The following is a 144,179-nucleotide window of genomic DNA, read 5'->3' on the forward strand; positions in this document are numbered from 1 at the left end:
TGGGAAGAGGGGATCTTGGAACATGAACTGGCGTCCTTATGGGATTCCGCCGTGTACAAGGTAAGGGCTTTAGCTGCTAGGCTACTATGCCGGGCCCGAATTTTTAAACTAATCATAAACAAAAAACCTAAGATTTATTTTATATAAAGAGAGGAGGCGAGGCAGAAAGATCTTCAGTCAGCTGATTCACTCCCCAACCAGCTGCAACTGCCAGAAATAAGCCAATCCAAAGCCAAGAGCCTCTTTGGGATCTCCCACCCGGGTGCAGGGCCCCAAGGCTTTTGGGCTGTTCTCCACTGCTTCCCCAGGCCACAGGCAGGGGACTGGATCGGAAGCAGGACCATTGGGATTAGAACCAGCGCCCCGATGGGATCCTGGAGCTTGCAAGTGGAGGACTCTAGCTGCTAGGATACCAAGCAGGGTTCAAAGAGATTTTTTAAAGAGAATGGGAGCTACTATGGAGTTCACCTCTCCCTGAGTCAGCTTTGCAAATCCCAGCTGCCCCAAGTATTTGAGGAATGAATCCAACAGATGAGATTCTCTCTCGCACCTGTGCCTGCTTGCTCTCGCTCTATTTCTCCTTTACTCCGTTTCTCTTGTATGTGAGCATTGTCTCTCTTCCGTTAAACCATCTAATATTAAAGAGTGGCTGGAATAGTTGGTGAAACAACCCTTCTCTTTCCGTCTCTTTTTCGGCATGCGTGTGTATCTAACTCTGTAGCTCGTCCTTCAAATAAATAAATAACATGCATTTTTAAAGAGGTAAGGGATATTTACAAAAACGCAAAGCTAAATTGTGTTCAATGCATTTCTCAGACAGAGTGTGAACACCAGCCGCTTTGAAATAGCCGACGACACAAACTCTGTTAAGGAAATACACACATCAGAGTTTTTCAGAGCAACTTACCATTGTAAAACCTAATGCATGTCATACTTTGACCAAGGTTTGTGCTAACCCTTTCATGTATGCAAGTAAGCTTGGCGGTATTTCATATGTAAACATGTGGGGGATTATCTATTAAAAAAACTATTTTTATACAGCCTCAAGGGAAATCTCTTGAAACCACAAAATACAACTATTCTGTGGCTACACATGTTTGTGTATGTTTGTCTGTATGTGTTATGTGTGTGTGCAGGGACTAGAAATTAATATTTGCTATCAGAGGGAAGTTACTTTATCTTGTGAACATTTAGACCAATAATTTCCTGAGTTATGTTCCAGCCTTTAGTGAGAAAATATTTATTTATGGAAATAAAAAGCATCTGAAGCTGCAGTGAAGTGACGATAGATTTGGAGGGTGAGGAAATAGTTTGCTGTGGTATTCCAGGCAGGAGATAATGAAGGTATATAATGCGTAATACATTTATAAAATCATTTTCTGGGGGTATGCAATGCAAACTTATTTTTACTGAATTTAATCCGTTCATTAAATCATACTGTAAGATTTCCCTGACTCTGGCATATTGTCAAGTTCCGTTTTTATGTAACAAACTAGCACAGATTTAGTTTCAAACCCTAGTTAGGTTTTGGAGAAATAATGAGGAAGCATCTTTGGGCAAGAAAAGCAGAACTTGAGAAAATCCACTTATGTTATTATTGCGTTCAAAATTACAGAATTTTCTCCAGTAAATAAGTGACTAGTGTACTGATAATGGTACAATTCAATTATTGTGTGCCACTTGAAGCAATATAGGCTTAAACTAGATCTTATCTTGAAAATTCTAACTATAACTCTAGAACATTTCACTTGAAAAAGGAAAAATATTCAAACATGATCATTTTTTCTCGCTCACATTCCTGCCGAATTCTCTTTAAAGAATACTTTACCATTACCCTAAATGATGAGGATAAGAATTTTGTTTTGAAAACTCAAGCCAAGCAGGAGTTTACTAAACATCTGAATTTTCCAATACAGTTTTAAAACACAAGGTGTGATATGAATGCTAATCCACTAAACATAGAAATAACTTACTAAATGCATGTGCAACGCCCTATTTAAGGTATGTTGTTTATTATACAGCAAATTTGAAAAATTTAAGCTGGCAGAATAAAATTGTTTTGGAGAAAGATGTTGTAATTATAGTAAAGTAACTCTCAGACAAAAAGGGTTGATAATTATTTTCGGTGAATGAACATAACTATTTTTTCACAATTCTTTGGAACAATCTCTTTTCAAAACGTAGAAGATGAAATCACCATCTGTTATATGAGTGACAGGTAAACTTAGGGATCTCATTCGGTTTACATTTCATTTTACTAAAGTCATTTGTCACAGTTATTTGGAAAGGAACGAAGATTGTCAGCGCGTGCCTCGTTTCCAGTTTTATTGCTCTGCTTCCTTACTTGCTTTATTTTGTCCAGAAGAGGCTGCTGCCGCTGCATAGATGCTGATGAAACTTGAGCCAGGGGTGTTCTGGATTCTTAGCCACATCCACCGTGCTAAAAAGGGAGATGGTTGCTTTATGGATTTTTTTTTCTTACTGCTTTTGTTTTTCTTCCCCTCCTCCAAATTTTGATTACTGCAATTTTAGGAAAACAAGGTATCATCAAATGTAAAGCCTGTTCTACAAAATCCATTTATGTTATCTGATCCAGAGAAGCAGCAAAGGAAGATTGGATTAAGATGGGGTCAGACAGCGAAGATTTAGGATAGGAAGGGAAATAGTGGAAACTGATGTGCATTTGCAAGCAGTTACAAAATCACATTGAATGAAGCTCCAGTGTTCGGCAATGGAACGCACCGTCATCACTCAGACCAGCAAGTTCTGGAAAGAAATGAGAAGGAGAGAAACAGAAAAGAGAAGTTAGGCTAGCAGTCAGTGAAACTAAACTATTTCAGTAGTTTTGCTTAACTGTTTTTATATATACCACACTTAAAACTTTTTCTATTTCAAATTTCACATTGAAAGTGCAGAAACCATCTTATGCAATTTGTACGTATTCAAGTATGTATCTTGGCCTTCTAATTATACGGTTAATAACTTGTAAAATACTGGAAGGGAATTGTCAAGTAACATATTTCTGCTCTTACTCTACAGACAATGAGGACATCTTGACCGTAATATGTGTTTTCTGTGTTCGTCATGTATTAATATCATTGGCAGGCTCATGATATCTCTAATTCCCCTCGACAAATGCACATACACACACACAGATATGCAACACTTTAGAGATTATTAAGTTGGTATAAGTTTTCTGAGAGAAATTGTATATCTCCTCATATCTATGTTGCATTCATGATGTTGATAAGGTCAGGTGGCTACATTCAAAATGTTCAAGCAAAGAGGTATTCATTTTGACAATTAAAATATCAATCTGCAATGTGTTACAACTACTGAAGAGATTCTGCCATAGCAGAGAGTAGACGGATGGTTTACTTGCTTTTTGAAAACAAAGAAGAAATGTTTGAATACATAATGTGAACACATTTTCAAAAGTAGTGACTGGATACAACTGTTAATCCGAACAAGGTTAAATCGCCAAATAAATCCCTGGCATAAACATAGGTTTGAATGTACACAGCTGCCCAGACACAAGCATACACAGCTAAACATACTGGGGTCTAACTGCTAAGAGAAAATAAAACTGGGACAAAAGCCTTCCAGATGCTATACGGGACAAAATGCATTCCATGTTTAGAGAAACAAGAGTAAGGAATATAATGGATTTATTATGGAAACTCAAGCCACAAGAAGACATTAATGCGAAACATTTAATGCATTAATAGAAGCATTTAATGCATTTATGAAAATCTATAAACCACAAGGTAATTAAAATGACCTTCAAATTACAAATGATTTATTCTTCAAATTACAAAAACAGATTTATTCTTCAAATTGCAAAAATAGATTTATTGAGACCAACAAATAATTCATTACGGCCCCTCTATTTAAACATAACATTTAAAATAAGTTTTTCAAGCAGAAAAATGTAAAGCATTCTTGGACATTCAGATCGAAGCTGAAAAATATTGAGTTAGCCTTGAAATAAATAATAGGATTTAAAGAAAGAGAAAAGATAATAATAATCAGACATATCTTTGCATCTGTAAAATATACATGTGTAAAAGTAAATGTGTAATAGTATTTGTTGGGTTGTCAAAAGGGAAGAAGATGTCAGTAATATTTTAGTACACTGTGAGTTTCATAGCATGTTAAGATAGTCTCTCATTAGCTATCTCCCTTAGGGCTGTTGCAAAAAGGCTAAAGAAAACAACAGTAAATGATAAAAGAATAGTAGGTGTTGTTATGTAAAATGATAAGCTACCATTAATATATTCTATTTGCTGCAATATTCCATATCTCATTGCCAGTTTGAGATCAGGCTGCTTTACTTTTAATTTACCTCCTTGCTATTTCACCGTGTGAGGTTGCATCCCGCAGCCCGATTACCTGAGAATCTGCTACACCTGTCGGAAGCCTGTTCCACAGTTTTCAGAGGGTGTGTTCTGGGTTCCCACTGAGCCTAACATACTCGTGATCTCAGTATTATACGTAGTTTCATTACCTAACCTAAAGACAAAAACAAATTTTGTTAACTTTATATTCAAATGAATATTTAATAACTAAGCATAATCTTACTTAAAATATAGTTATTGTATACTTCAGTAACTATCCCTCTACCAAATAAGCTGTATTTTTTTAATTTGCACACTTTTTTAAGTCAGGAAAAGCAAATTGCACAGTGGGGGATTTTCCCAGAATGCTCTGAGGTAGAAAAATCAATAGACTCTTGAAATTTATATTGCATTAATAACAATGACAGGACTTTTTCTCCCTAGAGTTTGTCCATCAATCGTTCAAGTATGTTATTTTTAATCCTGCCCTTATACAAGGAAGTTGAAAGATTCTGTTGATAGGAGTCACAGTCCAGTGGGACTGGCTTCTGTTTGCCCTTCCTGCAGATCATCTTTGATATTTCTGTACACTAGACCATGGAGGGCAAGAGAAACATAAAGTTAACAAGCAAAATGAATGAACTAGTCAGGCAAAACGTGGACCGTTTATTAGCATTGTGCTTGTACTAATCAGTGTTTCTAAGCCATAGTTACGAATGAATTTGACTACTGCGACTACGAAATATTTTTATAGGTGATTATAAAATTAATAGGCTTTTAGGTTACCTATAAAATATTTGTCATTACAACCATGAACAATAATGATATTTTGTGTATAATATTCTCCTATTAAATCCTTCATAACCTAAGTGGTAATTACCTAAGAAAGTAGTTAAAATGAACACAAACATCTGAATTTTAGTAGGAAAATATCTTACATAAACTGTTATCTATATAACCTCTTTGAATCATCATCATTTTGAGAAATGTGTGATTTTATCAATGTTTTATAAGGCTTAATCTGACAAATGAGATTATTTCATGGAAAGAATTGAGGTTATTTTCTTGGAAAACAGAAATGTGTACCTTTTGTAAGTATGTGTCTTAAATGTGTATAGCTAAGGTGATGTATAATGCCATGGAATTTAAGGACACTTTATAGTGGTTTTCTTTTATTTAGAAAAAAACTATAGAACTAATTAGCAGATGAATCCCTAATATATAATACATAAACATCCTTGTTGAAATATATTTTGATGGTTATGTGAGTGATAAATAATAGGGCATTAATGGTAAAAACAAAAGTATGAGTATATACATCCATAACAATTAAAAATAAACCTTGGATTGAAATTGTGCTAGTAGAAAAATGAGTTAAAGGATTGAAAGCACTTCATTATCTTTGTTGCTACTGTTTTTGATTAGCTGCTGAAAGTTATTGCCATATCATTATTTGGATAGTAAAAGTGGTGCTAAGAGTTTTAGGCCTAGAAAGGAACAGGTCTCATACCAATACCCATATATGATATCGGGATATATGGCTTTGATTTCCAACTTTGCTCCTGAGTCGTCTTCTGCCATGACACACCTTGGGAGCAGCAGGGTAGTCCTACTTCCAACACATGAAACCTGGATCCAGTTCCTAAATCCTGAATCCTCTGTGGTTGTGTGTATGTGGACATGTCTTGCTGCTTCTCAAACTTAAAAATATATGTATTTTTAAAAAGGAAATGATTATTGCATAGTCAGTTGTAAACATGTTATTGAAGCATTTGTGGAAATACAATCGCTTAAAAATCGCTTGGCATTTTGAATTATCTCAAGTATAGTGAAAATGGTGATATATGTGTTTGAGATTATGTATAAGAAAATGTAAGTTGGCTAGCTTCAGTATTATTTGCCAGTAAAGCAACTTTTGCAAACCATCATGAAAGAACTTAGATATTTAAGCCATTTTGAAAGGGAAATGAACAGAGAAGTATCTTAAGAATTCGATTATTAGCACCTGCTTCAATGTAATGGGACTGGTCATCCAGTGAAGTAAGCTAATGCTTTAATAAGAGACATCCTTAAGGCGGCAGACAGCTAGAGATTCTATGCAATAGGGAAAGCACAAACAATAAAATTCCTTCTAGCTTAAAGGTATTTAACAGGGGGAAAGGAATAGCTAGAATTGCAGACCAGTATCCAAAAGATGAATTAGATAAAATCAGATGGATTGCACTTTTATAGCAAAGTTACAAGGCAAGGTCACTACTAAACGAGGGAAAGAGGAAAAAAAAGTACCTGTGTGGGAATCGACAAAAGGAACGTAGACTAAGTAATCATTTCAGAATGTGACACATCAAGAAACAAAACCGCAAGGCAGTGCTTAGTGTCCATTTGAGGTTTCAATTCATGAATTTTGGATGAACTAATGCAAAAGCACAATCGTTTTAAACATTTATGAATGGAACTAGGTATCAGGAGCTTCCTTAGGTATTATTCTGTATCATTTCTTATCATTTGTTAAAAGCACACCAGAATCTTAGCCTCTGCAAAAGAACACAGTATCCTATGGAGATATTCCCTTCTTTATGAACTGATTTGCATTTATTTTCTTGTCTTATTGATTTTATGTATGTAGCACCAATTAGTAATAATAATGTTAAGAATTGTATAACCACAAAACAAAACCAACTGACAATTATTGTCTACTAGACAGTATCATAGAGTGCCTATATAACTTGTTCAGCCTACACTAGTAATATAGGAAGTATTTGCAATTATCTCCACTGACAAATGAATAAACAATAGCATGAGAGTTTCGCAACATTTTCTTTGTTTTAATAATTTATTTATTTTGATGAGAAAGGTAGACTTACAGAGAGAAGGAGAAACAGAGATTTTTCTTCTCTTCTTCACTCCCTACACGACACACAACAGCCAGAGCTGAGCAAATGCAAAGCAGATCCAGGAGCTCCATCGAGATACTCCACGTGGGTGCTAGGGCCCAAAGACTTGGCCATCTCTTCTCCTCTTGCAGGCCATAAGCAGGGAGCTGGAGCAGCAAGACTGGAAGCATTACCCTTATGCGATGTTGGTGCCTGCAGGTGGAGGATTAGCCTGTTGAGTCACAGGTTTGGCCTACAGCAATATTTTCAGATGCACATTATGAAATTTTGCAAGTATTGAGGCAGGTTGACAAAAAGGCAAAAGCAGAGATGTTCCTTTTGTTGGACAAGTTGTGATGATTTGCAATAGTGTTTGTTTTACAAAACATCACATTTTGTGTTAAAGTCATTTCAAATTGAATCAGTGAGATGCTGCACAGATTTGAGGTAGTTTAGGATTTAATGGCTTTTGGGTAATTCATCTGCTCTAGCTTAATTGAAGATATACACGTGTTATACAAATGAACAATGTCCTTGAGGTCAGAGAAAGGCAAAATGCTCAACACGGAGAAGATAAATGATTTATAAATTAACTATGAAGACTGTTATTGAAGGTAGAAGATGCAGTGACTAGTCCGGGTAAATGGGTAATGCTAGGAAGTGTTTAGTGATAGAATGTTAGGCTGAAAGAAGAAAAAAGATTGGAATAGTTTTCCTAGGTATAGCTGAATTTTGGAAAGTTTGTGTGAAACATGGAGTTAAAAGTTTATTTTGTTGCAAAAATTTGGAAATGCATGCAAATAAAGAGTCTCAAGAAATTCATAGAAATGGGAACCATGAAAAATACTAGGCATTATTTTTAAATATTGCACTCAATTCAGTGTTTCATTCTTTTCTACCAACATTGAAAACAAATTTATGTTGTTAGTTTCTTTACGTATCTTTGAAATAAAAGGTTATCAGTATTTATGAATTGTTACACAAGTCGTTTTGTTAGAATAGTTAAATATGCTCACATTAACATAGTTAAAATTATACCCTGGGAAGCAGTTGTGATATCCAAGAAGGAGGGTGCCTACCTGTGTGAGGAGACACAGCTCCCAACTTGGACTCTCGTGTTGTCCTAACAGATACAAGCGTTTGAGGAGTGTACCAGAGGTGGGGGGTTCACCGCTTGACTTTGGTAGGGAACGCTGATATCCCAAGTGGGTTACTGTGCTATACAACAGCACTGACCTCAAAAGTTAAAGTAAGGGTGCAGCGTGGTAGCCTGGCAGCTGAAGTCCTTGCCTTGCACAAGCCAGGATCCCATATGGGTGTCAGTTCTAATCCCGCAGGCCCTCATACCATTCTGCTCCTACTTGTGACCTGGGAAAGCAGTGGAGAACGGCCCAAAGCCTTGGGACCCTGCACCTGCACGGAGACTTGGAAGAGGCTCTGCATTTCTGGGTTCAGTTTAGCTCAGTTCCAGCCATTGCAGCCACTTGGGGAACATATCAACAGAGAAGATCTTCCTTCCTTTCTTTCTTCTTTTCTGTATATCTGACTTTCCAATAAAACTAGAATAAAAAGATTCAGAGGTGCATCAACATAGGTAGACTACACTGAGAAATCATGTGCTACAGTACAAACTGTTCAGTCCATTTCACAGGATTCTTCCCAGCAGTGTTTGCATACAGAGAATATCCCAAACTCATGTGACTTTGTAATGTTAGATTAACTTTTCTCTAAAAACATTGAATGCTAGACTTCAGATTACCTGGATCTATCCCCTGGAATCTATCAATTGTTTCTCTTTTGCTTTCATACTTTCACAACAGGTCTTTTTCCTACCTCACTGTGCATTGGTGTGGATTTTCCTTGAACCAAGGCCATTCACATAGTATCCGTAAACAGTTCAATTTTTTTTAGACAAGACATACTGAAAGTTTCAACACTAAAAAACTTTTGAAAAGTGCAATCTTTGTCAACTAATATTTCACCGTGCCTTCCAAACAGTGACTTTTTTAATGTAGTTAAGCGAATAAGGCTTCATTGAAACTGAATCTAAATTTCAATTAGAATTACTCGCAGTGTCTTCCATTTCATTATTTCTTAAATTGAAGGTATCATTATTTGTAGTACATAAGTTTGAAAATATTTAGCTAGGGAAAATAGTACCTCAAATACAATATTGCTTGTGCTATTACTCGTGTTATCTTTTGTTATAAGAGAAAGACAAATTGCAGTCAAATCTAAGATAATATATCTCCTATACAAGTCCGTGGAACCCCTGGGATCCCGGTTCTTCTTTGCGCATCTCTTGAATGGTTACAGCAATGACTCAAGTGGTTGGATTACTGAGATCCATGTGAGAAACCTGGACTGAGTTCCAAGTATGCTTTTTTTTCCCCCTATGTTTTCTTCTACCTGTCAAACACATACACCCCACCGCACCCCACACACACACAGGGAGACAAGGGAAATGAATGGGCATCCGGACTTTTGTTCCAAGCTCGTTGGAAGGATTAATGCGTTCATGAGGTAAAGAGCTGAGAAGGATGGCTGGCATATTCTCAGTAATAAATAACAGACACTTTATTGTTATGAGTGGATGGACTCTTCCTTCATATCAGATTCTAACCCTCAGTCTTGACCTTGTACGTCATTTTCGCTGAAGTTCAACTCTCCATCTGGATGAAGTAGGACTAAAAGGCTCTTACAGTGAAATTAGAAGGTTCTAGAAAATAAAAATGCAGCAGCCTGGCTCAATGCAAGTTGAAAATGGAAAATGTTAATTTCCTAGATATGCAGGCTGTTTTGCTGATTTCCATTAAACAATTATCCAGTTTCTTTCCTCAGGAGGTTTCTCTGGGTTAATTGTTCCATCATTTCCACTCAATTATTTACAAAGTAAGGACTTACAAGTCAGTCGTTTAAAAAAAAAAACTTTGGAAGTATAATTTGATGATTTTCTTGAACTTGCAACTTTGTTAAAAAAAAAAAAATACCAGGTCATGCCTTTACTAAACCCCATGATTTAAATGCAGGACCCAGGCTTCTGGTTTTCTCTCATAGCACAATGTGCTTTTCCCTAGCTTTCGTCAACAGGGATTCACTGACTTAAGAGCATGATCCAAATGGTCTTGCAAACTTCTAATCTCAGGACTCCAAGAATCATTTCCTTCTCTGATAGATAAGGACCTTAAATGGCCAATACCATCTGGAGGTCTTCACTGGGAGATGTACTGAAGAAATGTAATTAAGTTCATGGCTGGGGTCCACATGACTGCCATTAACTCCGTAAAACTCATGGCATCATTGGCCAATCAATGGAAAGGTCATGAGCTCCTATGACTCCCCAGGAATCTTGCACAAGTGAACCCTCTCAGTCACAATTTTTATCTTTAAGAATCTTCACCCCAACTCCTCAGACACCTGTGAAGGAGGCAACAATCTTCCAGCTGCCTGTGCTTTGCAATCAGCACCTGCTTTCTTCCACCGACCTGATTTCAGCAATAGGCTTTCTCTACCACAATGCCTCCAACCAGTTTGGGTGTTATTCAGCAACATGAGAACAAAAAATCAGTTTTGTAAGCAAATTCTGCTGTAAAATTCTATTAGGGAAATGATTACAACTAAATGCATTCCTAGGGTGATTTAGAGAAGAAACTACCAAAATATTTTAAATTGTAGAACCTGTCTGAAATTAAATACAAAGCTTAGAATATGCTTATTTTGATTTTAATTGCAGTAATTTGAAATCAAATGCAGTTAATATTTGTCAAAATCATTTAAATGTTGTTTTCACCACATTTTACATTTATGACATGTCAGTCTAAACAGTGTACTCTCCATTTAAGTTATACAGGTCTATTTAATCGCCAATATAGTTGATTCAACGATGCTTATAAATAGAAAAATATGAGCAATGGATCTGATATTTCATATTCAACAATCTACAATATAAATCAGTCCAATTTAAACTTTCTAGAGAACATTCTTAAAAATGCTCTAGGGTTGAATAGCTAATGGATTTCTCCTTGCTTAGCAAGTCTATGTTAATTGAGCTAAATTTGTCTAAGTGCATTTTTTACTTACACAGTGATTTAGTGTCACTAAGTATAGGATTTAGTATCTGTAAGTGAGTAGTGAACATGAAGATGAGATGGTAATTCAGTTTCAGATTTCGTGAATGGTTTAGAAAATTAACTAATCTGTTTTAAAAAGAAAAATAGTCACGCATTTGGTACTTTGAGTGCTAAACTGACAAACAGCTGATTTAGCAAGCTGAAAGGAAAATAACTTCCAGAATTTGACTAAATTGAATAACACGATAAATCTGGATTTACGGGGAAACCTCTCTCCAACCGCCCTTTCTTTTGATGTTTCAATACGTTGGCCTACAGATTTTATGTAAGTGCTCATTTGAATTTGCAAGCAATTTTTTTTTCCTAGATAATTGCACCAAGTACAGTTGCCTTGACTTTAACTGACTTGACTTTTTAAACTTGGGAATGTTTTGAAAGTATAGAAATTTTGAAACTTCATTCACTGATTTATAACATCTGACAAAATGCCCTAGAATGTGTTAATAAATCTTTTCAATGAAGTATAGTTTGAAAAATATACTACACAGCAAAACTTAGATATCAGGATAGTAACAAAAATATGAAAATGATAACTACTTTTAATGCAATGATTGTATACATTTTAAATAATATTTATTATTTGTAATAATTTTCAGTAATTGATACTTGACAGTGAACTGTCAATTCATTGATAATCTGTACTTAAAGGTGAGGTGCTGTACTGAAGCTAGCAGCCACAAAGCCAGCAGCTAGCAGCAAACGCCCAAGTGTTTGGTAACTCCTCTGTTGCTTTCCCAGGAACAGTAGCAGAGAGCTGAATCAGAAGTGGAATACTGATTTCCCAGAAAACTGGTGGATTTCCCTGTCACATCACAGTGCAGTCCTCTCTCATTCTTGTTTCCAACAAGCTTCTATTTACTTGAAAGGCACATTGACAGACACAGAGAAGCAGAGAAACACAGCATGGCCCGTTGGTTCACTTCCCAATTGGCCATAAAAGCAAGGTCATTGCCATGCTGTAAAGCAGGATGAGAGAAACCTCTTTGGGTTTCCCAAGCAGGTGACAGGGATCAAGAGACCAGGAAATCTTCCATTGCTTTCCCATATATATATAGAAATGTAGTAACCATCTTATCTAATGAAAATCTAATAAAAAACCTGACTGAAAGGAGTACTTGAGAGATCAATACAACTTAGTACTCACGTTTTATGATATTTCTTAACCTTTGTTTCATTCAGTGCTATCATTTTATAATGCAAGCAATAAATACAAATAAAAATACTGAACTATATTTTGTATTTATACTAACATTAACTTTTACAACTGCTGAAGACAATTATTCTTACTAAAGAGTTAATGTCTGTTCAAGCATAAGCCCTAAGCATAAGCTTTTTAAAAATGTAATGGTTATTTTATTATATTTTCAACGTTATTCACAGGATTGAGAGGGATGTGTGCCTGTGTGGGTCCTGATTAGGGTGGGGTGAGTCTAGTTGTAGAGGAAGCAGAGTGGGAAGCATATTTCCAAATTTTAAGTCTTTTTATCCTGGGTCTTTAGGGGAGGCATAAGAGGAAAATGAAGGAGCAGCTGCTTCATGGCTAAACTGTATTAGCACAAAGGGATGGGGGACAGTCATTTGATGCCATCTTAGATGCCTTGTCTGGCTTGGCCTGCCAATAGCCTTGGCTCTCATGCTCACAGCAGGAGCTAAGCCCAACAGAGGAGTCCCGCAGTTTGCCAACAGGCCCATTCCCAGCCCGGGATCTTGCTCTTGCCATTAGTTACTGTGGTCCAACCTGACATGACGTATACTCAGACTCAGCACATGTCAGTAGATGTTGTGGCAAAATCAAGCAGCCTACACTCACCCTGGCTCTTGCCTATGGGAGTGGTTGTAGTGGCCTAGCCTAGACCAGTCTTCCACCAAACCCAGTTCATGTGTATGCTGACAGGTGTTGCATCCCTGTTCAGCCTCACCTGGGTCCAGTTGCAGCTCTCACGCTCACCAATGGAAGCAGAAGGGTCCCTGAAGTTCCCCTGCTAGCTCACCATCAGCCAGGGGGTTGCATGTGCCAGTGAATACATCTGGTATATCCCTCCTCAGCTAGGCTTTCATTGGTGAGTATTATTTTCTGGTTCTTCCCAGCCTGCTCTGAGTCCTAGTTTATCTTGGTGAATGCTGCAGCCTAATCCAGCCCTTAGAAACCCCGGTTCTGGAACTCCAGTCCCTCATGTGAATTGGTAAGTGTTGCGACATAATATGGCCAAGTTTCTACCCTTTCCTGGCTTTTGTACTTCTAAGGGGATGCATGGGCATACTGACAGCCTCAGCTCCTAAGCTCACCATCAGGGAAGTGTACCAGGGGGTTCCCCAAATTTACCTCTCAGACTAGCTCCCAGCTTTGGATCATGCACATGGTTTTGAGTGTTTGGCCCAGGTTCATAGAGCCCACCTCCAGTCCCAGAATTCAACAGTGGATGTTGCACTTCTGTCTGACTGTGTACACCCATATGGCTTTCACCAGTGCTCAGCTCTGCCTGACTCATCACCAGACCCAGCTCTCCTATGGGACAGCAGGCGGCATAATCTAACCCACCTTGTCCTGCACCCACTCTGGCCCTTGCAAGGGCTCCATGGTGCTGAAACCTAATTCAATCTGGGCCACTCCAAGATCTAGATCACTTGCATGCCAAGTGGTGCTCCAGCCATGTTCAGCGCAGTCTGCCCCCCAGCCTTGGCTCTCATGCTCACTAGTGGAAATGACAGCCTAGCAGGGGAATCCTTAGTTCTCCTAGCAGGCCAGTTTCCAGTCCTAAACCTTGCAACTACTGGTGGTGCTTCGACACAGCTTGAAACGGCCTGGGACCTGTCTCAGCACTTGCCAGTGGATGTTGCAGCCTGGCCTTTGCTGACCTGCGCCCATCTTTGGATCCCATATGAACATGCTGGGGAAGTAGCCTAACTTGATGTGACCCACACTCTATTCTGGTTCTTGAGAGAGCCAATGAGCATTAAGGTTTGGCCCAGCCAAGCCGGACCCATCCCCTAGCCAGTTCACATACATGCTGATGAGTGTTGCAGCCCTACCTGGCCAGACTCAACTCCAGACCCAGCTCTCAGGCCAACCAGCAGGTTCTCCAGCATAGTAGTAGATTTCTTCAAGTCTCTCTACCAGCCCTGCTCCCAGACCCAGATGTCACAAAACCCAGGAGGTGCTTAGACCTCTGTGTGGCATAAGCCACACCTATTCCCAGTCCTTGCATGTGTTGGTGGATACTGTGGTCTGCCAACATCTAGACCCAATTCTTGGAAGCACCTATGGTTGCTGCAGTCTGGCAGTCCACAGTCCCCCACCACCTGCCACCGTGGGCCCATGGGTCATCTTCTAGTAGGGCCCTCCAGGCCCTGGTAGCAAGAGGCAGTGCAACACTTGCCTAGGTACAGGGCCACTTAGGCAGTTGCCTACACCTAGGGGAGGTAACTGGCACTTGGCCTAAGCATTTGACCTAAGGTAACTGGGGAACAAGTAGAGCAGCCAGGACACAAGCCACATGGGATGCCTGCAACACAGGCTAGAGAATGAACTTGCTGCACCATTGAAGAATTTGTTCAGGATAGTATTGAGCGTTTTTGCCACTATAATTACTCTTATTCAAATACAGATGGTATCAAACACTGATATCAACTTTCCATGGAAAAAGTTCTGAATTCACTTTTATTTCAAAGTATGACACAGAAAATATTTTTTAAAATCTTATATTTCCAAAAAGACAGATTTAGTTTTTATTTTCATTGTTCAGCACACACACACAAATAATTTCCAAACATTTGAAAACTGTATTTTGCTGTGTTATTTATTGGTTTTCTATGGCTCTGTTTTTCATTGGTAATGTTATGACAATAGGAAGTGATTGTCACTAGCCTTCTGTGTCCACTGAGGGATGATACTAATTTGACATTAAGAGTAGAAGAGTGATAGCTTACAGGAGCAGCTACATCCTGCACAGCGTTTTGGGCCTTCTAAAGACTTTTACATCAGGTCTTGATCAAAAGTTGACATTTTCAAAGGTCATCTGGCTCCTCAGTACCAGTTACTGAACAACAGGTGCTGCTGACAGTGAGGCACTGTTGCAAAAATTAGCTGAAGCACTTCTGAGACACCAGGCATTTCGAAAAGATACCTTGCGTGCATTTCAGAAAAATTTCCACAATGTATCAGATCATCTTATCCTCATCTGCACAGAAAGCATTCCATTTCTATCTCATAACAAATTTTCAAATTATGGGCTGCAGAAAATGGTGACAATTTCAATTATTACTTCCATTTGGAAGAGCTGCCTTTCGTAGCTTCTCAAAGGAATGTTTTTACAGCCTCTCTTTTCAAAGAAGCTGAATTCTACAATAGTGGTATTAGGTAAAATGTTACATTTTAAATGCTTATACACATGTAATTATATACTTCAAAAATGTATTTGAGAGTTCTTAAACTCTAGGGAAAATGGAATTATAACAATAATTCATTTGATCAAGTAATTTTGAAACTCATGCACAGTTACTAGAACATAATTTCCACTGTTTATCTTTGTAAATTCCTCATAGATTTATATGTATTTGCAGAAACATGTAACATCTTGTGTACAGTAATTGCTCCTGCTAAAGAATATAAACCAATGACTTTACTTTTAGCTATGTAAAACATTTTTAGTTTTGACAATATTGTTCACTGCTCTGCACAACCAGGGTCTGGACAAGTGCTTGGCTTAAAATGATGATTTATCTGCTAGAGAGTGACTGAAAAAGTGGGAGAAATCTGTTTACTTGTTCGCTCTCTTAGATGACCACAGTGGCAATGAGGGCTAGACAGAAGCCAGGAGTAAGAAGCTTCATCTAGTCTCTGACTTGGTTAGCAAGCTCCCCAACACAGGCCATTATTCTCTGCTTTTGTGCAGGCTCTTTTTACCAGCGTGGAGATGGATTGGGAGAGCAACAGCAGGTAAATGAACCTACTTCCATATGGGATGCTACTACCATAGGCAGTAGTTTTACCTGCTATGGCATGATGTTGGTCCCAAGTGTCTGCAATTTTTAAGTAATGCTCAATAAACATTAGTTGAAATAAATGATGTAACAGTAAAAATAATGAAAGTATTAGAATGGAAGAGTTGTATAGATAATGTTGGATGTCCTCATTCATAAGTTCCAGTTCAGATACTATTTCCAACTTTATGCTGATACACATTCCAGGAGGCAGAGGGAAGTTGCCAAGTTCCTACAGTCCATGTCATAGAGAATTTGAGTGTGCAATTTCTGTCTGTGGCTTTTTCTAGCTCAGCGTGACCCAACCGATGGGAGATGTCTGATACTCCAACTATATGTTTATATTTGTTTTTATTTGTGATGTTATTGAAGAGGTGCTGAGTAGGAGAAGAATTACATTGTACCTGCCCTCCCCCCATCAAATTCTCATTCCATTATTTCTAATCTTACTGGAAAGCCCACATAAACCTTTCATTCTTTTGAATCTCTGATTATATAGAGCAACTTGGTGTATTTTTCTGTTATCTTCTGAATGAGACTTTCAATGCCCAAAGACTTTCAAAGAAATATCTCCATTTATTATTGGTATAATATCACTCCGGCCCATTTTTCTTCTTTCCAAGATTAATAGATTTCCAATTAATATAACCACAACCATGCTTACCCTTTTCTGTTATCTACCCTATTAACTATAACATAAACTGATATAATCTACTTCCTGCTTTAAAATAAATTATCTTAGAAATGAATGCAAGCGTAGAATTGCTTCTCACTAATTACTTCTCAGACATTGTAGGATATAAATGGTTATAAATATCATCATTGATCTGTCTCTTTTTTCTTTCCCTGGATAGTTCTATTTGCTTGAGAGATAGATAATTGTTTGCCAAACACAATAAAATAATAAGGCATGATGCTTAAACTGCCTCTTACTGTTTGATTTAATATTCATCATATATGTATGGACAATCTTCTCCAAAGGCCACCCAACTGAAAACCTTTAAATGGAGGCTTATTTGTTAGATCTTTCAAGTGCTAATGGTTTCGGAATAAGCTCTTTTCCGAAAAGAGCTGCCACAAGCTGAAACATCAGATGCACCAAGCCATGCAACAGGTTTTATTCCAGCAGGGTTGATGGCCCCGGGAATTTGAGCAAAGGCAGAGGGGGAAAGAGAGGTCTCCTGCTTCAGTGGCAGGAAAGAGGGCCAAGGGAAAAGAGATAGAGAAAGATGGCAAGAATGGGATGGCACACTCCTGGGAGTATGCCTTTGTGGCTGGGGACGGGTATTACAGGGTGTGAGGGATTGACATATAGGGCCAATGGGGGAGGGATTGGCAGGTAGGGCCAGTGGGGGAGGGGTCTGTGAGGGATCACTAGATAGAACTGTTGGGGCTGCAAGGAATTGGAAGGTGGGCAAGGATGAGGGGGAGGGGGTCTCAAGGGCTTGGCTATAAAATACGGTGTCATGAGATTATAGCAGATTGTGGGAACAAGATTATAAGGTTAGAGCAGATGGTGAAAAGTAGGATGGCAAGGAACATGGAATCAAATCCAAAATGACAGGAGTCTTATCAATTTTCAGGATGTATGCGCCGGTCACTCTTCACACTGGTGAGTTCAGACACTAGGCAAAATGGACACGTATGCAACTAAACATCATAGGAATAAGTAACATGTTCTGTAAATGCAATAGTATCTTTCATCGATGAAAAGTTTCATAATTATAAATGGGAAACGGCAACTGTTATCAAGTGGACATTGAAATCAAGGATTTTTTGTAAATGTATCCCCTACATACTATGTGATCTTGAAAATTTTTCCTACTACACATAAGCTGGTGTCTGTGTGTTTCTGAGACTGAAGTTCCACAAACACTCAACTATAAATAGGTTGCGATGAGCAATAGATGCCGTTGTGTACAGGACTCGGGATCCTTGGTGGCACACTTGAAGTGCAAATCATGTGCTTCACCTTAACGACCTATTCTTTCCACATTACCCACCATGAGGATCAAGAATGCCTGAACAACCTCTCAATTCATTTCCTCTTTTCTGAATCCTTTATTTTCTCTTCATTCTCACTTGATATGTTTCTTTTATATTACAGGAATACCAAGAAAGACGTAGATGCTCTTAATGTATTGAATGATTGTACCTATCTGAATTTAACTTGTACTGTAATCTCACAATTTTCACTTTCTTTCTATTACTTTCAAAGAATTCACTTTTTCCTATACAAAACTAGATTACCGTCCTTATAGTGTTAACTGCTGTCCATGGATCCCATTTCCCTAGCCCAATCCCCTAGACAAAGGCTTTCCAAATTCTCATATGCATATGAGTTATCTAGGAAACTTTTTTTTTTAAATGTAAACCTAAGATGAAGCACAGCTGTGCCTTGAAGAATCCCCCATCACCGCAGGTGCTGCCTATTATTGCGATGAATGTTGTGGCCTAATGGGTTAAGCTGCCCTTGCCTGATGACCACATCTTTTGTTAGGATGGTGGTCCAGAACTCTGCTGCTTTTTCCAGCTGAGGTCCTTGTTGGCACAGCTGGGAAGGTGATAGCAGATGCCAAAATGGTTTGGCCTGGGCCAGCATGTACTTACAAAGACCACATGGCAGGAAAAAAAAAATTCAGTTATGTTTATAAAGCTTAAGGCAGCTGAGGGACCCCAAGGTGAAGGCACTGGGCTGACTGAGCTGGGTTATAACTGCTCTTCTTGAGCTTTTCACATGTGGCTTCCCCTCTCTAAGTGTTGCATTCACTCAACCCCTTGGACAGAATGTTACATATACAAATGACAGTCAAATCAAGTTTCTTTACAGTGAAGGTAAGGGAGCCAACCAACCAGTCAGGACTGACGCTCCTGACCAGAGTGCAGCCCTCAACAGGACATTGCGGGTTTCTGCAATCGGGACAGTTTGCAATGGTTGCCGTGGCTGCTCAGCCTGTGCTGATCTCTTCGGTCCGGTAGTTAAGATAACCTGACGCAGGCTTGGAGTCACCTGGGATCTTGATTCCTGGGGACTGAGAATTGTCTGTGCTGAAGAGCACGTGGGCAGCTCAGTCTCGGAGCTCACATAATCTCACACAGTTTCACAGCCAAGCAAGCAAAGCAGAAATTACAAAAGCGAAAAGTATAGCAGTTAGCAAATGAGCTATGTTCGCTCCATTTTGATTCCGACTCTGCAAAAGGGATAGGTAGAGTGTGTTGCGACTGAACTGATGGAGGGAGAGGAGATGGGGTTTCTCAGTAGTGCAGAGGATGGGGTTGCACTGGCTGAGAACGAATCAAGGAGTTCATTTTTGTTTTTGTTCCACAGTTGCTCCTGGCCCCTAAAGACAAGAAGTGAATTTACCCACTGGAAGCTTCGGGCACAGTGTTCACTAAAACTGGATGCACACGTTCTAACTCTCTTCCCATCTGAAAATGTCCTGCTCCTTATCTTTATATCTCGACTCGCATCTCTGCTTTCAAGTGTCCTTGAGGAGCATCTTCGGAAAAATCATTCAGCGGCATGTTCGGCTCTATTTGTTGTAAGTCTTTGATGGGATATTGGTGTCACTTACCCAGCCATGAATGTCTCTCTTATCTGTCTTTTGGAGATAGCATCCACCTGGAAGAGACACTTTGAACAATTTGTATTAATTTACTGCTGATGCTTTACAAAAATATCAGAGTTAGTGGCTTAAAAGAACGCACATTTATTTTCTCTGAGTCTTGCAGAGGCTCTTTGGCGCACTTTGGCCACTCTTAAGTTGTAACAACACAGATTTAGACAGAAGAACTAAGAGCTGCCTTAGTCTGTGTGCTTCTTCGCCATTAGCTGAGACAGCACTGTGTTTAAATTTGTTTTAATTTTGCATCTATTTGTGTATTTATTAAAAGGGCATGAGATTATATTTGGATAATGATCAGAATTGTGTGACTCAAAAAAGAAACAGATATTTGTAGGCTCCAGAAAAATTTAGAATTATCTATCTTTACAATTTTCATTCAGCTAGCTTATTATTATTTTAATCCACCAGTTTGGGGAAAAATAAGCCAGTCATCAGTTAAGGTAAAGTATGACCTTTGGCATATACCACACACATTATACCCAGAGAGCTGTGGGTAATTACTAAGGATCCACTAAAATCATGAATTTTCTGACCTCAAAACAAAACAAACAAAAAAGTGGCCTGAGTTGGTGTGAGATATTTGTGATGCTTAATTACCCAACTTAGCTGAATATTCATGTTTGCTTTTAGACATATGACAGGTTGCGGTGGGCAGTGTAGCAGTTGGTGTTCAATGTACACATCACTTTAACTTTCTAAACTACTTGTATTTCTTAATTCAAAAGACATTTGGCCTCCTGATTTTTAACCTATGAAATGTGGCCCAGAATCAATAATTTTTTGCCTTTATTTGCAAGTATAATTATGGCTTTTATGTTTCTCCTGGTTAAGTAGCTCATCTGTGGAGGTCAGGCTAAGTTCTAGGTCAATAATGCACTATTTTGAAAATAAATGATCTACATATTACAAATATATTACAAGTGTCATTATTAACTCTTCTTTGCAAATGTGGAAATTGAGAAATTAGAAGATGAGACAGCTTGCTCAATGTCATGTCACCAAATTATCACGATCACAGGCCAGATTTTTCCAGATGGTCAGGCTGTTGCTTGTTTTCATCTCGAGTCCCAGTGGTTATTCTGCACTGCCATAGGACTAATAATCTCAAAAATAAATTCAAGCTGAAATATTAGGAGGATATGCTGTTTTCTTTAAAAGCTACTGTTTTATGAGAGCTTTCAGTGTCTGTAATAGGGCAACATGGCAAAGAAAGATAGCAACACTAAGTTTTAAGCCTTTTGTGATGTCTCAGTGACTGGATTCTTGTTTTGCATGCTCCAAGAACTCATGGGTCACCAGTTCAGGTTCTAGCAGCTCTGCTTCCCATTCAGCTCACTGTGGAAGGCCTGAGAAAGTAGTGGAGGATGGCCGGAAGCATTGGAATCCTGCACCCATGTGGGAGACCCAGAGGAGGCTCCTGGATCCTGGCTTCAAATAGCTGTGGCTATGGTTTCAGCCACTTGGACACAAGCCAATAGATGAATGAACTTTCAGTATCTGCTTCTGTTTGTAAATTTGCCTTTCCAAAAAAAATTTTTATTGTGTTATTTTTAAAGTATATGACTGTCATGTTTTTTTAAAAAAAATATGGACATAGAATTTCAGCATGCAATTATTTTTAGGAGAAAATAATCTACACTATTAATTGACCAGTAACTAGCCTTTTCTTTTTTTTAGATTTATTTATTTATTTATTTTTTGCAAAGTCAGATATACAGACAGGAGGAGAGACAGAAGAAAATCTTTTGTCCGATGATTCACTCCCTAAGTGATCGCAAAGGCCGGTGCTGCACCGATCGGAAGCCAGGACCCAGGAACTTCCTCCAGCTCTCCCATGCAATTGCAGGGTCCCAAGGCTTTGGACTGTTTTTGACTACTTTCCAGGCTACAAGCAGGGAGTTGGATGGGAAGCGGAGTTGCTGGGATTAGAACCAGTGCCCACATGGTATCCAGGTGTGTGCAAAGCGAGGAGTTTAGCCTCAAGGCTATGAAGCCGGACTCAGTCTAGTAATGTTTATACATAAAATAATATAGCATTTAAAAATTTGTGTTTGCAAACTTATATTCATAAGTAATAAAAATACTTTTCATTTATAATTCATTTATAATTATTTTCTTAAGCTTCTTCTATTTTTCAAGTAGTATAATCAGTTTGATTTGGTGAAAAATTAATATTGAGGAAACCAAGTTTGTCCACAAAAATATGATATACACTCAGTGGATCATGTTTCAGTTACAAGTAGAGAAACACTATTTTCATCCATGCACAGTGACTGGATGTTGACAGGCAGCATGCTGGCATAGCCCACTAGCACTCCACCTATAGGCTTGGCTTCCTATGTGAGCACCAGTTTAAGTTCCAGCTGCTCTACTTTTGATCCAGCTCCATGCTCATGACCTGGGAAAGCATCTAAGACAGGAGGATGGTCCAAGTGCTTGAGTACCTGCATGCATGCGAGGCATCAGGAAGAAGCTCCTGGCTTCAGATTGGCCTAGCTTCAGCCGTTGTTACTGTCCAGGGAGTGAGCTAGCAGATGCAATACGTCATTTCTCTCATTTGTTCTCTCTCGGCAACTGTGATTTTCACGTAAAATAAATACATTGCAAGAAGCAGAAGAAACAATTTTATTGTGGCCTTAAGCACCAGCACACATTGTGGCATCTTTATTTTTGTTCTGGGCCTACAACAGGCAAGGCGTTCCTGCTGTGCTGTCAATGAGGAGTTCTTACCTGCTCCAGGTCTCTCTCCCTTGTGCTTGTTCACCATCCTCTCCCTCTGGGTTCTGACAGAGTCACGCTTTCCTGAGAGACGATCCCCACAGCTCCTCCATCCCACCTTGTATCTTCTTGGGGAAGGCACGATCTATTTGCAAGCACTTGCTGGAACACTACAGTAGGTTAACATCTTTAACAGTTCAAAATACAAAATCACTCATTTTAATCCACCTGAATGAATATCTGATTCATCATTAACTGTGAAAAATATAACAGGATCACTTTATTCAATGATATGTGCTTTGACTTCATAGCATATTTGTCTTTAGATACACATCCGTATGCAGACAAACATGCACATATTTGTATACATATAAATATGTAAATTAATGTATCTGATTTTAGATGTAGGAGTCAATTTCAAATTGATGAGATATATCGAAAGACAGGCAAGGTGGTGATTTCTATTAGCCTTCATTTCCCTAAGATTTTCTTTTTAATTGTCTCTATGGATAGATAATGTTGCAGTATCCCTGAGCGACTATCTCATCTTGAGAGAGCATGAGATTATAGTTTTTAAATGATAATGAGTTTGAATTAAATTTTGGCTCAGTAATGAGTTTACAGCATTTCAAGCTCTGTCCTTGCTTTAATCTTTGTTCTGAAAGGAAGTGTCAGACTGTTAACAGCTGATATTGTCAGAGCAAATAATGGTAATAGAGACATCTTTTCTGAAGGATTTTGACAGAATGTGTACCATGGAAACCATCTCTCAGCAACAAAATCGTCCAAATCGAGAAATAATTGCCAGGTCTTCTTATCCTTTTTATGTGTTCCATTGTGAATATGCTCTAAGCTATTTTAATTCCTTCATAGAGAACTCTACAAGGGTAAAAATATAGAATGCATGAATACTGTATTCTAGTGCAATTAGGAAATCAGATCACACAAATGTGCTTTCAAATGTTCTCTCAGAAATAATGACGAGCAGTACATTCATATTCCACAGCAGAAGAAGCCCTAGGATGACTGCATGCTTCGCCCAGGGCTGTGTAGCTGCTCATGCCAGAGCCGCCAGGGAAATACAAATCACCTTACAAATGTCAGGGACTCTTATTTAAGCTGTAACAAACAAGGAATGCAAGTTGAAGGGATTAGCTATATTATTAGATATGACATTTGTTTTTACAATGCTTTCCCTTTTTTGAAAGACAATCCTAGAAAACACCCCTCTTATGAATCCTTTCCATGATTATTAGTTGTAACAATCACATTGGAATTAGAAGTCCGCATCATTTGAAACTGATGAATAATCTTTAACAGATACAATTTAATAAAAATAATTCATTAAATGTAACTTTGTATATATGTGTATCTTTTAAAATAAGTCTTCATGCTATTACATATACATATCTGGAAGTCTTGTTGGCAATTGTAGAAAGAAATCACTTCAAATTATACCCTGAACATGAAAAGTTTGATTAACTATTATGAACAAGCATTAGAAGTATAACTGTTTCCTCCCTGAGTAGATAAATCGCTTGTCTGACAGAACCATGTTTTAATTCATTGAATTTTCTTCACATGGCTTAGTTACATTTTTATAAAAGCAGTTTCCATCTGCTCAAAAAAAAAAAAAGACCCAGCATTCTTTTAGCTTGTACCATTGAACCAATGTTATGAGAACTGACTCTGGAAACTGGCACCTGAGAGAAGAAAATAGAAGAACAAATATCATTCGGATATCAGAGCCACTAGGCTTCTTAAGCTTAAAATGTCTTTGGGATGTCTTTTGAGTGTACTCTGTGGGGAGCTGTTGTAGCTAATAGGTGTCTGTGAGCCCTATGTGGTCATTTTTTCTAAAACTATGTATCAAAAACTTTTAACGTGCTATGCTTTGAGTAGGAAGGAGTGAAATGATTGTCAATGATGACTGTGAACGAAAGCACATACAATCTTCTAGAGGGCAAGTGGAGTTTTAGTCTGACATTCAAGATGGAAATAAAGCAATCACAAAAACAGAGAAAAACAGGTAAAGCATCATGAATCTGAGCAATAGTCTTTCACTTCATACAGATCCCTGAAATCTTTCCTGAAAATGCAGCCTTCCAGGTAAAATTGGAAAGACAGAGGCAATGTTAATGAAGTTGGAAGATGTGTGAGAAAATTAGCATGAATAGCATGCCAGGCATTGGAGACAAAACCTGAAGGTGATTCTGAGCAGAGGCTTGTCACACGTGTAGAAAAACGACAGGAAGTCTGGTATTCAAGGAGCGCGGATGTTTGTTGAAGCGGTGCCAGAGTGGCCTCCGAGCCTCAGAGCTCCACGTCCTGTGACAGTGAAGAGCCGTGGAAACGCAGTGATTTGTGCTTTTAATTTCATTTCTAAGTCAATGTGGCAATATAAATAGGCTTTGAACTTCGGGAAATGCATTCCTGCATGCGGTATCAATAAAAGGGATTGAAAGAAAGCAAAGTGATTTGAGGCAAATTAACGGCTCTTGCTGAATTCCAGGAATGGTATGTCCACAGTAAGTAATAAGAAAGTAGCTTTGTATGTGGCAATAAGAGGACAACTTTAAACAGTATTTTGTGAAAATAATAATAATTAGCAGGAAATGGAGAGAAATGAAAGAAGGAAGACTGGAAGCGAATGGGATCCATTGCTTTCTGGATTGTGCTGTGACGTGACTTGAAAGTCCCCTTAGCAGAGGCATTATCCATGCTGTTTGTCCTGGACATTGAAGAGTTAGCCTTTCAACAGACACGTGCTAAGAATACAAACATGGCAACAGTATAGGGCCCAATAACTTACGATGTAAAAAAATGAAATCCAGATGATATTACCAGGAGAAATACAGCAAATTCCCACAAACTTCCTTTGAAGTAATTTCTTTAAATATTGTTATGCAAAGTAGTTGCTGAATTTATGAAAAAAAAAGTTAGAATTTGAACGAGATGGTAAATGAGCAATTAAGATCACCTACACTGAATGTATGCATACTTTGGGGACATCTCTTTCCTTCAACTGCATTTGAAGAAATCCTCTGCATTCTTACATGAGGCTCTTCAACGTCTACTTCGATAAATAGCTGTAACATTTTGCTGACCTCAATGGATCCTACTTTAGATCTTCCACTCTAAAATGTTGCAACTCTTTTGTCATATCCCTCTGATCAATTTACCACGTGGGGAAAGGATGAGTGTATTCTTGGAAATGTTGAACCTTGGCTTTCAATAATTAGAGGCAAGTATGATGCATCCCCAAGGCACTGAGAAGTGGGCTTGCACTGGCCAGGTCCTCTATATCCCCTTCAGGCCAGTATAAAATTGAGGCAGAACTGGAAAGAAATTACTCCACTGTCATTCTCCTGAGCCTTCAGCTTGAAAGTTTGAGATAATCTGATCATATTGTTGCATGCCTAGAGAGAGAGAATATGTTGGATGGAAAAATCTTATAGGAAAATTTCAGTTAATTTCTAGCACCTTAGAAATGCATTGGGATGGGCATGATCTCATGTGTGGATCTAAAACCAATGGCAATTCAAATCCCGCCTCTCCATTCAGTGTGGGAGCTCATCCCTGGATGTCCGCCTGTCACCTGGTGTATGTGACCTGCCGGCCAGGAGTGTTGCACGTGATCTACATGATTGGAGAGTCTACAGAGACAGAAGTGCCTTCTGGCCAATTACTGTTGGGTGAGAGAACTCTCTGGAATTGCCCTTTTGCCCTCAAATTTTTAGTCTATAGAAGCTTGTGATTGCATTACAATAAACAGAAATGCTTGATCAGAGTATCTCTGATGTGTCTTGCTTGCTGAACACCATTGTGTTACCCCTTTGGTGGTGTTGGGGACCTGCTGGCAGGAAAAGCCCTGGGACTACTTATCCAGGGGGAACAAAAGAAATTAGGGGAGAAACTGTCCCCGGTCTCCCTGCTACCCCCGTACTTGGGAATGGGAAATAGCTGACCACTCTCATCCTAGATTTGCCTGTGTGGGGCCTGCTCTGAGGGTTCTCCTTGAATGATTTCGATAGCGCTGAGATGCTGTTGATAACAGAGATCCAAGCATGAGGAAATGCTTCCCAGGTCCATTGTCTGACATAGTCTGCCCCAGAGCCTCCACCCACCCAGATATTTGCTGTCAATGCTTGACTGGAGTAGTTGAACAAATTGTTGTGCTCTCTTTCATCTGGTATGGTACCAGATGTCCTCTGCAGACCCCGTTGGACTGCCTATCCTCCTTGTGCCTCTTTTTTTATCTTCTTGTATCTGGGGGAAGGGGACAGACAGGGGGGAAAGCCACGCACAGCCTCCCAAGTGCCTCTGTCCCTGGGATGGAGGACAGTCACCCTACACCAGCCCAGGGTTTCTGATGTGGCAGCCCCAGCTCTTAAGCAAGCCAGCAGGAATAACAGTTCTACCGGGATCGTGGGCCTATCTATACCCTATATCTGGTTTGTTCGTGTCTGGTTAGTGTCATAACTCAGCATTACCCATCCACTGTTCCTGCAAATGTTTGTTTATTTGAAGGATGGAGTGACATAAACAGGAGAAGAGGAGAGAAAAATCTTTCACCTGGCAGTTTACTTCCCAATGGCCACAATTTCCTGAGTTGACTAGGCTGAAGCCAGAAACCTTGGGGTTCATACAGGTCTGCCACTTAGATGAAATGGTCAAAACCCTTTGGGCATGTTCCATTGTTTTTACAGGCTCATTAGCAAGAAAGTGAATTGAAAGCAGAGGAGTGGAGACACGAACCTGGACTCAGATGGTCTTCCAATGTCACAGGTCCCAAAAGGGCAGTCCTTGTAATACTCACTGTGCCTCGGTGGCATCATTTTACCCAAGAAGCTTCTGTGTTTTCTTTTTCACTTCTTCATCCATGTGTCAGGTATTCAGTGGTTTGTTTTTCAACTCCATGCTTCTGCAAAGTTTTTGTTTGAACTTCATATCTATTATTGATCTTGTTTTGTAGCTTCTCATTTAAGGGAATGCATAGTGATGGCATAATAGAGACTATGATATCCAGATATGAAGATATAATGCAATATGCAACCCCTACTTTCTCATCCAATCTGGACTCCCAGTGAAGCTGTTGGACATATCTTGACAACAGGATGCTGGACTCTGACTGTCTGTACCAGCAACATTGGGACTGACTTAAATAACAGACTGATGGACTTATGACCGTTTATGGAGGACCATACTATTGTAATAATATGAGGAAAATCAGTCAAGGGGGTGAGATTGGGGGGAAATCCCAGGCCCTATGAAATTGTATGGCAAAATTCAAAATTTAAAAATAAATAAGGAAAGAAAACTGACAAAGTGCAAAAAGAAAAAAATAACTTGTGCCTGGTTTGTATCTGTGTTGTTTCGTCTTGCATTAACTTTTAAAATGCCTGCTTCCCCTGTGGGTATGTTTCATACTATTTTACATTCCATCTGTTCTGACTGGTATATGACGGAAATGAATGCCAACTGGTGCTTCATCCATGTGAATTAGACAGACCCTGGTTTTTGAGATGCGAAGTCAAGTAAATTGTTTTCCTTGTGATCAGTTACTCATAGCATCTTTTCTTAGAAGAAAGAAACAGGGCTACTACGTCGTAACCTCTCTGACACATGTGCTTCTCCAAATACTTTATTTAACTAAGTCACTTTTGCCATTTGGTTCCAGAGCAAAAATACTCACGGAGGCATTACCTCACTGATCCTCTTAGCACAGTTGCTAAGAAAAAGCGTCACAGATTGTTTCACAGTTATTGTCCTTTTTTTTCCTAATTCACTCACCGACAAAAGACAAGCACCCAGACTTGACATTCTTTTATTTAATGGTTCTTTTAAGCAGAGACTTTTGCTTTGGAAAGATCGCTGTCATTCATTTTTTCTCTCTGATTAATCTCTTTGAACATTCCGGTCTCTTATGGTAAGGCACAGCTAGTCTCCACTATTCTTTCAAACAAGGAATCATCATCACCAAATATCTGTCATTCAAATAACCAGCAAACACGAATTGGCAGGTTCCATACAAGACTGTGTTCCAAGGTGAGAATTGCAAGTAAATTAGAATCTGATTTCTGTTCTCATACAACTAACACAGTGGTGAGAGACACAGATGGATTGGAATTAAAAGCAGTTATGTAGCTGTACATATACAGCATATCTTAGAGATATCTGACAAATAAATTATGAAACATGAAAAGAAATATAAAAGTTTCATGCCATATTTCACATGAGTTGGCTTTGAACCTCATGACTTTTTCTTACATCATGGTCGATCACTGCGTTTTAAGAAATTATTTATTAATAAGAATTGGCAATCATCAATCTTACACATATATTGGCATTTTCTTCATCATATCATATACTTAAACACTGCTACAATGAATAAAGCACAATATTGCATTAAATCATCAGAGAAAATATTGCATGCACATTTATTAGAATTGCAGAATTGGGAATAAGTTACTTTTCCAAATGTCTTGGGAAAATAAAAATATTAAGAATTCATATTTTAAAAATGTTATTTTCCAAGAATACTATAACAGTTTCTTTTGAGATAATCCTTGGTTCATAAGTAATAACAGCCTGTTTCATAGTGTTCAGAGTTCATAGAGACCCTGTTTTTTCTGTTTACTGTGAGTTACAACTGACCCATCAATGTTGGGTCCATCGGTAAGAGCTGATCCAATTCTTCAGCTTATTCAGAATCCCTTTGGAAGATACAACTGGCATCTTGACATCAATAAAGTGATGGGTGACTGAGCAGCCACCAGCCATGTAGGAAAGATGTTGTATGATAAAGCACTGTGTTGGCATTTCTTTTCAGGACTTAGGGGAGAATTTTTATGGACTCCCCAAGACTAGACTGAGGAAGGAGGCATTTTGCTCCATTCCTGGAACGTTTTCAGTACTTGTGGAGACTGATGGGGATATTATGTGCATGTCTCCTTCAGGTTCTTTTGGAATGTTGCTTTTAATTGCTATCCATTAATTTCAATGGTGCTTATTATGTTATGCTTTTCTGGTCAATCAGGTTACACTAATAGTAATTGTTCTGCAAAAACTTCTGAAAACATGCATGGAGGTAAATCAGGTTCTGTATGCTAGATCCATGACCTTACAGTGTTTTAAAAAAAAAAAAGTAGAGAAAAGTGGTAGTTTGTATTAAGAGTACTCAATTAACATGAACTTTTTAAGGGCAGAGTGTTGTGAAGTTGCACAGGATTTATATTGGTCCCATAAAAGGCAACCCTGCTGGTTACTCTGTCTTGGCCTTTCCAGATCACTTCTCGGTTGTGCTCATCTGCCCGGTGATATGTAGGATGCTACAGTCAGTAGACCACATCCCAGGACTTCCTCATCTTCGTTTCTAAGCCGAGAAGTGGCGGGAGCAGTGGACCTACTGTCCACGCTCAGTGTCCCTGCTATGATATGTGCCTAGTCACCTCCACAGGAAGTGGAAGGACAGAAAGTGAGGACAGGAACTTGCTGTTCTGAGAAGGGAAACGTCCAAGGTTTGGGGTTGATAAAGCCAAGTTCAAGGCCATTTCCAGTGGTAAAGTCTGCAGTGGTCTAAGACCGCAGGAGAGGTAAGGCTGTGTTCACACACCCTGTTTCTCTGCTTCCTCCTGCTTCTTAATGACCTCTGAATGACTCTAAAGACATTTATCAACATTTAGTCTGATAGCATAATCATGTCTTTTTCCCCCAGAGAACAGAAGCTGCAGGGTGAGGCTCAGTTGGAGTTCCTCTCTTCTATGGGCAGATCTCCCTCCTTTGCTGTCTCTGTTGAAGACTCCTCTGCTCTCAGCCCTGGATCACGATGACTGACCCTGTCAGTCCCATCTAACCCAAACACCTTTTTGTATATTAGGTGACCGTAGCAATAGATTAAGTTTATGTGTGAGTGTTTGATTCTTTACCGCTAGAAATACTACACTGGCTTCATGAAAATGTCAGAGAAGCTTCACTTGTGTTCGAATTCAACAGTCCTTTCTGCCTCTAGCCAGCTCACAGTGAGACCTCTGTGGAACGTTGTATCTTACAGTTTCAGAAACAAAGATCCCATCAATGGCTGTGTAAATTTCTGGGACAAGTAAATGAGATGGGCATGTGATAGCTACAAAAGTGAGAAGGATAAAATAAGGAGGGAAGGAAGGAAGGAAGGGAGGAAGGAAGGGAAGAAGAGAATCAAGAGAAATGCAGGAACGACAGGTACTCTTTTCCAGAACTTTCTATTTCCCTGGCTGGGTGTGTGGTCTCCTACACGCTGGCATTGTTAGGGTTTGTCCTCACGATGTTCCTCTGTCTAGAAAGATCTTGCGATCAGAACACATGAGAATGTTCCTGTGCACGTGACTACATCATTGGCATTTCAGTTCCCACCGCACTAGAATTTAACTCATTTTCCAGTCAATTTTCCTGTATTGGAATTTAACTTTAAATTAAATTTTAATCAATGTATTTTTTCTCATTAATTAAAGAAGCATAAGGATGAGCTTTTTTTCTTGTTTTGCTTTTTTTTAACGCTTATAATAAAATTCTATTTCTACTTAAAAATGAAACTTCCCTATGAGACTTATAATGCATTTTTTTTTAGTTTGGGATTTTCTTTTGATCATTTAATATTTATTACTTTTCCTCTTGCACCCTTCTTTGAAATCTGCAAAAAGAGCTTTCCCAACAAAGATGAATAGATTTTACACTTATATTCTCCTCCTTGATCCCAATGCACAACTGAGTTTCTTCCTGCATACACAAAAATGTAGTACAATAGATGCCAACATTTAAGTACACATTTGTTTTTGCTCTGAGACTTTGTATGATTTGTGGGTTTCTGCTCCGTAGTGGCATACATATTTATTCTTAAATGGATGGTGAATAAAGCATTTAGAGAATAGATGGAACATATTGTGAGTGACTGAAAATAGCAACAAACTAGTCTAATCAGATAAATTCTCACATAAGAGTTAACAGCAAGTATTTTAGCTTTATTAGTTTCAAGTGAATTAGAGGAGATTTTAAATTAAAAAAATTACAAATTCAGATCACTTTTATGTTTAACACAGATTTGCATTTAAATATCTCTAACATTGTTCCTAAATTATTTGTTATTCAGCAAGCGAAACTAATGGTTATGGCTTGGAAGTTTTAATGAATAAAGGTTGAGAATATTTAATATAATTTCATGATAATAAGTGTGAGAGTAGATTAATAATGAAAAAATGCAGAATTCAATCTTTCATTATAGCTTGAAGGTTAAGGAATTAATTTTACAGACCATGAAATGGAAATAACTTCTCTACTATTTTATTAACCAATGCTTAGATCAGTTTAATCAACTCACTTATTCAAAGCACGCTTATTCTCTTATTTAGTGGCACTAGATCAGCATTGCCATCAGTTCATTAGGTTAATATAATTCAATAAATAATACCTAAGTAAGGACTAGATAGTTCTACGTGATTATTTCCTGATAAGATGCCTCATTTCATTAAGTGAGTACATCAACACATCAAAAGCTGAAACAAGGTTTGAAATTGTTAGATCTATTTCTTACAGACAAGACACTTTATTAGCATGCTGCTATTATTACAGGCAGCAACCCTACACCAGGAAAGTAAAAGAATATTTAAATAAATAAATAAGTCTAAAGAAAAAGAATATTTAGTATACAACAGGCTTCCTTAATAGAACTCTTCTGTTGAGTTTTGACTCCAAGGTGTATTTTTATATGAAAACTAAAATTTGCATTTGCAAACCTATACAGATAGTATATGCATTTCTGCTTTCAAAATATGGTCTTGTGCAAATACAAGCAACACCAGGGAAACATGTACGAATTGCCATTTATCATAATGTTATTCTATTACGCTTGGCAATATTTGGAGGTTTCAGCAACTAAAAATATGTCCTAACACTCTAGAAAATACTTGCATATTGCTAAGTTTGAAATGTTTCTTTATGTGTATGAGTTACATGGGGCAGAAGGGTCGCTCTAGTGTTTGGCTCACCACTGTGGTTTGATTAATTGAATACACTTGACATTAAGCAAAAAAGCTGCAAACTAAGATTTTATTCACTGGTTAAAGGGTCAGTTCTTCTGTTCAGTAATCAGATCTGTGGACTTTAATCACCCTTTACAGAAGATGTTCTCTAATTGAAAGCTGTCTTCTTTGTGTTGTTCCAAATTCTTTCCTGGGATTGCCTGAATTGGTTCTAGCCTTCATCTTCATTTGATCCACAAATCAGTTCCAAAGTTGACTCTCAAATTCTATAAAATCCAAAATGCATGTTGCACTGTTCACTTGTTATCATCACAAATGTTTATCATGTTCTTCATTCCAGGAACCTTGTAAGACATCCGGACATCCCTCTCACTGTTATCTGAATTTAAAATGTGAATGCACATGTAGGTATTATTGCTTATTGCTTGTAGAAGGACAGGCTGATGGAAAGAAAGAAATGAAGGAAGGAAGGAAGGAAGGAAGGAAGGAAGGAAGGAAGGAAGGAAGGAAGGGAAAAGAAAGAGAAAGAAGAAAGAAAGAAAAAGGAAAGAAAGAAAGAAAGGAAGGAAGGAAGAAAGGAAGAAAGAAAAGAAAAGCGAAAAAAAGAGTAGTATTACATGAAATTACCATCTTTTGCATTGGTCTTATTCCCCAATTCAAATTGAGGCAATTTTTCTACATTTCACCTTCTCACAGATTAAAAAAAAATTTTATAAAATTTTCCTTATTGTTTTACATGCCTTTCATTGCCTATTTTTTTTGTTTGTTTTCAGAACAAGCTCATAAAATAATAAATTATCACATTCGTCAGGTTTCTCTACCAAATTTAGTTCTGATTTTCACAAATGCAATGACTTCGGTACTTCTCAATGAGGACATTTGTTGAAAACCTCTAATATGGGGCCCATCCACAGTAGCCTAGCAGCTAAAGTCCTCTCCTTGCAAGTGCTAGAATCCCATATGGGGGCCAGTTCATGTCCTGGAGACTCCATTTTCGGTCTAGATTCCTGCTGTGGCCTGGGAAAGCATTCAAGGATGGCCCATGGGCTTGGGACCCTGCATCCGTGTGGTAGACCCAGAAGATGCTGGTTCCTGGCTTCAGATAGGCCCGGCTCTGCAGCCACTTGGGGAGTGAATCAATGGACAGATATTCCTCTCTTTTTCTCCTTTCTGTTTATCTGACTTTCCAATAAAAATAAATCTTAAAAAAAACCCCACAACTTTCTAATATATAAATACCCATGTTAAATATGCTACACGGAGATGAACATACATTCCACAAACTGCCTGATTATGAGGAAAAAAATCAGAATTATAATTCCTCATTATAATTTTTTGAAAGCTATAGCATTGGTGAATAGAGTGATTTGGTTTTTAATTGTTTTGTCACCTCCATAGCATGACTGACATGTTCTTTATTTTCAGAAAAAAAATCCATTGCATGATCTCACAGTAAGAGTTGCATCAAACTTGAAGTTTATTATTCACAGACACGTACATTTAGACATATAGAATGTTGTATATTCCAAATGTGTCTCATCTTTTATTAAGGTATATCCAACAGTAATAGCTCAACAGACATTCCTTCAGATTGAAGTCACTGAAACGAGATAGGGAGAATTTGTAACAAAGCTTTTTAAAAATTCTATTACATTCTAGCTCAAAATCCCATGCAGTAATGTCTTAGTTTTTTTTTTTTCCCTGAGTAAATCATGTTTTACATTAAAAAAAATGCAAAACACTTCGGGTATAAGTGAGATCATAATTGCCCATTGGAATTACAGCAAATGAAGTTTATTTTATAAATACTAGTTTCTTTCATAAAAATACAAAAATATAAATATACATTTATAAAAATATGAATAAATTAACACAAAGACATTCTTCAACTAAATAAATATGGCAGTAATAGTCATTCCTATTTCTGTAGCGATATATATCTTTTTCATAGTAATTTACAAAGAAGTTGCACAATGTTTAATTTAATATTAAAGGAGACTGAAAGTTACGAAAACATTTATAAAGTTCTTATACCTAAGTAAAGGCACAAAAAGCCTCTTTGAGTATTATTGTGATTATTCATGTAATAATACTTTTCTTCCAAGATTGTTAGGCAGAGAGCGAAGTCATCATTATACTTATAAATCTTTGTCGATTGTTTTTATTCACAGAAACTTACTAAGCAAACCCTTACTAACACAACACCTCGGGATTGGTTTTAATTTTGATTTCGAAAGATTTCCACAAGGAGGGAGATCATAGGCCGTTCAGCCTAGTAATGAAGATAGTATTTGCACGATTATCGGTCATCAGCCATCAGCCCCGATCGCTGTCCTCACCACCATACATATCGGCCAGCTTTTTGAAGCGGGGCCCCCATTCGCTCAGGTAGTCATAGTCCTGGTTACAGTCGGCGAGGGACTCCAGGGAGCTGAGCGAGCCTGCCAGGGAGTCATTCCCCTCGTACGCATAGGTTGCCAGTGAATCATAAGGGGGCGCACTTGGGTCTGCGTCGTTTTCTTTTAATCTTCGATGGAGAAAATCTTGCACATCAATATTTTCCCAAAGAGGCACCGTCCTCCGTATCTGAAAAATAGTTTCCGGCATCACATCGCGTCTCAGTTTGTTGTCTTCGCGCGCTTCGGGGTTCCTCAACGTGCCAATGTCAAAAGCCTGCGTATCTTCTTCCCCACCACCTTCATCGTTGTAGGTTACAATGTTGTCCCGGACATCATCCTTGGACATAATCAGAGGTTCTTTTTTCCGTTGCTTCTTCAACGCAGCAAATAGCACAACTAAAACTACGAACAAAAATGAGAAAATAATGTTCACTGAATGAGCTTGTAAAGTTTCTTCTTTTTAAAAATGAAATAACTCATTGCCATGGATTATTCATTCATTCATGGTCATTCATTTTCATGAGCTTTCTACAGTCAAATTAATAATGTGGGATCTATCAGAATGGAATTCAGAGAGCCTAGGACAGAGACCGACAAATAAACCCATCATTATTTTCTCTAATCTTGAATTTAATTTCATTGCTTATTTCTCCTATGAATGATAGAATAAACTACACTGCAGTAGAATTCTTTCTGTGTGTGTGTGTGTGTGTGTGTGTGTGTGTGTGTGTGTGTGTGAAATTTAGCCAAGAGAAACCATCACATTTTATATTGTGGTAGGTTATGACTTACTGAACGCATGGCGTGCATAATTTCAAAGGGAGCCCTTTTGCTTTTACTTCAATTCATAGAAATGTAGTCCTCTTTTATGTCACATTTTAGCCTGATCCGTTTAAAGTACTATTTTGAGCAGCTCCTTAGGTTTCCTCAGGTTACCAGATACCAACTACCAATTTGATGTCCTCAGAATATCAAAGGTATTTCAAGAAGAAAAACAAAATTGAAAATGTCTTTTTGAAAACTTTCAACCCCTCACTTTACCTCATAAAATATATAAAATCAGAGAGTCTCTGGAGGTATCAAGTACATCTCTATTGTTATCCATGCAACATCATCGCCTTGCAATGAGCACCTGCTGCTAACCATGCAAATGCACAATGCTCAAAAATTAGTATAAAGGTTGAAAACTTCAAAAACGCTTCGTTATTTTTCATAACAAAATATTCTGGGTTACAAACAATTTTATTCAAAATAATATAAAAGCAGTCTACAGGTAGGCAAAAAGTGGAAGTTTAAATATAAAAAAAAAATAGAAAAAAAATAGAAAAGAACCTAAGTGGGAGTCTATTCAGAATAAAAAAGAAATACTTAAGAATTTCTAGATGGAAAAACTCATCAAATTGACTATGATGTTGGACACTTGAAAGGTATCAGTGATTTTTTGTTTCCCATACGTACATGAATTTCTTGTATATTAGTAAAATACAGACATTTTCAAAGTTGCAGTATGCATACTTTCACGTTTTCTAAAGTAGGACAGAACAAAAGCACAGCGTGAATTAGCATCTCCTCACAGAAACAGTAATCCGAATCTGCGTCTCTAGAACTCTACAGAATACTTCATGGAAGAGCTGACTTCTGCAGCAGCTGGGGCTAGGGTTAGCTATTGCTGTTGGTGATGGAGCATGTCCGAATCACTCTGAGAAATCATTTGGCCAAAGGGATTTTGCCCAGAGTTGCAAAGTCTTCACAGTGAGTCAGAGCCAACACACAGGAGCATTAGAATATAAATTGGACGAGCTCTTTCGCCCTAAGCGTAATGTTTTGGATAAATATTTGATGGAAAGAATTTTTGGAATGTTTTTCATTGCAGCAACTGTTTAATTGAATTAAAGTGTTGTCCTCCTAGTGTATGCATAAATAAAACATTTGCTGTTGGAAGCAAGACTTTATTTAGAAAATAATGCAGTACTACTTATGTCTATGATGCCATATTATCCTGAAATGTCAACTTTCATATCTGCATATAACAAGTTCTATGGGGAATATTTGACTTATGTGGAATAATGTTGCTAAAACCTTTTTTGTTTGTTTGATTTCAGAATAACAGAAAGGAGAATCCTAAGGAAAAAATAATTGTCACATGGAAGCTAGTAAAAGAAATTTCAAACTCTGAGAAATTCATTCAGTCTCTCACTAGTAGAATGAAAGTGTTCACTTGCATTGCATTGGTATGAAGATTAAATGAGCCATTTAATCAATCAGCTATCTTTTGAACAGTGATCCCGGTTGCTCCAAAATGCAGTAGCTAATGTTACACCACACACGCACGCGCACGCGCGTGGATACATACCTACAGTACTTGGTATCTGTTTATGATCTGTCAAAAACTACAACTGTTTCCACGTAAAAGATTTCTAATGCGTTGATTAAATTGAATTTTTTTTAAATAAGTTAAGCACTTCAATCTTCATGTTTGAAGGAAAAACGTTATTTCATATACAGTCACTGTGTGAGTGATAGAATGTTCTATTACAGGAGCAGGTGGCTGTGCTTACCCAGCAGGATGAGGATGCAGAGCAAAATGGCTACTAGAGCCCCCGTGCTCAGGCCTGTGGCGAGCACGAGGGCTTGAGCTGCGCAGGACTGCATGTTGCCATGACTGTCGCAGGCACACACACGGATGGTCAGGGTGCTGGTGCTGCTCTGAATAGGGTAGTCGTTATCGAAGATCAAAATTGGCAGCAAGTAAGTGCTCATCTTGTTGCGGTTGTATCCATCTTTTCGAGTCATGATTCCTGCTGTATTATCTTGGGAAAGAGCAGGGGAAGTAGCAAACAAAAGAAGAACTTGTCACTCTTAGTTTTCCATTTGATGATTTTATATTTTGTAGTTTGATAAAGGTTCAGTACCTTTGTTGTCCACGATGGTGAAATTTGGGTTGAGAGGGAATTCCGGCACTGGTTCAAAAAAGAACTTATGTCCTCGTGGAGGGTCATCTTTGTCCATAACACTGACCGTCTGAATCAACTGCAGCCAAGGGAAAGAAATGAATTCAGTAAACTAAACCAAAACGGGAAACGTTTTCAAAAAATTTTCCAAGGTGTTTTTTTCTGTGTATGTGATTTTGTTTAAGTTCGCAAAATCTACTGAAGAATTCAAGCTGTGGACAGGACGAAAGCAGTGATCAAGAGCATGACTGGGAAGGTTTCTTCCCAAGCCTTCTGCCGCTGCTTCCTCTCAAGGAAGATCCCAGAAAGCAGTGCTGGCTCAGGTGACTGGGCTCCTGCCACAGGAGAGGGAGTCTTGCATGAAGTTCCCGGGGACATGTTATGGACATTTGGGAACTCTGTACATCTGCTCTCTGTGTCTGACACCTAAGTATTTTTCAAAAGTTGATCAAGAGTTAATTTGCAGAGCCTCTCAATGTAATGTCAAATAGAAATTTGATCATCCCAAATATCCTCTTTTCACTATTGTGATTTACCAGCCTGTTTTATCATTAATTTTGACTATGGCTCCATTGTTTACAAGAGGAAACACTTTCTGGAAGTCAGAATATGAAAGTTAAATAGTTGGATGCTTTCTATGCATTAAGGGATCTATTACTGCGTTTTTGGATAGATGAATAATTTACTTAAGTATTTGAGACAAAATTGGCTTTAAAGTGTAAACATTATTAGAACAATTGTATTGCATATTTATTGAAATCACTTACTCCTTTTAAAATCATTTTATTTTTCTATCTTGTGTACTTTAGTGCCAGAAAGAGAGAAAGAAAGAGACCTCCCACCCAAATGCATGCCAGAGTAAAAACAAGATGATGGAACTCAAATTAGGTTTCCCAACTGGTTGACCGAGCCGTAAGTATCATCTGTGTCCTTCCAGGATGCTAACTACCTGAAAACCAGAAGGAGGAACTGATGCAGGACGCAAAATCAGTCACTGAGATAAAGGACAGCATTTCGAGCAATAAGCTGAATGTGGTCCCTGCATTTCTTTCATTAGTAAAAGTTTAAAGTTTATTTTCCTTTGTAAAATCAGAGCTAAAGAAAGAAAATATATAAAATTCAATAATTGTTAAATTACCCTACTTTGATAACCTGATATTATTATGATAAAAATAAATCTTTGATAACATTTTATATCACTAAAGGCCCCAAAATGGCAAAATATTTTGAAATGATGACAGGAGAATTTAACATTTTAAGAGAATATAAAAATTAGCAGCTTAATCATTTTTTACTGTTAATCTGTTCATTTTAAGGAGATCTCCATGGCATGCCAAATGAGCAGACCTTATAATTATATAATATTGATTATAATTTTTATTTATTAAGTATATCTTTATATTTTTCATTTTATATTTAATTAAGTATATTTATTAAGTATGTTTCCATTTATTAATTATAATAAATCATAAAACACATGAACCAATATAGACATACAATATGATATGTTAGTGAAGGACACATGTAGGATACTCTAGGTTGGATTATTATTATTGTATATGATTAGACCCTAATTTACAGTATTTGCAAATGTAACCTTTTGTTTGGAAGTACAATATTAGAAGATACAATCAAGTGAAAATGTGATCATACTGTAATAAAGAAGTCTTTATCCCAATGATTAGAGTTTTGTACTAAAGATCTTAAAAACAAAGCTAGGAAACTGGCGTTGGGATGCAATGGTTAAGCTATCATGATGACACCAGCAGCATATGGGCGTTTTTCTAAGTCCTGACTACTCCACTTCTGCTCCAACTTCATACTAATGTGTCTGGGAAAGTACCTACTAATGTGCCACCTACGTAAGAGACCCAGAACAAACTCCTAGCTCATGGCAAAATATTAGCCCAGTCCTGCCTGGTGTTATCATTTGGGGAATGAACCCATGCACGAAAGAGTCTCTCTTTCTCCTTTTGTCTTCTCACATATATGTATAAATATGCAGTTATATGCAGAAAGACATATAGTAATAATGAAATAAGCAAAGCAATGTGTAGTTCCAATCCATAATCCACGTAATCCCACAGATGAGTGCAAGCACAAGAAGCTAAGAAATGGGAAGGAGAAGATTCTCCATCAGCATTCTCATTAAAAGAGCTGGTGTCCAGCCTAGTCACTGAGACACTTGGATCCTACAGCAAAGAACCTGGGACCAACATCCATCTTTGGCTTCCAACTGTGGCATCCTAGGAAGCAAGAGTGATAGCTCAAATAATAGCGTGATTGGGAAGCCTGGAGAGGGCTCCAGACTCTTGGCCTGCCTTCTGAAAATCCACAGTCATCACAGATCATTAAAAACACACCAGTGTAAACTATTTGACAAGCTTCATCTCTCTCTCTCCTCTGCTCTGCCTGTCTTCCTCTCTCTCTGCCAATGAAATGATTAGAAAATCTACTAATCTATTGTTAGAAAATAAACTTAATGCAATGTGCAATGTCACTTCCATTTATAAGGGATATTATTTTTAAGTTTATCATAATTTATTTACCTGCCCAGGTTTGGCATTTTCACAAACAAATGTTTCATAGTACATAGCAAATTCCGGAGCATGGTCATTTATATCTAGAATTCTGATGAAGACAGGGATGTGGCTACTTTGTTTTGGGTTATCTGCAATGAAAACATGAGTAAGATTTCAGTCTCATTTACAAAGAAGTAATGAAACCACTCACCCCATTTGTAACTTAGCAACAGAACATTTCTATGGTATCTGCTCTCTCAATTGGATTGCTGATGAGTATCTCAACTTTCTTACATGGGAGAAATGGACAGTAAGAGCAAGAAGGAAAATATAATGCAGGATGAAGTCATATTTTGTAACACATAATTTTCTTAGATTGTTTTTATGGGACTGGATTATATTTCTGTACTAATGTAAACTGCACAAGAAAATCAAATTTAAAGAGAATTAATGATTTGATAATCTTTAACATAATATTTAAGATTTTAACCCTCTGTGAATAATTCCTTTAGGATCTCTAATGATACAATTATTCTACTTAAGAAAACAAGTCTGCTTAGCACCATCATTTTACCACTTTGGTGAAAGAAAATGTGATGATAGATGTTTCTGTGACATACTTATCTCTGCAGCTGTAATGGTGATATTATGCCAGGGGGATGTTTCCCGGTCAAGGGTCTTCAAAGTGAAAAGAGAGCCATTTTCTGAGTGGATACTGAAAATTCGGTCCATATCAGTATGCCGATCAATAGAGTATCTGCCAGAAAACAGACTTGTAAAATCCTGAGGTTGATTGAAAATCACTAGATTTCTTTTTCTGCTGTTTCTTAAAACTTTGGAGCATTTCCACAATGAAACGACAAAAACATTTAATGTAAACTGTTTATGCCCTTCTTGAATTTTTAGTTCCTCAAATTTTTATGTGTAAAAATTGATGTTTTAACAATCCTGCTACTCTACAATGGTGAGAATTCTAAAATCTCAGTTTACACATATGGATCCTTTGACATTTCTTATAGTACATTTTTATGGGTTTTGTATGTATTTTTATTCATGTAAAAACTGAATGACAGACGTGTGTGTGTGTATATATATATGTGTGTATGTATGTGTGTGTGAAAAATGAGAGGGAGATCAGCTTTCCAGCGACTGGTCTACCTCTCTGCAAAGTAAGAGCTGCAGACAGATTTCATATGTGGGCGGTAAAGTGTTAAAACACTTGAATCATTCCCTTTTGTCTCCCAGGATGCACCAGTAGGAGGCTGGGTCAGAAATGCAACAAGACCCAAGCTGGTTTTGTGATAAAGGATACAGACATTGCCAAGTGTTGTAGCCACAATGACCACGCTCACTAAATGCATGTATTAACAGTGGCTAATTTTAATGTTTGAGACATTCATGTTAGACTTGATGGGGTCAATAAAAACCTGAATAAATTAAAATATGTTTAAAAATATAAGATATGTGTCTATACAGAACCCTATATGAATGTATATAGAAGAGTTAAATCAAAAAGAGATATTGCCAAAAAACACAAAGAAATTGAGAGGGGAAGAGTAATGAGAATGACCTTAGTTAATGAGCTAATTCATATTGAATGTTTACAATTATTTGTGGCTCAATAATATCTTTATAAAATCAGATTAAAAGATAACATACAGATATTATATAGCACACATGCAGCATTAGTTGATGGAATTCTTGTTTGTAGAGCTGAAAACAAAATGGGTCAAGGGCAAGCATTGGCAGTCATGAACATCTCCACATCGCATGCCATAGTCTTGCTCTCGATTCCAACTTCCTGCTAAAGAGGCTTTGGGGAGGTTGTGGCTGGGATTCCCACAAGCAAGTCTCTGCCAACAGAGTCTCTGCCAACAAGTGTGGGTTCCTACTCATGGCTTCTGTCCAGGGCAGCCTTAACATCTGTTTAAGTGTTTGAGGAATGAAACAGAGAATGGTCTAATTTCTCGCTCTCTCTCTTTTTCTGTTTATTTAGATTAATTTTCTTTGAACTTTCACCAAGAGGAACAATGAAGCAACAATCATATCAATAATAACAGGATTAGAATCTCTGACTGAAGTTAGAGAAATTATCTTGTTCATTTGGAAATCAGCTATGTCTGTGTTGGGCAGAACATTTAAATCTTCACTTTTTAATTCTTATCTCTGAAAAATATGTCATCATGATATCTGCCTTACAGCAGGATAGGACACAAATACAGTAATATCCCCAGAGCACCCAGGAAGCAATGCAACAAAGAAAATGGGCTCTGGAAATAGAATTGATTGATGTAACCACTCTTAATCACACACTGAGAAGATTTTTTGTTTGTTTGTTTTCTTTACATGGCTTTTAACTAGAGAAGGCAACTGCTTTTTTTTTTTTTAAGCAATGTGCTTTCTATTTATTTTATCAAAGCACTTACTTTATTAAGTTGTTCATGGCATCTGGGTCATAAGCTGTGACCTGGCCAATGATGCTACCCTCCTTCACATCCTCATCGACTTCTAGCAAGTATGCCCGTTTACTGAACACAGGGGGCTCATCCACGTCTTCCACTGCTATCTTGACGATGGCTGTATCTTTGAAAGGTCCCAGGCGTACAAACCGTGGGTCAGGATGAATGTTACTTGCATCCACTCTTAAAGTGTACAACTTTTTTTTTTCAAAATCTAAATTCTGAAATTAAATAAAATATGAAAATTAGCATATCATGTAAAATATAAGACAATTTAAAATTATAACCATGTTGCCTTAATATTTAAAGTTATGATATAATAATTTGCTCATTGGTACATAGGTATACAAGATAAATGAATAAACTTGTATTTTTCCTTCTATCTATTTAAGGGAGTTAAACATAATATTGCAGTTTTTAAAATTGGTTCCAATTTTGTGCTGTATTTCAATGCTTTCGGTCAGAAGTAAATCATGGATTCTAGAATAGATCTATTGATTATGTAATATCATTATTATCAAAAATATAGTTAAAGAGGAGCAGCCTTGATAATTAGTATATGATATTCATTCATTTAGTATTTATTGAAATTAATATATGAATTAAATAAATGAAAGTAATACTATGTAAAAAATTCAGTATAGAGCTAAATTATACCATGTCAAGTTTCTGAATGTTTTCTATGCTACATTAAAATTAAGAAAAACTGACATAAAGTATATGGCATTTGCATCTCTCATTTATTTGAATTGACCACCACACTTATCATCAAGCACCTTCTAAAGATCTTGAATATCATGTTGGCAAAGTGCCTATGTGTTCTTCCTTGAAACAACACTAAGTACTATTGAGTTTTTCCAAGTCTAATTTGAGTACTGTCTCTTTTAAGCACAGAAATCATATCACATAATAAGTGTTGATTAAAAAGTTGCTTTAATTAATTTGAAGTGAAACTACAACTCTTTCTACTTATAGTAGGGTAAACATCAGATAATGGAAGTAATAAAAACCCAGGCCTTGCTTTCCTTCAATAAAAAGCAGAAACAGCTATAGAGCAGTCAATTTGAAATTGAAGACAGCCAAAAGAAACCTGTTTGACAGTTATAATCCCTTCCTGTGTATCCTTGTCAGTGATGACATCAAAGACATCTGCTCCTTCTCCTTCCGCGATGCTGTACTCCATCTCAGCGTTTTCTCCGACATCAGGGTCATTGGCTTTTATCCTTCCAAGATGGGTTCCAAGAGGGACAGACTCAGGAAAATGAAATTGATATGTTTCTGAAAATTAAATCAGAGCAGTGTTGACATTTCATCTTTAGATGACAAGAACTTTTTCATTCTCTGTGCCTATCTTGTTTTAATTAATTTTAAATTGCTATTTTTCTTTTTCATTACAGAGAACTGCAAGCTGACAAAAATTACAGATTTACTAGGTTAAAAGATATCTGTAAAGGCTAAACACTCTCATCTCGTGAGAAATGCAAGTTGCAAAAGGGTGACGTGAATGATTTTCTCAAGGTTATTTAGGTAATAAGTGCGAGGCTAATATCAGAATCCAGAACTTTTGACTTCCATGTTGAGCTAGAGCTTTCCAAATTTGCATTGCTCATTTCACATGATATCAAGTAGGTAAGAACAGGAAATGAACATGAATTATGCATTTGCGTTGTACCAGAGATAGGAAAACAGCTCCACACACAGCGGTGTCTGTTTTCCTGCTTGTTTTAATCTTCATAGGATTAAGCACAATTTGGATATTTCTGTTATGTGGAGTAACATCCAATCACATTGTATTTTACTGTTCCTGCAAGCATTTGTGCCTTTCTAATCATAGGACAACAAGAAGAAGAAAATATATTTTAAAAAAGTTAAATCTGTGAATATTTTAAATATACTTTATTGCATATGATAATCTAATATAATAAAAAAATCAGCAGTGCTAATCTACTTAATCTTTGCAGTGCTTCTCTATGCTGCTAATTTAGTGAATTATCTTCAAGATTGGAGCTCTTGAAATCTATCCTCAAGATTTGGGGACAGAGGTGCATAAAATTTAATCCTCTGACCTCAAAATCTATCACCATTTTCAGTCTGTAGGAAACTGAGATTTGTTCTTCTGGAGGGAAAGGCTGTTGGACTTGTTTTTATGTGCAAGCTAACTGTAACCCTGGGCAAATGAGTATTAGAGCAGCGCTGTGTTTTCAGATTTCTCTCCAGACCAAAGCAAGCATGCTTACTCTTCGGAAAACGAGGGGGATTGTTGTTGACGTCCGTCAGGCTGATATTCACTGTGGTGGTTCCAGAAAGGCCTCCCATCTGGCCCCCCATATCTTTGGCCTGTATAACCACTTGGTACAGCTCACGATTCTCTCTGCTCATATCCGGTAATGCCGTTTTTATTATGCCTTTTGAAAAGTGAACAAAAGTTAAGCAGTTATTCTTTGAATTTTAAAATGAAAGCAAGATAAGGTTCATTTTATAGAAGCAGATGAACAAGTGTATACAATTTTGATGTATCTAAATGTTTTATTTTTTTTTAAGATTTATTTATTTTTATTGGAAAGGGAGATGTAAAGAGAGGAGAGACAGAGAGCAAAATCTTCCCTCTGATGATTCACTCCCCAAGTGAGTGCAACAGCCAGTGATGCGCTGATCTGAAGCCGGGAACCAGGAACTTCTTCTGGGTCTCCCACATGGGTGCAGGGTCCCAAAGCTTTGGGCTGTCCTTGACTGCTTTCCCAGGCCACAGGCAGGGAGCTGGATGGGAAGTGGAGCTGCCGGGATTAGAACCGGCGTCCATATGGCATCCCGGCACGTTCAAGGCGAGGACTTTAGCTGCTAGGCCACGCCGCCAGGCCCTAACTGTGTTTTCAATCTACCAAAAAAATTAACATGATTTGTAGAATAGAAAGGATTGTACGCCAGGCTGCTGTTTTATAGAATGGATTTTGCTAAATCATTTTAATTATTCTTTTGATTAACAAAAATTAACACTAAGCAGACAACAGCCAAATAATCCTGAATATTTAGTATTATTGTATTTCTGTGGGTTTTGAATAATTTTCAATATGGCAGAATATATTGCATTTCTGTAAAATTCTGTATTGACTGGTTTACACTTAAGTCCTTTACATAACTAGTTGAATAAATAAGGTTTCAAATAACTTACTCAAAGAATAGAAAGTTTGTTTTTGTCTCCAGGAAGAATTACAATAAACAATTAGAAGCCTGGCATTTCATGGATGGGTTTTAAAATATGGAAATGTTTCTAAAGCAGCTATGCATGCAAATGTTGAATCAGGAAGGACAAAGCAGATACTCAATGCTGTTACCTGATTCAGGGTCCACTGAAAAATAGGGCTGTCCCTGCAATATGCTGTAGACGACTTTGGCGCTGTTTCCGTAGTTTTCGTCATCAGCATCTGTCGCTGTCACTTGTATCACAGATGTGCCTACATAACCCCCCCCACACCCAAAACACAGACACGTAAATACTTCTTAAGTCGAAAATAACTTTCCCATCTTTATTTTAATTTTGCTAGTGTGTATGTTAGGGCACTCTACATGTTTTAACCAATGTGTAAATAAGATCACTTTCCTCAACCATTCTTAGTTTTTCAGTATTCATAAATTTTCATTTGTGATATCTAAGAAAACTATTTAAAATAAAGATATCGTTACAAAAATTGGGTATAATAAGTTTAATATTGAGTTTTAATGTATTAAAATTACTGTAGCAGAACATTTGAGAAAGCATTTTCATTAAATATAGCATACATGAAAGTTGTTACTGAATCTATTGGTAATTTGATTTGTGTACTTAAGGATGGGATCAATATTTAATATTTTTCTGTGATGCTTTATTCTGGTAGATTGAAGTTAATAATTTGAATGACAACTGAGGTGATGCTGATGGTATGATGAATCAAAATTGACCTAAACCTGATGAACATTTTGAGCATATATGCTATCTCTTCGCAAAGTGACTGCTATTAGAATATAGATAACATAGATGATGTCTATTGATCTGCTATAATATATTGATTATTTGCTGCACATTTGAGATTCAGCATTCTGCAGAAGAAAGTAATATTCAATTTTAGAGTGACACTGCAATTTAGTATTACATTAAATTGTATTGCATAAATTAATATATTTTATTATAAGTCATATTGTTTTAAGATATGAAAGTGATTTAAAAGACCTTGTTTCAGGAGATAAGTGTGAGACTGACAAACTTTTTGTATATTTTTGCAGTATCTCTATATAAAGTCACTGCTAATTGAAGCTTACCATAGCCTTCTTTGGACAAAGTGACACTGTGGAGTACTTTCTCATATAACATACATCATTTTTTAAATTTTTGATTCTGATCTTACATAGAATTTCTTGACAGGAAAAATCATAGAACCCTTTCTCTAACACATTACATATCATTCAAAAGCTTTTCCAATTAAGTTGTCTTGAAGCTTCCTCGAGATTTGTACATATGCTTACACATATTCAAAGGTGTGAATAGCATACATTCAAATGAATGCTAACATTTAACTTCATGTGGATATGTTTGAATATTGACATATGGATTCAGCAGCTTTCCTCCCCTCTGCCCCTTCTCCTAATGAACCCAACATGAACACTTGAATCCCTTGTTTTGAGTCTGATCCCTCACTTGAATTTGAAAGTATCTGCACTATCCCATGTGCAAAGAGAAATACTAGCTACTAATATAATCTATCCTGAATCTGATTTTTCATTTTAAAGTAATTCGCTCATATCCCCAATGAATCAAAGCAGAAGTAACATGGTGATTTTTTTCCCACTATAGTAAGGCTTGCAGTTCAATCAGACTTGTTTCTCCAAACTATGTTTTGTTCTTATATTTTATAAATCTTACCTGATTAGATATTAGTCAAAATATTTCTTTTCATATTTGATTATTGTTACTATCTAAATTATTAAAAATTGCCAATACAATAAAAGTACTTAGATCATCGATTCTATAACATTTAGTGGGCCATTGGTTAGTTTACTTTTAAAATCAGTACCAGTTTTAGCTGTAGGAATAAGCAAGACCAGGGTTCCCTGAAATAATTTTCAGTTTGCATGTCAGGCAGAGTTACATAATGTAAACTATTCAAAAATATTATCGGAGGATTTTTGTCACCAGTCTACTAATAGTTTATTTGATCCTTATTTTCAATACTCAATCTACATGAGCCCCGGGTTTGTATTGAAAGAAGTGTGAGTTTGAAGTTCTGTTTGCATGCCTAATCACAGAGGATTTTAATGATCAAATGAGAGAGTGTTTCTCCCGAAATGTGTCAAATACAAGCGTTAGTTTTTATTATTCAAAATAATGCAAACAAAATTCCCCCAAAATGCTCACACTTCCTGTCATTAATTTCAGTTCAGGCAAGATATTTTCCATTTGACTTCCATTTGATCACTTGAATAGAGGCAAGCATGTTGAATGAAGTGTAATGGAGTAACTAATCTCGATAATAACTTTAGATATTTTACAAGCCTAATAGGAGACACTGAAGTATACACAATTAAACATAGTGAAGAATGGGATTGTGTGCACCTAACAGAAGTTCTGAAGAGGCCAAATGTAACAGTCAAATGTGAAAATATTTACTACAGCAAGCAAGCCAGTAAAATAGTTCACAGAAATTAATATATACCTACCAACTGCAGACATTTCAGGAACGCTGGCAGTGTATACGTCTTTGGTGAATTTTGGTTCATTGTCATTAATATCATGGATTTTAATGATGAATTCAGATTCTGGCTCCACCTGGCGCCCGGTCTTTCTGTCTATTGCCTTGGCACGAAGAATATACAGGGACTTCTCTTCTCTGTCTAATTTCTTTGCAGCATGTATGTCTCCTGTATTCTCATCTATAACGAAGAGACTGCCAGCCCCATCTCCTGTTAATATGTATTTTAAATTTCCATCTCCTTTATCTTGGTCAGTGTGAAGCTTCAAAGAAGTACAAAAGAACAAATCTGTAAATACATGCAATCTTATTGTGAAAAAATAATTTTGGCATATATCAGTTTGTCTCCGCGTAGCATAATTACAACGAGGATTTTAATAGTCAAATTAATTTTTGCTGAGGGAGGGAGAATATATGTTTCAATTTTACGGCGCTCAAAATCTTGAAACAACCATAATTATGGATCAGAGTGAGTTAAATCTGAGGCAAAATTTAGATTTTTCCTTTAAAAGAAAGTGTTTCAAATATATTTATGAATAGAACGCTGAGATTTAAAATTTTAGGGCATTTAAAAGGAAAATAAGTTTACTAAATTAGACACCGAGAGTAAAACATAAACAAATAGTGATTGCATTAAATCTCGAACGCGTGATGTGAAGAATCTGAGAATATAATAAGGACAAAGTTAGGTTGATAATTATTCATTAGGATTAATAATATGATAGATTACTTTCTGCAAAGATCAAAGATTGTCATTAAAACATATTCCTGTTTGGGAAAAATTATATTTATATAGACATCCTTAATTTCAAATGGTTTATGACTTATGGATTTACATTAGGCTTTATAAATCACACCTGAAGGGAAGTATACATTTTTCACTAATTGCCATTTTGCCTTTGAACAAAACTTTGCGTAAAAGATCTTAATGTTGACGACTCATCACTCAATATATATTATGAAGAGATCATGTCATTATAGAAAGTTTCCACAGAAAATGGTCAAAGTTTTTCAATTCTAGCACTGTTTGAAAACTAAGCTTATTTAAACATTGAACTGATATGTTATCCTGGCATGTATTTATACAGCTATGTAGCACAATGTGATGCTTTGATATACTTGCATGCATGATGGTGACAATACTACATAACTTCACATTGTATGTTTCAAAATAACTAAAATCATACATAGGTGTTAAAAGTGAAATTAGAGTCAACAATAATCTATGCTTGCCACAGCATCTTCTGGAGAAACAGAGATCTTCCCTGCCGGGTTCACTTTCCAGATGGCTACAGTGATTAGAGCTGTGCTTACACCTGGGAGGAGAAAGAGAAGCCAGGAACTTCTTTTGGGTCTCCCATGTGAGACCAGAGCCCCAAGCATTAGGGCCATCATCTACTGCCTTTCTAAGCCATTTCAAGGGAGCTGGGTCAGCAGTAGAACAGTCCAGAATAGAACCAGCATCCATATGGCACACCAGTATTGCAGGTGGCAGCTTACTGCATTATGCCACAGCACCAGCACTGAATCTGCATTTTTCTCAGTAAATTAGGTAGTGTTCTATGTCTACTAGATTAGCATCCTCATTCAAACTCTTTACTTATCAGAAAAAATAATGTAGCCAAGAATAGTAGATATAGTCATCATTTTATTGTCTAAGTGTGATCAATATAAAAAATTTCAAACAAAAGTTAATATTATAATAAAGATGTTGCATGGGCAGATGATAATATTCAAAAAGCAGTAAAATTGCTTGTAGTTTTCTGTCTGCCTAATTCCTGCCACAATATTATATATACACTGTGTCATTGATAAAGCTTTCCTTCTATTCATCAACTAGTTCATTCCCAAAACGACTGAGAGGGCTGGGTCAAGTCAAAGCCAGGAGCTTGGACCTGAACCTGGAACTGCTACCCCACAAGAGTAGCAGACAGGCAAGCCATTGAGCCATCACCTGTGCCTCCCAGGTTGAAAAGCAGAAACCTGGTTAAGGGGGAGTAACTGGAATTCATACCTGAAACTGACAGGAGACATGATATCCTGAGCCTTGAACAAACTGTTGCATCAAAAGCCAGATATTATTTACTGAAGTAAAAGGCCATATTGAAAAAAGAAATAGGTTTAGAAGTAGACTGCAGTGAATTAGGTTGCCTCTTGGGGTGCCCAAATCCCATACTGGGGTTTCAGTGCAGCTGTAGCTCCCACTGATTTGTGTGAGGGCCGAGTATGAAATGGGCAGGAGCGGGCTGGACTGCAATAACCATTGATTTGTGTGGAAGACAGGAATACAGATACAGGGGAAAAAAACAATGATTAGTGTGGAAACATTGGTCTTACCCACTTTCCTGTAGCCCTTGACCTTTTGTAACCTAAGCAACTATGTAAGATTATAAAAATAATCAAAATTAATTAATTCAAAAAATGACAAAATACTTTACTGCACAGCAACAAAGATTCTTTCAGTGGGAGCATGCTCATAGAATGCAGAGACGGTAACATGTTTCTTGTCACCCTGCAGAAGTTGATGATAGAATGATGGGATGGCCTATTGTTGACTCACTTGCATTGCCGGTGGTTGGCAATGCTTTGTGGAACTGGAGCACGGCTTGCAGGTTTTACACACTCCGAATTTTTGTTCCACACACACACAGTGAACATTTTCTCATATCTGGGATTTATAGTTAGGACGCAAATCCTAGGAACAGGAGCAGAAATATTCAGTGGTAATTGTAATGGCCCACCAAGAAACAATGATTTGTTTCTTGCTTAAGTGCTCTTACTCTCTCCCAATTCTGAGGGATCTTCCAGGTGTATTCTATGCCTTTAGGATCGACATCTTGTGAATAACACTCAGGGAATATCGCTCCCTGAAACATCATGGCAGATTTATCCATTTGTTTCCCCCAGTCATTGTGGCACATTATCTGTTAGAGTTGAACACCAAAAGTGCCACTCTTTCTCCTCTGCTTCTTTCTCAAATCTCACATGTTTTCTGGAGACTCAGGATCCTGTGAGTCCATCTGAAAACCAAGTTCATGGAACAAACCCTGCAAAGAAATTGTTAACCTCTCTCCAATTTTTTTCACAGGAAAAATATCCCTGTGTATTTGGATCTGATAAGTGAATTCTCCAGAAAGGAGAAGTAGTTCCGACTAATTACACCTTCTAGCAATGGTTTTGCATGTGACACTTATTGTAGATTGATTGTGACCATTCTGTGCTTTCTTCCCAAATGCATTAATGTCTGCCTCTGACTTTGGGTTAAAACAGTGTGAAGTAGTCTATGTGGTGTTTTATAATGACAGATTAATGTTTTATATTTCTGGAGTAATATCCTGGGTCAATCTATTTTTCATATTTGTTTGAAAGATTTATGAGTTATACATGGTGAATAAGTCACACTGATTGATTTGGCCAAAAGAAAGAAAGAACAAAATAGAGAGAGAAATCTCTCAGCAGGTTCATTGTGAAAAGTCTGCAACACCCTGAGCTGGACCATTCTGAAATGATAAGCCTGAAACTCATTCTCATTGTTGCCTGTGGACTCTGCTACCCAACGGCTGGGCCATCTCTTGCTGTCTCTCAGACTTTGTATTAATTTGAAGGGAAATCAAAGTTATGACATGAATTCAGGTCCTTTGGTTTGGAATACAGCAATTTCAAAGTGCATCTTAGCTTCATTTCAAATGCCTGTCTAATGTCTTTTTCATAATTAGAAAACTGCTAGAAGACACATTCTAATAGGACTACACTTCTAAAATAATTAGCAGTGGAGGACATGTTAAGAATGAACTTTTTAACTGTAAATTGACAAAAGAGATTTTTTTCGATAGTTGTGTAACTTTAGTGTGGTGTATAATTGTGATGGATGTTTTTATTTATAACCTGCTGCTACTTCATCACAGGAAAATTGAACTAGAACTGTCATTTCATGAAATTGTTTTAAATTTGTTTATTTATGTGAAAGATGGAGAGACTCTTAGGTTTTCTGACTTGCTTCTCAAATGCCTTAAAGGGCAGGCTTGTGGAAACTATTTAAGGAACCAGGAAAATCAGTCTGGATTTCCCCTGTGGTCGGCAGAGGCCCAAGTACTTAGGGCATCTTTTAAACTTTTAGCAGAGATTGGGTCAGAAGTAGAGCAGTCAGGACCCAAACACACATTCTGATTGTGATCTGGCATAAAAAGCAATGGCTTAATTTGCTAAACCGCAATGCCAGTAGCATTACATGAAATTTAATGGGAACTACTGAACTTCCTCAATTGTCATTGATGGAAAATGTGACTAACACAGAATTCTGAGAGTTAAGCATTATATAACTAACTGCTAAACTTGAAGTGAGAGATTTGTTTCTTCTAATTTGCTCATAGACAAGTTTTCAAGTCAGTAAGAATGCTTCTCATTTATAAAGTGAAAAATGAATTTGAGTGAAATCCTGAGCAAGAATAATCACAAAAATATTTGCAGAAGGTGATGGCACAAGAAGACCATAATACTCTTACATCCAATTGTATCACATTATTAGAAATATCTGTAACCTAAATATGCGGAGACTGCAACTTGAGCAGAAATCAAGCTTGGCCATTTAGCAGAACCTGCTTATGTTTCTGGTGTCAAAATTTGCCCAAGGAAATGTCTTTTGTTAGCAATTTATTTCAAGTGAAATTGCTAGCAGCCATCAAAAACACCCTTGCCATGAAAGGATATTAAATATTTCTGAAGCCAGAGAGTAGCTCCTGTCTTGTCTAATGACAGAGAGAGCTCAGACTAACGAAAGAATAGCATAATGGAGCCCACTTATAATGAAGAAGTATTAGCCTAACAGGCATGTCATGAGAGAGACGTGCAAGATGATTTTGCCACATACATAGAATAATGGGCAAACTGTTTCATTTGCTCAACTCTGAAAGCAGATTTTTCTGTAGAACATCCTACTTACTTTCTTCACAGCACAAGCTTGCTGATTTTTGTTTTTTTGGTTAAGACACAATAGGCTGCTGAATCACTCAAGACAGTTTGCAGATTAAACATTATCTTACGCTTTTAAAAATGGGCACATGCACTAGTTGCAAAGAATAATACCACGTAGAATAAAATGTATTTTTTGAATATTGTGAAACTTTGAATATTTGGATTAAGAGCCATATGCTCAACAATGATACAAAAGATAAGTGTGCACTGCCAGGGAACAGTTAGATTTTTATAGACTCTTGGTTTATAGCTTTGCTCTACACAAATATAGCTTTTGCTCTAAACAAATGTTTTTAAAGAATTATCTTATTTTTATTTGAAAGGAAGAGCTAGAGAACGAAAAAGAATGAGAGAGAGAGAACATTTACATCATTGTTTGCTCCCCAAATAAAACTGCAACAGTTGAAGCTGAACTAATCAAAAACCAGGAGCCATGAATTAGCATACTACACCACAGTGCCAGTCCCCGTTATTGCAAAATTAAATGAATCATAAAGTGGATATAGCCTATTTTTTTTGGTAAATTCATAAACAATAAGAAATATAAAGAAGCAAGCAAAAAACAACAACATGGCATCTCCTAAAGGCAATTGAATGCTCAGGCACTGAGTGAATAGCTGGGCTGACTTACTGGTTTCAAGAAATGATCCAGGTCTCTGCTTACTGCCCAAGAATGCTGTGCAGGGCAGCTCAAGGAACATTTACTTCTTCTTTTTTCTTATTGCAAAGTCAGATGTATAGAGGGAGGACGAGAGACAGAGAGGAAGATCTTCCCATCTGATGATTCACTCCCCAAGTGACTAGCTGGTAGCTAGGAGCCAGGAATTCTTCTGGGTCTCTGACCCGGGTGCAGGGTCCCAAGGACTTGGTCCATCTTCAACTGCTTTCCCAGGCCACAAGCAGGGAGCTGGATGGGAAGTGGGGCTGCTGGGATCAGAACCAGCACCCATATGGGATCCTGGTGCATGCAAAGTGAGGACGCTAGCTGCTAGGCCACCTCGTTGGGCCCTAAAGTTGATCCTTTGCTTCTGCGGGGGAGTTGGAGGAGGATCTTGGTTCCTGGCTTTGGATTGGCTGACTGTGATCATTTGCTTGAGTAAACTAGCAAATGGAAGAATCTCTCTTGCTCTTTCTCTGTCTCTGTGAATTCTTCCTTACAAATAAAAATAGTCTTTTAAAAAGAAAGGACTAAAACAACACTTTTATGAATATTTCAAAGTACTTATTACAGCCAGAGAAGCCCTGTATTGAACAGAAAATCAAACAGATTGCTATTGAATATGCAGGACTTAAAATAGTGCTGGCCTAGGGCCTGGGGCGGTAGCCTGGTGGCTAAAGTCCTTGTCTTGCATGAGCCGGGATCCTATGTGAGTACTGGTTTTAATCCCGGCAGTCCAGTTTCTCATCCAGCTCCCTGCCTGTGGCCTGGGAAAGCAGTCCAGAACAGCCCAAAGCTTTGGGCTCCTGCACCTGTGTGGGAGACCCAGAGGAAGCTCCTGGCTCCTGGCTTAGGATTGGCTCAGCTCCAGCTGTTGCAGCCTCTTGGGGAGCAAACCATCAGATGGAAGATCTTTCTCTCTGTCTCTCCTCCTCTCAGTGTATCTGACTTTCCAATAAAAATAAAGTAAATCTTTAAAATTGAATTTGCAATCCCCATGTTGAAGTTTACCCAGTTTGAACAAACCCAAAGAAGTACACAACTGTTTGCTTACTAGGTATAATTGACCTAGGGTTACATACCCACCCTGCAAACCGGTGTTCTAAAATATATACAAAATAATTGTGATGGAGATATAACCACAGTCACAAATGCTGGTAAGAAGGCACAGAATCGGAGTTGGCATTTGCTACAGTGGTTTTGTTAAGACAAGGAGCATACGCATCACATATCTGAGTTATTGGCTTGAGTCCTTGCTCCTTTTTGTCCAATCTGGCTTTCAGTTAAGGCACAGTATGAGTGGTATCAAGTGATAATTGAAATCACTGGTATCCTATCACCATGAAAAAGAACCAGAGTCCAAAGATCCTTACTTTCACCTGGCACACTGGCACAGTCCTGGATGGTCTGGGCATCTTCCACCACATGGAAGATATATTCTTTCTCTCCCTCCCTTTCTCTCTCTCTGTCTCTCTCACTTTTTCTCCTCTTCTTTCTCTCTATTTTATGTCATTCTGCCTTTGAAATAAATATTTTCAATAGCAGCACAAAATAAAAAGGAAAGAAATCTTTTAAGAATGGCAAGTTTTGCAAGGGAAATTCCATTTCAATGTTACTAATATTAAAATCTACAAATATAAAACAGATAGCAAGGAAGAGAAATCACAAATACATAGTTTGGAAATATTGCCTATGGACAAATTATAGACTGAGAAGTTAAACAGTTATTCCTGTACTAGATTCTTTTTTGTATTTATCAACGAAACTGTTAAAAATGAGAAAGGATTATACACATAATCTAATCTCCTTGTAATCATTTTAAAACAGATGTTTTAAAAAGAATTAATAGTATTTTATATAAGTAAATGCTAATTTTTAGTTACCAAAGGGGGATGTCCCTGGTAAAGGCTATTTGTAGTCACCAAGTTACAAGTCTGTGAACAACATGAAATGCAACCTAAAAACCATCAGGTGTGACTATGATTATAAAATGCAGATGTTTCAGAAACTAATGCTTAATTCCGTAAAGAACACATGATTTAAGAAGGAAACAAAGTCGAAATAGGAAGAATGATGGAAGTTACAATATTATAAAACATGTTCAGTAAATGCATAATTAGAAAATGTTAGTTACTGAAATTCTGTGTAATATCAGCATAAAAGATGCTGCCTCTTGAGCTTTCTTCATATTAATCTCAGTTTATCCTGAGTCTTTAGAGAGGTTTTTGTAATTTCACAGTTTCCTTCCTTCTGTATTGTAAGACACGGAACTTCATACTTTACAGTATACTAAGCACTCATCATGTGAACACGTCATAAAGAAGTCATTTGAAATGAAACAATCAAGATGTAATTTTGATTCAATTATTGCCCAGTGAATTTGGTCATGTTGAACATTTTCATTAAATATTTCTTTATTTCATATAAAATATTTTAAAAAGCAAACTAAGTCATATGTTGCCCTACACTTGAGTGTTCCGCTTACAGTGCATTTTTTCTGGTAGGCATTGCCATGGATACAGTGTTAATAAATTTGTTATTGAACAAAAAGAAAGGCTCTTATTGCTGTCTTCTATTTATACTTTCTGCCTCAGCAGTTTATCCAGTCAAATGACTTTAAATGCCAATTACATGTAATACCTTTGAAAATCACATCTCTATCCAAATCTTTCCACTGACTTCTCCAAATTGATATTTAAAAGCCTGCCTTATATTCCCAGCCATGTGTCACATAAGTCCTTTAAAACCTTTAGACCACAATAGAACTTTCTTTTTTCTCTGAGGACCTTTCAGTGGATAACAGCCCATTCACCCCACTCCCTCTTTTTATCCCTAGCCTGCTTCAGCATCTAAAATTACCCCATCCATTGAAAGACTGAGCAGATCAATTTCTGGCCTGCTGTCATCCTCTCCATTAAGTTCATCAATAAATCTTGTGTCTGAACACTTCCTCTTCAACACCTCAGTGTAAGCTACACCTGTGGATCCCCTGGATCATATCAATGATGTGCTACAGTCTCAGTGTCATTTCCCATCAAGAATCCAGGTGCCAGAGTAACCAGACAGAGTACTCAAAAAATACGAGCAAGAAAGATGTCATGATAACTTTTCAAAGATACCTCTAAATTTCCACTGCACTAAAGGAAATACACACACCTTCAACATTTACTTATTAGATTCTTATTTTTATTGTAACAAATGACTACAACCTTTACGTCCTAAAGCAATAAATATATATTTTTTTTCACAAAATTTACAGTTCTCTAGGTCTGACAACTCTGACTAGACTAAAATCCATGTATCGACAGAGCCATGTTCATTTCCAGAATTTAACAAGCTAAATCCACTTTCTTGTGTTCATTTTCCATAGTGTGCCTAGTTTCCTGGGGCAATGGCCCATTCCTTTATGTTCAATACCAGAAATAATGGCTTTTTCAAGTGCTATTTCTCTGAATTTGCTATAGGGACACCTCTCTCTTACTCACTCATAACCCCAAGAGCAGCTAATCAATAACATCAATTGTTCCTGCCATAACTTTGGATACAGACTCAAAGATTCTGATGTTCAGGATACGGATTTGGTAACAAGCATTTTACCTATGAGTTATTACCCACGAGAGCTTCCTATAAATCTTCCTGCATTTATCAAATGCATAACAACATATACCATCCTCTACATTGCACTCAATGCAATTGTAAGCATGGTGACTAAACACATAATTAGAGAGACAGATAGATTAATATCCTACGTGTCTGAACTGTACCTTTTGATTTAGACAAAAATGGTTTGCTTTACATCTCTCCATTTCCTCCACAAAATCATCATAAAACAGCAATTACTCAGCTTGGGGATTAACTTTGTTAAAAGAGATGAAATACTTAGGAGGGTGCCTTGGCCATGACTAACACTCAATAAATATTAGCTACAATCATAATCCCATTTTAATGCAGTTACCCCCCAGTAGGCTTTGTATTTTTTTTCCCATTTTCACTATGTGACCACTTAATTACCTTCCTATTCTTATTAGTTTGCTTTCAATTGTTCCTTAAAATTATGCTAGAATTACCTGCATCACTAATATACTTTTGACTTTTAGACTATATTAACTTGCTCTTTCAAAAATCTCTTTATTAATGAAATTTTAATCTTGCATCTTTTATTCCAATCCATAGGAAGTAAACTTCTCCAAGAAGCCTAATCAAAATTTTAAAACTATGTAAGGATTGTTAGTATGCTACTAACCCACATGAGGTTTAAATAATAATAATAATAATGAGGTAGAAACAATATGATGCAGTTCTGGAACATCAGTTTAATTTTGTTCAAGAATTCACATTCTGGCCACCCCATACATTGGTTAAATATATGATGGCTACAGACAAGGTTGTGCAAAGCCAAGGTTAGGGGCCAGAAGCTCCCTCTGGTCTCCTACTTGTGTGAGGTAGGAACTACTAACACATATTCCAAAGAAGCACTCAGAACCTCAAATAACAGCAAAAATGGAGTATATTTGAATGTTGGATGGAGGTGAACTTTTTATTGTAATTTTTCTAAAGCTCATGTGAATTCCTGAGGTTAAGAAAAGCGAAGCAAATATGAAAAGAGATGAAATCAAATAATGGTTTGTATGGGGACACCTACATACGCTTGCTTTGTGTCAGCCTTATTCTCTTCACGTCCTGAAGAAAGACACAGTGCATATCAGTTGAACCAAAGCATCTGTCTGCCATGACTTCCCACACATACTCAGCACGGTTTTGTAGGCATCTTCAGAGGACTAAAGTTGAAGTTCACCTACCAATCATGGCCAGTGGCAATGCTTGTATCTATACACATAAATTGCCAAAAGCACCCTGTTTTTTTTTTTTAAGATTTATTTATTTTTATCAAACAAAGGAGGAGAGACAGATGGAAAGATGTTTGTCTGGTGATTCACTCCCCACACAACCACAACGGCTGGTGCTGTGCCGATCCGAAGCCAGGAGCCTGGAACTTCTTCTAGGTCTCCCATGCAGGTGCAGAGCCCCAAGGCTTTGGCTGTCCTCAACTGCTTTCCCAGGCCACAGCCAGGAGCTGGATGGGAAGTGGGGCTACTGGGAGTAAAACCGGCACCCATATGGGATCCTAGCAGGTACAAGGCAAGAACTTTAGCGGTTAGGCCACCGTGTTGGGTCCAAAAGCATCTAGTTTTAACAATAAAACTTAGTGTGGCGATGGGAATTTGGGGAGAGGTTAGGGAAATCCCAGACCTTATGGAATTGGACCACAGAAATCAAAACAAAAACAAAAAAGTAAAGAAAATAAATAAAAACTCAATCTGATATTGTGATATAACAGACAAAGCTGCCTCACTTTTTCTTTTGCTCTTGTTGCTCAGCAAAATTGAAGCATCTTTCACCAAGGCTCCAGTCTGCAGGGACCTCCTTGCATCGGGACACTGACTCAGTGTGCTAAAGCCGCATCTCACACACTCCACGTGGGGCATGTTTAAAGAGCAATTTTAACCCCAAATCTTCCCAATGGGGTAGATTCTACAACTCCTTTGCAGTTAAATGTTGTATGTTTACAGCTTCAAGATGACTCTATTAAAGATTACTCATTGAAATCTCGACATTTCGATCTGCTTTTCTGTAAACACTTTGAGATGTAACTCATAATCGAGTATTTGTGAACATACAGCTTCCTCTACTTCCCACTTGGAGGAATAAACTACTGCATCCCTGCTACTTCTAACTGAGTATTTGCCATTTTCCTACAATAAATAGTCTCTATCAGCTTTCTTAACTGTTTTTTTTTCTCATGCTCATTAAATATTACTTTTTTGTAATTTGGTTTTATACACAAAAATTAAATGCTCTTTCAGAGTTAGTGAGTTCATTGTTCAACTTGGCTCAAATCAATCCCACCCATTGCATGTACACGATCCTTGCTGAAGCATGGTGATGGTGAATTTTTCTGGTTCATCTAGAGCATTTCCTCATTGCATATCTCGGAGGCTTCCAGCAATTATCAGTCTTTTAAAAAACCCCTCAAATGTCTGTAGAGCAGCTTACTTGCCCATGCTAACTCCCGTTTGTGTTGTCTTTTCTTCTCTCTGGTTTCATTTTGCCTTATCTAATTTGGTAATTTAATTCCAAATATTGTCCTCAAACACAGCAGGTTCCTTTAAAGCAATCCTCTTATCGTGAGTTTTAGAGTCAAGGGTTTGGTTGACTTTTGCCTGGACTGCTGTGGACATTCAAGTTACGCCTTAGTCTGAAGGTGAAGTGATTGCACATTGTGTGTTAGGGAAACCATTTAATGCTGTAGTAGTTTCCTTAGAAAGAGTCAATCCATATATACTTACTTAAGTTTCAAAAATGTTGCTCATCCAGAATGAGAAAATATTATGTTAAATAGACGTTACAACAAATGGAGGGCTATTTCAGGACTTTTAAGAACAAACACACTAGGAATAAGATGCTGTCACAAAGATTTGAGCTGACAAGAGTGAAGCCTCTAGAAGAGACAGGTGATGCTAAGTATTGTAGGATGGCTGACATGTGGAAGGGCACATGTCTGAAGAATGAGATGAAGCTGTGCCTAGGAGTGTGCATGCCGTGGCAGCTGGAACACATGTGTTGGTGCTTCTTCCTTTTAATCATAGAACAGGAAGATGCCAATGTTATGACACTGCACAATATGCAAAACAAAACCAATATAAAACTATTATTGCTTTGGTTACCTGGAATCTTAACACAGCAGATCTTAAATACACAGTTAATCTGCTGATGTTTTTTGTCTTCCTAAAATGTAGTCTTCTCTGCTTTATTTTGTATTTTTACTAAATAAGTTATTTCATGAATCACTTAAACAGCTCTTTAGAGCTACTTTGCACTGCAAAGAAATGGTTCATGTAAAACAATCCTCAATTAATGGACGTTTACATTTTTTTCTCTGTTGTGATTAATTACTTATGAGTGCAACAATACACATTCTTACACAGATATTTCTGGTAATACATGTATCAGATAAATTCTTAATGGCAGAATTACCAGGCCATATATTCACTTCTTTTGCATTTTAAATTATTTTTGGATATTAATACTGATAATGGATTGCAAAATTTCCTGTCATATATCAAACTTGAGCATTTTACATTTTGAAGAGATATATTTCACATATTCTATGACTAATATTTAGTGAACCAAAATTCTGTTTGTATTTTAATTTATCATAAAAGCACACTTTTTTCATGGTTTTTTTTTTTTTTTTTAAGAAATACGCACTTTCCAATACCACTGGACCCTGTTAGGCTTGAAAATCATGTCCCAGTTGAGTTGACTTACATTAATGTTCATCTTTAAAATGTAGAAACCAGGACCGCCGGGCCCACCGTGGTAGCGTAATGGTTAGGTCCTCAGCTTGAATGAGCCAGGATCCCATATGGGCGCCAGTTCTAATCTCGGTGGCTCCACTTCCCATCCAGCTTCCTGCTTGTGGCCTGGGAAAGCAGTTGAGGATGGCCCAAAGCCTTGGGACCCTGTACCCGCCTGGGAGACCTAGAAGAAGTTCCAGGCTCCTGGCTTCGGATAGGCGCAACACCGGCCATTGCGGCCACTTGGGGAGTAAATCATCAAACGGAAGATTTTCCTCTCTGTGTCTCCTTCTCTCTGTACATGTCCCTTTCCAATAAAAATAAATAAATCTTTAAAAAAACGTTGAAACCTCTAATATATATAAATGTTACTTCTTTCTAAGCTCTTGTTCTTGTGATTGTACTAACCGGTAGCAAGAAACCTTGATATTCACTTTTCTGCAGTTAATTGATTGGTTAAAATGAAGTTTTGAGTTTATCAACATGAGATGTATTATTCTTAAGATTCTTCATAATCACTTCTAAGTTCTTTAATACTTCAGTGGCATTTTATTAATTTGCAAATTAAAATGGTGTCAAAATATAGCACTAAATTCTGAATGTTAATCTGAGAAGCGCATAGTATTTTTCTTATTGGAATTATAACAAACTAAATAGTCAATCCTTTGCCTCTTAAAAACACATATTAAGCAATTACCTTTGTATTTCTTTTTGGTAGCTTTTGAAATTAACATCTTTGAAAAACGTAGTTAAGTATAAATTATAACACACAGTATAATGCTTAAAATGTATATTTAGTTATGTGTTAATGATTTTGTGAAAATCTTGGAATGTAAATAAAATCAACTTCATTACATGCACATGTATACATCTATATGTTTTATATGCTTCTATGCGTTTTATAAATTTTTCCATTAAGTCATTGCTTGTATATTTATGATGAAGATGCTTTAGTTCAAGCTACATCACATTTATCAGGTTGTTAGTATGACATAAGCAAAGCCTCTAAAACATTAAAATACTCAAAAGAAGTAATATAGAATGAACACCTTCTGAGGTTTATGCCTGAGCAATCAACACATCTATTTCCATCTTGAGTGAATATTATCCATGTTTAGATATTGCTCATGTATCTAAAAAAAAGCTCATTTTATAAAACTGACCTTGTTCTTTGACCCTGTATGATTATAAATTACTTTTCTCAGAAGCTTTACAAGTCCTATAGTGATTCAAATAGCACACGTGAGTGTAGGAAGAATGGACCTAGGATGTTAACATGTGATTCAAAGTGAATACCAACATAAACTTTCATTTCCTCTAAGTTTTCTGATTCATAGAGGGGGGAAAAAATGTTAAAAGTAAAATTGTTAGAAACACGTTTGTCACAGAAGAGGCTATTCTTATCACAATCCACACATTTGAGCTACCTTTTATCCTAAGAAGTTCCTTTTGACATAATGCAAACTCTGCTTCTTTTCAGCTTTATGCAATGCTAAAACGGGAGCCTCTATTTCCAGCTTTGACCACAAAGTCAGAAAAGGGAATGTGTACTGTATGATTCCAGCATTATTCACCATGAAAATGGTCAAGATGAGGCACACATTACCAGGACTGAAATGACATGAGAGAAAATTAGAATTCACTCACTGATCATATTCTATCTCCTAAAATACAAGCAAAGGCTATAGCCTTGAACGCAATATTTTCAAGAGGCAATTTTTACACTGCGGGGAGGATTAAACATAGCAATGTATTCTCCCTCCAGTATTTTTTTTAAATGTTAGAGAATTATCTGTTAAATAGGAGTGATTTTAAATGGTATCCATTGTGTTCTCAATCAAAAATTAAATATGCAATCAGCAATCGAAAAGAAAAAAGTTTAGAGTGAATCATTATGCTACTATTACTTGTATATATTGTTAAAATAAGCTGCAAGGATGAAACATGGTTTCTTTGGCAACCTTGTTTGTGAAGTTTAATCACTTTACAATGGCATGTGAGTGCTTTAAGAAGTATGTTTGTGTGTGGGTATGTGTGCAAGTTGAGATTTGGGAATGTAAGTGGAAGTGATTTAAATATTTTTTTTCTTTTCACAGTTTGCACACAAGTTACTTAAACCCTTATACACACATGTAACTGTGTGATAAAAATATGAAATATTTTTAAATGCACTTGTTTTATAACAGCACAGAGAAAGGTGTTACAACTGCCTGTCAGGTGAGAAAACAGATGGTGAAAAGTGACATCAAATGAATTTAAATCAGAGCAAAATTTACTTTACATAGAATAAAGTAAAAGGTAAAAATATCTACTGATGTGTGGTATTAAATGCTAAAATAATATTCTGTGATCGTGAAATGAATAATAGTAAGTGTTCTATTAAGGGTTCTAAAGTAATGGTAACCTCAACACATTTGTGCACTTTCAATAAGCAAAAGGTATTAAAAATCTTGAGGAAAATAAGCGATACCTAACTCAGAAAATAATGTACTCAGAGTTATAGAAATATAACTTTGAGGGGATGCAGCAGGCAGAAAATGAAGAGTGATGGGCCAATTGGGAGTCTGCTACACTCAAGCTTACACAAAACCCTGAGGCACTGATTGCTCACTGTAGCAACAGACATGAAACCACATAGAGAGGTTTGAAAGTTAATACAATCAAGGAAGACTAATCCCGGAAAAGCAGTAGAGGATGGCCCAAGGTCTTGGGTCCCTGCACCAATGTGGAAGACCCTAACGGTGTTTCTAGCTCTTGGCTTCGGATCAGCTTGGCTCTTGCTGTTACAGCCACTTGTGGAGTGAAACTGCAGCCAAGGATCTTTGTCTCTTCTTTATGTTACTCTGACTTTTCAATTAATATAAAAATAAATCTAAAAAAACCCCACAAATTAGGGATAAAATAATTGGAAGATAGACAAGCCGATCCCAGAAGGAGCAAAACATCTATAAGACCATCCAAAGAACGTAGAAGCAAGACTAGCTGTGTCATGTGCTTTGGGACAGTAAAAATTAGAAGCATAACTTGAGGTCTTGTCACAAGCCTTCAGAGCTACCACTGTCATCACTGGCTCAGAAGTGTACAAGTTGAATTTATCACCAAGATGTTCCAACGAAACATTCTTTCCAGAATGAGCATACAGACATGCTGCTAACTCAAAGCCAGCTACAGATTCTGCCTTGAGGCATTTGGGCTCCCAGGCTGCCATGTGCCTGTTTTAAGTGAGGCCACACCTATTGATCCTGGAGGTTGATTTTAATGCCATCCCTGTGGTACTGATTTATAGGAATGCAGAGTTTAAAGACATAGGGAGTTATAGTGACCTTCCAAATAACCTCACAAATCAGCTTCTGCTTCTAGGCACAGTTGTGTTGTATATATTTGGAGCCCCTACATGGAATCCCAGTAGGGCAAAGTGGGGCATAGCTCCTTCAGGAGTGGGTTGTAAGAGTACACTTGTAGAGGAGATTCAAGAAGGTAGAGGTGTCCTTATTGTGCAATGTCGATTCCACCTGTCAGGCAAAACCAGAGGTGGTTACCAAACCAGCCAAAGAAAGCAGACATATGACCTACGGACAGGAAAACCATAGCGTGACACTACCAAAGGCCCGGCAAAAGGAAAACGAGAGGGATTTCAATGAAATTACGTCTCCCATTTAAGGAATTAGAGAAAATAAATTGGAAGAAGTAGAAAAGGGAATATGTTTCTTTTAATTTACTTTTACCATTTCTATAGTTCAGAGTTTTAACCTCTCAAGATCCAGCCCAAGAAATATTTAGGTATTTATAAAGTGTCTAATGAAAATTAATTTTGAGTAATCATACCACGTCACACATTTGTAGAACAGAAAAAGAAAGAATTAACTCAACACATATTCAAATCTGAATGGCCAAAGATTCTAAGAAACATAACAGTAGCCAGATCAGAGTAATTGAAATTGCACCATGTTAATTAGAATGAGGCAAGTTATGTAAATATGGAATACAGACTGATATAACAATACCAGCCAATTTTAATTTTACTAAATATAAGATTTTTTTTCCTAGAGCATTTAGCACAAGATAACAATATTATTTCAGTACTGTGTGATGTCTTGAAACAGAAAAATCTTAGTTATGTGTTTTTATGCAGTGGTCCGGTGAAGTGGCAATGCGGTACTTGTACTGTTTTAAAAATTATTTTTAAAAATCCCATAAAATTAGAATATAGGATTATATTATAAAAGTGAGTTTTTATAGAACTCAGTGTGAAAGAAGTCCTTGTAGACTGTCCTGACAGTCTCATTATAATGCTTAATAATATTCTCACACAGCTGAATTTTAAATAACCAACCTATAAAGAGAATTTTCGAATGAGATGCATTCATAAATCAGTAGTGGCTGTTACCTGTGCTTCTCCATAAGTAATGACATTCTTAAACCTTCATAAAGATATTTTATTGAAATTCTGGAAAACATTATAATATGCTATAATATTCATCAAACATCCTTCAGTGAATTTGGGACTTCATTTTATCTGTAATTTCTGTTCTTGCTGATACATATATACATCAAAGTGTTATGTCCTAAAAAGCCTTCGAAAAAATAGCCCTCCTAAATCCTATATTTTCTATTTAATCTCAGAGTATATGAGTATGAATTGTATACATCAGCACATGTAAGCTACTTATATTATGGCATGCAATCAAATATAAAACTTACTCATACTCATTTTGTCACTGGAACCTGAATTTTCCAACTTCAGGTAGCACATAATTCATATATAACCATGAGAGTTGAGCTCAATAAATGTTAAAGTCTAGTCTTGATTCTGTAAGAGTTTCAACTACTATTTCAACTTTAAAATCATGAAATTTTTTTTAAACTGGGAAAATTTGTTTATTAACAAAGATGTTTTACAGTTTCATGGTGACGCGTTAGAGGCAGTTTATTGCCAACGAGTTCCTCATTCTGTAAAAATAATTGCTAAAAATGTGTCTTTAAGTTGAAACCTATTGGTCAATGAAGTTGATATCCAAAGCTTTCAAATGAATACTAATATTTTCCTTCAAAAAAATGAAAATTGTTGGTTATGGCATGATGGTTCAGCGGTGAAATCCCCACCTTGCAGCGGCCGGGATCTCTTACAGGTGCTCGTTTGGGTCCCGGTTGCTGTACTTTCTACTCGGCTTCCTGCTTGTGGCCTGGGAAAGCAATTGAAGACACCCTAAACCTTTGGGACCCTGAATTCCTTTGGAGACCCAGAAGAAGCTCTTGGCTCCTGGTTTTGGACTGACTCAGCTCCCACCATGTTGGGCAGGTATATTACAGAGAAGCTAGACATCAAATGATGACTATAACTTTGTAATTCTCCTGAGTATGAAAATTAGTTATACAAAACAAACCCACCCAATCAGTAGGAACTTCAGTTAGAAATGACCAAATGCAGGGATGTAGTTTGAAAATGCAGTCCTTTTCAACACAACTGTCGTTTCTCCTTCTAGATAATCCTATGGTCTTCTCACATTTATGATAGGTTTTGTAAGGTCATTTTCCCTTATTTAATCCCTAGAGTTTTGATGTTCTAGAGAAAGTCCTACCATACTTTGATTAGCCGTGGGCCACCTATATCTCTAAAACCCCTTCCCTACCACATTCCTAGGGGATCCATTATCATAAAGCTATTGCCTGTCCATAAACACACCCCACTTTCAATACATAGCATTTACATCACCTTGGATTTGGACTGCTGATTTGGTCTCTTGATCCTTTTTGCATATGGCAGGGGATTTCTATGCACCAGGTTTTTTTTAATAACTTATTTTGTTAGTATGAAAGACAAAAATCTGCTCTCCTGAATCATTAAGTATCTCGTTTATTGTGTAATTGGACTTGTCAAAAAAAATCTACAGTATTTCTTTATAAAATATCACCTCAATTTATTTCCTTGTTCTTATAAGTGTGAAAAAAGGAACACATCAAATCCAGATTTGTAGTCAACCCATAACAAGTTCGTACAAAGGGATCTAAGCATTTTTTCACACCCCAAGCTGCGTGTATAAACCATATGCTCACAACCATGGCCTGCTCACAGCCATGGGCTGCTCACAACTACTTTTTTTCTGATTTTTTTCTACTTGACATGTAATTCCACCTTCTTGAGTTCATTCATGTGTACAATTTTATGTTAGGTACTATATAACATAATTAGTGTTGGATATTGTAAGTTGCTTGTTTGTCCAAATAATAGGTATTTTTATTATGTTTTACACTCCTAAGCTACGTGTTCCAATCCTTATTTCTTTAACTCCAAAGGCAAACTGTAGTTTTTAAAATTCAAGGATTCTATATCTATCTTTATTTATACAGTTTTATATTACTCAAAACTATCAAAGTTTTCACATTTTTCTATGATATCTACCTTCTATAAAATGAAGAAATAGACATTGCAAACCTCTCTCCCTCAGAGTGTCTAATGTCTCCTGCTACAGTACAAGGTCAGTGTGGCCAGCTTTTCTTTCACAGCGAAGGTCACTGCGTTGGGAGTCCTGGGTGACAGGCATTCGGTTTACTCAGAACAACCAAAGGCAACAAGGTCAAAAGCAATCTGTGTAGTGTTCAAAACATTACATTTTGTCAAAATATAGGTCTTTGGGCAAGTTTGGAGCTCTAACAAGCCTTGATATATTCAATTAAATGATGATGCCTCGTTAGAAGGCAGCCTTCAGATTGTTAATAATGCAGTGAATTCTAAGGAGTGGTTGGAAACCACCTTATACAGTGAACTGCACAGCAACAAGTGGCATAGCAAAGTCAACACCTTAGAAGAAAACATTCACAATATTTTATTTTGTTTTGTTTTGTTAAATTTTCCATGATATACATGCTATTTTCCACAGAAAATATACAAACAGTTGGCAAATAGCTTTGGTTTCATTATCCTTCGTTGACAAATCATATGTGATCATATGAGTGAACTTTCCAGTTTTTATTTATCATCCGCTGTTCAGGAAAGAATAAACTTTGTTCAGTGTTTTAAAAAATATATATATTCTCCAAGACAAATGTCAGTTTATTTTATCAAAAATAATTAAATGAAACTGAGTACATACACAAACTAATTGTAAAACAAGATGAATGATAACAAGATATAAAGAGTAAGGTATATGTTGAAATGTCAGTGTGGAAACAGTGACTAAATTATGAATATATTCCCGTGGTTTGAAACATTTCTTGTCTTCTTCAGCTACAATTAAATGCTGGTAATAGAGTTTAACTACATACTTGGCAATTTCCCAGAAGAAACAAACTTCCTGTTTGAAACTTCAACCATGACCATCGTGCTATCAGGAGCTTCTGGTATTTTCATTTCTGATCTATCTCAACTTTCTTTCTTTGTGTTTTTAGTGAGTCAAACACTTCTCAAACTATTGTAATGTATCTTTTATTCATGTTCTAGTCAAGGAAGCTAAATATATGACTGTGCACAGCAGGTGAAAAATTATAGTTTTTGCTATTTTTTTGTTTTATTCTTTTTTTTTAAGATTTGTTTCTTTTTATTAGAAAGGCAGATATACAAAGAGGAGAAGACACGAAGAGGAAGGTCTTCCATCCAATGATTCACTCGCCAAGCAGCCGCAAGGGCTAGAGCTGAGCCGATCTGAAGCTAGGAGCCAGGTCTTCTCCATGTCTTCTCCAGCCAACTTCCTCCAGGTCTCCTACGCAGGTGCAGGGTCCCAAAGTTTTGGGCTGTCCTCGACTGCTTTCCCAGGCCACAATCCGGGAGCTGGGATGGGAGGTGGAGCCATCGGGATTAGAACTGGCACCCAGATGGGATCCCAGCACGAACAAGGCAAGGACTTTAGCCACTACTCTATCATGCCGGGCCCTGCTTTATTCCTAACATCAAAGATACTTTGGCATTGGCTGTAAGTTAGGAATAATCACAGTAAATAAATGTTCTGATTATAGAAAAACTGAGATATCAATAAATAAGTAAATATTGTGAGTGTCAGAAACATTAGGTCGCTGAAGTAAGCTAAGGAGATAGTGAATTAATTAAAAAGAGAGATTCTGTGGACACTCTAGAAATAGGACTGAGGGATGAACTGAACACAGCATTGAACACAAATAGGGAGTCACTTCATCTGTTACTGTTGGCTGATGACTGTTATTGACAAATTGCCAATGATGCTGTAAGAACAGAATTACGCCCGTAGAGATTGTGTCGTCCTTCTTTCGTCTTTTCCTCATCGTGTCTTGATCAGTTTAGACTGCACGTAAGGCAGCAAGGAGCTCTGCTTGTATGATCTTAAGAAATAGAAGCACTGAGAAGCACTCTATTTCTCAGTGTAATCATTAATGCTAACCATCAATATTTATCAAAATATTTTAAAAATTGATTATTTATTACAATTGCATTTTGTTTTGCTCTGCATATCACACTGGAGTTTTCAAATATACCCAGGAAATTAAACCATAGCTGCCTTATTAGCAGTGTGTCACTGATGACATTTCATCATTAACATACAACATCACATTTTGATGATTATCACGCCAATTTTTACATGTAATATTTTTGATATATGGTCTTTCTTACTGCATTCCACTGAAAAATGGTATACGGTGATTTCTGAGCATCATATTTAGTCAAGGATTTTCATGATTTGTAGTGATATGGAAAGTTGTTGGAGAAAAATAGCTGTGACTTTCAGGTTCTATATTTAGCACGTAAAGCTCTTACCTTGCCCACATATTGTGTATCTGTACCTGTGTACTCTTCCAGCAAGAAGAACTGATTCCACATCCACCCACGCTTGGTGCGATGCAACATTTTATCAGCATCTTTTACCGGGCCTGCTATCTTCTGGCTTGGAAAGTCACTGCTAGTCTTTTCTTGCAATGGGATGGTGTCAAATGTTTGGAACAGATACATCCAGATGACTAATGGCAGGCAATGGTAAGTCCTCATTATCTGTGGCTTTTGCAGGATGCCAAATTCAATGTTTGTCTCTTTTTCCTAAAGAGTAAGAAAGAAAAGATTTTATAAGGTTGTACTTCACTTTCAACTGCCTGTAAGCTGGAAGAATATTAATTTTTTTAAAAGTTCATAAATATTAGGTATGCGTTACTTTCTTATACGACAGCTGTGATCAAAGAGGTCAGCAGCATATGTTATGTTCACGGGTGGGTTGTTAAAGCAAACACTATGAACTTAGCGTTTGACTTGCAGGGAACTTAGTAAATTGTATAGGGGATGTGATTAGAACTCTTTATTTCGGTGTAAAGATGTTTAAATTCATGCTTATTGGAAAGATACGCAAAAAGTTTATGCAAAATGTGTGTTATAAACATGTTATGCACAGTCTTCAAAAATTTTAACTGGACACACATAGGAACCAAGGGAGGGAAGGAGTTACAGCTGATAGCGGAAATGTGGAGGGCCCCGCTGCTGGAACACCACTGCCACTACAGAGTGCGATGTAGGATGCGGCAGACCAGACCAGACAGCGCTACAACACCTGTGGCCCTCATGTGAGCTAGATCAGGGAAAAGCCAGGCTTGCTCAACTGTCCCTACTGGTGCAAGCATAAATCAGAATGGCTGAGGGTTGGTTGGGTTTTGCCACAGCATCAGCCAGCAGATGCTGCCACTGGATGTTAATTCTGTCAAGGTAAATTGCAGAACCATCTGGAAAGTGCATGATCTGGGAGTGGACCCAGGAGGGAGACAGCAGGCACCTCCCTTTTGGGTTATCACTCCCACTGTAGAGCATGAAAACCAGGACTGGGGCAGATCTAACTGGATAGAATAGCACCTGCCAGCCTGTGTGTGGGCAGGATAGTAGGCCTGGTTGGGTTGAATCAGGTTCCATCCATGAAGAGAAGTGCAGGTTCCATGGTCAGATCATGGAGTACAAGTATCAAAGCTTAGCCTCAGAGGCTCAGATGGAAGGAGCAGTGTACAGCAAACCCAGGTGCACATGGAGGATGTGGCAGTCCATCACAACCTACAGAGGACCCCTGGTACCACAACAGAGGATAGAGGACAGAACAAATCCATCAACTACCCTAGCCATGTGCTGGTAGCAAAAATCTGGGCAAACAGAGACTCTAAGTTGAACTATGTCAACCAGGGGATTCTGCAGCGATTTCATTGTGCTTGGAATGGTGAGATTGGCAGCAATTTAGAGTTGTTGAATTCTCAAAGCCACTTGAGAAGGTCCCTTGGAGCATGGCCCACATCAGGGACATGGGATGGGTGGGAGGTAGGGTGGGGCTTCTCCCTTTATCTCCTCCTTTACCCCAGATACAGAAAAAAAAAAAGTGTGGAAACAATAGTCTTACCCAGTTTCCTGTAGCCCTTGATTCATTGTGCCCTAATCAAAGGTAAAGATTGTCAAAATTATTTCAAAATTTTGAAAAAATAGCTGGAAAGTAAACCTTTATTACTTTACATTTTTTAGTTTTTATTTGGAAAGCAGAGTTTCAGAGAGCAGGAGAGACAGAGAGATCTTCCATGGTCATGTTTACTTTGCTCAACTGACAACAATAGCCATGGTTGTGCTGACCCCAAACTGGGAGCCTCTTCTAGTCTCCCTCATGGCTTCACAGGACACTTGAGTCTCCTCTGCTGCATTTCCAGGCTGCAAAGAGCCAGCTAGAAAGAACCTGGAACTTCCAGAATACAGATGTGCCCATAAAGGATGCAGGTGCTGCATGCCGAGGCTGTCTGTCACACCATGTAGGCAGCCCGCACAGCTACACTGTACAAACAATTTGGTGAAGAGTCTGCTGAAATTTCTTTAAGAATAAAGTCTGTGCTGTGAAAGAAAATATTGCTCACAATTATCAAACATTGCATGCTTATATCAAAACAATAAGAAAGGGCAGTCACCACGGATGTTTTCAAATTGGGTACAACGTAAGTATGGTGTAATTTGATTCAGAATTTTTAGACAATATCTCCCTGCTGAGATATAAATGTAGTTATTCCAAAATTAAAATTATAAGTTATTTGATCTTTCAGAAGCTGGTAGCCACTGAACCAGATCATGTTCCACATTGCAAATTAGTGATGGTACAGTTGTCAACGAGTGGCCTGAGAACGGAAGTTATAATTCTTCTCTCAATTTGGTAAAATACAGTAAAGCTCATAGGCAAGTAAGCCAGTTTTTCTCAAAGGAAAGTTTCTTCCAGGCATTGAGCTTACTGACAGATCTTGCAAGAGAAATTAGAGATTGCTTTCATATCTTCAGATGTCTTCTAAATAAGTAATATACTTTCTAGGAAATATAGTCTTTGAGAGGAAGCATCTAGCTGTACGACAGTGCCAGAGAGAGGCAGAACAATGTAAACCAGAGGAAGAAATGTGTGTCAGTTTCCAATGCAATGAAAAATCATTGTACAATTTTAGAGCTACATTGTCAGAAGTTGTGAAACTGGATATAGATTGGCAAATAGGTTATAGGACAGGAAAGAATCATGATTAAGAAGGAAGTGAATTAAGCCCATTTCTTTTTTTTTAAAGATTTATTTATTTTTATTGGAAAGTCAGATATACATAAAGGAGGTGAGACAGAGAAGATCTTCCGTCTGATGATTCACTCCCCAAGTGACAGCAACAGCCAATGCTGTGCCTATCCGAAGCCAGGAGCCAGGAATCTCCTCCAGGTCTCCCATGTGGGTGCAGGGTCCCAAGGGTTTGGACTGTCTTTGACTGCTTTCCCAGGCCACAAGCAGGGAGCTGGGTCGGAAGTAGAGCTGCTGCAATTACAATCAGCACCCATATGGGATCCCAGTGCGTTCAGGGTGAAGACTTTAGCCACTAGGCCACACCACAGGACCCAAGCCCATTTCTTTAATCCAGAAAGAAAGGATGATGACATACCAAGCAGTGGTTTGAACATCAACATTCTCAGAACCCTTTTGTCCTTTTATTATTGTCATACACATAACAAATTTTCACATTGTTTTACTTCTAATGACTTTCCTATCAAAATTTCTTGGAATAACCTTCCTTAGGGGAGTCACTTTTTCCAAACATACAGAAGGTCTACAGGCCCTAAAAAACTTAAAAAAAAAAAATTCCCCCACAGGATCCTTTATCTGGTACCTAGTGTGCAGAAGAGTGAAAACCCACAACTGCAACACCAGCATTCTATATCAGGGCACTGGTTTGAGCCTTGGCTGCACTGCCTCCAATTCAGATCCCTGTTAATGTGCCTGAGAAGAGTGGATTATTTGAGCTGGAATATTTGAGCTCCTGCCGCGACGAGGGGGCCCGGATTGAGTTTCCAGATCCTGGCTTCAGTATTGACCAGCCCTGAACAGTTTGGTCACTTGTGGATCAATTACAGGATGGAAGATCTCCCTGTCACTGTGCCTTGAGATAAACAATCAATAAAGCAACAAATTGATTAATTCAGTCTGAATTGAAAGTAAGAAAACATAGATTTTAAATTTTAAAAAGTAATATTAAAGCTTCAGGTTACAAAATTTGATGATGAACAAAATATCTCATACTAACAACACAGGAATAAGCCAGTCAATATTCAGTGTCATTGAAGGATATTTGGATGTATGTACTTCTTGGAATACAGAGGACAACCAAAATAATTTTGAATATTGTTAAGGATGAAGGTAAAATGTGTGTGTGTGATTTTTTTATAGCGATTTCACAATATCTTAAAAAATCTTAAAATTGTTTTCAATGTTTGAGTGACTCAGATTCTTGAAGGTTTTTTAATGAAACTATTTGAAGGAGCAGTCTGAGTGAAATTATATCTGGTAAACTATTTTTTTTAATGAATAGATCCACTTAAGTTTTGTTGCCCTTTGAAATCCACTCTCAGGTTTCCTGCAGCCTGCTCAGTGCTCCAGGAGAGTCACACCAGCAGACGGTCAAGGGCAGTAGAAGAGGGGTCAGTTCGTCCATTCAGCACACTTTGGGATGACTGCATTCCTTCATGATCAGCCATGTCTTCTTTCAGAGGACACTCCACTAGAGAAAATGAGGTTCTCTGGGATTGTATTGCACGTCCATGCTTGGAAGAATTCCGGTCATAACCATCTCTGGTTAGCCACTGAATCCTGCAGACACCATTTGCTACACCATTACCAGTGTGCACTTGAGGATGCTAGATGTTACCTGTGAGCACCTTGATAGAAAATCATGGGGGAACTTGGGAATAAACTAAATGGTTGAGTGAGACTTAGGTGAACTAAATCATCCACTTATGTGGAACACAGTTTCATTCCATGAAGCCATCAGCACTATGCAATTACTGTCTTTAATTGAATATGCTTGAATGTGAAATGCTTACTCCTTTCAAGATATTTTGTTTTTCTGTGAACAAAAGATTTTGGAACAGTTTATGAAAAGAATGAGACAGTCCATCAGAAAACTCCTCATAAGAACATTGGCATTAGATGCCATGTATTCAATTATTTTTTTTACCAAAGCTCAAACAATGAAAAAATTACATTACTCTACTAAATATTCAATCGTTTTAGACAGCCAGAAATGCATTTTCAGCCTGTAGTTTCCTGCCAGCCTGCAGCCGCAGAAATGAATGCCACATGCAAGTTAATGAGGATGTCAGAGGGTCAGCCCACACTAAGTACTTCTCATTTAAATGAAGACATGCAATATTAGAAATACTTAAGTCTACATAATACTTGACAGTTTTTTTTTTATTGAATTATCTCAGGAAAGAGATAGTTGAGATCTAATTGTTGGTCTCTTATGCCTGTGTGTAGGGAGGGCAGAATCAAATTAGGTGTGTGGGTCTGAAGAGGATGTGTTGTAAGGGAGGAATGGAAATGAAATAGCTACCTAAAGGCAAATTATAAAACATATATGCAGTCATTTATCGTAACTTCCACAGTAGAGATCTATGTGATAAATAAATATTAATGAGATACCCAATAAATTAATATAATTTTTTAAATTGAACTGCTTCAATTTTAATGACATTTTTTTTGGTTCATGTAGTAGCTCCAATGTCTTGAAGTGCATATTGAGAGAAAAGGTTTCATGACAAAGAATCGTAATTGTGTTAAGGCACAGCTCTTGGGGCAAGCACTGTGAGCAGCTGCTGGTGTCACCTGAGATGATCATATCCCAAATTGGAATGCCTCAACTGGATTTTCAGTTTCAAATTCACTTCCAATTCCCTGCTGATGAGTGCCCTGTGAAGCAGTAGATGGAATCTGATACTTGGGATCTCTTGCGTCCTGTGTGGGACTGAGTTTGGGACACGATAGCCCTGATCATTGCAGGAATTTGAGGCAGGAGTGAGTAGATAGGATATTTCTCTTGCCCCCCGTTCAAATAAGTAAGCTAAAAATAAAATATAAAACTGAGACAATTTGTAAGAAAAAACAATTTTAGTGAAATAATACATGTGCCTTCAGTAAATCAATACATGTGCCTCTTAATAAATCCCTTGAATTGCATTCAGCAGGTGATGATCATTATGATATTATCAAATTGCAAAAAGAAAGTGATTTAGGACAATATTTTATTTTTACTCAGATACTTTATACTATATTTGAAAATATATTATATTTGCATATAGCATTTATAAATATTTATAGCTATAAAATATATATACACATAAATACATCTATAAATGTTATTTATATGTATATATACAGTTGATGATCCTGGGATAATTTTAATTAAAATGTGATATTTGGGATGGTTTTTTTCTTTTGTCAAACACTGCTTTAAAAAATGAAATGTTTATATATTTGATTCTTCTTGATATTCCTCAAGACACATGTCACAGCAATGGCATATTTTTATGTGCTCTTTTCACATTTTATATAGATTTATAGTTGTGAATTTTCTTGCTGTGGTTATTTAAGCTTCTGAGTTTTTGGTCTTAGCGACCCCAAGTCTGAGCATAAGATAGTTTGTCCAAAGAAAGTGTTTCCTAGCGACCTAACCATCAGCAAGTCTCTTCATCATACATAGAAGTTTTCAGATGTTTTAAAACAGGTGTATCTGCCATTCTTTTCACTTGCTCTTTGCTATAAGACTTGCAACATCTATTTTCACACAAAGGTATTCTTTGTTACTGTGATAAAAGGACATACACTTGACGTCTCTTAATTTTATGGTAAGTTTACCATGCATTATTGCTAAACATAGGATCAAAGCTGTACAAAAGTTCTTTAACCTCTTCAAGTTTGACAGCTGAACATTTGCTCTCACAGAACAGCATTTGTTCTCATTTTACTTTTCTTTCAGCCACTGAAACAACCATCCTACTTCTCACTTTTGTGACAACTTAGTTACTCCATATGAATGCAGTTATGCCAAATTCATCCATATACTAAGTAAAAAACTCTCCCACACACTCTTTAATCATGACTCTCTTGGCCTTTCACCTCTTCAGTCCCTCCTCTCCTTTATCTCCTTGCCAGGAATCTGGTAACAGGCCCTCTGCATTTATCTTTCTTGTAAGATTTTGAAAACATCTCACTAGTGATAAACATACCCTACTCATATTTTGTTTGTGTACATTTTCCCATGGGCTTGCCTCTTGCTGGACTTCGGGATCAGCTTTTAAGTTACTGAAAGTAACAATTTTGCCAAATGCTGCATCTCTCCATAAAGCACCTTGTTATCCTTTAACACTTTGATGAGGCTTTTTTCACTGCTGGATGCAAGGCCTAAAGCCACTGTCATAAATTTTCTGCATATATTATGTTGATATTGCATTGCCCTTGCAGATACTTACACTCCAGTAGCAGTGAGACAAGTGCTAAAATCAAGTTACACAGAAAATATGCATTTATGTTCAGGCTGCATGACCATCTGCACCCAAATTCCAATGGAAAAAGCTAACTGCATAGTTCTTTGTAAATTTAGCAATGAATGGAGTTGATGGATATTTAGGCGAGATAAAGACAGAAATTTTTCAACATTTCAGGAGATTATTCCAGTAGCATACAGAAGATCTTAACATAGGTTGAAGTATGTGGCCATACACCACCCAAATTATGTATAATTAAGTCCTTTTCAGTTGTCCCTATGAATGTGCCGTTGATGTTTAAAAATGGAAACTTTTTAAACCATCTTATTGTGAATTACAATGTACACTAATCCCATGTGTCTTGCACTTGTAAATAAGAGAAACGGTATAGATCGAAACACACAGAAAAACAGACAAGAAGGAATTGAATTTTATACCATAATCCAGAAGACAGGAGAGATGAAGAAAAATGCTTCTGTACATCTTTGGGAGCAGTGTGGCTCTGCAAAAGCCTTGGCTTTAGCCTCTGGTCTCCCCTATTGTGGGAGAACAGCTAACTGTTGGCATACTTTGTTACACATTCCTAAGAAAAGCTTGCAATGTCAGTTGCTTCAGTAAAAGAAGAATGTAAAAGGCAAATGGAGACATGTAGCATCACCTTTGTATTTTACTAATTGAGGGAAAGTGGTGACTCTTCTACTCTGTGAATGAAAAAAACACCACACTATTAGTGAGAATTATTACAAAAACAATGAAACGATACTTAGGGTTTTACGGAATGTTGCTATGCTTGCATAACTTTTGACAGGACTCTAACCTCTATAGTCTCTTAACTTCTTTCCTGATTATTAAAATGGGAGTACAGCTGTGCCTACACTCGCATCATCAAATAGGGCATGAATATATATTGTGAGAGAAAAACACACTTATTTATTTTCCTTTATGTTTTCATTCACCAGGCCTTCTAGGCTCAGCATTTTCACTGCTGCTAGAAATAATTCATTATTTGTAACACATATGTTAAATCAACCTCAGATTCCAACTGATGAAGCAACTATTGTTCTCCGGCAAGATAATGGAAGTTATGACAGATTAAAGACACTGCCCATAATAGCACATTAAATAGGTAGTGAAAGGAAAGACAAAACCCAGGTTTGACAGCTGAGATCTAATAGTTGGAGTGACAACCAGGAGCTAGACCACAATTTCCTTCTATGCACACACATGTGGGAGGCCCCCCCCTTGATCTCTGCTGCTTGGCTCTGTGAGATGTCATAGGCACACTGTCTACCATGTTCCCCAGGGAAGCCCCTGACAATGGGCTTGGCTCAATGAGACCTCAAACTTGGCTGCCAAAATAGAAACGTGGAACTTGGAAGCAATACAGCAAGGACACAAACCAGAGCCTGCAATGGATGCTAGCACTGCAGGCAAAGGCCCAGCTCACCAGGCCACTGGGTAGGCCCTGAAGTCTTACTTTTTAAGCCTGTAAATGCAAGAAACTGCATCTTCAAAACTGCTACAGTTTCTAGATAAATTTTAGCTGATTTCCAAACTCTGTAATGAGTTAATACTAACTTCCCTCTATTCAATGTACCCAAAACTGGGCCAGGAGTGGAGTCCAGTGTCTAAAGTCCTCTCCTTACATGCATTAGGATCCCATATGGGCTCTAGTTCATTTCCCAGCCACTCTATTTCCTTTCCAATCCCTTATTTGTGTCCTGGGAAAGCAGTTGAGAATGGCCGTGTAACCGCATAGGAGACCCAAAAGAAGCTCCTGGCTCCTGGCTTCAGATCAGCTTAGCTCCAACCATTGTGGCCATTTTGGAGTGAACCAGCAGATGGAAAATCATTCTGTCTCTCCTCCTTTCTGTAAATCTGCCTTTCCAATAAAAATAAACCTTCAAAGTACCCCAAATTATCCTACACTGGGCCACATGCCTTACTTCAAGAATTTATTTATTTTTTTTAATTTTATTGTTGTTTACATTGTGGTGCAGTTTTATAGGCGCTGGGGATTCCCCCCTCCCCTCCCATACCCCTCTCCCCATGGTGGATTCCTCCACCTTGTTGCATAACCATAGTTCAAGTTCAGTTGAGATTCATTCCTTGCAAACACATGCCTAGCATAAAGTTCAGCGTCTTATTGTCCAGATAAGTTCAGTGGCCTCTTGGGGAGACCTTCTCTGGTCTGAAGGTAGGGCTAACAGAGTAAAGATCCGGTCAGTTAAAAGCCCCAACAAGACCTCAGTATCAATATACAACATTATGTTATTTTTTGAACCTGTCATTGATACTTCAAGAATTTAAATGACGTCAATCTCTTTCTGACTTCAGGTCAGTTCCTGCTAATCTTAAGTCTTGAAAGTTTAGACTGACACCCAGAATGTCTCTGCTCTAAGTAACACCATTTGAGTTCATACAGCAAGCCAACTATCACAGTTGACTTCCTTTTCCAGGGCATTCCTGTGCCACACAATTTTACTGAGCAAATACAAGAAATGACTGTTTAGTAAATCATAATGGTTGGGGCCAGTCCCATGCTGTAGTAGGCTAATCCTCTTCCTGATTTGTATCCCGGCTGCTTCACTTCCGATTGAATCAGCAGGTGGAAGAACAGTCTGTCTCCTTCTTCTCTAGCTTAATCTGCCTTTCAAATACTAATAACTGAACCTTCAAACTCATCAGTACTCTCACAATTCATCAGAGGCCAAATACATAAATAATATTTATATATGCATATGTACTCTCTTATGTATCAATTATAGAAACAATAATATAGGTAATGATTTACAGAAAAAAAAAGTTACAAAATGAATTATGTAGAGGGTTGAACCAATCATAGTTCCAGCTTCTGGATTGTAATTATGTGGGTTCATACCAATATCTTCCACTGTTTTTAATTTTGTTTTATTCCATTTGTCGTTTTTAGCTCCAAATTCCCCTAAGGGACTGTCAATAAATAAGATCCTGTGAATCTAAAGTGTTTTATAATAAAAATTAATTATCCTTACCACATCCACAGAGGTTAACATTGATTACAGTCTGGTTTTGCAGGAGGAATGATGGTCCGTCAGTGAAACTGGCTCAATGTGCTCAGTCTCCACTTTAAAGGACTGGATGCAATAGGACGTACACCATAATAAACCAGTTCAGCAACTGGGTCATGTTATCCTTCACTCCGCACATATGGTACATAATCCAGTTCTTTTGCAAAAGCACTGACAAGTTTCAAATACTTAAAATTTAATTAAAGTTACTGCACAAAGAAATTCAGGACTGAAACATTACTTCATTAATATTATTTTCTATCATATGGTTTCATAGGCGTAAGGATTCCCTCTCACCTCCCATTGCTCCAGCCCTGTCCTCCCCAACCACTGCCTCCCCAGCATCATTGCAATAGTCCAGTCCTTCAGCAGCAGCCACAAAGTCCAACATTCTGCTACTTAAACTTCTTAAGGCATTTTAGGTATAGGTCATGGTAGAAAGTCTAATATCTTATTTTTAAGGTAAAGTTAATAGATCATTGGGAGAGGGAGCTTACTATATTCCTTCAAAATAATCATGCTTTCAAGGTCTGTTTTACTTAGGGCACATCCTTTCTTTAGTATAAGTGGTAATCTAAGAGATAAAAAAACACCCATGCTCATTTCCTGAAGTCAGGCCTTGTTGAAATTCCTTACAAAGTGGATGCTTCTTTGCAGCAATCTCATTAAGCTCTGCCACATAATAAAAGCAGCCTACTTTCCCCTTTTCTCCTTACGAATTTACCAAAGCCACACCTGTCTGCTGTTTAAACAGCATAATTAAGCATTAGAGAGAAAATAATAAAAAAATTATACTCAATAAAGCCCTCCAAAAAATCTTGTCTTCAGCATTTGCCTCCGAAGAATATGCCTGCTACCAAGCTATCAAATATAAATTATATACAGTGTATAGATATATAAACACAGAATATTATCAAGTTAATTTTTATTATTTCTTCAAGGCAGAGTGACAAAGGAGGGAGGGAGGAAGACAGAGAAGGAGACAGAGAAAGAGAGACAGAATGAGAGAGAGAGACAAGGAAAGAAAGAGAAAGGGTGGGATTTCCCATTTGCTGGTTTGCTCTCCAAATGACCACAACAAATGGGGCTTGGTCCGTCTGAAGCCAGGAGCCAGAAACTCTTCGCAAATTTCCCACAAGGGTAGTAGGGCTCAAGCCCTTGAGTCATTGCCTCCCCCTCCCAGGTCCATGAGGAGGGAATCATATCAGGAGCAGCGTTTTCGGGCCGTGACCCGGCAGCATGACCACTGAATGTGGCTATCTCAATCAACAGTTTGACCTCATTCACTACAATGCCCAGAATTATTTACTAAATGTTTATGTTGCAAGACGCCATAATTACACAGCTTGGAAACACTGTACACCACAGCTTCGCTAAGGAAATTCACTACTTTTCCAAGTTGTCTTTCTTAATGAAATTCTCACTATTTAGCATTTAACAGTCACCGGTGTCAACAGTGCTGCTCAGAACATATAAAATATCATTTCATAAATTGTATAGTACATGATGTTAAGTAGTTTGACTTTTGCTGTTAGAGTAACTAGTGTTTAGTTTATGGATTAATTGAACTCAATGCTGTGTTTAAAGAATATGCATTTAAAATACTCATCAAATTATCTATAAATTCATTTAGGTATATATTTAAATGAATAAATACATGTTAAAAACTTGGCATCCTTAACTTTAAAAGGAGCACATGACTGTGATTTCAACAGTAAAGCAATGTTCAGATGTAGGCTTGCTTTATTTTCTATGGAAAACTGATTGAAATGATCACTTTTGTAGAGTTAAATAACGGCGTTAAGTATTGCTTGAAGTATTATTAAGCATCAGAGGATGGGAATGCAGAATAGAGCAGCTTCCACTTTTCCTACTGTGCTGCAGGCCGTCCAAAAGAGGGAGCTGAAACATCGTGCTGAGCAGTTCCGTGGTGTGAATGATGTTTTTAAGCAGTCTCACATGGGAATCACACACTGTGTTGAGATGTACATTTAACAGGATGTCAGCCTAATGACATTGACATGCTAATGGAAAGTGCAAAGCTGTGGCCTTAAGCTCATGTTTGCTCAGGAAAAAAAAAAAATTCAACCATCATAAAATCATAAAAATATGTTGTAAATCTTGGAAAGAATAAGAAGTAAAATTCTTTCTGACAAAGGAAAGGTAGGACTCACATAAGCCTCAGGTAACTAGAATCAAATGAGTCTTTGTATAGTCACATACATAAAAATATAATAATGAGATTTCTTTCATGTATGTAAATACCAGTAAAGGTATTATACAATAAAAAAAAAACTATATAAATTGCAGAGTGGGTATTTACAAGGGTCTACTGACCTTTAACAGTCTTTCCTTTAATATTTATTTATTTGAAAGGCAAAGTTACAGAGACAGAGGGAAGGAGAGAAAGAGGGAGAAAGAGAGATTTCTCACCTACTATTTCACTCTTCCTATGGCTACAACTGATGGCCAGAATTGGGCCAGCCTGAGGTCTGCAGGTTAATAGAGTGGGATTTTTCACTACATATGCTGATTATTCTATATCTGATGAAGGGATTGCATGATACGGACACATTGATTAATTTGAGAGAAAGGAAGCACTCTCTCCCTACAGGAAACCAGAAGCCCTTTATAGGGATGTCCTATGGGAGAAGAAATCAAAAACCTTACGCCATCCTCCACGGTTTTTCCAGGAACATTAAAAGTAAGTTTCATCAGGACTGGAACAGCTGGTGCTTGAACCAGTGCTTATAAGAGATACAGCAGGTTGGATGTCGAGATGGCTGGGTGGCCTAAGGCACCAGATTCAAGGGGAACCACGGTCCCAGCTTTAGCAATATCATTAGCAGAAAAATCAAGTATTGTTTTATAAAACAGTTATGTTCTGTTTTTCACATGGACATGGGAAAGGTAATATTATAAACAAAGCTTCATTGCCATGGAAAATAAACTCCATAGAACGTAACTGTGCAATGGTATTTTTAAATGGAATAGATTTATTTACTGAATACATTAATATCCTTTTTCAAAACCTCAGAAATAAATCTTTAACTCTGACATGAAATCACAAAGACAAGATAATTTACTTGTAAGTAGTTGTTTTCCATGTAAATAGTCTGCAAAAGCTAATGACTGGTTGATTATCATACACTTCCATCACTGTTACGCTTGTCCATGACAACACATCGCAACGGAAGGCTTCACCCTTGAGTGATTTGGGAGAGGTAAGCTCCCATTCACCTGCTCTTCTTATTACTCACACATGTAGTTCTAAAGATAAAACATAGTTAGGAACAAGATTTTGTCAGGATTACTTAATAATTTTAATAACTAAAATGTCTATGAGAGATAAGGAATTTTTTGTAGCTTTTTAAGTGAATGAACCAATTAAATGACAGCCAATAAAATAATTATGGAAGATATTGAAATGATCAAAGATACATGATCTGGGCCCAGTGGCGTGGCCTAGCAGCTGAAGTCCTTGCCCTGAACGTGCCAGGATCCCATATGGACACTGGTTCTAATCCCAGCAGCTCCACTTCCCATCCAGTTTTCTGCTTGTGGCCTGGGAAAACAGTCAAGGACAGCCCAAACCCTTGGACCCTGCACCTGCATGGGAGACCTGGAGGAGGTTCCTGGCTCCTGGCTTCAGATCAGCGCAGCACCGGCTGTAGCGCTCACTTAGTGAATCATCAGACGGAAGATCTTTCCTCTCTGTCTCTCCTCCTCTCTGTGTATCTGACTTTCCAATAAAAATAAATAAATAAATCTTAAAGAAAAACACACAAAGATACATGATCTTATACTGCCTTTAAAATTTGAAGACTTTAAAAAAATGTATATTTGATGTTCATTTTTATTCTTTAAAGTATTCTATATTAATCTTTGAAATTATCCAACTGACTTATACAATTTTGTCCAGCGGCTTCATCACTTGTGTTAAGCACTTTCTCCACGGAGTGGGCATTTTGCCTGGCGGTTAAGATGCTTCTGCTGGGCAGCGAAGTCAGTCAGATTGCTGCTCCAGCTCCTGATTTAAGACATTGACCTCTATTGGCTCTGTGGTGTTTCTAGAAATTAAGTCCCCATTTCACATATGAAAGATGTTCAATGCATTCTTGTCACTCCAGAGCCCACCTAGTCCCAGACTTGGTGGTCACTCAGAGTGAACCAGCAGGAGAGTACTTCTTCTCTCTCAAGTTAATCAATGTGTCTGTATCATGCAATGCCTTGATAAAATATAGAATAATCAGAACATGTAGTGATAAATTACACTCTATCAATCTGCAGGAAAAAATCATGAATTTAAATTAATTGATTTACATGAGTTTCAGTAATTATTATATAAAATATGATTTTAAAGTGCAGAATGAAACTAATCATTTTAAAAAGTAGATGATATTTAAATTAGTGACCAGATAGTAATAGATATGAAGTAGTGAGAGAATCAATGAAGCACGGTACTAATATAATTAAATGAATGGCTGTTTGAATGTGCTTAAAAATTACAAAAATAAATTTGCATTCTTCTTGCACATAGAAACTGCAATATCACTGTGGAGAAATTTATTCAATATGAAGGTCAGTGGAACAGACACAATAGATCTGACTCTATACAAGACAACAGCACTGAGAAACTCACATCTCAGGAAAGGCCCCAAGAGGCTCATGTATGCGAACATATTATTCAGAATTTTTTCCCTTCTCCTTCCCCTTCCCTTCCCTTCCCGTCATATTTATAGAGAGGAGGAGAGACAGAAAGCCCTTGCATCCACTGCTTTCACTCCCCAAGTGGCTCTAATGGCTGAAGCTGAGATGATTCAAAGCCAGGAGCTTCCTCCAGGTCTCCTGCACACGTGTAGGGTTCCAGGCTTTAGGCTATTCTTGACTCCTTCTCCAGGCCAAACACAGGGATCTGGATGGCAAGTGGAGCAACTGAGATACAAACTAGCATTCATATGGGTTCCCAATGTATGCAAGGTGAAGACTTCAGCTGCTAGGCTACCACTCCAGGCAAAAACATCCAGAATTTTGAAGACAATTTTCAAACGACTATGAAATAACAAGATAATAAACTCGTGACTGTTGCTGATAATATGGTAATAATATGGGGGTTGTGGACAGTGAAGGAGAGAGAATGGGGGAGGCTAGAAGAGGTAAAAGTTCAGCCTATGAAAATGGAAATCATGAATAATAAGGAATGACTGAATTAAGGGAGCCATCATGTTCTAAATGAAACGATTAAGATCTAGAGTGCTAACCAACAGAACCTGCCTCATTTGCCCTTTGCCCTCTATTCGTTGCACTGCATTGTTTACTGAAGTGTAGCTTCATCAACAACTCCACTTTAGTTCTTGGAGACAGGAGAGGTTATTAGCATGAGTCATTTCTTCCTAGTCCAAGTAGGAGGTGCAGATGACTCATCCTATTCTTGCAGTAAGATTTGTGCAAGAAGTTAGGCTCAACCACTGCAGTGAATTAAAGGGCATTTTTTTTTTTTTTTTACTTTTGTATAACATTTTAATCAAACATGTAGCAAAGTGTTATAGGGTGTCAAGCACATATTACCTTGGTGCTACTTAGGGAAGTGTTTTCATCATCTTAATTACTTAATTGCACAAGTGGTACAGAATGTTCCATGTACATTGAGTTTCTCACTGACAGCTAATTTTAAAGAAGAGTGTCCTGACCAGAACTTTGTCAAGAGTTCCACATTGCTTTATTTTAGCAAATGCATTTTAGATCAAGGAGTGTAAAATGAAAATGACATTAGGTAATCAAGAATGACTAGACAAACAATTGGATGCCAACAAAAGTACCATCTCAAAATTTCGTGAAAAGAAACACACATTATATCCGTATAAGTAAACCAGAAAATTTAATTAGACATTGCAAAGAGAATACGCCAATAAGTGGGAAAGTGAGAAGCCAAATGTTCTAAAAATAATGATATTTTTAGACTTCATACAATATCCAATCATGAGAAAGGAACCTGAAAGTAAACATATTCTTGGAAGTTGAATGGCTGTGAGTAACGGAGCCTTTTCTTTTGGAAGCCATAGTAGAAATGCTGATTTGTGCTTAAGGCAGAACCTCAATGGAAAGGGACTTCGTCTCTGGTGATATTGAGGATACATCAGCATCAGATGCTCTTGGAGTAGCCTGTGTTCTAGAGTTGTGAAATGAACCATCTCTCCCCTCAGATAAAATTATGGAAATGCAGATATATGCAATCATATAATCTGAGCAATATTCAGCATTATGCCACATTATGACTGTTAGAAGGATTTTTTTTTTTTGCTAATAACTGGAAGAAACTTGAGAACTGTATTTTACACTCAGTTTTAATATTTCACAATGATTGTTTGAAATCCCAAACTTGGAAAAACAGTGAAAGTTAATAAAACCATAAAAATAATCATAAAGTACATGAATACTCTTTTTGCATTCAGACCACTAGTTGAATGCAATAAGAAAAAAAATTGCAACATGAGTTATTATTAAAACCCTAACATGAAAAAATGGAAAACATCTATTTCAAATTCTGCTTTTGAGCTTTTATATTTCTAATCAATATAGAAAATAACAGTGTGAGGTTTATAAATTAATTATAGCCTAGTTATATGATTGAATAAAGACAAGTGAACACGTTCGTGCTTTTGCACTTGCCATTTCTTCTCTCTGAAATGACAGACATTTCTCAAGTTGCCTGCTCTTCATTACTACTCAAATCAAACAGCAACATCTCAAAGAAATTGCAGCACCACGTCGTACAGGTCCACGCTCCTGCAGCCCTAAGCCTTATGCCAATTGTTTCTGCAACTCTTTTCAATACCTAGTCATCTTATTATTTGTATCATGCCACTAGGAAATACCTTCTTGTGAGCATTCTCTTCTATCACACTCATTAGAGTAACTTCAAAGCCCAGGAAAGAATATCTTATGCACAGAAAAATTAGCAAATATTTGGCAGTAATATCTGACAACTAAAAAAATAAATTAATAAACATTGCAAATTATACAATTCATAAGTGTATGTTAAGGCTTAAGTAATCTTATAAATTGTGGGCATAATTAAAATTAACCATACATATCAATTTTAATTTCATTGAATAATATGAATTATTATTTTTGTTTAAAATATATATTTCCCAAGCACAGTAAAGTCTTCATTCAAATAGCCCATTATTGTACAAGCTCTATTAATGTTAAAGGGAAGGATGGCACTGACTTTGCAGTCATGAAATAATTCAATCTAAAGAAAAGGGAAAATCATAAAAGTAGCAGAAACGGGAAGTCAAATATCTGGCATAAAATATGCAATGATGTATAATACTATGAAAATTTATTGCCACTGATTTACAAGATTTTCATTCATGAGTAATATACTCAAAGATTTCCATTCACATCCAATAAATTCTAAGCAATCAATTTGGCGGGGTTCTAATATATAATTCTAAATCTGTACTGATTTGAAGACGGGATAAAAACAGCACACAAGCATTCACATTCCAACCGTTTTCAGCGTGCACTATATCCCTGTAATGACTCTCATGATGCCTGAGTGTTGAGTTGATCATGGAGACTTGCTTCCTGATTCACCTTTTCTAACTTCCCTGTAAAGTATCTCCCAAGAATCTCAGTTGCATCTTCACCCATAATTAAGTAGACATTTAATGTACCGGTTCCACAATAAAATTAAATAAAGATAGCCAGTGGGGAGGTGCTTTGGTCTAGCAGTGAAGACACTAGTTGAAGAGCTTGCCCGGTCCTGGAGTGACAGGATTCAAGGCTTGGAGCTAGCTCTCAATAGCAGCTTCCTGCTTAAACCTTGATTGAGTTTCCAAATCCTGACTTTAGCTTGGTCATAAACGGGGCTGGGCATAAAGGGGAATCTTTCTCTCCCTCCCTCTATTTCTCCCTCTCTCGTTCACTTTCCCTCTTTCCCCTACTCTGTTTTTTGCTTCAAGTCTAAGAAATGATAAGCACACTCAAATGTAAATGCAATAAAACAATAAGGCAATGCATTGATGAATCAATAAAGACAGCTTTATTGTGTTTATAGAGGAAAGCAAAAGGAAGTGCTCCAGTAAGCGACTTCTCAGCAAGCCACGTGATCTGGGATGAGCTTACCATGACCCTAAAGCCACTCGGCCTCCTTTTGCTACTGCCACATGGAAATAAACACAGAATCATCTTAGACTGAAATGCTGGAAACTTCAAACATGGGGCTTCTGGGGTCAAGCAGCCACCATTAAAACGCTTTGACAATTTACATGCCTTAATCCATGATCTTGAAGAATATTATGTACAAAGGGATAGCCTTTGTACATAAAGCTCTCAGGTTTTTTGAATGGTTTTTAAAAAAGTACTGGCAGAAGTTGGTATAAACTAAATGCAAAGCTCCATTCCTGGGTGAAAGGATAGCCCTCATGTTGGTAGCATTTTTCCTGTATACTTGTCTCTTTCCTAATGAAGTGTGAGCTTGCATTCCTCCACTCCCCAAAAGATCCATTTTTTGGCAGTTAGACAGTGAAAGTTGAAAGAAGCACAGCAGAAGAGAACTCTTTCTGAAAATTGTCATTAAATGTTGGCCAATTTTAATTAGTTCCCTCATCTAAGGACTTCCCCAGTGTTAGAGAAAAGTGAATTTCTGTGACAATAAAGCAAACTGTCTCTAAATATGAAGACAAATTTTAAAAAGATAGATATCTGCAGTTAAATATATTCCAGGTTGGAGACTGGTGTTATGACCCAGTGAATTAGTCAGATGCTTGAAACACCAATATCCCCCGCAAAAGTGTCCATTTTAGTCCTGTACTTTCCATTTCTAATCCAGCTTCCTGTTAATGATCCTAGGCGCAGTCGAAGATGGCCCAAATACTTCCCTTCCTGCCACCCCTGTGGGAGATGATGATGCTATTATGGTTTCATCCTGGCCCAGACTGGACTACTTGGGCCAATTAGGGCATCAGTGCTTGGAAAGAGTTCCTCTTTATCCCTCTCAAATTTTTAAAAATTATTTTTATTTTTATTACCATTTTGTTCAAAGTTGAGTGATAGAGGAAAATGGAGAGATACATCCACTGCTTTCCCAGGCATGATGGCAAGGTGCTGTTCTGGAAATTGGGTAGCCAGGAGTTCAAATGGCACTCAGATCTGAGAAGGAAGCTTTGCACTCTGCCCGTTAACTTATGCCAAGATGCTGACTTTCTCCTCCTCCACTTCTTCATCTGCACTACCACTTCTCATTTTCATTCATATAAATGCATACATATGTGAATATTAATTTGTATATTATGTAGCACATGCATAGTCTCAGAAGTGCTGGGGACATGGCAAGGAGAATGATAGTGGCAAACAGCAAGGGAAAGGAAGCTTTGGAGTGGAAGCAAGAATGAAGGCAGGCAAACCCAAGGTGTCAAGGCAACAAATCAGTCATGGCCCTCAGCACATGCGCAGGTACACCTGCTTTCCATGAATTTCAGTGTATCCGAAGCCTTTTTGCTAGAAAGCACAATTTATACTTTAAGGGGACTCTGTTTTGGTCAACAAGTGATGGAGAATTACTGCAGAAAATAATGGCTAGAAGAAAATAAGAAGGACTTCTATCTTCATAATTATGTTTAACGAAGAAAATCCACCTGGCACTTTGTTCACAAATCATAGAACCTAGCACAGTGTTAGAAATAGTAATTTATTAATTTATTATATATTTATATAAACAAGTATATATTTAAAGTTTTTGAGGCTATTTGAATTGTGTGTTAAAAAGTGAAAATTCCTTCTATATTATTAACTTCTTGTCTTTCTATCTTACATGTTGAAAGGTTGAAATTTTACTTCAGGCAAGTTGTTTAAAATTTTTTTCATGATTAAGTTAATTTAAAATTGCTTTGTGATTGTTTTAGAAGATACAGAACAAATACAGAGAAAGAAAAATGAAACAACAAAAAATCACATTTGGAAAAACAATCTTCAATAGCAACCGTAATTCAAATATATAGTATTGGTCATTTCTGAATCTATTATTTATATATCCTTTATACTGTATGAATATGGATAGAATGTTATCATCATAAATGTTTGAATAGCTTATTGTGTTATTTCTTTTTATTTTCCAATGAAATTTTAATTCTGAAGACACTAAGTCATATGTCTAGAAACAGATACAAAGAAATATAAGCTGAAAACAGTGGGAGGAAGAAAGGAATAATTTGAGGGGGAGGAAGGAATACCTGTATCTACAAAACCCATCATGAAAAAAAAAGAATAATAATGAGAAAAAGGCACTTGAGAACAAGGACATATAAATGGAGTCAAAGATACAGGTACAGGCAATAGATTCCAGTGTGAAGATACAGATATGGAAATCTTAATCTGTAATTCAAACTATATTTTCTTGGATTATTTTTTGTGTGTTCATGGCTTTATGACCATTAAGTTGAAAGGATATTTGAATTATTATGTTCTCCATCTTGTATCTGTAATGCTAAAACATTAATATATAAAAATACCATTTCTCATATATTATGAATTTATTATAATATCCTGCTTTTCATAGAAATGCAAAAACATGATTTTTTTTCTAAAAGTCTGCTTAACATTTGGAGGAAAACTTGCTTTGAAAATGTGTTATACCAACATATCAGTTACATAAAATAAGAACATTTTATGCCATGTCTTTCGATCCATGAAGTTGATAATTGGTACTCATTTGGGTAGACCCCACATTGTGATACACATTGTTTGTTTTCTCCTCCATTACAATGAAGGCCAAGAAAAAAGTTCTTTTTCAATGACTGCCACAAGATCCTATTTTCTAAGTATGTGGAAAAATTTACTGTGCATTGGATACTCTATCAAAAGTGTGACATTGGTACCTTTGTTATGTTTGTCAACTCCATGTGAATGAAGGATCACTATTTTTTTTTTTTCCTCACTGTGGTGGACTGTACTCAAGGGGATGCATAACGGAAGTGTAGCAGAAATTAATATATTCATAGGTGGAAACAGAGAGAAGTATGTCCCCAGGCATGCAGTGCAAGGACTGACTTATAGCGATACAGCTAATAATCTCCTACACTGTGGGGGAAACCTCAGTAGCAGCATGATAGACTTGTGAAAAATCACAAAAGACACCCATGTTAAGACTGGAGGGGGAGAACAGTGGGTAGAGGGGAGTACTTGGGGCGGGGGACGGGGAAGGGAGACCTCAGTGCCTATTAAATGGTGTCATAAAGCAATAAAAACAATTTAAAAATGCAAGAATTGTGGTAAGTGCAGCCTAGTCTAAGACAAGTTCTGTAGATAGGTATTATTTCAAAACATCTAGGAACATATTAAAATTTCCAACTCACAATTCAACAACTATAGCTATTATTGTTTATTATAACTTGAAATATCTATTTAGTGTAAATAACAAAATAAAGTCATCCATGCTTTTTAGAGCTCAAAGGGGAACAGATCATCTATCCATTCTTAACAGTGGATACTGTGCATCACTGGTTAATTAGAAAGTAAAGTTACGCATAGAAAAAGAAATAAAAGTTAGGAGAGTTCTCATTCCTTCCTTTAATGGTATTAAATTAAGACAACAAAAGGAAAGACTTGAACTTGACCTTAAGGAAACATCCAGTTCTCACCCATCACTCATCTACACATAAACCAATCGATCGATCAATCAATAAACAAACAAAAGTATTCCTCACTCTCCCACCCCCACAGACCGTAATTAACAGAAACACTACCACCTCTTGCCCCCATTTTACCTTTGTAGTTAGTAAGTTCCATTATCATGACTTATGTTTTGGGATCTGCTTCTTGGTAGCACTAATATGAAATTTATTGGATAGATTCCAGAACCTTTACTTTCATTGCGGCAATTTGCATGTGTAATGTGACTGTTAGACCAGCTCTTACCAGTGCTAAATTTAGAGAAAAGTACATTAATATGTTAGGATCGGTACGGAAATGTATTAAAGTTCTATAATGATACTTTCCTCATTGTGCGTTCATTGCCATCTTTTAATAATGAGGATAATGGTAGCTCTAGGCAAAGACACTGAAGTGCCTCATAAGTGAAAAAGCTTTTTTGGATATGTAAACCATATAGGAATTATTGTCATCTATCCTCTCTCTTTCTCTCTCTCTCTCTTTCTTTCTCTCCATCCATCTAGCCAATCTTTGTACCTCATCTAGCTTTCTAATTTCATTTTCATCACTTTAAATGATACATTTCCAGTACCATGGCAGTTGTTTGTGTACAGCATGACGGCATTGGACATACATTCTGATCACCCTCTGTGTAGTTTTTTATGTATAGGATTAGAGTTCTGAGTGGTCAAAACTGCTTTTCTACACCTGTGAAATTTCACAGAAATACATAAATGAGGTATATTAATATGGTTTGTTAGGATACTTGTGACAAGACAAGTAGTCTCTGTAAACAAATATGCAAAATGTTGAGAAAAAAGTATTTTTATCTTAGAGAATACTTCATTTTGTACAACAAATGTCATTATATTGATGAAGTTAGAATTGTTAAAAAACCATGAAGTTCTTTCATAACTCATGTCCTTCTGATTCTGCTTAGCATTCTTATTTCTTCTTTAAGAGAATCTAAATTTGAGAAGATAATGAAATAATGAAATGCTTACGAGTCTAGCCTGAGATTTTGTTACAAAATACTACCTCAATAAGCAAACTTACTGCACACTCTGTACTGACATTGAAATTGGAAGTATATATAAGCTGTTGCATTGGACATTTTAAAAGTATCACACTTTCTTTTACAAATAAAATATCACTTCTACCTTAATATTTAAATATGAATGCAAGACAGTGAAAAACATTGGTCATAAAAGGCAGCATGTATATTCATTCTAGTGATCTATCTGGGCTATTCATAGTCATGGAGAATAAGAGCGATATTTACTCATAACACAAATACATGTGTTCCTTATATATTATTATATATTTCCACATGACCACATATTTTGTAAATTTAAGCATTCTCCAAAGTGTTCTAAAACTCATATTTTGTAGCTGTGTTTTGCTTCATATAGTATCTGTTTCAGAGCTGATACCCAGAGAGAAACAAATCAGCAGGAAAAAATTGGCCCCGAAATACTGCTAGTTTTAATTTTCACTTAGTGTATGTCCTATGTAAAGACATTGCATTGGCTAAGCTTTAGGTATACAGGGGTTAAAGCAAAATATCAATTCACATCTGATCATGCAGGGTGACATTCAGAAGAGGTTCTGATACAATACACACTCTCTCAAGTCAAAGCAATGCAACATTTAAAAAGATAATGGGAAAAGCAACTCTGATGTTGTTATGCCTTTACAAATGGGAAAAGGCTACAAGACTTTCATTTCCACAGTTTAATGACTGCAGCCATGGTCTCATAATTATATAAACCATTTTAAATGTGCTACACTCCCAAATTGTAAACTAAAGCAAAATCGAGCTTTCCTTCTATAGAATGAAATTGTTTATATATGAAATTTGCCTTAATCAAGCTACCGAATTTATCTGATATGAAATTAATGAATTGCTTTAACTGATTATTATTGCTATCTGTTCTCTCTAAAATATTGCTCCATTTATCATTTCCAGAGTTAGATCTTTCATGATATACACTTTGTCTTAAGCTTTCTCACTTTTAAAAGCTCATAAATCTGATTACGTATTAACACATCTGCTCTGTCTATTGTATCCATGTACTATTTCTCTATCTTTCCATTAAGAAAACTTAGTTGAACTGAGAATATGCTTGGTGGCAAGACTATTAATTTTTACTGCTCTTATTGTCTTCAAGCTCTTTGGTGCTATGTGCTATAATGAATGCTATTTTATTTCTTTATCTGTCAACAGATTAACTATCAAAACTTGTGTTAGCCATTTTCATAGTTACACAAATACTTTCTATGCTCAGCCAGCCTTGCCTAGGTAGTGCAGCAGCATCTGCTTCTGAAAATAGGATCCTACTTCTCCTCAGAGATGGCTTATTCCCCAAATTAAGAGCGTTGAATGATCAAGTTCCTCCTTAATCAGCTGTGGTTAATGATGGGGGCAGAACCAATTTCATGAATCAAGCAAAGGGACCCAAAAGAAGAGTCCCTCCTATCATACAAAAGTTCCCCATATTTTGATGTCACACAATCATCATTCTTCATGATACATAGATCTGAGAAACCTTGTAAAAAAGTCATCTGGAATGTCAGATCTGCAGCAAAAATATTAAATGACAGCAAACCTTCCAAACACCACACATTTCTGCTCAAAGCTACCCAACGTTGTGGTCCATCAAAGAGTTGATCATATAAATAGATGTAAACTTATCGACTACTGTTAATAACTTTGCTTTTATTGTACATTTGTCATTTAACAGATTTTGAGAACTTTGCCCTGTTATCAATACCTAACTGTAAATCTGTCAGAATAATAACTTTATCCTGAACATCCACCAAGGAATTTTTCAGAGTATTGATTGCAAATAGGTGATGTGAATGAAGGTAGATTTGAAACAAAAAAAAACCCAAGACATTACTCTATCATATTGATACATATTCTATAGCACTTCATATTTTAGAAATAATCATTTTCCCTTTCAAACTCTTTCATTTCCCTGTGGGTTTTAAACAGTTTTCACTGCGTTTAAATACATCATTGAGGAAAGCAGAACGCAATTGGAGACAACAGACTGACAGATGAAGAACGTTGGCCTGAGAAACATATACTATGAGCTTTAGCAAGTGAAATCAACAGTTTTATTCTTAAACCCAGTTATTCGTGCGATATTTTTGCTGTGTATTCATTGCTTCGTGCTTAAAATTCAAAAGTCACTTTTAATTACACTATGTATAAAAATGCCTTCTTTTTTTTATAGTTTTGACAAATTATTGAAACAGAAGTTATGACACAAGTTCCAGTCAATTTCAAATTCATATAACTGACATAACACAAGCATACATTTATATGTAAATAACTGAAAGCCATATGATCAACTAGTAGAATTTGTTATTTTTGCAAATAGTATTGTTATTTCTGCATCTAGCTCTTTTGTATGTAATTCTCTGCAGATCTGGAGACGGTAATAAGAGATTGATAAATGCCACTTTGTAAAAGTAAAATAAGAAGCAAATGTTATATATCTAGACACCGAACGTTTAAATATTTTATTTAAAATGTATTCTTACCTGCTTCCAAATGTTGAGAGAAAGACCAAAATATAATGACTAGGAGAAAAGCAACATTTGTACTATTGCGTGGTAATAAAGCAAAAATAGAATAGCTCACCCTCTCAGGCAAAGTAAATAACATTTACCTTGTTTAGTAACGGACCTGAGTTTCGCCCGGCTCAGCACCAACAACCCCGCTGCTGATCCTGCCTCATTCCTTCTCTTCTCTTTTTATAGTATCTTCGCAGCTGAATCTTCATGCGTCTCAGTGAGCCTCTCTCTCCAGCATCACTTTTAACTCAGACAGGCAGGGAGCTGAAGCCGAGGAAACTCTTCCTTCTGATTGGTCTCCATTCAGCGTTTGTGATTAATAAGAGACGTCCATCAAATAAGACCATGTTGCCGTGGATGGCGCTGCGGGGCTTCAGTTGGGGTGGGGAAGTGGAAGACCTCTTTGGGATCAGTGATTTACAAGCAAATGAAGTGGGAGGACTCAGGGAGGGCGGTTTTCTCGAAGACCCCCTCAAGAGAGGAAAAACACAGTGTTTTTAGGGCTGGTTAATTGGTTCTGCTTAATCTGTTTTCAATTGGCAGAGAAAGGTCACAGCATGTCTGTAACCTGTAAATCGTCTGTAGAAAATAAGTAGCACATGCGGAATTTTACTGTTCAGATGGAATTTTGTGTTTGCCCCTTGCAGAATTTGCCCCTACATTTTTCAATGTAATGCCCAAATTCTAAGTTTGAGAAAAAGAGCAGATAGACTCCAAGTACATTCATTGCTGCTACTGACTTTACCTGTGCCTCTGTGAATTTATAAATCAAGTTGATCTTGAAAAAAAAAATAAAACAGCAACGTATAATTTTTAAACATTGCCATTACATGTAATGTTATTTTTTTTTTCAGGAAAGATCATTATTTCAAGCTTAATTTCAAATTTCTAGAGTGCTGGACTTAGTGATGCTATAATGGAGAATACCACTTCCTTTGAATTTGTCCCCAAATCGTGTGAACGTGCCCACATCACTGAAACTACAAGATATGCTTGTTAGGATGCCCTCTGCACAAGGTACAACACTTAGGTAAAACAAAGCACAAGCCCTGGTTCAGAGAGCTCATTTTAGTACTTCAGGAAAAGGCACAGTGAGGAAGATATTGGTAACTCCATCCACCCTTACCAAAGGGGTTTTAATTATGGCTGCATACAAATCCAGACTGGGAATATGGCTCAGTTTTTAATGGTTCACTAAGTCACAGTGAGCAAATAACTAAAGTACCAGCTAATACCAATAGCTTGCTTGATGCTTCAAAGAAAAAGTGACTATTTTTAGAGATTATGTGAGATTGCATTTCCTAAGCATTTGTTTTCCTCTTGAAGAAATGAATTTCCATCACATACAAGCTTGGCTAGGCAGCCTTATTATCCTTACTTCATAGATGAGCTTCATGTTTGGAAAAACAAAACAAAAATGGAAATTTTACACTATGAAAATTGGCAGTCTTAATGCATGGTGATGAAGCAGATAGTTAAAAAATAATTGTAAATTTGAAGTGTAAAAGGTGGGCAACATGCTAACATCATTTTGTTCATATAATTGAAAGAAGAAAAAAAAAAAAGAGGGGAAACACGCTGTGTATATGCTGAAGGCTGGGTGGATAGTGATGGTTAGGAAAGCTAACAGAATTCTGCATGGAGGCCATGCCTGGTGTTTTGAGGCAAAGAAACCAAACCAAAAATTGACAGGCTCTATTTCTTCCAGGTCACGTGTGTCTTTAAATACAACTGTGTATTAAAGAAGCTTTTCAACACTGTGATGAAGTAGAATATGTAAAGTGGGAAAAAAAGGAACCAAACAAAGTATGTTATCAGAGTTTAAGGTAAATATCCAGGCGTAAAAGCTGTAAATCCCAAGTGCTGCCTGCATTTAATCTCCCACTGAAACCTGACTGAAGGGAAAGACTGTTCTGTGTGAATCTAAATTTCAGCCAAGCTTTTTATTACCCAATTTGAAGTTATTTTTGCTAATCCCAGGGAATGCACAGTATTGCCAAGCCTTAAAAATGATTTTTATTTTAAAGATCTTCTTCCTTTCATTTGCAAAAGTACCATTTAAATTCACTGTATATAGGCAACTGCCAAAAACTATTTTCTACCTCATGTATAGATACCTAGAAAGTTTCATTATAGACTCATAAACAGCTTTGTAAGAGGCAGGAAGCATGATGCAACAGATTAAGCCATACTTGGCCAACCGTGTCTGACGGTTTACTGACACTCTACTTCTGATCAAGCTTCCTGCTAATGTGCCTTGGAAAACATCAGAGAATGGGTCAGTCCCTGGGGCTCCTCACACAAATGTGGGAGACCAGAATGGAATTTTGGACTCTGGTCTTCTGCCTGGCCTTACCTCGATGTTGTGACTGTAAAAGGAATAAGCCAGAGCGTTGGAAAGCTCTGCCTTTCTCGTTACATTTTGCTCTTTCTCTCAAATACATCTTCAAAAATATTTTTAACCTGAATTAATATGGATATCTAGCAAACTGGTTTGTACAAAAACATTGCTCACTGTAGTTATGTATATATATAATGCATCTTGTTTTTATGTATTTATATACCAAAATTCATTAGCGATAAATACAAAACACTATTTTAAATATTACTCTTGACTGTTTGAACTGATCATCCCAAATATTTGTTAAATCGAATGTGTTTTTTTTTTTGGTGTGAAACATGATTTATTTTTATTTATTGTGGTTTTTTGAAGCTTTATTCATTGATTTGAAGAGTAGACTTACAGATAGAGAGGTCTTTGATGTGCTAACTCTAAATCTGAGAGCCGGGAACTCCACGCAGCTCTCTTACAAGCATGGCAAGTTTTTGGACCATCTTCTGCTCATTTTCCAGAAGTGTTAACAAGGAACTAGAAGAAAAGCAGAGCAGCCGGGACTCAAACTGGAGCTCATGCAGGATGTTGGCAGAGCAAGTGTCTGCTTAACTGGCTGTGCCATAATGCTGACCACTAATTTTTGTTGATTTGTTTGAATATAATGTATCTTTTTTATGTAAGGACTCTTGACTAGTTAATGCTTTCAAAACAAATAATGTATGCCAAATGTATACATACATTCTCAGAGTTGAGCTCTGCAATGGAGATGAGTGTATTGGGAAGTGGAGATACACTATAGCATAAATCCCTACTCCTGAATAAAAGGAGGACTCCCAAAGGAATTGTTAAATACACCATGACAAGTGGATACTAGATTCTGTACCACTACCTATACCTGCAGTATCATGACACATTTAAGCAGCAGGATGGTAATCTGATACTCTTATATTGGGGAAATTGGGAAGGGGAAATTGGGAAAGGGAAAATCATTTGAAAAGTTATTGAGAATGACACAAAAATTATACACATTTTAAAAAATCTCGTAACAAAAAAAACATAAAGAATGAGTTAATGTCATAATAAGTTGGTCCTGTAGTGTTAAGATAGGACCATAAAGACTTGGGTATGGTAGTGAGAGAAGCCTGAGTCAGAAGCTCGCTATATACCGTAAGAAACCATTTATCCTGGACACTAAGACTTCTTGAACCCGTCACAAGTGAAACTTAAATTCTATGCACTTCGAATGTTATCTTTATCATCACCCCTAGTCAGATCTCAACTTTAAGAGCTTACTCTAGTCTCATGAGAGAATGCCAATTAACTATTTGGTAAAAGTTATGAATTCCATTCAATTCCCTAAAAAGTCAATGGTAATGGTTTTCTACACCTCTTCATACATCAGGCCCTCCTAGGAGTTTAAGGTTCCATAATTATCTAGCATAACTGTGATTCTTTACACTACATAACTTAGAGTTTATTTAAATGTGATCAGAATATTCACAAACCAGTTATGTCAACAGGCAACTGCCATCACAGTATTCTTTGTGGCTTAGATGATTTCTAGGAGCATTCTTTTCAGTGTTATGTTTTAATTCAAATTTGGATATTGTCTGAGGATTCTCTTCGCTTTTTGATTTCTCACATAAAATATATGTTTTCTCCCTCAGCGTTACCTTTATACCTAGTTCAAGTATCATTTTTGAGAAAAAAAGATAAAAATACGAAAACATATACAAATTTTACAGATATCTTTTGAACATAGTTTTTGCTTTTATTTATGTTGGGGGTCACAACTGTGCTTTTTCACAACCTGCAGTTTAACATATTTATAGTTTAACATGTTTAGCTGGCAAACTTTGAATGAACTCCAAGACATTTTTTTTCTTAAACTTCCAATCTGGCTGTTCTGATTTCCACATGTCTGTCTAACTTCTGTGACTCGATGGCAGGATTTTAGTTCTTTCCTTCGTCCTCTGTATTGTTCTCAATGTTCCTCACTTCTCTGAGGTCTTGTTTCACCTCAGGTTTATCTCAGAGCTTGTTTTACCTTGAGCCTCCCTCATGCACATGCTCAGGTGATGCTCTTTCTTCATAAATGCCTGTACAATGTCTGTAATGGTTCGTACTCTTTTTGTTTAATAAAAGATCTTACATGTTTATTTACCAACTCACTTGAAAGGCAGCATGACAGAGAGTGGAGAGACAAAGAGAGAGCTCTCCCATCCCATGATTCACTCCTCAAGTGGCTGCAAGAACCACAGCTGAGCCAGATTGAAGCCTGGAGCTTGATCTGTAGCTCCCATGTTGTGGCAAGGACGCAAGCACTTGGGCCTTCTGCAACTTTCCCCGGGGACATTAGAGCAAGCTTGATTGGAAGCACCGCAGGAAGGATTTCAACCAATTTTCCAGTATTGAGTGCCGAACACTTTGAAATCACACTGGCCAATGAATAATTCTTAGAGAAAGATGCCAAAAAATAAAGAGATTTACACTGTGTTAGCTTCTGGTATGTCAAAATGGGCTATGACACAATCCCAGGTTCTTTGGGATCTTAATTATGGTATGGGTGTATGTTACATGATGTAGCAGAAGAAACATTTCAGGATCAGTTATGATTCTTAGTTATGTGCTTTGCTTTGTCGCCTGTCCCAAGCCTTATCCCGAGAGATGCAAATGTGATAAGTTGACAGGATGCTTAAAATCTCTCCGTGAGTGTGCATTAACTATTCAGAACACTCTTAGTTTATCACAACACCGCATTTCTAAAATCTGTGTATAGTTCTGAGTCTCTTCTGAATATTACTGTGATCATAAAGCCTGAGAAAGCAAAGCATCCATATGGGAGACCCAGAAGAAGCTCCTGGCTCCTGGAATCAGATCTGCTATGCTTCAGGCATTGTGACCTTTTGGGGAGTGAACCAGCTAAAGAAAGATTTTTCTCTCGCTCTGACTACTTCACAGAAGGGTACCCATCTAATATGGTCTCTTCAGTCCCAAAACCATACTAAATAATTCATTTAAAAATTGTGTCTTTGAAACCAGAAGAAATTTTTGGAGCTTATTTTAGATTTCTGATAAACAGACATGAGGACAACAGTTTGCTGGAAACAACTTCTTTTGGAGGAAAACTCAAGTTGTCAGGATCTAAGGAAGGAAAACAAGCTACACAAGGTTAACTGCCAAACCACTGCTGTGAGCTCCTGGATCTGATCTTTTTGGGGATTTCTCAGAACCAGAGCAAAACATGTAGTTGGGGATATTCCTACGAAAGGGCAAAGCAGCATGAAGTGAGCTCAAGTATGAATAACCCAGCTTCTTCAGTCTTTGGTTGTTCTTGAAGGATAGGTGTCAGTTTCACAGGATTTTCAGTGCACATAATACAAAGCAAAACTTTGTCCATGGAAAGTACTCAGGCTATCAGGAGGAAGTTAGATAATGTACATTAGAAATGTGACAATATTGATTCGACCTGGTAACCAAGCAATGGTAAATAGCTTATAAGCCTCGTTTACAAGCAAGTATGAAAGAAAATGTCCTCAAAATCCACTAGTTCAATGATGTTTCTGTGCTTGCAGGGGAGTGAAGTTTCTTAAAAACATCTCCGGCTGTTAAAATTGTGCTGAAAGGATTTGTCCTGCAATGGGAAAGTTATGACATGCCTATGCAACTCACTCTATTTTCAATGCTTTTTAAAAATATTAGTTGGGCATTTTTTCATAGCCTTCCTTCAAAAAATAATTCATCAAGTTTCTTGATTTATGTGGAAAATCATAAAAAATATATCTGTGAGCATCCAAGGCCTCACTAATAAATATTTGATTGCAAATATTGGGCATTTCCCATCTCTCAGCAGCAGAAGAAAAAACAGAGCTGATTATCTGCGCGTGCTACAGAGGTATCCTTTCGGCACGTGATTATGTTGATTACTTGAAACTCATCTTCACATCAAGCACATTGATTTAGCTTTATTCAAATGTAGACACTTTCTGGGTGTGAATGTGCCTTTCTCACAGTACCCCAATCAACATGTTTACATTATGTTTTGTTCACCATCATTATATACTTCCCAGCATCACTTTTGGACAAAATCCTCATATTAGAGTAAGTGATGTCTGATATACACCCAGAGACTTCACAAGTATTTTATATAACTCTTACCCCAATGGTGTTTGCCAAAAGAAGCCCCACTTCTGCCTGCTCTGACCCTGGCTGGATAGTAACAGGCACTGGAGCCGGAACACTATTCTGTGATGGCATATACACTTTTCTAGTGAAAGCATTACACATACAAAGTGAAGAAATATAAAGTGGTACCTCCAAACCTCACTAAGCACGTTATCCAAATGTATGAAGTTGAAGACAGAGCCTGGCACATTGGTTCAGTGACCAAGTCTTCACCTTGCAACTGCCAGGATCACACATGGGAATCATCTCATAGCCCGGCTGCTCTCTTTCCCATGCTGCTCCATGCTTAGGAGCAGAGAAAGCAGTAGAGGATGGTCCAAAGGCATTGGAACTGCACCTGTTTGGGAGATCCAAAGGAAGGTCCTGGCTGCTGGGTTTGGATCAGCTCAACTTTTACTGTCACGGGCATTTGAAAAATGAACCAGCGGTTGGCAGATCTTTGTGTCTCCCCATCTCTCCATAAATCTGACCTGTCTTTCAAGTAAAAATAATTAAATCTTAACAAAATCAAAGATGGAATACGTCTCTATTACATCTAACTGTATCTTGTATTAAAGAAGCACATCGATGTTCACAGTGAGATGAATGTTGAAATTATCATGTGATTATTTGGAGCCAGTCTTCCCACTGAATGACGAAGAGTTACAACTAAGTAGGTTACCATAATTATCATGAAGTTGTAGAGTAAAATTATTACTATACATTGGAAACAAGAAATGTAGAATTACAACTAAGGAGAAAATCTGAGCTTTCTGTTGTTCTCCACTGCCATGGATAAAAATTAATCAAACTTAATCATGGAAAACAATACTCTTGCATCCGATTCTCTCTGGGACAACATCTGAGTTACCTCTCCAGGTGCAAAATCAAAGGCAATTGAAATGTCAAATAAAGGTGGAGTAAACGGAGCACAATGGAAGAAAAATGTATGAAGCAATTTATTCACACAGAACTGTAAGATGAAATAGAGTACTGGACAAGTTCTGTCCACTTATACAGCTTATATGACAAGTGGTACTTTATGAATTTTCCTTGAATTAAAAAAGTATAAATTATTTTAACCAACGAATCCAGCATGGAAAATATAGAATGTCTGATTCTGATTGAGCTACTGAATATAGCACTTTCAAATGCAATCAAAATGTCTTAGAGAATTTACTGTTTCCCTTTATAGGAAAAATATGAATATATGTTTGATTTCACAATGAATAGTTGGTTCACCTTTGGTAGAATAAAATAAGTGTTTTTGTTACTTTTTTGAATCTTATTCTGACATTAAATAGTTGAAGAGTCTGTGCATGGATGCTGAACTAACCAAGTGTTGGTCTACACTACATTGCTTTCAATATGGCATCTCTAGCACCTTCTATGATCAGTAAAGGCTGCGTTTCAAAGGAGATGCTAAGTATTACATTTCCAAGAACAGTTTTTCTTTGCTGATTCTCCAGGAGAGAATGACAGTGGCAGAATGAAAGGAAAGGAAAATGTTACTCCTTGGAGATGTTTGAAGCTAGAAACCAGGGTAGACACAGTTCAAACTTCCCATATCTGAAGAGCAACTGAAATTTCAGTAACCATAGTTTGCAATGGTTTGTTTACCCTACAATAATTTTTTTTTCTCTAAAGTTAATGATATTATCTCTGATTTGTTTCTTTACTATTTCCAAAAATGTAGCATGTCTTAATTTTTGCAATAAATTCTTCAATTACAGGATGTATTTTAGAACTTCTGTTTTCTTGACCAAATGATTAATTTTTTGCTTTGTTCACTTGTTTGTTTGAAAGATAAGGAGAAGTGGGGAGGTTGGAGAGAGATTAATCTTGTATCGACTGATATCTTCCCTAAATGGCCACAACAGTTAAGGTTGGGTCCAACTGAAACCAGGAACCAGAAATTCCATCAGGTTCTTTCATGTGAATGGAGAGACTACAAGTAATTTGGTTGCCCTCTGGTGCTCCTCAGTGGACTGAAGGTGCAGGCCAGGTTTATCCCTGGTATTCAGCTATAATGTGTGGGATCCCAAGAGGCACTGAAGCTGCTGCATCATTCCCTAAATGCTGACTTTCACATCTGTACCCTAGAAGCACCTCTCATTGTGCTCCTTTTCTGAAATGTTTGATTCAGTAATGTTGAAATTTCATTACCTGGACTTTGCTTTCACATAAATATATGTAATTTTTGATACTTTTTCTTTCCCATCACTGTGCCTATATCCTCCCAATTTAGCTTTTTTGTTTGTCTGTTTTCCTGTACAGGACATGAAATATCAGTGAACAAAGAAGAGTTTTAGACTCTGTATTCTCCTATATATGTGAATCAAATCTCCAAATGCCAAAAAATAGCACCTTACCTGTTACTAAGGATTTGACAGAACTAGTCAACTAAAGTGCCCATTCAATATTATTGAGTATTTTAACCTGTTAAACTAGTATTTCCTCTGCTTGTTGAAACTAAATGAATACAAGTGTTCTGAAATGTGAGCTAAAATCTGAAAGTACAAAAATAAAAAGGAACCCAGTTTTTCTAAGCTAATCATGCTTTTACAGGTGGAAAATAAGTTTAAAAAGCAGAGGAACAGGAACTTTATAGGTTTTGAAAGCAAGACCAATGGCCCAACATGGTAGCTTAGAGGCGAAATTCTTCATGTTGCACATGCCGGGGTCCCATATGGGCACTGGTGTGGGTTCGTGTCTCTGAAGTCTTGTTTGCCATCTAGCTCCTTGCTTGTGCCCTGTGAAAGCAGTTGAGAATGGCCCAAGGCCTTGAGACCTTAGGTACAAGTGGGAGACCTAGAAGCTCCAGGCTCCTGGCTTCATATCCGTTTAACTCAGCTCTGGTCTTTGTGGCCACTTAAGGAGTGAATCAAGGGATGGTAGATCTTCCTCTCTGTCTTTCCTCTTCTCTGTATATATGACTTCCCAATAAAAATAAAAATTAGATTTTCCAGGGGAGGTTGAAAGTATTGATCCAATACCACTGAAACCCTGCTTGATGAAAACTGAGACATTCTCAAAGCTGGACCATATAATGAAGTGCCTCCTCCCTTCGTCAAATCTCATAGGGATTCAATTTGCTTAACTCTTATCCTATCTATATTTGTTATTTCTAATTTTTGTGACACAGAATTACCCAAAAAAGTTACTTGCTTTCTTAGCATTAGCATGGATTGCAGTTCTTGGAAGCTTCAGATTGACACAGCAGTCAAATCAGAAGTGGTTTAAGAAAGCAGTCATTAGATGGGACTTGAAGACTTGATCAGATGCCCATCATTTGATGAAATACGTGGAGTCTGCCTAAAACAAGGCAGTAGATCAAAAGTTAATAGTTTCTCAGACTGTACATTGGAACAATATCCCAAAGAAAGGGATGTCTTTGGCTATGAAGATTCAGACATTGTTAATATACGGGAGGAGTATGTACAAATAAACTATAGTTATCTATTTTTACAATGAAATGTTAGCATGTCTGGGGAGGTAAGAGGGAAGTTGAGAGTGATTAGTGAACTGTAAAAATTTAAAATGTGGAGAAGACACAGGGTCATTTTTGTAAGTTTTTAAAGTTAGTATCTTGGTCTTCGCCTTGAACACACCGGGATTCCATATGAGCTGCGGATCTAATCCCAGTAGCCCCACTTCCCATTCAGCTCCCTGCGTGTGGTTTGGGAAAGCAGGCCAGGATGGCCACTGTCTTGGGACCCTGCACCTGCGTGGGAGACCTGGAAGTTGTTCCTGGCTCCTGGCTTCAGATTGGCTCAGCTCTAGTCATTGTGAATCATTGGACAGAAGATCTTCCTCTCTATCTCTGCTCCTCTCTGTATATCTGAGTTTGCAATAAATATAAATAAATCTTTTTTTAAAGTACATATTTCTTATAATAATGAAAACAATAGAAATTTACTTAAAATATGAAGTTATATTTGCAGACCTGGGAACAGTAGTAAATTATCAGAACAGACAGGCTCCTCTGATATGATCATTGTCCTTGAAGACAAAACCTGAGACTCTCAAATTGAATATGGAAACCTCAGAATGGTTTACAACAGGACTGTAACTCCCCTTGTTCAAAGAGAACATGTATCACTCACAGCTGAGAACTAGTTCTCCCATGTGGAAATGCATTGCAGAGACATCATTGATGCATAAGGCAGTCATTTCTCTCATCTCTTCTTGCTTAACAGCTTCTAGGTTTTACCCAACTAATATCAAATCAACATTATGCAAGTAGAGATATGCTGATAAGAACAAAAGAGAAAACAGATTATATACACGAATTGCTCTCAGCTACCAGCAGGAACGTGTGTTAAACCAATAGGGTTTGATTTTAGCATGCCAGTCAACATGATTATTGAGGTTAGAATATTAAATCAAATGAACAAGAGTACACTACTTTCTGATAAATGATTTAACCCTCTCACACAGACCCCCCCAGCAAACATAAAAGAATTGTTAATACAGAGGCTTTTAGAAGTCTTGGAAAAGCAACATCCAATGCTGAGTGAATTTGAATTGCTAAAGTTATTATCTCAGCTGGAGGAGAAAAAGGCTCAGGAGACAAGCATTGAGATGCAGGTGCTTTACAGAGTCAGATGCATCACCGGAGGCTTTGGATTCAGGGAGAGGCTGGGCGGATCACAGAGCAATGTCATCAGGTTTATCTTGGGGATAGGGCGTCAGCTAATTAAGAAGTTCAGTGTTGGGTATCATCTGCTGGATACGATGGAAGCTACCATTTCATCTTTTAGCTCTGTTCATAAATAACGTTGGCAATTTTTGAGTCCTGCCTCATTTGAGGTTATATTGGCACAAGTTGGAAGCTACAGTTACCATAACGACCTCGTAGGGAGCCAAAAGGGTTTAAAAAGGCAAGTTTCAAATCAAAATTCTGTATATGAAATTTCAGGCTGACGAGTCGTCTACAAAAGCTTTCCCTGGAGCACAAATAGAGGAAAGATGCCCTCCCCATACAGTGCTTGTCACACAACCAGGGCATTGCAGTCTCTGAAGGGAAAGGAACGGATGACTCAGGCTTGCCTTCAAAATGTCAGAGACTGGTGACACCTGCAGTAAAGAGAATTCAAACTTGTTGGTCTTTCTCACCTCTTTGCTTAACTCACCAATGTGACTATTCAGCAGACCAGGTGGATCCTGGTGAATATCTGAAGAACACAGAAGTATAACCAGTTAATGATCCTATTGCAATTCTCACATAATAGAGTATCTAACCAGCAGGAATACATTACAACAACCTCTGATCCCACCCTTTCCAAATAGGAGTGTAGAGATAGGATCCGAGCTAGCCAGGATACCACGCATTCCTCGAGTCCTAAGTAAATGTCTTAGTGAAGTACAGGATCGATCCAAATACATGAAACTGAAAATAAAGGGTAGGAATTCACACACACACACACACACTCACTCTCTCTCTTTTTCTCTCTCTTTCTCTCTCTCTCTCTCTCTCTCTCTCTCTCTCTCTCTCTCTCTCTCACACACACACACATACACACACACACAGAGCATCCTTAAGCAAAGAATAGCATATGGAATAAGAAGCTAAAACTGGTCAAGAAAGGTAGACTATTGCTTTTATTTTTCAAAACAGAATCCAGAAAGTTTAAAGCTAATTGAAGTTTAACTTGAAAGCTCCGTCCCTCATCTAGGAAGCCAGATTTCATGCATTCAGTAAGGCAACATGGCTGACTGCCACCGTGATGGACAAGCACGGGGTTCTACTAGACGCAGCAAGGTAGAAATAAACAATAATGGGAAATCCATGCAGACAAGAACATTTCCAAAATACAAGATCTTTTGACGTAGTAGATACAAATTATACGGCCAGAGACTAAGGAAATCAAATAAGTACAAATTGGCATTTTAAGTAAAAATGAAAATGTCTCAAATTTTTAATACTTAATAAATTGAATGTGTAGTAGCATTATATTTGCAAATTACTGCTACTACTCAATATTTGCCATCTCCCTTTTTCTCTGTTCTCTTAGTAATGAGTGCTACGTGCCTTACCTATGCCTCTTCCTTTTCCCATTTTAAATATTTGTTTCCTTTTTCTTTATCATTTTAATCGATATTACCATCAAACCCATTGTAAGCAATATGGCAAGACTTGTTATGCCCCAGCTTCTGAATCAATGACACAGTTAATAATAACCGTTATGATACTTTGAGAAACCAATTTAAGCTATCATTTTTTTGAATGTGTTGTTTAAAAGTGAGAGTTAAGATCAACATTGAATATTTCAATGCATATTATCAGCAAATTAAAATTTGCAATCAGTGTTGGTTAGTTACACTTTCTCTGAAAAGACAGTTAACATCTTGAGTGTTACAGATTTGAAATCAGGGGTACTTAGAAAAAAAAGAAGATAAAATCTGATACCAATTTCTGAGCCATCTACTTTGATACAAGAATAGTGAATGCAAACGTGAATGCCCTAAAATCTTTTAAGACGTACGAGATGAAATTGCATACATAAAGTGAGGGCCAGAAATTTGAATTGGATGATCACAATGCTAAACCAAATGGCAACCATAATTTGTGGTTGCATAGCGAATGGAATGTTTGTTAAAAATAAGAAATTTAGGGGCCTGACGTGGTGGCCTATAGCTAAAGTCCTTGCCAGAATGATCCAGGATCCCATATGGGCACAGGTTCTAATCCTGGCAGCTCCACTTCCCATTCAGCTCCCCTGCTTGTGGCCCGGGAAAGCAGTCGAGGACAGCCCAAAGCCTTGAGACTCTACACCCATGTGGAGACCTGGAGCAAGCTCCTGCCTCCTGGTTCCGAATCGGCACAGCACCAGCTGTAGCAGTCACTTGGAGAGTGAATCACTGGACAGAAGATCTTCCTCTCTGTCTCTCCTTCTCTCTGTATATCTGACTTTGCAATAAAAATAAAATGAATCTTCAAAAAAGATAAGAAATTTAAATCCAATAGACTTTGCCAAATATTCATGCTTTTTCTCTTTAACATTCTAGCCGTTGTACTTCAGTAATATAAATTACAAATACAGTTTTTAAATTTTCATGGGTTCCAGATTTGCTACTATGGAAACAGACGCAGGAAGCCAACACAGGTGATCTTGGGTTGAAGCAATTGTTTCATGGTGCCCGAGGAGTTAATTTAAAACAGTCGGTCCCTGCTGCAAGTACTGAAAACTGTGGAGACTCTGCTTGGACACTGAACAGCCACTACAGAGAATCTGATCTGAGCATTTTGATCATCAGTCATTTGTGTTGTTTCTTCAGCATTAAAAAATGATAGCAATAGCTGTAATATTTTTTCCCAATAGACAAAGAATGTATCTTATTAATGTTAGCATAAATATTGAGCTTACTTTCATCTTTGTACTTATGTAATGTTATCAAAATTATAGGTTTCATAGCGTAAATTTTCACCATAAAAACCTTGCTGCACTAAAAAGAATTTCTAATTTTTAGCTAAAAGAGAATTTATGCAGATTAATTTCATTAAAGTAAAAGCTCTCATATAGGTTTCTTACAGACTAGTATTTCTCATAAATATTCATATCCTAAGGAAAATAATTCTACAAGTATAGCTTCTCCTAATTACAAAGAACATTTTCTTCTAAAAACCCCCTGGTTATTATTGCTATAATTACACTTATTGGATCCTATAAAAGCAAAATTCCTATTTTATTATTTATTTTTAAGACATATTTATTTTTATTGGAAAGGCAGATGTATAGAGAGGACAAGAGACAGAGACAAAAATGTTCCCCATGCACGTTCACTCTTCCAATGGCTGCCACATTCGAAGCTGAACTGATCTGAAGCCAGAAGCCAGCAGCTTCTTCTAGGTCCTCAAATGGATGCAAGACGCTTTGGGAGACGCTGTACTGCTTTCCCAAGCTGGAAGCTGGGAGCTGGATGGGAAGTGGAGACGCCTGGACAGGCACTGCTGCCTCTGTGGGATCCTGGTGTGTGCCATTCTTATTTTAGTTTGCACCGTCATTGTGCTGAGGATCATTTTCCTAGGTGGTTTTTCAGGATGAATTTTAATCCTGAATAATTAAACCATTGGCTACGTTAAAAACACCATAAAACAGTGACAATTTTTAATAGTACAACAGCAATAAATTACTAGTATTTTACTTACTAGAGTCGATCCATGTACTATGAGTTATTTGGAGTTCTGTCTTCACTTCAACCAAACCTACATCAGCACACAAGTTTTGTCTCTTGAATTTATGATAATAGTATCATAAGGATATCATGAGATTGTTATGGGATTCTGTAAGAAGCCATCTGAATTAAATAGAATTATGAAAGTACAGCCCAGAGATACTATTTTCTAATTCATATTAATGAAGATATATTAAAGAGATATCTTTTATTCCCTCAATAAAACTCATTTGGTGAAACAATATATTTTGATTTACAACATTGAATTAGTTTTTACGATAAGCAATCTAATTACTAAACCGCTATAGAAACTAGAAGCATGGTAGCAGCTTCGTGTCTGGTACAATAAGGCCACTGTCAAATCAAACTGATGCTAAGCATGGGTGACATGTGATATTAATGACAAATCAGCTAAGCATAGACAATAGATAACCTTGCAGAAAATAAACACATCATATATATAGACTGGGTATATACAATATAGATTATAATGAATTATATTTCATTTGGTTGGTTTTTAAAAATTATTTCATCTATTTGAAAGGAAGAAAGATGGAGGGAGAGTGAGGTGGAGAAGGAAAAGCAGGAGGAATCTTCCATCCATTGAATCCATGACCCTAGGCGCACTGACATGGAATGACTGTACTGCAAACAGCGGCTCACTAAGAGCAGCACAATGAGTTCCCGTTGATTCATTTTCACTCTCTAATGATTTGACTCTTTCTTAAAATTATAATGATACACTTTAGAGAGCATACTCTTATCTTGTCCTTATTGGATGCTGTTTATTTTAATATCCCAAGATACTTCAAATAATTAATGCTTTTCAGGTGGATATTTAGTTATGAAATATGAGGTTGATGATACAGAAGCAATGGAATTCACTGAATAGTTGCTTAAATTTGAAGGTATTGCATATTGAGTGAGAAGAATAAGAGATAAGTGTATGTGAGTACATTCATATCTAGAAGCTTAATAATCCCCCTCCCAAATTATTAAAATCTGTTTTAAATTTTAGTGTAAATGTGACAGATTTATTTTCCTGGTGTTTTTGAATAATTATGTAAATTAACTAAATCTTTACTAGCATTTGTCTACATGCATGAAAGAGAGAAAGTGATACAAATTCAGCGTCAAAAATTATCTCAGCATCCCCATATTCTTGTGTTTAGCCTCTTTTTTGAACTGTGGGATAAAATCAGTTTTCAGCTTTTGAAGATGACCAGCTATGTTTGCTTTGAGAAAAAAGAACAATTTGTATGACAGAAAGGCATTTTACTGTCTGTCTAAAATCAAAGCAAAATCCTTTAGGTGGTCTTTACTGAAATTTCTGTGTGGAAATTGACCACCACCACTATATGTCACACTTGTGGTTGTAATTGCCAGGCTTTTTGACTTAAACTGCTTGTAGCTTGAGTAACTTGGGGATTGGACTTATTGTTTCCAGTCAACAACAAAAAAATATATTGAGTGCAATGTGTACTTTTTTCATTAGGAGATGAATCCATATAAATGATTAAAGATAACTAGCTATAAGATTATTGCCCTGTAAAATTATGATGACAACCCAAATTGGTACATTTTCATAAATTCTAAAGAAAAAAATTAAATATGCTAGGTGATTCAAAATCACGTCTTGATAGTATTCATATTCTCCATGTCTAGTGCCATTGGAAACTATATCCCCACCCCTCTTTGGACAAAGGTCTTTATTGTAACCTGTATTATTTATTTATGAAACATTAAAATTCTATGGATCCATCTCTTTATATCTATATTTGTATTGCTATTAGTGTTTCTAAATTATGGCATCAAGTAATCTCATTGGACTGACGCTGGAAAGCTATGTAAGAGACTACTTCTACCAGTAGGATGGCACCGGAGGAAAGCTAAAGTGTTCTAAAATGTAAACCTTCAAGACACTTAAAACGTGCTTTAGGAGGCAAAGTGTTCATTAATTTGTAAAACACTAGCAAGTTTTGTGTTGTATGTACTCAGAGTCATTCCGCAAGTGACGCAAGCTCATTGAGATGATACAGGGAGAATTCAGCTGTACATTTCCGCAAGTGAACGAACCGGGGGGTATTCACTTAGTATGTTTATGTCTAAGGGCTGTTAGAAGCACATTTCATTGCTATATCAATCACATGAAAATTATCTCCAAGATCATAAAAATTTGTATATAACAAAACTGATCTTTGAATTTAGATGGCTTACTTCTATAATTCTTCCTTCCTTTACAGAACTTCAATGACATGGACATTCTTTGTTTATATCAATAATTTAGGATGATGTATACCATTTCCTAATGAAAAGATCGCCATATGTATTTCAAAGTTATTACTCAGTAAAAACTGTGAACAAAAAAAAAGCATAAATGCCAAGGACATACAAGAGAACAAGTCAAAAGTAAAGTTAACATAGACCCTGATTTTGGAAAACAAATTATCTAACTTTCTGTTTACGTGAATGACTTTCCTGATTGTGTACTATTTTAGTTTCAATTTTATCCGCCACCATCTGAGCAGTATAAAAATGTTCAACAAAATGCTATTTTTAAAAATCATCATCTTTAGAGATTATAATCAGGGTGATAGTAATGGGGAAATTTTAAATACAACCATTAGATATATGTTCATTATGAAAGATAAGAATTCAAGATTTCATATAAGTATAAAGATAATTTTTCCACATGTACATAGCAGAAAATAATTTTTCTTTTTTTTTTTTGTCACATACATTTGACTCCCAGAATTCTTTGATACAGGAAAAAAAATAACTAGAAGAAACATTATGCAGCATTAAATATTTACCTCGGGCCCGGCTCATTGGCCTAGCGGCTAAAATCCTCCACATGAATGCACCAGGATCTCAGTGGCCCCACTTCCCATCCAGCTCCCTGCTTGTGGCCTGGAAAAGCAGTAGAGGACAGTCCAAAGCCTTGGGACCCTGCACCCATGTGGGAGACCTGGAGGAAGTTTCTGGATCCTGGCTTTGGATCAGCTCACTTGGAGAGTGAATCATTAAATAGCACATCTTCCTCTCTATCTCTCTTCCTCTCTACATATCTGACTTTGCAATAAAAATAAATAAAAATCTTAAAAAAAAAAGTTTATGACTCTGCAGATTTCTCATGAAGGTGGCAAGGATTCAATGTCTTGAGCCACCACCAGCTTTCCTGCAGCTTGCATGTTACCGGAAAACTGGAACCCAGAGTAGAGTCATAACTTGGAATTAGTCACTGCAGAATGAGTGTGGGCCCACCAACCAGGGAGTCAGACATTATGGCAGATGCCCATCTCAGCAAGCAACAATGTTCAATTAAAATTTCAGATTTCAGCTGTTTTTTTTAATCTGCTTAAATACATGAAACTGTTTTATTAATATGTCTGTGATTCCAGTTTTACCATTTGCCTGCAAACATTAACCAAATATCTTAAATACATCGATGAATACCACTAAGAAAATTCAAAAAATAAGGCTCTAAGTTGCACATAAAGATGGAAAACTACAGGACTTTTTCTTATAAATGTTGCTGTTACCCATGAAGTAATTTTATGTGGATGAGACTGTGAGGAGTAAAGAATTTCAATCCTCAAGAAATGAGAAGCAAATACATTTGATTTTTATCTTACTTTCTTTGATATTTATGTATCTTGCTCAAATTGCGTAGTGCTTTAAAATTCAATTTACTACTTTATGAAGTAGACATTAGAATATTTTAAAAAGAGCAAATGATTTTATATCCAAAGATTGCTTAGCATGGTGTCTTGAACAAAGTTGCTTTTCAATGCTTGTATCTTCTCTTTTATCATCATGACTATGTTATCATTGTCATCATGTAGAGCCATGCAAAGATATATTTTTACTGGAAGAGGTGCTATCAAATGGTACCTCTTTCACAGATTTTAAAACTTCTATGAAGATTGTGTTACAAAACAGAAAAAGCAGTGGTATCACTGTCAACCCGTAAGTTCCTCCTTCAGGGTCTGTCCGGATTCCAGGTCACCTGTGCTTTTCTCATCTGCACTGGCTGGCTTTGCCTAACAGCTTATGTATTCTCTCTGAATGAGTCTGAATAGATCATGCTAAAGCTAAACAGAAAAGCAATCCAGTCTCATCGCTGCAGCTATGATCCACTACGTTTCATTTTGAGGAATCACCGCAGGTTCTGCTTTCCATTCTCACACTGCCTTGCTGGGTTCCAGCATCCATCATCTCTGGATTCTTCCTCTCAACATGGGCTCTTTTCACTCTTTCCGGTCACTGTAGAGAGAATAACAAAAATATTACACCTTTCAATTGTGGTTGCTCAGAAATCTCCCACAAAGCCCCAAAATACAGTCTCTTCTTTTTTCATCCAGTCTTTCTGCTGGTTAGTAACCCACTGTCACAGCTGGAGTGCCTGAGTGAAGTGCACAAGAAGGGGGTAGGCAGAGCAGCGATCTGACTATCGTTCAGTTCGCTCATTCCCTGCAGCTGAGTGAGCAGTGTCAGGGACAGACAGCGAGTGGACGACCAACTGAGGACCTTTACCATGGTGACCCACAACTCAAAAACAATGCACACAAAGGGAATAGGACATTTGTAAAATTATTAGTGGGTATAGCTCAGTCACTTTCTTTTTCAAAGATTTATTTATTTTTATTACAAAGTCAGATATACAGAGAGGAGGAGAGACAGAGAGGAAGATCTTCCCTCTGATGATTCACTCCCCAAGTGACCGCTATGACTGGTATTGTGCCGATCCGAAGCCAGGAGCCAGGAGCTTGTTCCAGGTCTCCCACGTGGGTACAGTGTCCCAAGGCTTTGGGTTGTCCTTGGCTGATTTCCCAGTCCACAAGCAGGGAGCTGGATGGAGGTGAAGCTGCCGAATTAGAACTGCGCCCATATGGGATCCAGATGCTTTCAAGACTTCAGGACTTTAGCTGCTAGGCCATGGCAATGGGCCTAGCTCAGTCGCTTTCATGTGGTTAGGAAAATAGAAATAGCAAAACGAAAAACTGGAAATACAGTGAAAACCAAATCCTCTTTCATGATGTGCATCCTGACTTGAAATGTATTATATTTCAAGGATACTGAGTAACAAAACAGGAGTGTTAAATTTGTGTTTAAGAAACATAATTATGCTTGGAATATATGATGTTTGGAAATATCACATGAACTCATTTCCAGTCTTTCTGTATTAAAACTCTATTTACTCTTTCCTCTAACATTCCTAACACCAACCCACTACTTGTGTAACAAGTTTCACTTACCTGCGAACATATATAAAAAGATGACTTGACCAGAATCATTAATTATAAGAGTAGTAGTTTTTTCTATGTAATAAGGTTTAAATTCATTATCATCAATAATGGTGAGAATGTATTTGTGGAGTTGGAATGTATTTGTGGAGTTGACGTATCAAACAGTATTATCCACAGATGCTCATGAACAGCAGAGGTTCAGTAAAGGAAATTAAATATGGAAAATAAAACCTGGGAAATCTCTTAAATGCAGGGTAAGAATATTTATGTTGGACCTAGTGCAGTAGCCTAGCAGCTAAAGTCCTCGCCTTAGATGTGCCGAGATCCCATATGGGCACCAGTTCCAATCCCAGCAGCCCCGCTTCCCATCCAGCTCCCTGCTTGTGGCCCAGGAAAGCAGCGGAGGACGGCCCAAAGCCTTGGGACCCGTACCTGTGAGGGAAACCTAGAAGAGGCTCCTGGCTCCTGGCTTCACATTGGCACAGCTCTGGCCATTGCAGTCACTTGGGGAGTGAATCAATGGAGGGCAGATTTTCCTCTCTGTCTCTGTCCTCTATCTATATCTTACTTTACAATAAAGTTAAAATGATTTTTAGAAAAAAGGCATCTATGTTGGAGGACTTTGTCCATTTCCTTTAATTGTAATGCAAATACAAAATGGAAGTTGAAGAGGAATGGAAATTCATGTGAAAGGTTATTGGTAGGGAGGAACAGGGCTCGCATGGGTCTGATTGATGTGTGTGAGCCTTTAAAAGCGTTCATCTCATCTTCCCTTGAAAACTAAAACATTATGGAAACATCAAGGGATCTTAATCATCTTAAAGCCTTTAAGGACAGGGCAACGTGACCCACCAACCTTGCACTAAACATTTGCTAACTAGAAAAATGTGGTTACTTGAACTACAGTGCGTTAGGAAAGTTGATCCAATGCTAATTGAATTTTCAATATCAGACAGGAACCTTGAAGGGGATGACAGTGTTTCAGCGCCTTTTCAAAACGACAATAAACAGAACAGAAGGAACACATAGATGAATAGCACGAAGGCCTGTGATAGTTTTAATATTTCAATTTGTTTTCTTCAGAGGGTTTCTTTAAAAACAGTTTGTCCTTTAGCACTGTCCTCAATTTAAGACCCGATTCTGCCCAGGATCCAGGAATTGCCATGAACAAACAGAATCAAATAATTGACTTGCTGTCCAGAAAGCATCCATCTGGTAGAAGCATTTCCTATTTGTAATCAAAACTAAGAACTCAGTCCAGGCAAAGAGTTAATTCTATCACAACTATTTCCTACGTGCAATATTGACTGATACCCCACCTAACTGCATTATTCTTAACTAGGTGTTGATTGAGAAAAAGTACCCAATACATAAAATATTCCTTCAGGACAAAATTAAGAGCAGCCACAACAAAGTGTATCTATCTTTCAATGGTGACAAAGGTACAAAGTGCTTAAAATACTGTTTGAAGTAATCATTTTGCTTGATACTGTTTTATAGGTAGAAGGATTACCCCCCCCAATTGCCCTTGTTTCTTCCTCAACACCCACCCCTTCATTGTTTTCCCATATTAATACAAAGTATACCTTTTATGTAAATCTATATTCTAGATAACAGATGCTCACTGCTCACTGGACTCCAAGGATGGGAATTAATGCAAAGTAATCATGTTTTGTGGAAGTCAAATGGTCCTTAGGAAATGAATTTGATTCTTTTGTCTTTTAACTACCATATTAAAGATAAAGCAGAAATTCTGGCTGAAATACAAATTCCCCCAATGCAACTATTAACACCCTCTTGAGGATGGAAAAATAAAGCATAAGTTAAGGTGTGGAACATTGCTTCTTCCATTTGCATTGGAAATATTTCTTAGGTAATATGACCATAAGCCAGTTAACAAAACTATTTAGAAAAATGAGTCAAGTTGACTCAATTAAGGATAAAATAAAAATAAATTTCCATGGAAATAGAGATCTGCACTCACACAAATGCCAAAATAATGCCTTATGAATAATATCATTACCGCGAATACAAATGAAATCATGATTTGCCATTTACTTAATTTGTGTCATTAAATGCTTGATACCAATGTCAGAGGGTTTTTTAAAAGCGCTCATTAAAATGGTTTATTTGAATGATGAGATAAAATTGCTATTAAAGGATTAATATGAATCAGATATGCGTTGGGAAAAGATTCAAGAAAAAGTTAAAGAGAAAAGCAGAAAATATGGCATCAAATATACAGCACAGATGCACAATTTATGAGAATGTCTCAGAATTTCAGAACGTAGGATTTTATGTAAGTATGAAGTGTAATACAGCACACACTAATTCCTCTACACGCACACCAAGTTGAAGGAATAACTACCAATGAATACTTACATATTTTCAAAATTTCAAAACTATAGCTTAAAAGTACATGCTTATTTACATAACATTTAGTATGATTGTATAATTGGGAAAATTACATATTAATGTGTATTACTACATATGTAATAAAGCTATGTTTCAAAATTTGATATTGGTTGTGGGCATTGCATAAAAATAGTTATTATTTAAGTGTTTCAAAAATTAATTTAGTTATTTTATTTATTTTAAAGTTAGAGAGAGAGAGAATGAGACCGAGATCTTGGATATGCATGTTCAGTCTGCAATACCGCCTGCGAGTCAAAGCTGCGGTGATGCGAGCTCAGACTCACGTGTGCCAGCTAGTGCAGGATCCTGTTCAGGCCATCAACCACACCAGTGAACGCAGCTGTCTCATCAGTTCTGGCCCCAATCCCATGTTTCCTTGTAAAACAACAGGTGCCACAGCCTAACATAACCCAGCTTGCCACAAGCCTACTCCTTACATACACCAACACTAATGCTAACCTCGTCAAAGCCATTTCCAATTACTCCCACCAAGCCCCCCACTATCATTGATCCTTGTGTATACTGACATGTGCAACAGACTCGTCCATCCTATCCCATTACAACCAGCATTTGATACACCCATGGTGTTGCAGTATATTTCAGCATAGCCCACCCACAGACCAAGTACACACATATGCCAACAGGTATATTGCTCGTCCAGCCCAGCCCACTATCAGTGCTAGCTCTTATACTCACCAACATGAGTTGCAACTCAACAGAGGATTGCCCACAGTTCCCATATAAGGCCCGCTCCCAACTAGGGATCTTGTGTTTGCCAGATGGTATTACAATTTAGCCTAATATGCCTGGAACCCAGTCCTAGTACACTCCAGTAGATGCTATGGCAAAATCTGGCTGGCTTGCACTTATTCTGAACTCTTGCATGTGCCAGTGAATGTGGTGGCCTATCCAAGTCTGATTCTCCTCAACACAGCTCACATACAGTCTCATGGATAAAGTAGCTCTGCCCAGTCCGGTGTACCTGCAGTGCCAGCTCTCACACTCACCAGTGGGAGCCGTGACCTGGCTGCAGTCCCCGGAGTTTCACAGAAGACTCATTGCTAGTCCTGTTCTTGCCTCTGCTGGTAGATACTGAGGCCCAGTCTTGCATGGCCTACCTCACCTCTGCATTTGCTAGCAGGTACTGTAACCTGAATCTGCTCGATCTGCCCCGATTTTCCATTGCCTTACTACTTATGATTTTGGTGGGGTATATGTAAATAGCACAAACAATTAGAAGATGTAATAAACAATAAAAATATAGCAACAGTATTTCATTAGGAACAAATAGAAAGCTCACACACAGTGCGATGGAGATGCCAACTAATGCTGAAATTGATTGATACACAACATTTTAAACTGAAAATTACACTTTGGGGACAAGTGTTTGCCTTGAGTGTTTAGATGCCTGCATCCCACAGCAGAGTTTCTGTTTAACTTCTGTCTGCAGTTCCACTGTAGTTTCCTGCCAGTGCAGAACACAGCAGGTAGCAGTGATGGTGCAAATAATTGGCTTGCTGCTACCCAAGTAAGAGAACCTAATGTCTGGATTTTGTCCCAGACTCTCAGTCTCAGAGTGCCAATTATAGGAAAGCTAGTGATGTAAATCCGGGTTCATATGCTGGTGTTCTTGACGATTTACAATAGCAGACACACTGGTGAGAGTAGGAGAAGTGAAGTTTTAATTAAGTCGGAGAGCCAAAATGAAGGGAGAGAAGCACTGCTGAGGCTGCAGAGTCTGTGGCGATTTGTCTTTTCCAAGGAAAAAGTGTGATGGGTATGCATTAGCCTCTCTGAAGGCAGGAACAGTCCTAAATGAACCCTTTCTAGCTTTCTTTGAAACCTGAATTGTCCATTGGCAGTACTTGTTACAAAGTACTTCCATCAGGTCTTGTTTAGTGCTAAGGAGCACTGGCATGTGCCCTGGGGATGGCATTAGTCTGGCCTGCTTCTAGTTCTTGCCTCCCTCATGCCCACTGTGAGTGAGCAGGTCAAAACCAAACTGATACATTGGAGTGCTCTCTCTCTGCCATCTCTCTCACCCCTTCCATCCCTTTCTGCGAGCTCCTGCTTTCAGCCTGTCTCAATCCTAAAGCTTACATACATTTAAGCAGTGAATGAGAGAACAGAACTCTTTCTTTTTGTACCTCACTGTCTTTGTGTCTCTATGCTTCTCAGATAACTACATCAAAAAAACACAGAAAAGAACTATGTTTTTGTTACTGTTGAGAACTTGTACAGTGATGTCTACCTATCCACTCCTAAATTTACTCAAGATCAGGAAATAAAGTGACTTCAATATGACAAACACCAGATGTTTGTGCCTTATTTAAAATTTAAAACTTCTTGTTCTTATATTATTATTTGAACACTACTTGAATTCTTTGAATAGTATCTCGAATATTAGAGCAAATATAATTCATATAATTATTACTTTTAAGTTGAAACACTCTGTACCTATTCCTATTCAATTTTAATTATTTTTTAAATTCTAAATTCATAGATGATTTTATGGTAACTATTATTTGAATAACATTTTAATTACTTAAACAGTATTCCAGACAATTTGACTTCCTGAAATATTTTAGAACAGTATTCTAGAAACATCAAAGACTGGGTGGCTTTAATGATTTTTTTAATGTATTATCTTTTTTCTATGTTATCTTTAAAAGTCAATGTGGCATGTTGATGTAAGATATTGGAGGATTTTTATTTTAACTTCATTTTCACTTTAAAATTTCTCTAGCATATTTTCCCGAATAAAGTATATTTGGATATTTTATGTGCTGTTTCTGAATCTTTCATTTTGTTGTTATTGTTGTTCCCATTTATCTTGGAGTAAACATGAACTCAGACGCTAACAAAGCACATTTGAGGATTTTTACCAAAGTTTTGCTTTATTACATAGCAATCCCCCAGTACTTCATCTGCATTTCATGCATCATGATAAATAAGCTGATAAGTTATATTTATAAAATAACTTTTACTAGTTTAAATGGATAAAATGCACTGGCTCCTTTCAATATTTTGGCAATATCATACATAATTGATTACTAAAATTGGTAAACTTTAAGTGCTAGGTTGACAATCTGCTGTTAGCAGAAACATGCAGAGCAATAAAGAACGGCTGCCTGCAAATGTCCCCTGGAGGAAGCGAACCACCTTTAGTAAGGTCATGCTGCCACCCTCTCCCCAGCCCCACCCCAGGGGGTTCCTCTCCAGGGACTGATCCTGAGGGACCTTCCAGAATGGGCCAGGGCAGGTAGGTTCAATCCAAGCTCCAAGTCTCCTTTTGATTCAGCAGAATTCCTCCCTCAGGAACCTGATTCTCCATCCTTCCTGGGCTGTGTCCCAAAAGATTACCTTTTCATTGATCTCAGATTCTGGATTCCTTTCCTTTCTGGACATGTATTGTTTTGAGAAAAGCACAAAAATATAGTATTTCTAAGAAGTTAGCAAAATCCCATTGTGATTTATATAAAACTTGGTAACTACAGTAAATTTCTGTTTTATCTGCAGCACCAGCCAAGTGCTTTGGCTGTAATTCTGACTCAGCTAGTGCCACCAGTGCCAGCAGTGTGGCCTTCTGTGTTACTATAATTTCTCTAATTTCCTTATATGCATAATGTATTATTCATGCAGTACATTCATGATACAATGAGCTAAATAATGTAAGAAACTGTACTTACTGGTTCTGCCTAGAGGTTGAAAGTTCTGAATTAGGGCATGTTTTAGTAGATAAACACAGGGTCCATGATTTTATTTTACCAAGGTTTGGAACTGCTAGAACTATAAAATCCTTTTTATTTGAAACATATCAACTTCAAGAGCAGAATGAGATGCAGAGAAAAAAAATGAATTTTACATTTGTACTCCAGTCAATTGAGCAATCTTTGCAACCAGTGGGTGACTTAAGAAAAAAAAAATGGCATTCCTTTTTGTCATTCCAGAGCTTAAAATACATTCAGCAATTTAATTGTAATGCTTGTAAAAGTAACATAACAACTAAACATCCTTGTTATACACTGCATTGCAAGCTGTATTGTTTGTCTTATTTTTGTTTTTCTTTTTCTTTAAAGTGATTGGCAAATGCAACACCAAACTAATAAGTGAAACAAACATAAAAACAACTCATAAACAGTAAAGTTCAATTGTTGGGAAAAAAATCTTTTTTTTTTTTTTCCTCAGAGGAAGAAACAAAAATTACAGTGCACAGACTTAACCCCTTAACAAAACCTTTGCTAAGTAATAGCTTCTGCAAAACTTTTCATTTTACATTTTTCCCTTCACACGGTGTGATTCTGTACTCCATTTCACAGAAGAATGCTCCGTTGAATGCTGTCACTCCCACAAATGGTGTGGATGCTGTCAAGAATTTTCAAAGAAAGCTGAATAGCATATACATGTCTTATTTTAATGTGATCAAAACACACGGACCTTTTTGGTGTTCGTAGCAAGGAAAGGATGTGACCATAAGGTGAATCAGGGCTCGCACTGTGGGGCCCAACAGCATGAAACCTCAAGCTTCATTAGTGATCCCGCTCCTAGCAGCTGGCCAATGGATCATGAAAATGAAGTAAAAATATCAGGCCTTTTCTTCTCTATTTTTTATATAGTCACAAGAAATTATGAACAGTTGGTTGCCAGTCTTTCAATTTTCTGCTTTTAAACTTCTGGGTTTCCATTCTGTGGCAAACATGCGTGAATTAATTTACAAACCAACTGAAGATCTTGAGTTTAAGTAGCATTCTGTATAGATTTAGGAAGTGGGTAATTCTTTTAAGCAGAAAAAGTCCCTCAATTGTTTTGAACAAAGTCAACTCATTCTTATTACAGATGACAAGAAACTATGCCTTGTGTGTCTTTCTCAAGATAACAAAGCAAGTCTCTAAATTGCAGGCAACACTCAACCTCATTTTGTTAGAGCTATATTGTGATATTCATTCAATACAAAGCAGAAGCAAAGAATCAGGAATCCAAAATAACTAATTTGACGTTCCTAAGCATAGGTTTCATCCGTACTATGCAATGCTAGGAATAATGCTTGGATGAATCTTGTTTCAAGATGAACATGCTTCAACCACTTATTTTCTAATATGCATAGAACAGTTTTCACAAAGAGGCAAATTTATTCTTTTTTTAAAAGATTTGTTTATTTGACAAACAGAATTCCTGAGAGAGAGAACAAGGGAGGGATAGAAGCTAAAGAAAGCTCTTCCATGGCTCACTCTTGGGAAAGCTGAAAAAGCAAATACTGTGCAGGGCAGAAGTGAGGAGTCTGCGGGTGGCAGGGGCCCAAGGCTTTGTAAAGGCATTTTCTGTTGCCTTCCCAGGCAAGGTAGCAGTGAGCTGGATTAGAAATGGATCAATCAGCCCCAACTTTTCATCCTCTTGGACCATACAGCTCTTCCTCATGGCCCTCCTCCTCGAGGACGCTTACCAAGGCAACTTCTCTGTGCAATTCCAGTCATCCCTCCAACTTGTTCTAGCATTATGCACCACTTTTTGTGCCTTGCTTTGGACCTCCTTCTCCTTGGCCTTTTCCACCAGCTCCCTTGCCAAAGCCAGGGGTTTTGAGTGCACCACCTAATTTGATTTAGTGACTTAAGACAAATGACACAAGTACAGAGACCACTGAGGAGAAAGGCACAGCAACCATCAGTGCCAAGGCACAGATTGTCTCATCCTGCAGGATATGATGCTCAAACCCTGAGGGTGGAACTGGGGATGCCAGGCTGGCAGCCCAAGAAACACACAGACACACGTACTTGATGAAAGAGAATGCCCCGTGCTCTTTATTTCACTCCATATATATATACCTTCTTCTCTAGGGGAGGAGAGGAAGGAAAGGGATTTCCTGGAACTAATCATCTATATTGAAATAGGGGAGGAGCTAATTATGTATATTGAACCAGGGGAGGAACTAATCATTTGAACTGGAGCAAAGGTGGAGGTTCTATTCTGCTTGCTTTGCACGGGATGTTTTAGCCGCAATATCCTGCTTGCTGTGGCCCTGCTTGCCCAAGGTTGGTTTTGCAGTGCAGCAGGTTGTCAGGCAGGCCAACAAGTCTAAGGCCTGTAAGTCTGTAACTCCTAACAACAAATCGCTAATCCCAAGGCAAAAGCTACTCAGTTTGTGCTCGCTGCCCTGAGAACACGTCAGGAGAACAAGGGGGCTTCTACTGCTTCCCAAAGGAAACCAGAGGAGGATTCTCTTGTGACTCTTGCCAAAGCAAGCCCCAAGTGTAGGCCTGTCGCTCCTCTATCTGTACAAACTAAGGATGATTCCCGAGACGCTTTTTGAAATAGATGGGAGTCCTGCTGCAACAGCCTGATGCCAGGACCGGTTTCACTCCACCAACGTGGTTCATGAAGAAAGGGAATCTTCCTAGACTTAAGGGAAAGAGTTTCTTTAATTGTCAGGACATTTTCTAAGTTTAGTCTTGTACAGGGTTGACTGTATATAGGAGCAGATATTGCTCTCAGAATAAACGTGCTGTTGAATCAGTGCTGCTGGCATCCATTGCCTGACATACCACCGTTTCATCTTGTCTCCCCTCCAGCTTGTTGGAAAGCTGTGATCAGGGGAAATTAGTTAGTAATTGTTCTGGCTCTTCGTGTGTGCTGTGAGCATTGGAATAGATTCCCAGAAAACCAGTTTATCTCATCTTTGCCTTTCATGTTTGAGTTATTTCTAATACTTTCTTGTAAATAGTTTGCAATATTTTACATGTAGTGAAATGGATCCCAAAGTCCTTTCCTAATACAAAGCAGGATATGTGGGGAAAAAATGTACAATTCTTCCATTAAAATTGTTACCCATATGGACATAACATTGACCCAAATCTCTCTTTTTAATGAATACTTATCTATATCTTCATAACTTTCTTAAATAATTCTTTATATTAATATCCTCCTCTAGCATAAATGCTTACCTATTTCAACACATTGTATTTCGTTCATATTGTCTGTGTGTCTGCCCTTCTGTCTGTTTTATTTGAAGAATGTGGAACTCTAATAATTGTTAATAGACGAGGCTGGTGTCACAGGTAGCAACTTAGTTCACTGGAAAGCAGTGCCAGGATCAAAACGCATTAACTATGTTTGTTAACATTGGTAGTTGTAATTAACTGGTATTATGTTTTAAGGTAAACCTCAACCAGTAGTGTAGCCATATTTTTTCAAGTAGTAGTGATTCTTTTACTGTGCATTGAGAAGACAGTAAATTGGTTAACTTTGGATTTTATTGAAAATTAAAGTTCACATTTTGTTTGTTCTTTGAAGACACCTTTTATATTTCTTGGATGCAATTTAGCCAATTTATATTCTCAAATCAGTAGGATTATGGTGATCATAACAAAATCTATAAAACTGTCATAAAGATGGAAAAAAACTCTTCAGTTGTATAATTCACTATGTTTTCTCTTCAAGAAACAGAGTAAATATTTTTGGGGATATTTAAAAATTATGATTTTGTATAGTAACTTTAAGCTTGTGAAATAGCTGTTAAATGCATTTCAAAAAGAAATACATTCCCAAAATAATATATTTTTAGAAATACAATGGAACATGAGCTAGCAGAGAAAGTTTTACTTATCATTTAGAAAGCCTGGGGAATTTTCCGCTTGATAGCAGCATGTGATAGCCCGTCTCTAACCAGCAGGCTTGCTACTTAGGTCATTTACGGCGATAATCATCTTGAAATCTGATGTCAGACATTATTCCACTTGAATAGTTATGATTTAACTCTCATTTCTTTCAGCATTAACCTTTCTGCATAGATGAATTCCTCCGGTTAATTATAAGGCCAGATTTTTCTCATTGAAAATTGTACTAATGTGCCTGAAACAACGAAAGTTAGGACAAGCCAAATGAAAACTATTAGGATTCGTTATCAAGCTTATTTTCCTTTTTGGGTTCAGGCCTTTTCAGTTCCGTGCTGGTGTCAGACACAATGTCATGCGATCTGTTTTTATCCATTACTGCACTGTGAACCACTTCTCTTTTCAAGGTGAACGCTGACTCACAGTGGGTCAAATGTGAAAACCCTAAATCTTGTTTCAGCTGATGTGAACTTTGTCAGGAAATTTGCTGAAACTGGCCTTACTTTTCTTGATATATGTTTGATATTTGTGTCCTGAGACATCACAATCCTAATATGATGTTTGTTCTCAAACACAAAGGCTGCCTCCAGTTCACTGAGCTAGAGATGGGTTTGACGTTACTTTGCCTCTGGTTAGTCACTGGCCCTAATGGGGAAACTCTTCCATTCATCCGAGTAATATCTTCGCAAATTGTTTCCGATGTCCACCTGTACTCAGAAGTTCATTAGATGTCAGAATGACGTATCATGTGGTTTAGCCTCCATCCCTGTTCTAGTGCAGTTCTTACATATCGTATGTGCTGATGTAAATTCCAAACTTATTACAGGACAGCCCTGTTCTTTCCTATTTAACAACAGTATATGGTAGTCTCTTTCTCAAGTGAAAGAACTTGAAATGCACTTTCATGTTTTGTCGTGTACCTATTTGAATATTTGTCAGATCTGTCCTCACAGTACAAAGCAAAGGTGGCAGGCAGTCATCTTTTCTTACTTCTGACACTTTGGTCAAAGCATTATTTATATTTGTCTGACGTCAATGAGTGAAGTTCTGATTTCTCTGCTTCTGTGATTGACCACTTCTCATTGTATTTTATCATGTTTTCAAAATTAGTATCAGTTAAATCTCAGAGATTCTGTGATTAAACTTCGCCAGTGGTTTTTGATGACATGAGAATAAAAGACAGGCTTATTTCTATGCTCTCAAGAATATAAGTTAACCCCAAATGATTCTCACAATTTTGATTAAATCCCCGTTGCATGGTTACTCTTCCAAACACACAACTTTTTCTCTAATACAGGGGCGTTCCGAACTTCTTGTGCCTTTCCTGATTGGGCAATTTCAAGACCTTCTTCCTAGAAGTCTTTTAAAACACTTTTTTTTGTTATTGTTGTGACAGAATCCTTGTTATTCGGAACACAGCTCAAACGTCATCTTGTCTGTCCAGAACACGTTCGTGTGCTCATTAGGTTTTGTTAACTATGGTACAATTCCTTTAATCTACCCTTTTACATACATTTTATATTATTCCACATTTTCACTGTCTATGGTTGCTACTAGAATATAAATGGTTTCCAAAAATTGAACTTGTCTCATTCTTAACTCTTTCGTCCTAGAACGTATCTGATCAATTAGATATAAAATAGATATTGAGTTTTCGGCTTCATGAATGACTTTCTGTTTGTGTCCTTCCTTTATGCCAACAAAATTCACCAAACTATCGTGAGCAGTGGCACATGTGCATCCCTATTTTAAGAAAGGTTGACTTTTCTCTCATAAATGTTTGTAAATCTCTTCACGTAGTGTCCTAATTATCCTGAGGGACTGGATTAAATTATATCTAAGCTGTTTCTCTGATTCTATTGCAATGATAGAAGAAGTCTATAAACCATATCATATTTATTTTATACTGTATTTCATTTGTTATCTTTAAAATTGAGATATAGCACAGAATGTCATGCCCTTGGCTGGTTTGAGATGCAAAGTCTGAGGAAGCAGACATCTATCTACATATGATCGACATGGGACACTCACAGCTTTTATTCCTTCAAGTCAGTTCTTTCCATGAATACAATTTTCTGGACACGCAGATTTTTAAAATTATCATCATTGCTGTAACTGTGAATTCATTCTTTCTTTGAGTGCTATGAACCTTTATTAAGAGCCTCATTCCCCTTGGCTTTCTGTTTCAACAAATCCAAAGAGCATTTCAGGAGTTTCTCTTAGAAATGTAAATGGGAAATGTTGGAATTCACTCAAGAAGAGACTGATCTAGCAGGAAAAGTGCCTCTCTGATATGTCGGAGCCTTTCTACTAAGTGTTTGTAAGGTTCCCAAAGAGGAGAGAACCTCAGCCTTCTGTGACCCTGGATGATGCCTTCAATTCGTTAATCTATTTCAAGGCATATTTGTGTAAAAGATCTAGAATAGCTATGAGGTATTTATTTGAGTCAAGTTCCTTTTTAGTGATCCATTTCTGAGTACGTTAAAGAAGATTGTCATATCACTTTACTTTAAATTTCCGATTTCCCAGAGACCTCTTGTATACGTATCTTATTCAAAGTTTGAAAATCTAGAAGTCTTTTCACAGCAAAATCTTCTTCAGGCAACCATGATTCACTGGCAATAAGCACTTCACATTATGTCTGCAATCACGATCAAAAGGCTTGATTTATACACATGAATGGAAGCTTCTTTTGGTTTCCACTTGCCAATTCAGTCATCTCCATTCCCAGATGTTAATCACCATCATACAGCATTAGATTAAGAAATGGAAAAAAAAAATGTTGTCTGAAGAAGGACAACAAGGATAAAAACTGCATGTGAATATATTAGCGAATGGATTTTTTTATGTCTACCCTGCTTGTAAATGATACATGTTTCCTTCAAGATCACTGACTTGTCATCTCTGCAAGAGTATGTTGCAATTCCAATTCAATCTTTCCTTTGTATACTGTTTAATATCTTAAAATACTGTGGATATATCTGACATATTTATATATATTTTTTCTACAGTAGATTTTTTCCTCAATGAAATTCTTTCCAACATTCTATGTTTTTAAAATAAGAATTAAAATGTGACAAATCCACATAAAACAAAGTATAGGTTAAATATTGTAACTTGATTAAATGTCTACACCGTTGTTTGATCATGCCTTACAGAAAGCTATAGGGATCAGTGCTGTTGCATAATACTTTAAGCCACCACCTGGAGCACCAGCATCCCATGTAGGAACCAGTTTTAGTCCCTGACACTCCTCTTCTTCACCAGTTCCTTGCTACTGTGCACAGGAAAGCAATGGAAGTTGATGCAACTCCTTGGATCCCTGCCACACACATAAGAAAGTATCTGGGACCCCACATGGGTGGCAGATATGATCACTTTTGAAAATATCTGATATTTCTCAATAGGTGTTAGCTGGAACCTGGAACGGAACAGAACACCAAGCAATTTCCAGGCAGGAAGACTCAAGCGGTTGCTTACCTATTGTGTTACAGTGCTATCCCCCCAAAATTAACTTTTTAACTCCTTTAATCAATTTTGAGCACAACTTGATGTATAGATTTCCTGGTATTAGCAAAAAGTAGATTTTTAGTGGTGGCACACAGGATCTGGGGATTTTTAAGGCACTGCTTTCAGCAAACCCTCCAATATCAGAGTGTATAATTTCCTGCTGCTCTGTTTTAAATCAGTTTCCCACTAATGCTCTGAGCAAAGCAGTAGAAAATGGTTCAGCTACTCAGGCCTCTGCCACCTCTGTGGGAGATCCAAATGGAGGATGGGATTCTGGGATCTTTGCTTCCAGCTGATTGCAGCCATCTGGGGCAATAAAGCAAAAGAGGAATGATATTCTCTCTCTCTCTCTCTCTCTCTCTCTCTCTCTCTCTCTTTCTCTCCCATCTCTCTGACTATCAAATATATAAATCAAAAACATGTGCATTCTCAACAATTTGTATTTTCAATACCCTTTTTTATATCATTGAAAGTTCTTTTATTTTTGGCTTGCACTCTGTCTTACTAATGTAAATATTTGCTTTTTTATGTGTTGCGTTTGTCCTTTACCTTTTTACTTAATGATGCATTCAACAACCTTCCCTCATTCTGTTCTGTTCTATTTCACAGTCAGAGTAGCTTGTGAAAATCATTCTGTCCAGGATCCCTTCCAGGAATTTCTGTTAGGAGGCTGTTTCTCATCGTGTGAACAGTGCATTCTCACGGGACATTAGCGTAGAAAGACCTTATGTAGTTTCAAGCATGCTTTTGCTGTTTCAGAAGTTATAATAAAAAAATATTCGTATGAAATATTGTCACTATACTGGTAAATCTATTGATAACACATTTCCTTTTCCTAATGAATCATTTGATTCATGAATTATTTGCCTCCTCTTTCTTCATTAGGTACTCTTTTTTTAGGCTTATCTTTTACTTTCACTCCTAAACTTCAGATGCTTGACATCCTGCTTGAATAATTAGAGCTACTTGGTGGTAAGATTTTTAACGAATAAATTTTATTTATTTATTTTTTTGCAAAGTAGATTCACAAAGACAAGAAAAGATGGAGGAAAAATTTTCCATCCACTGCTTTACTCTTCAATTGGCTGCAGCAGATGGGAGCTGAGCCCATCCAAAGCCAGAAGCCAGGGACTTATTGATCTCCCATGCAGGTTTAGTAGTGCATAAACTTAGAAATACTCCCAAGCAACAGCTGGGGAGCTGGATCAAAAGTGAAGCAGCCTGGACACTAATGGGTGACTACACGAGATGCTGGTCCTTGAAAGTGGAAGATTTATTTATTTTTTCTTTTTTTCTTTTTTCTTTTTTAGTCACTCAGCTTTTTAGGACACAGTGTTTCCTGTGTGCTTGGAACCCAGAGCACGAAAATGCCTGTCATTCAACCTGACATGCCATCAGAAGCAAATGGACTTAACTAGAGCAAACAATGAAAGAAAGATACTGTTAGAATCTACAGACACTGAAACCTTTCAGAAGCCGAGGGGCCACTGAACACCAAAGCCCTGGATTCAAATCCATTTTAGCATCTCAGCTTCATTAGTTCCCTCTCATCAGAATTTGTCTCACCACGTCTTTTGATGAGACCCAGACTCAGTTCTCTCAGATTCTTGCTGGTCGGGAATAAAATGCATCTTTCCAAAGGACTAACATCTTGGCTGGCTACTTTGGGCAAAGAACGGTGAACCTACCTCCTTCTGTAACATTAGTGGCTTTTATTTTAATAATTGTTTTCATTTTTTCATTATGCTTAAGAACATTATGCAGCATTAAGAACATTTGGCTTTTTAATGTGTGATACACATATCTTAGGATTTTACACATGTCTTTTATTATTTTTTTTAAGTTTTGCGTATGTGTGTGTGTGTGCATTGTGTTGTAAGCAATCTGCTAAACATCAGCCCAGTGCCCAGTAATGAAGACTCTTCCTGCAGTTCCTCTATTGTGATTTTTTGGAATTTTTGTGTGTTTTATTAGCCTGATTATAGCTGGGGGGTAGGGGGGCATCCGTCAAGATAATACAAAATGATAGAAGTAAGATAGTTGTTTCAGAAGCAATGTTTTAAAAAGAATACTTATTTTAAAGTTTGAATTACAATAGAGAGGACCAGAAATGGTTTTTTATCAGGTTATTCATTTCACAAATGGCCAAGATGGCCAGGGCTGAGTCAAGCCAAGCCAGGAGTCGGGAGCCTTTATTGCTTACATCATGTGATTCTAGCTTTCCCAAGCCGCCAGCAAGGCGCTGGATCAGACGTGCGGCAGCTGGGACACAAACAGAGCTCCACAGGGCATGTCAGAGTTACAAGCCCAGACTATCCACTGTGTCTCAACACTGCCCCCCACCCAAACACTTTTTATTTCTTTGTTTCTTCTTTGGTTTTTTGAACCTCAGTGTGTGAAATATGCTTGTTTTTCTCTTTAGATCTTGCTTCTTATTGGCCTCTGTTGCTATTTCATGTGCCCAGGGTTTTGTTTTATTTCCTCACTGGAGACCATTTGCTGAGGATGACAGCTTGAAAATATCCTGCCAGCATCCCTCTTGCTACGGCACACACTGCTCACACAGTAATGACGGCTATACTTTGAGAGATGTTTTCCAGGAAGAGGTCCATGCATTTTATCCAAGTGTTGATTTTGGTGAATTATGGAACTTAACATTCTAGGGCAGGAAAAAAAAAAAAAGAGTTCCCTCAAGAAACCACAGATTCTGAGTTCTCTGAGATTCAAGTAAAAGGATGAGGTGGTTAGTGTCAGAGAATCCATCACCTCAATTACAGGATTGGGAATAATGTGCTCCTTCAAATGGCCTGTGGTTTTCATCATCCCGTTTCTTTTCTGTTATAGAATGAATGGCAAAAAGCAAAAGAAAAAATTACAGAAAATAAAATCTGAGAAATGATTGTGAGACTGGCAGGTGACACAGTGGAGTAATATCTGTTGCTTACCAAGCTGGCATCCCATTAAAATGAGCTCTGAACACAGTTGCTCCAGTCCAGTCCAAGCTTCTGGTATGGTCATCCAGAGGCAGTTCCTGGATGCCTGGCTTCAGGCTTCAGCGCTGCCACTGTGACCATTTTGAGAGTGAAACAGCTGAATGGATGGTCTCTCTCTGCCTCTTTCTCTTTTATTTCTGTGTGTGTGTGTGTGTCTTCTTTTCAAATAAATGTACTTTATGAATGATTGTCACAATTCATGAATAATTAAGGCTTCATAGATTGCAGGTTAAATTCGGGTCTTAATTACACTTGGTTAAACATAATTCTAAAACGTTCAGCTCTTCTATCTCTTGGCACATTAATCAATGATGAACTTGCGTAGAGCAGAGCTTTCAGGAGTAAATCACAGCTATTAATTCAAGCAGCAAGTATTACAAATTGATTGTTTGATTCTGAATAAACATACAAAAGGATACACCATAACACAGTACTTACGTGTATATATATATATATATATGCTTATACATGTACTTTATGAGTCTTTAATCAAAACCTACATAAAATACACATATGTGCACTTACCTATACATGAAAAAAATAGTATATATGACAGCTTATGACCACATAGTAAATGTAAAATAACCACCAGTGAATAAATGTACTTAATATGTAAATGTATAAAACGGATGTAATATATAATCCAAACTGTGATAAAACTGACTCTTATGGTCGTTTCAAAAAAACAAATATCTCCTAGAGAAATTTTTAAAAATGATTTTCCTGTTTTCATTCTTGCCAAGCACTACATTTCCCTGCGCAGTTTTCAGTTAAGCAAGCTAGAGTAATTAACATCCTATATTTATTCTTACTTCATTAGTGACATTTACACCTGCACTATTACAAAAATGTGCTAATGTTTTATTTATAATTTTATGGCCTTACTTATTGCCATTCACATCATTCACATTTAACAAAGGCAGAACTCATAAAAACCAGGACATGCGTATTATTTATTCTTCTACCTATTGTAATAATAGTTTTAATTAACAATGAAATAAAGTCTCAGGCAGTAGTAACTACACAAATCACATTTACCATGTAACACATGTGGAGTCTATTACAGCATATTTTGGAGCTACGACCTTCGTGCATTCACATACAGTCAAAAATTCACAAAGTTGTCACTAGTTATAAGTCAAGCTGAATCTTCTTTTTTCAATTTGCACAAGATAATGCAATCAATCTATTATACCTAATATTAGATTAAAGCACATTAAAGAGATACATCAAATACTAAACCTTTAAAATGATGGAATCAAGGCGTTTTAAGCAGGACAATGTTTATGCAAAGCTACATAACAATGGATCAATACATTAACTAACAAGAAAAATTGGTAATGAAAAATCATGTTTAAAAGGGATAATGCAAAAGAGAAACACTGTGGGCATTGATCAATGGGCCAAAAGGAAATACACCCTAAAGAGCTTAATGTTTTAAGTTTTAAGACAAAGCCCTAATAGTGGGATAGTTAAAATCAGATATTTGTAAAGTAGAATGGAATATTACTGCACTTATTTATGTGGAACTCATCAAGGACAGTCACAAAAAACAGCAAATGCTTTTAACATATGGGCCATCCTGTTTGTGACAACTGTCAATAAGTCAGTGAGGCATTCACAACCACGTTATAAAGGACTAAAAGAAATAAAATGTTCAAATTGGATCTGTGTTAAGTGTTCTCATAATTTTAGGACATATTTAACATATCATGCTCAAATACATTATTTGCAAGAAAATGTGTTGTTTAGGTAGGTTAAGTGAAGGCACTTGATTTACAAGTCTGCATTTTCTGTCAGATTAGTTCCTTAGTCTTACAAGATGCAAGCATGAATGCTTAAAGTTATGCAATGTGTCTACTGAGTCTGTGCAAGGTCATATGGGTGAAACACCACGGCGGTCTGTGCACATGCTTATGTAATACTGTGTTGTGACAGAAGCTGTTACCATGTTGTATTCTGAGGAGTTAACATACAACTTAGGATGTCTACATCAGCATCTCAGTTTCTGTCTCAACTTTTTACAGTGCTCGATAGTACAAGTAATCCTCTCAGGTGGTGGTCCTCGATGGTATTCCAGGCCTGTGACTTTGGCTTTTCCCAGTCCTAACTATTGCAGACATTTGGGGGTGAACTAGTGGATGGCAGACCTCTCTGAGCATGCTCCAACCCTGGCTATGTGCCGGTATTTCAGAGCAAACGAGTGATTGGACAATCTCAACCCCTCTTTCTTTTTGAAATAAAATAAATAAACAATTAAAACTAAATTATTATATCCTTATGCAAGTCAGAAACTTGGCCTCAGCTGGGTTGCTCAAGCTATTTCATGCACATTTTCTGACAGCAAAGGTCAATGATCTTTGGTTTACTGCTGGATTTCTTTTTGTGATATCTGTGCTCCCCCGAAACTCACATGTTGCACGTTAGAAAGCAAACCATTTTTTACTCTTCATCTAAATGCATCTGACAGCGTTTGATTTTAGATTTTTAGAAGTATATTCCAAATACATTTTGTATTATAAAAAAATATTTTCAAAGATTTCAACATTTATATGCACTGAAATGAATTTACAATCTCATTTTCCACAAACTTTTGGAAGTATTCTTGATTTGGTGCTTTTACTTAGCGGCCAGACACATGAGCCGTCTTCTGGGCTCTGCCGGAAGCAGCGGAAGAGATTCGCTGGAAGTGGAGAAGCCAGGCTTTGAACTGGTGCCTAAATGAGACACTTAACGTGCAACGTTACAATGACGACTCCACGTGCTAATTCCTAAAATACACATCCTTATCTTGCATTTGGTAGGGAGCGTATCTTTTAAGGTCTTCTATCCCTGATTTTACTAACAAATGCTCTTGATCTCTTTCTGTTTTCCATTGCGTTCAGGTTTTCTGGCTGACTTAGAGTTTTCTAGTACAGACAAACATGCAAGAAGTCACATCATCCTTTCCAAGGATTCCTCAAGCGCATGCTAAAGTATGCTTAGGGAGGCTCATCACAAGTAAAGGGGCTTTTTCACTTGAATGCCGCTATGAGAGAGAGAAATATTTGTCTCCATTCCAAGTGCACATGGAAAGGCAAGAATTTATATTAAAAGAAACAGGCATAACTAGACAGCAAGAGATAACCTCATGGGAAACAAGGTTCTCGTTTCACTGACCTACCAAGCTTCAGGCTGCAGGCAGGCCAGAATAACACACATCAGCTTTGGGTTCTTGGAGAGCAAGGGCACTGAGCAGATCTGGAATATCATTGCCAACACAGGGCAGGGATTCTTACTAAACTAACAATGATATTTTTAACAAAACTCTAGTTTATAAAGATATACAGTGATGTCCTAAGATGGTTAGGAACCAGACTAGGTTTTCATCAAGGAAAGAGTGTCAACATGAAAGTGGTGATCCCTTCCTATTCCTTTCAGCTGGCATTAATGCATTGCACTTAGGGTCTTAAATTGTCCACTTTCCACTATAATGGGTCCCTACTAACTCCAGAATTTTATTAAAATTTGATTGAATGCCATTCAAGCTTCTAAAGACACACACACGATCACACACAGAGAGCATGACTTCTTTGCACGTATCTCAGGACTTTTCCCCCTTTCATCCAATATTGGGATCAGAGTGGGATTCCTTCCAATTTGCAAATATGCCACATGAATATTTTTATCTGTTTCTACTTGTTTGACATCTCTATCCTGATATCCTTACTTAAAAATTCCCTCAGCTCAAAATATCTCACCTATTTAAAGCTGTCGACATGCAACTGCTTCTGGGCATTTGTTCCAATTATTCCTATCAGGACTGTCCCCCCATGAAGCATTTTGTTATAAGCACACAATATTCATTGCTCATTATTTTGATATATTGATAATTTTTGCTGTCTTAATAATAGATTATAAACCTTGTGAAAAGAGAAATTATTCCGTTATCATTTTTCCGGCAACATGGTGTAGTGATTCATACATTTAATGAAAAAGGAAAACGCAGAATGATTTCTAACAGTTATTGTGAAATGGGTGTCTTCTTGCGGCATTCATGTAATTTCAACTCACTTCACCTGCTTTTACAAATAAGCCAAGTAGTTCACAGTTATGGAAGCTATATGGGTTTCAGAAGACCTTTCTATTTTTATCAGGACACGAATTACATTCACTAGGAAGTAAAGGAGGTAGGCAGAGTCGTCTTGACCATCACTATTCCACACTAAGGTGACCACGTTGGGCCTTTGATCGAGCTCTCCTGTCGCCATTCAGAGCGTAGATTGTGAAGCGTGTCACAGTCCAATCAAATAGCACGGATCAACAATGCCCCCCGTTTCCCCCTACCTCTGGTGTCAACAGCCAAAACGTTGCCACCTGCATCACACGGTGCAAGTAAAGTCGTTGCCTTCCAATATCTCATTAACAAGTCTGTGTGTCTCCAAATTCATCACTCACTGTTTGCCTAAGTGAATTCTTTACTTTAGAAAATTGATCTAATATTTTCTCCTTAAAATAGGCCACAAAGCCTTGGCTCTGTTCCATAGCTTGCTTTGCTCTTACCACCTGAAACGTCCTTGCCTTTTCTCGCCTCTCATTAAAGTTGAAGTCTCTATGGAAATTTCACTAAAGTGGAGTAATCCACAGTGATGTTTCCCTACCCCGAACTCGTGAAATTTATTATCTCAAATACTAATTAGTCAAATAAGATAGGAGCACTCTGTTATAATTTAACTTTTTTTCCTCTATGGATGTTACTTTTCTGTTCGGATGAATTTTTATCTATGAATTGTGTATCTTTTTCATGTATACTGCTTTTACATTTTCTTCTTCGCCAATTTTATAAAATACATTTGAATCAACAAAAAGTCATCCAGAAACCCTTTAAGGATAGCTTTTTAAATGTTATTTACTATGTGTATTTTTGTAGAATAGATACAGAAATAGTGATGTTAGCACTATATTTCAAGAATTTATTGCCTGGTAGAACTCATAAATAAATTGATATCAAGTACTAAATAATATGACTGTGCATGCAAACTACACTAATGCTAAGCTTAATAACTTTACACAATTCTTGGAGAAAAGGATTATGTATTAGTCTATAAACAAAGTTTTTTAAAAGCTAAGAGGAAAACACATTTGGATCAAAAGTGTCGATGGTAAAAGTAGAAATATGATTTTTTTTTCCATAGAAATATTCATACTTTCCATTCATTGTGGTTTGATACGTTGTTGATACCAATTCATAACTGAAACAATGAACAAAGTGTAATATGGTAGTCCTGGGTATTTCAGGTAAAAATGAATTCACTGAAAAGCATAAATATTGGGAAAATTTTAAAGCATTTCAAGATCATCAAGCACTATTCAGACAGGTGTGTGCATTTTACAGATTAGTAAAATGAACCCCGAGGAAAGACCTTGGCTGCAGTGACAGGTAAGATGTCAACTGAGAATCCATACTTGTATTATCAACATTTCAGCTATGGATCTTAATAGGCAGTGTCTTTCTTCTCAGTTTTCCATGAGATTGGAAGATACTATAAAATATACAGCACAGTGCAAGTAGTTGAGTCACTGTTTACTGTTAACAACAAAGCCCAAACCCCAAAAATAGTAACAATCACACTGGAAAGGTTGTGAGCGACATGTTAGAGCACAGATGGGAAAGGTTGTGAATGCTAGAGCTCTGGGTTCGTTTCATAGCTGGTGGTACGTTGCTGAAGAGTTTGAAAGAGATTCCTCTGTTGTTTATGTGTGTTTGGGAAGTTTGGAGAGAGAGGGAAAGACAAGTGAAAGTTTTCCTACTTCATCTTTTAAATGGTTGCAGTGGCCAATGCTGAGCCACACGGCAGCCAGATCCAAGACTGAATCTAGGAGCTTCATCCAGGCCTCCCTTGTGGGCTTGGAAAGCACAAACAGCGGGACTTGCACTGTTCAAGTGGAAGTTTCACTTCCTCTGTTTTTCTCAGGCCACTTTCCAGGAGTTGGGTTAGGGGTGGAGCTGTTGGGGCACAGGCATCACACAAAACAATTTAGCAGTAAGAGCCACAACACTGATCCTGAAACAAACTTCTATAAACTGTTATCACTGGATAAGTTGTTCAAAAATGATTAGTGGAGGAATCATTACTGGGAAATGTGAAATGCTTAGAAGGATGGTCAAACAAAATAAATTTTGTGAGAAAAAATAAGGGGTTATATAAAGCAATGTAAATACAAAAAAGGAGGGGGTGTCAAATTTCTTTGCTTGTGGTGAGAAGGTAAAACTGTATAGGACAGCAAATTCAGAAAAAAAGACTGAAAATGGAGGTGTAGATTTCAGTGTTTTAATGTGTATTAATGCAGAGAAATATTGAATGCTATAGGACACTTCTGTAGACTTAGTGGCAAAATCTGTGTCTGCTGCTTCAAAAAAGTGTAAATATGAAGATTAGATGGGGTAATTCGGTTCAGATAAATAGTTCTTGATGTAATGGATTTCGATAACATCACCTGGAGGAGCATATATAGATTTTTTTAAAAAAGCCATTAAGGAAATAGATGGCAAAAATAAACCACAGTTTTGAAAGAGATTTTCAAGCAGGGTGAGTAGTTACAACTTTATTGGAAGGTAAAATGAATCTAAATTAAAAGAAAAAGAAACAAAAAGGGAATTGGCAAGTCAAGAAGAGATACTGCAGTGAAGTTATAGGGACAAAAATCTAAAAACAATCTACTCTAGCCTTGTATAATAGTCTTTGAAGTAACTTGTTGCAAAAACTTGAGGGTAAAATATGAAATGTTCTAGATTGATGCTATTAAAATAAAAAGGACAGTGTGGTTTCATACCATCACTCATGCCCGAAGGTACCATTAGGATAAAAAAAAAAAAACTATCAAACACTTTCCTGAATTTTTAAATTTTCACAAGTGCAATGCTTCCTTGCTGGTTCATCCTCTGCTTCATGTAGACTCTGAGTGTTAATTTTCCTGTGCACACATCATTCTTCTCTCGAGTGTGCTACTTTTTGGCCCAGTCCTATCCTACTAAAAGCCAGGCTATGAGACTTTTCCAGGGCTCAGATCATTGGCTGAGGCAGTCATGTATTTTCAACTCATTCGAGTAAGTAGCCATGAGTACATTAGATGGAGCCCTTCTTCTTTTACATATCATATAATAAATCAGTATTTTCTATGAATAAGAAGTCATCAAGTTAGCAAAATATTGTTAATTCATTATAGATGCACTTATTCCAGTTTTCCAGAATATTAAACTAGTGGATATTGCAGTATTGTTCCTTGGGAAATTCAGATCAGATTCTTTCTAACCATCCACTTGTATGAATTTATATAACATAGAACTTTTGTATGTTTCTGAATCACAAAATTTCACTTAACATTGATGATCATTAAAATTAAGTTCACAGTGAATAGTTCTCCAATTCACACCCGCCTGCATAAAACATCTTTATATTTGTGCATTTTTCATGAGATAAATTATACCCTATTGCATGTAGGTACTGGACAATAATTCCACACAATATTTGGGGGCCATATTAAATAGAAAATCACCAAGAAATGCACAAAATATGAGAAATAAAGTTCTATATAAACCACAGAAGAACATTTGTTTGCAGTAGAACTGATCAGAACCAAGGTGTTATTTAATCTGACTTGGTAAGGTGTAAAATGAGTGTTGCAAACGTCTCCCTGTGCCCACACCTGTGAATGGCCACAAAAGCACCTGGGCTTTGATTTGGGGATGAAACATAAATTTTACTGAGTTTTCAAGCTCAGAAATACTGAATGTATGAATACTACGGATAAACTCTCTGAACTGCGGGAAAAGTTCCAGGATGACCAGGAAATGTTGTTTATCATATACTTTTGTCAGAAAAACTTTCTATATCTATTATGGTGCACTTAAACATAACTCTGTGAAATTTTCCAATAATGAGTAGCAGTTTTCCAATAATGAGAAGCTTCATAAATATGACATATTCATGTATATAAATATGTCAAATACATTAAATGCTTTTCTAAAATTTATATCATTAAATACCTGAAATCATAATGTTGTTTCATATTTACACTTTGCTAAATGTTCTACTGCGTTTTGGTCCTTTACACTGTACCAAGCTGAATTTTCAGTTGTTTCATGGAGTTTATCAATGCCAAAGCCCATACTGGTAGTCTAAAATAATTTTCAAACCTCAGGCTTTACAAATGGTTCATTATTGAGAAAATCACTTACTACAAAAATAAATTCAAACTGTATGCTGAAGCTAGAATTTTAAAACCATAACATTTCAGAATGAACAAAATGCCATTACTGAGTGAAGCAGACTCTGATATGACAAATTTATCAGAAATGTTATTGCATACATTTGTATTATTGAAACATATAAAATCAATTTGAGATTTATCATAAGCATTACATTAATGTTTAATCTACTTCAAAATAACAGTGTTTTAGGAAAATTTGATAAGATTTAAATTCAAAAGCCTAGATTTTTTGCAGTTTCTAATATTTAAAGATGCTATGGTGATTAGTGAAATGACAACCTCTTCAAATGCATTAGCACTTCCAATGTGACTATTTCGTTCATGATTTGCTTCAGAACTTGGCGCTTCTGAAGAAACGAATTCTATAAAGAGCAGAGATTCTAAACTCTGACAGCTGTGCTGAGTATGTGGTTTCTCCCCTAGAGTTTTATAATAATGCATTCAATTAGCTTCTTTGTCCTAGATTTCATGGAATAATTGCTAGAAATTTATCTAGTACTTCTAAGTCAGAAGTGTTTATTCTTTTAGAGAATGTTTTCTGGATCTTTTTATTACTTCCATGTCAAATAAAAAAAATTAAATTTAACTCAGAGTGCAACTAACAGTAATTCTACTTTGAGAACTAGTGCTTTACACTTTAATTAGGCATGTAAAATTCACAAGATTTTCTCATGATGTCCCCATTCATGTCCTCTCAGCAGAATTCTACCAATTTTCTCCATTATCTGTGACAAATATGTATAGTAATATATTTATGATTTCAGTATTTTGATATAACAATAAATATCAATCATGGCCATTTACAATGTCAAGTACTTCATGAATACTTTCAATTAAAAAGAAGTTTAGGGGAAACATCTAAGCAGATAAAAACATGCCTCAACACAAAACGTTGTTTCCACTTGTCAGTCTTTCCTAAAGCAGCACTTAGCCGGTTTGCAGGAACCCTCCATAAACAAAGATTAGTGTTCAAAACTTCAATACACATTCTACTCTTTTAGTAAGCAGGAAGTCAATTTTATAAACCATAAAGTTTAATAGAATGCTTATTTATTAATAAATGAAAACGCTTTGGGGATAAAAAAAAGGTTAAATGAGGATGAAAAATATGTTCCTGTTTAAAGGAACATTCATTATTTACAAAAATACACACGCAGAAACATTTCTTTTTTATATCCAACATCTTGACAAAAAGAGCTACTGAATATGAAAGCTTATGTTCCATTGGTGAGCAAACTGACACTAACTTGCAAAAATGATAGTTTAAACTTTTATAATTAACATTCATTTTTAATTAGCATCACTGTTGCTGTTCGGAAAAAGATGAAGACCTAGAGAGAGTTCGAAAAGAGATGAACTATCCCGGTGTAATTACCACAACCCCCAGCAGGGTCTTCTCCTATCTGATTAACAGCACAGCAGGGTGGTCGAGTCAGTGGCAGAAAACTGCCAGAATCCTGAGAGAAACAGCAGGAGGAGGAGGACCAAATAAAGAATTTCCCTGACATTCACAGTGAAGAATTCAAACTTTTCTGTCCAAATGAGTAAACTCGTAAGTCTAAACATTTCCAGGAAACCCAGGGTAATGGAGACGTCAAACAATTTTAAAGAAGTTTAAAATATCTAAAAGTGGCTACTTCGATGAAATTAAATCGCCTTCAAGTTGTTTGCGTCATCAAGGAGAGAGGTTACACAGCAGCCTATTGCGTTGTGGCCCATTTCCACCTCTAAGATATGGATTGAAATAACTACAATTTTGTGGCTAATAATTCATATTGCAAAGAATTTTGTAGATTATTTTGTTTTTTCTGTTGCACATTCGTAAGATTTCACTGAGATTTAAACTTGCTACTGAAAAAGCAAATAGCAATTTTAGCAGCCAAACCACAATGCAGTCGATTTTGAATTGCTGTTAACCGGATATTACTTGACTCTCCACTATGGAAAGATTAAAAAAAGCTATTATTCTAGTTTAGGAGGACATATTCTTGTTTACTTATATAAATGATACCAATTTCCCGGGCTCTGCGCGGTGACCTGGCAGCTAACGTCCTCCCCTTGCATGTGCAGGGCTTCCATGTGGACACTGCTTCTAATCCCAGTGGCCCCACTTCCCGTCCAGCTCCCTCCCTGCTTGTGGCCTGGGAAAGCAGTGGAGGACAGCTTAAAGCCTTGGGATCCTGCACCTGTATGGAGACCTGGAAGGAGTTCCTGGCTCCTGGCTTTGGCTCAGTGTAGCATCAGCTGTTGGTATCAAAGTGAATCATCAGACGGAAGATCTACTTCTGTCCTCCTCTCTGTATATCTGACTTTCCAATAAAAATTAAAAAAATCTTTTTTTAAAAAGAAAAAGAAAACAAATTCCCTGTACACATTTTAAGCACTTAATGATATTCCCACATCTTTCTTTGCCTCCCTCTTTCTTGCATTTTTTCCTTTTATTTTTTTGCAATATTATATTTTAAATTTATTTTCCAATCACCAACAGTACTACTCTCAATAAAAAGTTAAATAGAAAAATAATCACTATTCAAAAGTAGTAAAGACAAGGACTGTATACACAGTAATGATATATACAGGTGTTCTTCAATATTTTGTCATCAATTCACTGTTAAGCATCGTTCCTCATAATATGATAACATCCATGGTAATTTTTAGGAGTGTGCTTTATACAGTACTCAATGGTAAGTGGGATATAAACATAGGTCATTAAGATAAATGATCAATGAAACATAATAAAAGTGTTGATATACTATATTTGAATGCATTGTCAGAGATTTCAAAACACTCAATCCATTTTTTGTTACTGCTGCTTATGTTGGCAACATCATATATTTCTAGATTGATGTATCTTTGGATGGTCCCAAATGTTGGCAGAAATTAAAGTAGGAGCAATAGTAATGTAAAGGGGATAACGTTATTTCAAGAGTCTGTATCTCCATAAACTCTGAGAAAAATGTTAGCTAAGCTGCCTTTAAACCTTTGTTCATGCTGTACTGATTTTGCAGAGTTAATGAGGGGAGTAAAGCAGCAGAGCTTCTCTCTCATAAACATCTGAAAACAAGGAGTTCAAACTCAGGTGCTGGTGGAAGGCCCCGAAGAGGAATGTGTTCTGTTCTCTCCTCACCTTCTAGTGTGAATAATTCTTGGAGTTTTTTGTCTCGTGGGTAGGTGTATAGCCCCGGATCGCAGCCTTGGTGTTATCACGTGGAATTCCCTCTGTGTCTCTTCTCTTACATGTACCATCCTGCTCTACGGCAGAATAACTCACTGTAACATAGGCAGTTGCACCTGTCATGATGATAAACAGTTCCTTATGGATCAGATTTTAAAGCACAGAAGTTGAGCATGAATTTGTTCAATCATTTGGGTGCACAAATATAGTCATTAGGAATTTGTCCTACTAATTAAACTTTACAAATTGCAGGTATCTTTGAAACGTATGGTATGATAACATTAGCTTTCTCATTTGATATACTATTAAGGAGAAAATGTTTTTAGAAGATATTAAAATGACATGACATTATGGCTTGATATGAATTACTCTTGAGAACAGTTTATTCTTTATCACACATTAAAATACATAGTATGTGTATATGTCTTGGGTTATTGAAAAGTTAGAGAGAGAAAACAGTGTTTATTTTCTTAACTTCCGAATTGCTGGGGCCGCGCCAAGCTTAGGTCATTACTGCAAGTCAACATGGATCTCTCATGTGCGTTACAAGGACTCC

The 144,179-nt window shown here is 37.2% G+C and overlaps 1 protein-coding gene across 1 annotated transcript; it reads right to left on the reverse strand.

The window, feature by feature from the left end:
* Positions 1-34,993: 34,993 nt before the first annotated feature.
* CDH9 (cadherin 9) lies at positions 34,994-95,969 on the reverse strand. The gene is made up of 12 exons (XM_040977323.1): positions 95,846-95,969; positions 70,438-70,713; positions 48,697-48,991; positions 46,341-46,460; positions 45,246-45,413; positions 44,099-44,286; positions 42,976-43,229; positions 41,170-41,306; positions 40,577-40,698; positions 37,989-38,106; positions 37,635-37,886; positions 34,994-35,478 (listed from the first exon to the last, which is right to left on the reverse strand). The coding sequence occupies exons 2-12, from the start codon at positions 70,663-70,665 to the stop codon at positions 34,994-34,996; spliced, it is 2,367 nt and encodes a 788-aa protein (XP_040833257.1). The 5' UTR covers positions 70,666-70,713; positions 95,846-95,969.
* Positions 95,970-144,179: the final 48,210 nt, after the last annotated feature.

This window comes from Ochotona curzoniae, unplaced genomic scaffold, assembly GCF_017591425.1.
Source record: "Ochotona curzoniae isolate NIBS_2020 unplaced genomic scaffold, NIBS_Ocur_1.0 contig_2754, whole genome shotgun sequence".
NCBI lineage: Eukaryota > Metazoa > Chordata > Mammalia > Lagomorpha > Ochotonidae > Ochotona > Ochotona curzoniae.

Bases quoted from the DNA above. Each gene is read 5' to 3' on its own strand.
- CDH9 (XM_040977323.1), bottom strand. From the start codon at position 70,665: ATGAGGACTTACCATTGCCTGCCATTAGTCATCTGGATGTATCTGTTC. The intron at 44,287-45,245 runs GTAAGCATGCTT...TTTAATTTTCAG, and splicing joins TCCCCCTCGTTTTCCGAAGA to AAACATATCAATTTCATTTT. The intron at 41,307-42,975 runs GTAAGTGCTTTG...GTTTTCTGGCAG, and splicing joins GCCATGAACAACTTAATAAA to ATACTCTATTGATCGGCATA.